The sequence below is a fragment of the Myzus persicae genome, unplaced genomic scaffold (genome assembly GCF_001856785.1).
Source record: "Myzus persicae strain clone G006 unplaced genomic scaffold, MPER_G0061.0, whole genome shotgun sequence".
Taxonomy (NCBI): Eukaryota; Metazoa; Arthropoda; class Insecta; order Hemiptera; family Aphididae; genus Myzus; species Myzus persicae.
In genome coordinates, this window is record NW_019102130.1 from 149,554 (window position 1) to 256,454 (window position 106,901).

The 106,901-nt window shown below is 31.4% G+C and overlaps 1 protein-coding gene across 3 annotated transcripts; it reads left to right on the plus strand.

Annotated features, from left to right (window-relative positions):
• The first annotated feature begins 1,653 nt into the window (after positions 1 to 1,653).
• LOC111031364 lies at positions 1,654 to 98,677 on the plus strand. 3 transcript variants are annotated; one of them, XM_022311272.1, is made up of 8 exons: positions 1,654 to 2,004; positions 13,935 to 13,980; positions 42,249 to 42,308; positions 81,328 to 81,420; positions 85,010 to 85,748; positions 85,946 to 86,356; positions 87,272 to 87,647; positions 96,914 to 98,677. In XM_022311272.1, exons 5-8 carry the CDS (start codon positions 85,053 to 85,055, stop codon positions 97,837 to 97,839), a joined length of 2,409 nt encoding a protein of 802 aa, XP_022166964.1. In that variant the 5' UTR covers positions 1,654 to 2,004; positions 13,935 to 13,980; positions 42,249 to 42,308; positions 81,328 to 81,420; positions 85,010 to 85,052; the 3' UTR covers positions 97,840 to 98,677. The 3 variants fall into 3 exon arrangements, with proteins under 3 accessions (XP_022166964.1, XP_022166965.1, XP_022166966.1); XM_022311273.1 differs by lacking the exon at positions 13,935 to 13,980; XM_022311274.1 differs by lacking the exons at positions 1,654 to 2,004; positions 13,935 to 13,980; positions 42,249 to 42,308 and adding an exon at positions 79,264 to 79,568.
• Positions 98,678 to 106,901: the final 8,224 nt, after the last annotated feature.

Below are 106,901 nucleotides of genomic sequence, written 5' to 3' on the forward strand. Positions count from 1 at the left end.
TTAAAACAAAATGAATACATACATTGATTTTTACGGCTTTCGAATGTCTGAGAGAATAAAATCTTGTACTTTAATAATGAATAATGCGTATAAAATAATAATAAAAAATATAAAATATCGATTCAATACATGCAGTATATTAACGTATACGATGATGATACGATGTGTAGATTTATAATATATATATAATATATATGTTATATGTGTATGTATAATAGAATATTTGATTTTTTGAGCAAATCCTAACAATGTTACCACACAAGTATATAGGTTTTTTCCCATAGTTATTTCCTATCAGCTGACAATTTGACAGTTTTATTAAATTCCGTTGTAGTTTCTCTTAGCAGCACATAATAATTCATAACGCCCAAATACCGTTCAGTTTCGCTAGTGCCCGGTATCGGGTGGTATGTGTGTACAATGTATATATAATAACGGAGGTTAAAAAAACTACATACCACGACCCCCTTTTCGTGGTAACAATAATATTATAAATATTATGAATTTCATACGTAGGTCTTAGGTCGTATGTTGAGTTATTGGACGCAGGTGACGATAATATTATAATTTATAATACCATAGAATAAGACAATACAATCAATGATCGTATAAAGTGGATTCACGTGACACGACGACCGACGGCCACGCGGAAAAAAAATTCACATCATTACATCATTAAAAATGTATACTGCAAGGTTTGGGGACATTTATTTTTTATGGCGAAGCAATATGTAAAAGTATATGGTTTTTATTAATACGAGGAGATTAAACAATTGTGTTAAGAAGCGGTTTATGGAACGGCTAGATTTCGCCAACTCCCGTAGGTATGAGGTATTATCAACTATACAAAACATCCTAAGAGATTTGGTCGATGAAATTATTGAGATAGAAAAAAAATATTAAACACTTTTGCTTACATGAACGCAGAACGTCGTGTTGAGCAATATCATGTAACGTATACAATTATAATAAAAATGAAATAAGTTGATACCTTTTTAAAACAATATCACCTGAATAAAATATGATATTATAATAGTTTAAATTAAATGAAAACATGTAATATCGAAATTTGTTGTGTGGTAGGAGGGGCGCGGGGGGGGGGTAGATATCTCACGGTTTCCTCGAGAGCTTCAAAATTATTGTAGAAACCCCGAGATTTGAACTTTAGTTGCGAAACTGTATACAATAGGTTTATTATTTTTTTATATCATCATATTCATATAGGATATTGAAGAATGACAGTTTTTATTATAAGAAAACTCTCGGAAAATCTCTCCACCCCCTCTGGAACCGCGTATGCAATTATAGTTGATATACAAATACACAAGAAATGAATATATTTTATAATTTATAATGTTATGTATAATTATGACGATATAACGAAACGCGCCGAAGGAAGTCGTATGGCGGCAGCGTTGAAAGACAGAAAAAACCGTCTTTGCGGCGGCGACGGCATATGATCGCACGTGCGCGTGCGTGTTGTGGCACGACTGCGGCGGCGGAGCGACTGAGAGCGAATGAAGAGCGAGAGAGAGCGAGAGCCGATCCCGATTCCCGACCGCCGCGCACCCACCGATGCCACCCACCGGCAATAAACGCCGTCGACGGCGACCGACACGACACCGGCCGGCCGGTTAACCGTACCGAGTCGGTTCGTGAGCGCGCGGCGGCAGTTCGTCCGGCATCATCGTCGCTAACGGTTATCGTTGGGATCCGTGTGTCACCGTGTGTGTTTGCGTCCGTTCGTGTGTGCGATCGTTTTTCGTTTTCGTCGTCGTCGTCGTCCACTCGCGTGCCTCTCATGTGCATCTGATTTGTGTCGTCTTGTGGAGTGCGATAAGTTTCATAAATATTTCTCGTCGGTTCGGTTGTTTTTGGAATTTTTTGTAGAAACGTTAGAAATCGTGTCCGTCGATCTATATAAATCGTCGACACTCGCTGCACTACGGATACGACCACCGCGAGTGTCTCGACTCTCCGGACGAATATTCCCCGCTTAAGCCGGTGAGTGCCTTAGGGTTGAATACCTCTGTAATAATATTATCGTTGCCGTCGTCTTTGGCACGGCGGGATGACGGTAACGTTGACACTTGACGACGGCTAAAGCAGCCATGTCCCGTTAACCGTCTAATCGTTAAGATTTCGCGGCCGAAACACCACTTACACTCACTCGTCTCTCGCTCTCTTACTTTTACTCCGAGTGTATTATTAAGGTCGTCCTAATACCGGAGACGTGGTAACCTTGGTCGCGAGTTACCATTCGTTGTCGTGAATTCGGCGACGTCGGCATGACACGTCCGTGTCGACGACTATAGCTACGCCGACGTACGTCGTTACCGTTGTAATTTTATTGTCGTATTTCGAAAAAAAAAACAGTTTTACACTGAGAACAAACCGTCTCTGTAATGATAATTTAAATTTGAAATGTAACGACTGTGATGGTATTATTGTTGTACGCCATGGTACCTATCCGCGGGACCGAACACCTGTCCCCCGCGTGTCGTCGCCGCGGCAATCGGACCGCGAGGGGACGGTAAAATAACATTAACCGCCAAACCGCCGTTTTCTACGCGGAGTCTGGCTTTCTCGGCGGGTGTTCGAGCCGCTAAACGACGACTGACAACAATAATAATTATTGAATATTACCTTAGGTAGTTGACGATATTCGTCTGATAGATTTGGTTGAATATTATCACGGTGCTATAGTCAAGTCAGGTTCAAAGTGCAACGGTGCACTAATTGTGCAGTAGGAATTGATATAATAACATAGTGTGCCGTCGACTTGATGGATGTCAATATGTGCACTTGAGAAATACATAAAAAAATGTGAATAATTCACTTCGCCGTGTTCTCAAAAATGAATACAAAAAAAAACAGAGTAATTAGTGTGAAGTAAAAAAATATTCTGTAGCCAATCTGTGGCTAAATTAAAATGGAAAGATGTTATTTATTTATAGTAATCGATAGCAAACGCGCAGCACGTCTGTTATAAATGATTTTGTTTATTTTAGGTACCTACGGCGTAACCGATTTATATAAATCGTCTTCGATTCTCCAAAGATTTCTAAAAACTGTGCGTCAACACGTCTATTCGGTCAATTTTTTTTTATTTTAAACAATACGTCTGCATTTTGTCGGTTGTGGGAGGAGGGGCAACAATTTACTACAATTCACCATATTTATTTATCGTATGGCTGTTAACTATTTCAAATATTAAACATAGAACACAAATTCAACAAAAAAAAATTAATACAAATATGAGTTTAACAAGTCATAAAAATTATATACGCGTATTGACAATAAACAGCTTATAATGAAACAAAATAGAATAAATAACTTTAATATTGCAATGTCCAATGTGGTTATTCATACAATTTTTGAGGGGTCAATCTGATTAAATCCTCTTACATTACCCGTGTGCATAATATCAAAACGTAGAACTCGTGATGTCGGTGGGTTCACTAAAAACGATCCGGTTTTCTCGGATTTAGATACCCGCTTACTGAAGAATTTTGATAAGACTTGATTATTATACAGTCATGTTATTGTCTATTCGTCCACGTCTTATATAACATTGAGACATACTATTTTAGCCGTTATACAGTCTGCGCGCACTAAAATTAAACCCATAGTTTATTAATAGCAATAGAATCGTTAAATAATGTCGCGCAAGCGCTTTTGCAGCATGAAACATGTACCGCGGACGCTTCGCCGACTTGAATTGATTGGGTTCGGCGCCGTTGTGTTTGGTGTTTAGTGTGGAACACTCGAGGGAACACTTCTATACGAAAATGATAATAATATTAAAACACGATTCACGACTATGAAGGTACACTGCAGCTCCATGAACCGTGATTCCAGGAAAATAATTATCCGTGATTTCTGTAATAATATTATATTATCTCATTTTTGTAGTGAAGTTGTGAACATAATAGTAATTGGTAACTGATTTCTCGTTATCCCAATGACACAATCACCACCTAGTCAGCTCAAATTTCCAAATTTTATTTGTTAATACGAGCACCAACGTTTCAAATGTTAGTAAGGTTGAAATAATTTGTAAGTGCCGAGTGCGGTACCTATGTAAATGAACTGTGGTGTAACCATATAAATTATAAATTATTTTACCTTTGGTATTCCGTAATAGCACAGATTTTAAACAAACTCAACCATGGTATTGGTTATTGGAACTGAATAGACAAATATAACAATATAGACAGTATAACGTGATATCTCTCAAGGTGGGTTTACACTGCATCGTATCGTGAAATGTTGCCGTGCTCAGATTGGTACATCCTCGTGGTTAAATCTGGTTTCTACCTCCAACTTTACGGATTCTAATACGAATACCATGATGTTCCCACATATACCACGAAGTTGATTTCTTCCAACTTTTAAACTTGTGTTTACTGATTTAATAGTGATAAATGATAATACATGAAATCAAATATTATTATTTATTTTGATATCAATTGAATGAAGAACTCATTTATGGACTAGTATCATGTTTTGAAAAATGGAAAAAGTTCATGACATGACACAGTGCAGCGTGAACCCACCTTTATAAGTTATAACCATTGTGGTTAACCACTAGATAACCTCAAGATTCAGCTTATCACGCCCCAAATTTTTTTTTCCGAAATCAGGGTTCACGGATCCCGGAAGCAGTGTAAATTCGCCTTTTAAGGGACTTAAGTAAAATAAATGATAGTTTTAATAGCGATGGAAAGCGATGGACCTAAATATTTTCCATGCAACCTGTTTTTTTCTAAGGTATGATATATTAATATTATTATTGTTTTGTTACTTAATTGTCCGCACTCGCAGGTGAATAATAATAATAATACATGAGTACATGACCATGTTTCTGACCGATGTGACGTAATGACTTATATTATTATCACAATATTATTACAAATAATTGATCGTAGACATAAAATATAAATACGTCTTTAATTTTAGAGTAGAAATGTCGTTATTCTTGAATCGTTATGAATATTCAATGCACCTACCTCTAACTACCAAGTACCAACCTACCTATATTCTCCTTTCAAGTCAAGAACCGTACTCGGAGTTGCGTTTTAATAATATAGTGTTTCAGTATTTAGTATGACGGTTTTGCATATTATAAGCTACTAATAATATTGTATCATTCGTCTTATCTATTATTATTATTATTATTATTATTATTATTCTGTTTTACATGCCAACCGTTTTAACCTCAGTCAGGGTTACGCAATACTAAATGTACCTACTACCTGAGTACCTGAAATAAATTAAAATAACATATTGTCGTACTATTTTACATGCATACAACGATCCCCTGATTTTTAAAACCTCTGAATAGCCCAATAGGTATGTATTTGATATTTGTTGTTTTGAGACCTTAAGTGATTTATCAGTTTAAGTATAGTTTTGCCCGAGAGAGTTCGTCGAACCAACACCATCTTCAAACAAGGGCGTAACTTAAGAACCACCTTAAACAAACCAATATTATGATTACGAAAAAATAATATCATAATGTGCCATGTGCGTGATATGAATTTACAATTTTAAGGCGCGTCTTCAACGCAAATAACCTAGAAACTAATTCCACAATTAATTAGAATTTTTAAATACAAAAAAGCTGTAGTAAACGAATTTGTGTTTTCGAGATGTTTTTTTTAAATGTATTTCCCATAAATCAGTTGTTTACAACGCAGGAAATTCACAAATGCACAATTATTATTTATTATTATCTTTTAGATTTGTTTGGAAATAAATATAATTTGTATTTAAAATTAAAATTAAAAATCCAAATTAATTGAGGGATTCGTTTCTAGATTATTTGCTCTTTTAAACAAATATACTATATTTTGTGGTTTAACCAATGAATTTATTATAATTTATAATATTTTTGATTATGTTCTAGGCTGGCACACATTTTATTCGGTGGGCTTTGATATTCTTAATTATTCCTATATTGTGGTGCGTAAACAAAAAATAAGTACTTATAAAATGTGCTGATACTGACGACGTCGGGTAGGTCTCTAGAGATAGGATATGCCCTCAGATATTCCTTTATGTTTGAATTTTAAACGCGTAATTACAATACACCTATTCTGACTCTGAATGGAACTTTCTCAAAAATTGTAAAAATTTAGTGAGGCAAAAACCGAGGCAAAAACTCATTGTAGATTTTTAGATAGGTAGGTGCATCGTAGGTACTCTCAAATATTTTGAAAACTTTTTTTTAACGTGAAAAATCGTGAAAGTTTTATAATATTAATTATCAGATTTACCTCTGGATATGCTCATTGTGACAATTGTCTAATAACAAATTGTACGGTGTATTTTTAAAAACAAAACTATGAAATATATGGCCAGATTTCAATTTTTTTGATTTAAAATGTTTATTTTCATATAATTGTAATATAGGCATTAGATACTACATTAGTACCTATACTGTACCCAAACCGCATTCAATGCACACATGTTTACTGTATACATTTTATTTGTGTTGAGCTAATAACCTTTAAAGTCAATGCTGTAATACAATTTCCAAAGCAAAAAATAAAATAATAATTATGTTTTGGTTTCGTAACACGGTGCACAGTGTATTTCGCTGGATATTGTAAAATCCGTCCGGAGGAATAGCTGACCCGGCGGGTTTGTAAACGTTTTCACACTGTTTATGATATTGCTTATGAGGCGTTTGCGTGATGTTAACCAAAACACTATCAGCCAGCCATGAAAATACGTTACACGTAACGTATTTTAAATATATAATATACAATATGTTTATGTAGCTACATAAATGTCTATTCTTTGAAAACGACACTGGCTTATGAATTATCAAAATAAAATCGTTTCCAGTAAAATAATTAGATTCTTGTATTATAATTATATTATGATATTTTATTTAGTGATCTGTAACTTAATAATTATACGAAATTTTGTCTTTTCTCTATGTTGTGAATATTTACTGGTACCTACACCTATTAAATGGATAGAAAAAAACGACATAATAGCCGTCGTATTTTACACTGCTTGGTCTCTGGGGATTGGCGATATCCTCGTCGTTCGTGTGTGCGTGAAAAGATATTTTGAAGGTCTAGTAGTGGAAAGAGGACAATGCGAAAAATGCATACGTTGTACCTACTTACTCTGAACAAATAAAACACTAAAAACATGTTTCAGTTTTTGAATGTTATCAAACGATATATTTTCTGTTCGAGTCTTGCCAAACATTGATAGGGAGAGGGTGGGGTACGGGAATCGTTTGATGTATTATTATGTTGTTAATTGTCTCCGTCGTAAAATAAAGGCGTAATAATATAATAAATATACATTTTATAATCTTTTAACCCTTATTTTATACTCATAACTATAAAAATTATTTTCGCAATATAAACAAAAATATTATTGTGTCACTAAAAATAAATACATGGAAAATGAAATGTACAATTCATAATAAGTCGTACCTACCTATATTAGATATTTTTTTTAATGATTTTTGCTATTCAATTTTTTTTTAGCAGTTTACGTCTATAAGCTAGGTACGTCGTTGTGCTAATTTTGTTTACTTGAAATAATTCCGTCGGATTTATTTATAATTATCTCACACCTAATCTGTTAAATATTTGGTGTTACGTAATTACATTAATATACAAAGGCAGTTTATAGATTTAAATTAGCTTATTCATTTTTAGGTACCTAAATCGTGGTTATTTTTATTTCTATAGTCCTTAACAAACAGAATGTCAGCTTTGATTCCCGTATAGGTATACCCGGGCATACAGATTGAAACTTTTTCAATCGTCGTTAAAATTTAGTTTTCTCATGTCTTTAAACTTCGAAATAAATTTACATAAAAACGGTTAGCTATTATAATGTAGATATTTATGATGTAGATATTAAAATAGAATGTGGATGGTTAAAAAAAAAATCATTTACCTATTAGCATTATCCCATTTGCAATATCTTTAAGTTTAGGTTAAGTAAGTTTGATGAAATTAACGACATTGAAAGTACAAAAGTAGGCACCTACTTACAATTTTATTCTGCAATTTAGCATTTTACAAATTGAATTGTGTATTTACTTTTTTCCATGTTTGAAACGACGACACCACGGGTACTACTTATTTCCGTGACTGGAATGGTGTACATCTTACCTTTAATAACTGTTATGTTAGGTACAGCGATTAAAATAGTTGCGAAGCTTTTTAAAAATGTAAACGTACATTTTGAAAAGTTGCTTTAGTGAAATGGCAAAGTATGCTTTCATCCCGCGGTGGTCGATATTCACCTTACCAGTTACGCATTCCTTATAAAATTAATACTTTATAATATTATAGACCTCGAAACATAACTACTGTTTCCTACGGTTTCTCGACGCATTACTATGTTCGTAAAAAATATATATGGGTAGGGGATACAATATTTTCGTATTCAAAGGACTATACGGAGCGCCGTATGGCATTCGACATAATTTCATGGTGTTGAGTTACTCTTTTTATTATTTACTCATTTACAAATAAAAAGGGGAGGGGTGCGTTTTCGGTGTAACGAATGCTACATGACCAATGAAGTGTATAAATAATGCAAATATTATGTTTTCTCACGTCCGTTTTCGTCCAACGAAGCACATACAAACACGAAGTCTACAGTATAATATGGAATAAAATGTTATGTTCACCCCCGAAACGGTAAATTGCAGTACAATTATATGTACACAATGCATTCATTATTCATTACAGTTTATCGAATGTCTGTTGAAGCAAATTGCCTGATGAATTTCTTTATATAATCATATCAATAATAAACTTATATTATATGAAATATGTACATCGGTATATGTATATAGGATAATGGGTATTTATAGTTATAGAGAAATTGAACAATCGATTTGTCAACCGATGGGCTAATTACTATATTTGTCTCGGTTCGCATGGGATTATTTTTTTTTATTCGTCTACTTTTCGTCCCCTAAGGCCACGAGTTCGATTAATCGAAACGGTTGGATGCTCCTGCAGGTTTTAATTCCACATCCATTGTCGTCACCGCCGGTCGTCCAAGATGCATGTGAGTCGTTCAATCAACCGGCTTTGTCATGTACTCCGACCAAAAGAGTGGAGTGTTGTAAAAAAAATACCACTCGACTCTAATGCAATCCGTACCAAACCCTCTTATTATAGCTGTGACCAGGCAAAGGGGGCCCCTTTTCTCGTTTTTCCGCCACAAACACTAAACATGAAAAACTGTTATGCACACATACATTATAGGTATTTATACAGTTTACAGTGTTAATATATTACATATTGTAAACTATACACAGGGAAATCCTCGGAAATCCTTTTATCAAAGAAACTCGCATTCTTTCAAAAAACTGTTTCACCTAGGTACATGTTTGCTAGATTATATTGCCTATATAGAATGTTTGATAAACAATCATATATAATTATTACTTTTTTTAATCTTAATCGTTTTTAAGTTTTTATAGTAGTGTATGGCAACATATTATATTTTTAATTTTATTACGAAGGAGAATATTATTCCGAGTATTTCGTAATTTTGATATTAAAACACATTTTTGGACAATTAGTTCATTATTGATAGGTGTAAGTATTTAAAGATTGTATTAACCTCGGTATTCACAGAGTAGTGGAGCGACTTCTGTGCGTTGTGTCCCTCCGCTTACCTCATCTTAACTTTAAATAGCTACTTATAACTTATAAATTTGAGTATAAACTTCTCGTTCAAAATTAAATTTGCACCCATTTATGGAAGTAGTAGATATTCCGTTAAATAGTCTATACTTTAGAGTTTAGATTAAAAGATTAAAAACGAATGTTCTCATTCAAAAAATGTTGTTTTATAACGACTTACATCTATGAAAAGAAAAAGAAACTTTCTTGAAAAAATTATTATTATTTGACAAAAGAATCATCAGTTGACACGAATGAAAATTTTAATTTTTAACACGTGTTACCTATGTATATGTTTATATTATAGTCATTACATAATATTATACATATTCATGCGGTATGGTGTCTTACGGATTAGGTTAAGGTACCCGACACCCAAGTCTATATAACCTAACAGGTGTATGCAGATTCCTCCAAAAAAAAATGTAATTTGCGCAACATAAAACTAGACAAAAGTCAAAAGGGCATTATGTAGGTAACCTGTGCAATCTTGTACTTACTAAAATTGTAATTTGCGTCACTTTAAAATAATTAATAGTGATTTTTAAACTTATTCTAATTTATATTTTATCCCATGAATCAAGTTCATTTTGATAGACACATTTCAATAAATATATACATACAGTGAAATAAACAATGTAAGCTTATATTGTATTGTTATTGTGAGTATACGCGTACTTTATGCATAAATAAGTATATTCGAAGCATTATTTCAGTTAATATGAAGAAATTAGAAATATATTAATTCATTGTCCAAATGTTTGTGTTATAAATAGTCCATGTTATCTATTCACGTTTTACTTATTTGCTAACTGATGTGAGTCCGGTAAATTGATCATTTAAATTCCTAATCATTCAAATTGAACGTGTGGCGCAGATAACATATATAGCCTTTTCGTTTTCTGTCATGTCGTAGATTACCAAAATTAACATTTAGGTATGGTGTAAATTGCTTGTTGTTTTTTATATATTTTGCGCAAATTACACGCGCATCTATTGGCGCCTATATATACCTACCTATTGGTGTCGCAAATTACAAGTACTTAAGGCCAAACGTACACCAAGGCAGTACTCTAACCGGCCTGGTTTTTGCGACGGGCATGGAGTGGGTCGTGGCAGTTTTTTTCCCTGCACTGGTGTACCTTCGGCCAAAACTGTCACAAAATACCATCTTCCAACCTTACCTAACCTTTTACTAGGTAGGTATTCTACAGTTAAATAGAGTTTTATTACATTTTATGCCCTTCCAGTTATTTATGTACCAATGCATAATATACGAAATAGTAGCTATACATTATACTGGGGAAATATATATAAAAGGCAAATATAATTTGTTTAATAAAATACAACCTACCTCCTATGAAATGTATTTTTCACTACCAACTTTTTAAATTTATATTGTTAACGGAGATTTTAAATTTTAAGAAATCGTCTTTTATAAAATTGACATGATTATTGCATTGTCATCAGAAACTTATTTTTGTAACGTATGAAATCGAACATTTTTCAGTTTTTGAGACATTCAATCCAACGATATTTGGTTGCACAGATGTGCTATGTATATATATCCGTATTGAATGTAAGAAAGTGGCCCATCCTTTTGTAAATGGCCTTTGTAACACTAAAAAATATTCACTTCAAGTTCTGTACTTATGAAACTTGAGCAATAATTCACGCTTACAGGAGAACAGCTTTGTAGAAAGTTTCTTTCTCCTCGTGTATAACAGTATTTTGCCAAGATAATGATGAAAGATTGTTTCCTATTCTAAAATGTCCAATATGCACAAATTTAGATCTCATTTTAACATTACTTCGATCTTAATTTTTTTTTTTAAATACATTTTTCATTGCCTGTATTTTATGTATAGCTAAGCTTTTCTATAGCATATTGCTCTGCTCGGGATTTCGTTTTTTTTTTTAATGTAAAGGTGTTATATATCGGACAGCTGTATGTGTACTCCAATTTCACCGCTCTGCTTTCCAGGTGCAAGAGTCGGGTCGGTTATATACTCGCATAGAAGATATCAACTAGAGGATCGGGCCCGATTCATCGATGTAGAACCCGATGGAATCAATTCAGTAGTTTCAGAGGATTACCTCGGCCAAAAAAAAAAACACTTTTTTGTTTTATTTTATCTTTATAAATACTTAGGTAAAGATATTACATTTTGGGATGATTTCATTGTAATAATATTGATAAATTTAGCCATCTAAATTACTATTTACTTTAAGATAACAGTGTTGAAATGCTGCTCAATAAATTGAGTTTGGGGTTAATAATTAATATAGTTTGGAAAGTTATCGGAATTCAGCGGTTCACTAAGTTATGGTTTACAATAGGTAATGAAAAATGTTTTTCCATTGGGTTGTTCATTATTAGATACTGGATAGTCCTTGTTCTAGGATCATTATAGAATAAAATTAATAAAATTAATATACAATAGTCATTTATTATTAAGACGTCGTACCCCGAGTCGTACCCTCGGTCTTATTTCCCCTCCAGTCTTACTCACGCGTACCATAACAAATTGGTATACTAATCGGATATTTACTTCAATTTGTTTATAGGTAGTCAATATTAGTGCAAATTTACTTATTACTGAATTATTTGAGTGTAATATAAACTGTGCTTGAGCAGAGTTTTTATTATATTTTTTTTCACGGATTTCAAAAAATGTATTATTTAAGTAGGTACATAATTATTACTAATTTAAAATCAAAACATGAAAAACAATTTTAATTGTCAACGACAGAATGTGCTATATTTTTGTTTCGCAATTTACAAGAAAAATTAAAGAAATTTATCATCGTTCTTCACTGTGCCATCAGTACCCATGTCCTACAATATACTCGCACAGTATTCTATATTTTGCATCACTTATGCGAATGCTAATATTTTACTATAATATGATGATTTCGTCATTCTAAACAATTATATTGAAGCCTACTTATTTGGTTTACAGTCGGGCTCATCATCCAATTAAGGAAACATTGTAAAATCATTAATACCCAAGCACGTAGGATCGGTGGACAAACCACCATATATAGGTATATACCCAGTTGGCCCATATTTAAGGGTGCGGACGTCGAAACCAAAAGCATACACTTAAAACCCATGCAACAATTTTACCGTGCTCTCCCTAATTTAAACGGTTTTGCGGGGTTGTTGCACACAGGGCAGGCAAAGAGGTTAACGGGCCGAGGGGGTCCATTAAACCCCTAACGTGTGGAGGATCGTAAATCCCCACAAGAAGCATTATCATCATGGCCACATATTATGGTCACTGCAAACACCAAGTGGACGCGATGAAATATGACCGAGTTTTTTTTAAACATTTTTTTTTAATAACAGTATTTTATTATTATTATTATTATTATTATTATTATTATACTTGCAGCTCATATGAATCCGACGCCCATGGGAATGTTTGTCAACGTCATTTAGGTATCCCTATAGTTAACGTGTTTTTCGTTTCTCTAGACAATAATATAATATCGAGTATAATATATATATATTTATTTATTTATTTATATTTATTATTTATTTATTCATCCTAAAACCAACAAAATTAATAAAGTAAAATAAAAATTACAGGAGATTTGTACACATGAATTTAATTTATTTATCATAATAAATGTTTTAAATGGTGTTCAAATATCTACAAGTTGGTCTGAATATATTAATAAAGCTAAAATAAATGATTATGTAGGATTTTTAAAATATGTATGTTTGGCTTATATAATAATATTATGTGCTATTTTTCACAATTCTACTTTTCACTTTTTTATAATTTTAAGTAACAAATGAAACAAAATAATAAGTTTCTCGAGTTTATTCTTTTGTACATATACAAGTACATGTTGTCCAGAATTAATAATATATGCAAAAAGTGTTTAAAAAAAATACATTATTGAACATTGACCTACTAATTAAATGTATTAATAATGACATTTTATAAACTTTTGTTGTTTAACCTTCTATTGTTAGTTGTTACTAATCAAGCGTTACGTTAAAATTCGAGTACAAAAAATACCAATGAAAACGATTCGTTTTAAATGTTTATGTTCCACCCGAGATTCTGTTTATTTTATTATCATATTCCGTTTATATCGTATCTACGTTTATAGATACTAATATTATTTATATTATTTATTTATATTTATTATGGATGTATTAAAATTTAAAAGTCAATGTAGATTTTGTGCTATACATCATTATTTTATAACTTCTATTTTTCTTATGTTTAGAAATTATTGCGGAACTCAGGAATAATTCCATATTTGAAACCTATCGGTAAGTCATTTTTGTACAATTTATTTTAGAATTAATCATAAGTTATATACGTATCGGTTTGTAAGATGCGGATACAACACACGCGGGCATCACGTCCTCGTAAGATAATAACGAAAGTTCAGCAACAACAGTGATGCGTGTGTGGTCTGTTTCTAGATGATAACATTGCGTGCGTCGCGTATTTATATATGTTTAAATTGCTGTTGTTAGGTTGTTAAGGTTGTTTGCTCATAAACATTGCTGTGTTTAATTTCCTCGTCGGTAAATTTATCTAAAATATAGAATACTGTTTGCTATATATGTATACATATAATATCTCGAGAATATCGGTTAATATTATTAACCTATGACCTAGGTAATGATTTATCAATTTCGGTAGCCATAACGGCGCCTGTGTAGCTGCTGCGGAACGTGATTCCATTTCCGACCCACTACTACTAAACCGCGCGTCCTCCTCACGTGTGCATATACTGCGGTATAGGTACAACGTGAGTCGTCAAAAGTTGTTGTGCGGAACACCGCCCAACGTAGCTTAATCGAATAAAGAGTGGAAAAACAACATGAGTAGTACGCGTAGGTATACCATTTATGTGTGTTGAGTTTGATTAGATAAATCGACTGCGCATTAGGTATATTATTATAGCTCCAGCGTGTAGGAGCTTTCTCCTTTAATAATATTTCAATGCTTTACTTACCTACTCTATACTCTAATATAAAATAATATAATTCTGGTGTGCATCACATTGTATACAATATTCTGTGCTCCTTATCTACTCTGCTCGTTATTGTTGTGTGTACACCGGAAGAAGAACTATAGAGGGAGTCGTGGTCGTAAAGTCAGTGGATAACGCGCGGACAACGCACATAAAAACGCGTTCTTTATGCTTTGTCCGGATACAAATCGGACCCGCCACCGATGTCCGATGCGATAATACCTAATAACCTTATGTAGGTGAACTACCGCTGCGGCTGCAGCAGTATCTGCAATATCTAGGGGGAAATATTTTAGCGCACCACTGACAAAATAATAATAAACATAATATACAATCGATATTATTATCTCGTGTCTGTAATAACACTCGTATTTTATGCACCATAAATACGAAAAATGCAAATTGAATTGTACCTACATTATATTATTATACTCGTTATTATATGTTTATTGATAACAATGGATGGATAAGTCTGAAAAGGTATAATAGTTGTATCTGAGTTTAAGAGAATTAAAAACGATTCAACCTAGACTCCATAGTAGAATTGAAATATTAAATAATATTATTCTTACAATATTATACTTAAGTTTTTAGTGTTTGACAACAGATATTTATTATGTAAATCTAATGTTAAATATTTGCAATCGAATGAAAAGTAATTGGTTTTTTACTTTTATGAGATTTATTTGGATAGTATAATTAATTGACCTACATCTTGTTGTAGGTACACAGTAAATATTATATATTTTCACATAAAATATTTGACGATTTTTAATTTTACTTTCACTATTAGCATTAACACGTACTACTCTTTACCTTAATATAGCAACTACTACTAAGTGTTTCGATGATAATATTTGTTAGAAATACATATTGCTTGTTTGTTAAGTATAGGTATTGTCAATTAATTTACTAATCGATTACACGTATTTCTTATCCACAATCCACTTTGAAAAAGGTTTGGCCGAGGTCTTTATTTCCTTAGTTGTGTATATTTTGAAGGTATACATAGTTTTTAAAGTAAATACTGATAGATTTAATTACTCCTGAAACTTAAAGTTAACCTGAGTAATTGTGCTTAAATTTAAAATTTGGAAAACATTAATGAATTTATGACTTTGCCGACTATACCTACATACCTAATGTTATCATTTATTATTCTAAAATTATTAATTTTCCATAGATAGGCCTCTAATATTATAAATAAATATTCTTCAATGATTGTATGCATCGATGTTCATGAAAACATTTTTATTTAGCAAAATACTAGACACTAGTAATCCCTACTTGTCATTTGTCAACTCGATTCTACGTGTGTGGTCTTGAAAAATTATATGGTTAATAACGTTATTATTCAAACGGGAATGATACCACCCGACAATGATTGTACGTGTTAGCGCGAAGTTAACAGATCATGCGAAGTCATACCAACGAGCGCATTACCATGTTAAACGTGACCGTCATAAAAAAAAAACGGCAAGCAATAACATGATATTTTTTAAATATTTTTATGGTCCATTTTTTTTTTATGTAAATAGTTAATACTGGAACAAACAAAATTGTCGATTGTTGCAAGCAATACAATTTACATAAAGTTCAACAACACAGTCGGAGAAAAATAAACGTTGGTATTAGCTTGAAACTGTACAATGTTTTAAATTATGTATTGTATTTGAATATTCGCAGAATTTTCAATATCTAATTTTTTTTTCGAGAAAACATGAAAAATAAAACTACGAATAAACATATTATACGTACCTACTAAATTCATTTGATTTGACAAACAAAATTAATATTGATCAATTGTTCCCTGAGGACGTTTGGGCGTTTGTTTCCTATCATTTTTATAATATTTTCCAAATTTTATTTCCGCCTATAAAACCAAGACGGCGACGGTAGACCCCGGAGTAGACCCTTTATATTATTCGATATACCCTCCAAAGTTCAGATGACTCATAAGTCCCCTTTCCAGTGGTCATTTCCCGTATGCGCCGAGGGGTAATGCTAGTGCATTTATCCCGAGTCCATAATAATAAGACTTCTCAGTCAGTTTCTTTTGTGTTTGCTGTTGACTTATTGCGCACAGTCATTTGCAGAGGACCGATAAGACCTAACAGAGAAATGAACCAATACACAAATCCATCAGTTATATTATTATAAGGGGATTGTCTTACGAAACACAAACGATTTGTAATCTTACTAACTTCCTCTTATACTGTAGAAACCATTTCGTTGCGCTGATTAAGATTAAGATCGTGAATTTAAAATAAGTAGTATTTTCTGTTGAAAAAAATTGGTATTTCTGTATGTCAATAATAAAACCTACCATTAAAATGTTTATGTACCGTATTTATTGACTCAAGCCTAGATGAAAGGACGATAACAAAAATACTGCTTGGGACCATAATTTATTGACTAAAGCTCTTGAAGATTTCATAATGTGTATTTTGAATTACAATTATTATTTATTTCTCAAAATTGTTAATTTTTAAAAACCTTGAACAAATTTGTAATACTTTTAAAAATACAAAATTTCCTCCAAAGTCGGTGTACATTGATGTAGCATTTGGTGAGGCAGATAAACAAAAATAAATTTTAAATAATTAATTATCTTCTTTATATTATACAGTTTTAAAAAGTTCTATTTTAACCTAATCTAATTAAGTTCAGTTCTTAAGTTATTTTCACTGAATGTTGTTCGGTTCAATGTGTTACATTTTACGTTTTACGATGTTATAAAATTAATATTTCATGATTTAAAACGACAGTGACGTTTTGGTTATTGGGCGTGAATGTTCATGCATTTGCATACTTTAATGCGGGTGACATGATAGATTAGATAGTGATCAATAAATAAAAATCAACATATAGATTAGAGAATTGCATAAATGTATAAATTACAACCGTTGCTTTTAGTACTTTTATTTACATAACTTCTACAAACAAATGATATATTGTAGTTACGATTTAAATAAAAATTTTAATTCGACTTAAAAATAGTAATATTTTCTAGTATTAGTGAACATTTTATTACATTTCAGTTCTTCGAAATAAAAATTGAAGCTGTATTACAATTTTCTAACTAAAATTAATTAATTTAAAAACGTTTATGAAGAAAAAATATGATCATATTTTGTTATCTGTAGTTTTTTTTTGTAACTTCTAATTTCCGACCATTTTTAAATAACTTATATGAAAATAATAAACCGACTTCGAAAACATCAATTATCAAATTTAAATATTGGGGGTAACATAAATCTGGTGGTCCAATATATTTGAGAAAAATCTTATTATATAAGAAAAGATTATAACACTCAAAACTAGTTTTCAAATATAACTCATAACTGTACAACTAATACTTTGTTCAGTCTTAAATCTCTAATTACTAATTAGGACAATTTTCGATAAATATTATATGGAATATATATCAAACTAAGTTTGTTGGGTAAATACTTATTGGCCTAGGCAATCAATCGTTTTCACTACAATTTGTCTTCCGCTCATTGAGGAATGATTATTGTCGACACCAGAAGTGTACAAGGAAAAAATCCGTTTCTGTTCACTTTATAGCTGTCTGGTTGATTTGTTGCCTCTTTGGCATAAGGACCGGAGACGGTTTTTAAGTTTTTGGAATTTTGACAAAACAAAACCATTAAGAAAATGAAAGTTTGATTTATTCAGACAATGGCTGCACCGCTATGGCCACCTAGTCTAGTGAAATATAGCGGTCGATTGTGTTTAGCGACTCTCCTCCCATCTATAAATATTCTTCAAATAAATAATTTTAACCCCGTTGTCTCTTCTTGGCTAGTTTTACCTCTTTTTCACATAAGGTCGTTTTTTTAAAGTGACTAAAACTACTGGATACGGGTAGTTAGCCATCACACCATCATAAGGTTTAGAACTTTAAAAATAAAGCAAAACTCTTCCATAAAATATTAGCTCGATTCGAGTTGTTTTCTAAATATCTTTTGTTTAATAAAAGTATAAAACGTATTAAAAATCTCAAAATATATTACACTTATTGGTTTAAACACTTCAAACTGATTATTTTAAACATTGATTTAACTGTATTATTTATTAAGTTCAAATACTTGATGTCTTACTTTTGTGATACAAAATAGATAAGATATGTCCCTATACATAAAAAGTTTAGTTAAAATATAACTTCATATCTCAACGAGAATATAAGGATTCATGATATATTATCTACGATGACTTAATACGTCTTTGTGAACTATATAAAAAGAACAATTTTAAGAAATGTAAAAATAGTTGCTGCTGTCTGTTTAATTAAACATTCAAGTCTAGTTTTCGTTGTACCTTTTTTACATAAGCACACAAAGACTCTGCGGGACATTAAATATTTATATATTAAAATTTCATTTCAACATTTACCTATAGGATCAATGAAAGTATTATAAAGCTCAATGTTTTTGAATGCAACTACTTATTTTCACATAACGAACTTTTTCTATACATACATTAGTATACAATATGTACGTTCTGTATACGTTGAATTATTATAGCTTCATTCAGAAAAAAAGGCAAGCATAATTTATAATTTATCACAACTGAAGAATTTTTTAATAAAATAAAGCAGTGATAATAATTACATTATGACGAAAAAATATATATTATATGTCTTCCCACTATGATTTATGAAACATGACTTTTCTATAAATATACTATTTTTCAGTTCATTAATTATAATTTATCCAAACGCCCTCCAGATGCCATCAATATATTATGCTGTAAATATTTAGAATTCTGTATTTCAATTTAGTAAGGTATTGAAATAGAATAAAAGATATTGAACATAATAATTATTGTTTACTCGTTAAATTATTATTTTGGTATGTTTCACGTTTTTTTTAGACCTTAAAGAAAAAAGAAACCAACAAACTAAAAATTAAATGGTATTACTGAATAGTGAATACTATATACATAAATAAAAAAAAACAATCTAATTTGCATCAGCATACAATAAAGATTATAGTCGCCACCGCTCTACTGAAACTCAAAGAATTTTTGTATAATTCGTCGTATTCTAGCTATAAAGAAAAAAATTACTAGTGTTTATTATTATTGAAATATTGTAGCCAAACCGTGAAATTAAAAAGTGCTTTCGAATTTATTCCCTTCAAGGTACACAAGAGGTGGAATGTTGTTGGTCTTGCCTTTGTCACTAATGCGCGTTGCTGACTACATTGACCATACGGTAATCCTTGACTAATACACCCGTACTGTAATTTTAGGGTTCTAGCTGACATTAAAACACAATCAACAGACAAGTGAGAAAAAAATTAAATCATTTACATAATAAATTATCCATTATGAAAAAACTCATGAATTTTTTAGTATCAAAACGTAAGGGGCTATAACTAACTGAAATTATTATATTATATTACTAACTTAGATATTATAATAGACAAGGTATGAAATTTACTTTTGTTTTTATATTTTCAACAATTCTATTATTGTACCTATTATACTTTAAGAATGTGGATAATGCAATTAGTTTAAAGTAGGTAGGAAAAACGTTTATTTTTATTAAAATGTCATGTTTTATTTTATATTTTATACCATATATCAGACATTTATTAAGTTTTATCATTTTATTAAGTATTCATAGTTATAACGTAAAAATAACGGCTTTCACTTCTTTTTCTTACACTCAAATATTAAAAATTAATTCCTTAAAAATGTTGTTTTTGGTGCTAGCAAATATTATTACATTACAGACAACGTGTATGGTTAGAGCTTAAAGCAACTGTCTTTACATACTGCATATATAACTATGAGGTCTTACGTTTTCTATCGGTCATTAACACGTAATATTGTAGAAAAAATATCCTAATATGTTTAAAATTACTTGTAAGTATATTGTAATATTGCCGACCACCACGCAATATTTAAGCGTATCTGTTCGGCTGGATCTTCAAATAACCGGAAGCCCTGAAAAGGTTCTAAACCTAGTTTTGATGTTGCGAAAATGGTATAAATTAATTCTACTTGGTTAGGTTAGGTTGGGTGTATCAACTATCAAGAATGGTGCACCATGGTCTATTTTAGTTTTTCCAGTATTCGTATGGATTTATAATAAAATAAAATTGTCAAACCTTCCTATAATATATTAGCTATATGTATTTACCTAATAATCATAATTTTTAATAATGAAAAAACATTTTACTAGCCCATGACAATTTTGTTGATTGTCATTATAGTTTATTAATTGTTTTAAATGTATTTTTTGTACATAAGCACCACTCGGTAGTCTTTACATATTGTAGGTAATTTAATACTGTATGCAAGTAGGTCTATTTTAGGTGTTATTTTTAGTAGGTTAGGTTTTAATCTTAATGTCCAAAAATTATTCTTTAAAATAATCATTAACCGTGTTAAAAGTATCCTCAGTTTTTAAGCAAATTTGAAATAAAAAGGTTCACGTGTCTATCATATTTTAATACTTCCATATAACTATTATAATATTTTAATGTAGGTACATTTAATATAGACTGCAGTCACAGACGACTATGCAATAATCGGTTATGAATTCTCCTTCCGAATAAACATCTCTTTTTGACTTTTTATGAATGTCTCTTTCTAGTTCCTAAATATCTCACATGAAGCAATTTTTAGATCTTCATTTGATGTTTAAACATTTTTTCCGTTAAACAAATATGTTGCACCTATATATTTTTTTGTTCATTATTATGTTTATTTGTTTGTTTTATTTAGCATTTAATTTAACTAAATTTAACTTGTTACCTGTAACCTTCTCTTTAGTACACTCGACCTTTTAAAAGCTCTTAATACCGTTAATCTTAATTTTCCGTTTTTCTGAATCATCATGTATATCGGTACTGTTGTATATGCTAAGTTAAGTAAAACTTCGAGAAACTCTACATTTAACACTTCTAAAAATCTGAACTAAATATAAATATGTTGATACAGTGATACGAACTATGTAAATTATTGTAAATTTAGATTCAATTTTTGTTATGAAATTTAAACCTTAAAGTCAAAACAGCAGTATACTAACTGTGTCTATTATTTTAAAATAACTTTTTCAACAGATTTTCAATAAAAACTACTTGGCCAATGTAAATGGTAAAATACCTATTGAATAACTTAATGTCGGCTTAGTCCATTTTTTAACGAACCACCAATTCAATGGGTATATTATAATGTGAATTCGGTATGTATTCATGTTTGTTTTACCTAACAGTTGTTTATATCGCATGCTAAGCTAGTTGTGTACAAATATTTGTTTGCATTGTTTGCTTGAGCATTATTTCTAAAATATTACATCTAGTTTCTCTATATATTACCCTCGGAGTTCAATACAACTAAATTTGACGTGTATGCATAAGGCCATTAAGACTAGAATTCTAGTATTCATGCTTAAGGCGATCCACTATTTTAAATAGTTTATCATAAGTTATGATTTATGACAGTTAAAACCAAGAATTAGAAGAAACAAAAATATGAAATTTGAAGATAAATATTCTATTTTTTTTTCGATAAATAAATATTTTTATTTCTGACCTACCTAGCTGATATTATGTTCATCATGAAATGCTATATGCGTAATACCTACACGTAACTATATAAGTGGAAAAAATCGTATCCCTTAGTCTTATTTAATTATTATAGTTAATATGTGCTATTGATATTTTATTTAAGTAGATACAATTTTGATATGTTTAGTGGACATAAATTAAATACTATAAAATATGGTCAATGAACCATACTGGGAGAACATTTTTAGTGAAGCAACATTGATTAGGGTCACATGTAAAAGCCTATATTGGTCCTATAGGCCATGTTCTGAATTGAGGATAGCATGAGTTTGTGCCCTCTGTCGTTTGTTAATCTAAGTATAAATTAGAATAGAACTAATGCTTAAATTATAAATGACTTATATTCCACAGCTTAATTGGATCTAATCACGGGATACAAATTGTAAAAATGGAATAGGTACAGTGATAATGGTAATGATAATGTGAAATAAAAATGATTAATACTAAGCTTCCTTTCAATATTCGACTTGGCTTCAACTTTTTGAGCCGTCTCTGTCTTAGCTTATATATTAAATGCATGACATAAAGTGTACCTACTGAATAAAAAACAGCGTTTGGTAACTAAAATTCTATTAACCTACTAAAGACCCATTACTGACGTAACCTAACCTAATTGAAGCAAACCATAAACATAAATAAATTCGTCAATATTATTATCTTGTGTCAATATTTTAAGGTGAACTGAACTATCATATTATAGTGCATTCAATATAACCGCACCTGTATTTTAAATGAATCTATTATAAAAGAAAAACTAATTTGAAAGCGAATACAATAATTAATCTACCAATATTTGTAACAACACGCATATGAGTATATGAGGTACGCATGTCTATTGTTTGTTATATTATTACGTTGTATAGACAACACGCCACGCGGATCAAAATATTATTCTCGTTAAGTCCTGCTGATTTGACACCGTGTGTGTATAATATAACCGGGGTAGCAATAAAACACGGTGAACCTAATAATTTAAATAAAACCCATCAAACCCGATTCGGATTTATTTATTTACCGAAAGCCAACAGCGGCACCTCGAGCTTTTAATCCAATATTTCGATCCATATTGTACACCACGCTTCCCGTACACCACCAAAAGTGTCGCATTTCGCACAACTGCATTATGTATAAAGGTGCCTTTACACTGAATCGTGTCGTCCATAATGTGTTGTACTATATTGTGTTGTATATATTTGATTATCGTTATCTTTGGTATGCATATTTAGGACGAACAGGTTATATAGGTTAGGGTACTCTTTCATATATTTAAACGTTTTATTTATCAGTAATATTAATTGATAACCATTTGACCATCTACAACCAGACGTCGGCAAGTTCAATATTCTTCAAGGTTGAAACTGCTGCCGGTAACATTGTATACTAAACATATTACCCCAGCGTTTGGCCAATTAAAACACTAGGATTTTAACGCGACGTGTTATTAAATTATGAACGACACGATGGATAAGAGGTGTAATGTCACCTTTATACAGTGCACCGCCATGTGCGCGCGTGTAAATACACGTAATCCGTCTATATACCTATGTAGAATTATCGATTTCGTTTTTATTTAATATTTATGTACACTTTTCTTCTTCGTGTCCTTTACCGTCGTCGTCGTTGCAGTTCGCATGTACAACGCATATCGTAGTGAGCATATACCGTGATGTGTATATATTACTGCAATGTGGTCACGTACGGTTACCGTCGTCGCCGACCTTGACCCCCCGGGTACCTATATATTATAGTTGTACGAGTAGTTTCATACACCCGGTCGTGACGACGCACGGGGTTAATGTATGTACACACGACTGTGCGACTTGGTGTGTGTATGTGTGTGTGAGTGTGTGAGTGTTTGTTTGTGCGCTATACAGAGGGTTGTAGGAAAACCAACACTGTACGCCGAGGCACCAGCGATGGAATAATAGTAGGAAACTATACGCGTATTTTCACTACGTGTGCGTGTACGTACGTAGTACGCGCTTACCGAGGGTGTTTCGTGAAATTGATTTCCTCTGGGGTCGTTGCAGCAGCGTGTAACGACCGCGGCGGTGAACGTTACACGCACGCTGACGCGGTGTCGGGATCGAGGAAAAATGCGCTGAAATTATAATATAATGGAATAACACTGTTTTCAAAATCGGTTGTCTTTTCACCTTTCCCCGTGTCACAAATACACACACACTTATTTGAATTCAAAAATCAAATCAATAATATTATTAGCATCGTGTAATTGGTACAAAATGCACATCGTATATACGTACCACCGTACCAGGTGGGTAACTTGCAGACTACCTTAAGGTTTCAATGATTATCCTGTTGCTACAGCCAGTTGAGTAGATTAACCTGTTTATTTTTGTACAGACACTTCAGCATACTACGATTAAACCTATACCTATGTGATAGAACGGTAATTTATTGGTATATTGTTATTTAGTATTATATGTTTCAAAAATAATTTATGTAGGTTTGTAAATGTTGTCATCTTGTCAAGATTTAGATGAGAGGGAGGGAATAGTGGATTACTATAAGTTCTGTTGAATAATATTTTGTAAATCTCAAATACACAATTTAAATAACACTAAGAATTTTTTACTTAGTTTTCGAGGAACTGTATACACTATACACATTATTGTTTACGGCCTTCACATTATAATTGTGTAATGCAATAAACAAACGATGACACAAACACATATTCTATGCTAGTATAGATAAACAGTTTTATTGATATAGGTAAACATTCATCTGAACAACAATATATTATTAACATTTTTGAGATTAGCCACTAAATGTCATAATACATTTTTAAAACCAAATTAATCAATTTACCCCGTTCTTCACAACAGGACAGGTTATATTTATCTACATTATACTGCAGTTTGGGATTATGTCTACTATGCATCAAATGTTTTTGATGTTATAGTCTTATGAATTATATTAAAATATATCATTGACACATTTAAATCATAAAAAATTTTATTTTCAACTAAGGCATTTTGCCAACTTGAATATTATAGTGACCATTTTACACTGATCAAGACTTCTGCAATGCGGCAATGGCTAACTCTGGGAAACATAAATCACAGAGAACCATACCATATGACGTAATCTATGTTAATTATTTGATAACCATTGTTAACTAAAGGCACGTATGCGAAATATACATAGTTATGGGAAGTGATGAGGTAAACTATAAGCTACGAAACAATGAAAATAAAAGAAATAGTGTCATGGCATTTTATCAACTTGACTCAGAAGTGGGTGATAATGGTCAAACTGAATTGTCGAAACATTTATTCCCAATGAACCTATAGTATTTGTTCGTGGGTAAGTACACCAAAATTGTACATTTCAAAATTAACCTAGTTTAAATGATATTCGAGGAAGTCTAACAATAACTTTAGTTCGCTGCTCCAAAGATAATATCTTGTCGAAAACTTGTATAGTGTTTATGTGGAATTTCAAAATTACGAACATGTTGTCCCAGGTTGCTGCTTTAGAGCTCTTGACCAGTTTCTAACAAAAATATTTGATATTTATGTTGACTGATTCTGCAATGTGTATTTAGGTAAATAATTTGCCAGATGATAATTATCACTAAATTGTAGTGGGATTATGGAGAATTGAGAAGTATCAAAACAAACCGAATTAACTAGTGCTACATTTTAATAATGGTTGTTGATTTGGTCGGACAAATACCATTTTTATTAATCACGATTTTATGTTTTTTGTGTTTTTATTTATTACTTTTTTCAATATAATAATGCAATTAAGCAGATTGAGTAAATTTAAAAATAAATATATTTTGTTAATAACAGTCTAGTAAGTACACGATCGAGTACTATTCATAATCAACAGATGAATTATAAACTATCAATAATAATTCGATTAAACGCTGGCGTATAGTGGATAAGTGTATAACCAATCAACATGCCGTGACCCTGATTACATTATTCCTTATATAGACCATAATTTATAATATGTATAAACTATATATATATATGAACATAAGATATTGTAAGTCCTTTATAGTCTAGACCTCATCATTAGGTTATTAATCGTAGTACACGGTGTAAGTTCGCACTTAAACTGTATAAATGAGTTATGGAATTGTTACTGGTTATTGGTATTTAATGACGAATAAACATATTATTATGTATAATGGTCAATGTAAGACATTTTATCATTTAAAATTGTTAATAATTTATTGTGTATAAATAAAATAAATATTTTGTTGTGCTAACCTAGATGGAAAAATTAACATTATATCATGAAGACTTTCTGTCAATTCTTGAAAATACAAAAAAAAAAATTCAAGTGTTATAATCAAAACAATGCAACCTTTTTCATTATTTCTGTATAAATAATTATCATGTTAAATTTCTCTGCATTAGCATTTCTGCTGTATTAAATTTTGTATTTGTACATTCGCATAACATTAATTCTTCGATTAATAAACTCATAATAGCTGTAAAAAAAATACCTAATTTATATTAATATTATACGTATTATATAAATTACCACCCAAAAGCACGAGCAATTTTTGTTTTTTAGTAATTATATTATAAATTATAATAAATTCATCGAAATAACTTTCCCTTTTATCCAAAAATTAACTCCTTAAAATTTTAGACTACTTAATATGAATACGAACATTTGTTTTAAAATATCTATATTTATAAATAAATATCAACGGTTTCTGTGGGCTTATTTTTACTTATTTCACGTATCAATCATCAGAATTATTTTATGACATAAGGTTCAAATTATATTGATCAATTATATTTATTTAATATCCATTCACTTAACAATTATTTATTTTAATCACTAGTTATACTAAGTATATAAATATGATTAACGACACCCATATTATTATTTTGCTTATATTATTATTACTTTATAAGTTCTAGGGTCTGATTTCATTACTATTATTATTATTATTAGATTTTTAATTTTGATATCTACCGAGGCAAGTTTCCCACTCACATTAAGTTTTGATAGAGCTTATAGCCGATCTTTAAATCCCTCTCGCTATGACACTGTTTGAGAAGCTCTTTATACAATTTTACTTCGAATAATATTATGTAGATTGGATTATTTAAAAAAATTAAACTAACTTACACCTAAAAAACTAATCTCCCATAGTCTTAACTGTTTCTTAAAAACAATTTTCATCAAACTAAATGTCATTCACATATTCACTTCAAACTTTCAATAAAATAAATACAAAAACAAACTTATTCAAGATTTATAATGAAATTAACTAATTTAATTGTTGTATGTGTACAACTAAAACAATAATTTCATAAGTTCATTTTAAAAAAGTACGATTTTTTCTGCGGCATGCCTGTTTTAGATATCAACTTATTAAATCGACGTTATTTGTTACACAGGTACATACTTCGGATGAATTCTAGGTCAACATTTTATTTGGAGGTAAGAAACATCGTAACAATATGAACAAATTTGATTTGTGAGCATTTCGTTTGAACTGATGTAAAAATAAATGTGTTATTGTCGTACACACATTCGTTTCGTTCAACTACATTATGTTATCAGTTACAATTATTGGATGGATATAAAGGCATTAGTGTTCCTATTTTATAGACATCCCTTTATTGCAGCGTTTTTTTTTTGCATGTCATAAACTATTTTCTGATGTCTACAATTGAGGTTATATAGTTAAGTACAATCCAAAAATTTACATTTGTGTATGATTAAAATTTATTTATTTTAATTTTAATAAGAATTATATAACATTCTATTCAGAATAAAAATATACATTGCATACATTACACACATATATGTTCACAACGAGTACCTTACTTATATGTGATGCGGGGGGAAGAAAGCATAAATTGGGGTTACATGATTACAACTCCTCCCTATTAGCATTTGATTAATTTATCTAAAAGAAAATTAATTAAATGGAACATCTTTATTTTGAGTGTTTGTTAAGAATTGCCTGCAGGAACTGAAAGTGTATACACTATACAGACTTTCAATTAGATTTAAATTTAAAATTATAATTATAATAGTTTACTGATCAATTTTTCAAATTTGTAATTTATAGTTAACTTATGTGGGTAAGAATAAATCAGAACATCTGAACATGCTTATATAGGTACCTATATTGTATTTTTATATTATTTATTTTATTTTTATTAGGTAATTACCATTCATATTATGGTTTACTGTTACCAAATAATAATTATTTTCGAATTACAAATTCTGTATATTTATCAGGAATTTAATAGAATACTGGGTATATCTCACAAGCTATTAAGGTATCCTTTTACTCTAGTGTCAAACCATGGGTAGTCGATTAAATTTATTTCTCTCTTGGGATTACTCAATTTTCACTCTAAAACATCTCTTTGATCACATATGTGGATGGTAATACATCAGAGAACAAAACACTTAATATCCGTAAACGTTAACCTCAGGATACCCTATAAACTATTTTATTAAGAGGCCAAAAACGTATAATAAAATCAACGAAACGGTGAGGTACTTCATTTTAAAAACGGACTAATCAATATATCATGTATTCATAATATACAGGAACGATAACATAAAATAATAATAATTACTGGTTAACAGTCCTCGCCGAATAACTGCCTCATAACTCGCAAGTATAATAAGTACTTACAAACGGTACAGACAAAATATACAGTCAGTTTTGACTTCACTTCGTTGTAATACGAATTTGACGTTTGATAATTTTTCCCATTTGAATATTAAAAATATTCAAAAATACACCATAAACTAAAATAATTTTAACATTGCATAACCGATCCTCCTTAGGCCTCATTCTGATAACGTTTATTATTAATTTTGTAAAACACAAATAACAAAAACACATTTTTTATCAGAATATTGCTCAAAATTGTATTATCGTTGTTTATTGTCATGCACATTTCCCCGTGTGAGGTATTGGTTGACTTTCATTACTCCTGATAATCCATTTGATAACGTTTTTTATCTGTTATTTCTCTCCGCGATTTCTTCACTTCGTCAAATAATCAGCACTCCCCCCCCCCTCCAGCATCGTCCTGTACGCTCAAACTTCAGTTAAACTGACCTATTACCGTAGCCACCGGTATTCGAAGTTGCAATATTATACAAGCGAAATCATAAAATGTACGACTACATCACATAAACAACCGCTTGCGTCCAAGTAGTAAATACACACGGGTCGACAAACCTTGGAACAACAATGTCAATAATAATAATAATAATAATAATCATAATAATCATAGTACATAATAGTAACGAATGCGTGTATTGTGTTTATTTCTAAATGTGTATGTATAATGTATATTGTATAGTGGTTGCAAAGGTAGGAATAATGTATACCTAGTATTATTGTTTGTTTCGGCAATAATTATAATTTGTTTATTTCATAGTATACCTACGTCTTGTACTTTTTTTATATTGTACGCTGTGCACCAAACGATTTTTTAATCGTCAACACTGGTTCTACGCAGTGACGTATCTCTATACCCGTCATCAATTGTTCCTTAAATTGCCTACAATTTTAATTTATCATTAGACATTTGACTCTGTAATATAAGCCGATATTGTTTTTGTTATGATATCTATTAAAAATGTACTTAATTTTAGACATTTAGCAAAACTCGAATGCTATATTATTGGCTTTGTGATGATATGTAATTTTCTAGAAAAAACATTTTGGAGCTCTCAAAATTGTACAATTCAAACTTAGTAAGCACTTAAGTCTTACATATTGTACATTTGAGAAAAATCTTTTTTTTTAATTGCGTATTGAAAAATATATAATTAAAGGCACTATTAATTTTTAACAAGAGTTTGGTGATTCATTGTTTCGTAAACAGAGGATCAGAACCATTTTTTTCATAAACTTAAACTTTGAAAAAAAAATATTTAAAGTAGGTAGGTAGGTACATATGTCATATTAGTATTATAATATCATACTTAAAAACTGTTATGTTTCAATTTTTTAATTTATAATATTCCTATAATACAGCTATTAGTTATAGCATAGTATTCGCTTACAAATGGTAACTAATCAATTTAATTTTTTTCTTTTAATGAAATTAATGAACTCTTATGAAATGTTTCGCTGCTCTTCGAAGATCACGTATCAAAAATAATCTAGAAAATTTAACTCTGATTTTGTATAAGATAAAATTAAATTCATTATTTCACTTACCAGTATTATTCACTGACCAAATCAATAAAAACCGATGTATTTTTTGGTTTTAAGCAATAATCCAATCTGGTTCACATTTTAGATTCTGAGCGGAGTAATGAATATATTGATTTTACAATAATGTGTGTGTTTTTTTTTTGTGTCTGTCATCACCTTTTAGGACAGTAAAAGTGCTTCACAATGACACGAAAAACAAACCAAAATTTAAGGAAAAACAAGAATTTTTTACGCTAAACCAGTTTTTGAAAATATGGATTTTTGTTTTTAGTGTAACTTAAAAAAAATGACCCTAGATACATGCGATTTTCACTGAGTGTTTATGTTATCGTTTTCTATACATCATTGAATTTTCAAAATATTTTGACCCATGTTGAACTATTTATAGGCCTATGAAATATTCGATTATTACCAACTTGTAAGCTCGGTCGAAAAACTTGAAAATATAATACTAGGTTCCTCATAAGTTCTTGTTAGTGGAAATTAAAAAAAAAGTTGAGCGTAAGTCCACAATAATGTTTATGAACGTCTGAATTTCAAATTTCGACAAAGTACATAAAAATCACGAAAATTCGCAAACTATTTTAAGTAAGAAATTCATAAAAACTTGTCTTTTCATTTCTAAGATTTGAAAATGTAATATAAAATTCCTTAAAAGTTTGTCTACCTTTATCAAAAAAAAAAAAAATTCTAGCGGATACTCAAAATAAATATTTATGAACGTTTGGACTTTTTGGAGTTGAAATTTTTACAACATTGGCTATTCGCTAGATTTCCTTATTTTATTGTAATTCAAAAACGAAAAACTTCTGTAGACATTTGAAATTTACACCATGATATGTTTATTTTTTTAATTCATAAAATATTAAAAACACAGGCATGTTTTCGTTTTATAATAATTTAAAGTTAAAATTTCTCAAATTGAAAATTGAAAAATGATTTTGTAGTTAAAAATGTATTAAATGTTTAACTTTTATAACTAAGGATTGAGAATTGAAAACTAGGTTCTACGTGAGTAGTTAGTTCTGTAAACAAAAAATCTAAAAACAAACATAAACACAACTTTTAGATTTTAGATTTTCTTATAATAAAATTACATATTAAGTATTAACACAGAGAATAACGATTTTAGTAATTTTGTTGTAATCTGGTTCCAAGACCGCCAAATTTTACATAAGTATGTATAATTCTTTTCTAGCATCGCTGATAATCTTAGGGTAATATTATGAAATATGAATAATATTAATTCAACTTACCAGCTACCGTATTAATAATAAGTAATAAAAATATAAAATATCTTAAACTGACATGCCGCCTCCGCTCAGAATCGTTTTTCGTATGCAATGATATTATTTTAAATATATCAAATATTTAAAATTTAATACCATCTACAATGACCTTCTAGACACCTAATATACAGGCTGTACAGTACAGCTGAGCGGTATCCACTTATACCCGCTTTTTTAAATTGTTTTGTTTTACAAAAATATAAATGTTTCGTTATATTTGTGTTTCAGTTTTTATTACCTATAATGCTGAATGATAAACATTAATATTTTTTCAATAGGGTTTTTAGAATGAAATATTTTTTTTTTTAAGAAAATTCTTTTAATACCTATGAATACAATAGATTATTTAAAAATGCACATTATGTTTATTCAAGCTGTATACATAGAAGTATTAATGTACGGTCTTGTAAATAATTATACGTTGTCGCTTACCAATGGGGTTTTAGATTTTAAACATCAATCTAATATTATTAAACGAACTTCGCTTTATTTCTGTAGAAATTTGTAGTTTTGAACTTTCCCTGGAAAAACAAGTCAAATGACAATTTAATATTCACTTATATGGCACAATTAACCTGTATACATAGATTATTTATACCTTTTTAAAATTAAACTGGTGGAAGTTGCTTCTTCTTGATCTCGAACTGACAAATTATATGTTTGCATATTATCAGTTATTTACTTCAATTAATTTTATCATTTGGTTATTCTACTAAATAAAATCCTTTTTTTTGCATCTTACTAAACTTGACATTATTTACGTCAATGGTAAATTTTTTTAAACACGTCGTTATGCATAGTTGTAGGTACCATACAATTTTGTACGAACTAAAAGATACAATAAAAGATAATGGAATATATTTTTATGACCATGCTGTAAAAAGTTAGCAACAAGCCACGTAACAACCAATTCTATCACAAATATCAACGTAGGTATTAATCTATTTTGTTCCCGCTAAATATTCTATCGTCTATCTGTGTTATAAAAATGAAAAGTATTTTTACCACACTGGTTGATTTTTTTAACAGTCAAAACTCGTCTCAAGAAGTTTTTGAAAATATTTTTTTTTACAAATTTTTCCTTTTTTGATTGAAAGTATATTTATAATTTTACATTCCGAAGAATATTATTTTTGCTGAGAATTTCAATAAATAAAAATAGTATTTTGAAGCCACAGGTGAATGTAAGTTATAAGTACTTCAAACGGTCGAAGTGGAGTGGCATAGGGTGGAAGGTCTTGTAAAATGTTGGTCCTATACTGTCTAACATTTAAATACTTATTAACTATTAACACTATTATAAATTCACTGATAAAAAAAAAATTGTTAATTATAGTTATTTTTCGTTTGAATATTCAATTTTGTCGCAATATTGAGCAATATTAAAGAGTAAGTAATGAAAATTTTCCCAAAATGTGTACTTCTGTATCTCGGAGGAATCATAGTACACAATATTTTAATCTAAAGTTATAGTACTGATGTATTTTTGTGATACTCAAATACATGAGACGTGACACACTACATATTCAACTACTCCGTAATCCGTGTATTGTATATTATAGTGTAGATGGATAATTCAAGATATTCACTTCGAATTCACAAAATATTATATACTGTAATATTATTTTATCTACTTGTACCTACCAAATCTATAGTTAATATTTTAGAGAGGGATTAAGCTATATGTTTAGACATATACAGTCACTGATTAGCTATAAATAATATATCATAAATATTTAAGTATGTGCATTGTACAATTGTACATGCCAGACGATTACCTTCAGATATTAAAGTGCATTGATCTATATTTTTCTTTTTACTTATCATTTAGACATTTTGTAGATGTAAAAGAAAATGAATAGGATTTTTTTCTTTGTTGCTGATCTTTTTTTATTTTATTTTATTTCAATATCAACAATTAATATAATTGCAAAAAAATATACATATTATATTACTATAATACACTAATTATTATAACATGTTATAATACGTTTTATAACTGCATAAAAAAAACAACGATAGTAGATATGTAAGTATTAATAATTAGGTATATTTAAAAAATAATGTCAATTAAACTAAATATTACTATTTATTGAGTTATTTAATATTTAATATTTGTACTATCCTTGTACCAATTTTTTTTTTCAAAATCGAAATTATATTTACCATTATTTTGAAATTAATTTTTCATCCCACTTGCGTATTACGATAAATTGTGTGGAAAATGTTTAAATTAATATTTAGTAATGAGAAGTAATTGAGTGGTACCCACAATGAAAAAATGTATAAACCTTACTGTTAAAACTTATTTAAACTATTTTCATTTTGATATGCATCAAAACAAATATCAATTTAAGCTTTTTCAACACGCAACTAAATAAATAATATAATATATTTATATTCATATTTTTATTTTTATATTTTTCATTCAACTTAAGTTAGAATTAATGCGGAGTATCATGATAAATGATAATAAACCATAATAACGTTGTATGTAAAACAAAATGTATATGTACAATTATACTTATTGAGTTTTTACTTGCTATCGATTTCTCTGGATGTAGTGGTATTTTCGAGGGTATTTCTTATAAAATGTTATTATTTTTAACTTATTTCTTGCATAATTCAAAACAGAATTTTGAAGTTCCTACAATTTTTTTTTCAAATGAATTTACTTGTACACGAGATCTTATTCTATTACAACCAGTTACGGCAGGCACGACCAAGAATTTTCGAGATAAATGTCTCAGATAACATATTTTGGGGCGAGTAGGCAGTAGTTCTCACCGAATGAGTTTTTGGTGTAATTACATTTCACTAGTATAGTTAGGTGGGTTGAAAAAAATTTCTGTTTCATGAATAAAAGTTGTTTGCGTCGCCGCTGATTCCAACAATATTTAAATCTATCGAATGATTAAGGTTTAACACTGAATAATTTAATACTAGTAATGTGCTTCTTGGCTTAAGTTGAGTCTTTCTGATTTCAAATTCAGTTGCATAATAATATTCGTCATAACACATATAACATACCTATTTTAAATTATGATTGCCATGTTATTTACAGATATTTTAGGAATTTATATGACCAAAATCTAAATGAGGGTTTAATGATGTATTTAGTACATCATTAATACTAATGTTTATCTATCATAAAAATATCCACCTTGCAGCAGTAATCACGTCTGTATTTCAAATATTATTTTTAAATCATATTAACTTTTAAACCGAAAGCCATTGAAATTCCCTTGTAAATCGATCTGGTAACCGTGAAATTAAATTTTGGTTTTTATCTTCCAAAACCAATACGATGCCTATACCAATTAAATTATGCTCCAGTAGAAGTGTAGAAAGTCCGTGGTGAATATTGGGTGAATTAAATTTGCGTTAAATGTCTAGTATGAGTGTGCGTGTGCGTTGGTAATTTGCTGTGAATAAAAAACGTTAAAAATGAAGCAAAAGAGGCGAGTGGAAAGAGCATTCGATTAGATTCGAATCGTTCTGATTCCTGAAACAGAAGAAAAACCACTGTTAAATGAACCGCATCACATCGGATTTGTAAAATTTCACGAAACTATATTATATACTTGTATTTTAGATTCCAGTGCGTATAACTCGATTTTAATAGCTGATAATCCGTCAAAGAGTCTTCTTTTTCTTAAATTTTAAGCAATTAAATAATATATTTAATAACACAATGTAATGGAGTTTCGTCGGTGCCTACATCTTTCTCACCAGAATTTAAATGTTAAATTAAAAATTTTTTAATGTTATTTAAATACAATAATTGCTATTACTTATGCTTACCGTAACTCGTAAGTATACCTACATTAAAAAAAATTAAAAATGTTTCTGCCAGTATAATATTATATATATATATATTATATTATCAAATGTCAAATTACCTTTGTATTTTGATAAGTCATACATTATATTAATATTTTATTAGTTGTATAGTTTTGTACATCCCAATATTGGTTATATTAGTTCAATTTGCTGTATGATCACTGTGTTTTTTTTAGGTCTGCAATTTAAATACTGACATCCTGTGTATATGCAAAGTTAAAAAAAACTTTACTTTTTTGGTGAAGGGGCTTATCCTCGGGTTTATCCTATACTTGCTGTTTGTATCGAGTTACTTAAAACGATAAAACAAAAAAATAGCCTGGTACTATTTTTGATACTATTAAAATAACAGTGTCCCTGAAACATTAATGTATATCTAATGTAGGTATTATATTATTTATAATGGTCATATGTATATGTTTGTGCATATAGTACTTATCTGGAAATTTATTTCATTTAAAAAAAAATAATACACATTAATTATTTTGTTTATTTATTCCCAGTTCTGCTATTTTTTATGATTTTTTTTTATTATAGTAAAAACCACTCTTGCTCACTTTTTATTTTTGCAAACTATAAAAAAGTAAAAGTAATTTAAATTATTCGTAATCAAAATTACTAAAAATATATTTTTCTGGACATTTATGAAAAATATATCTTTGCGCAAAATAATGTTTTTATTTTAATTCTTAATTAAATTGTGAGTTAAGCATATTTATTTAGGCATTAGACATTCATAATTTATTAACCTCATTAAAACTGATATCGTGTTAATTAGTTGTGCTTAGGTGCTTAATGTACTAGGTTCTTGATCTGTCTAATGCTCAAACACATTCAAATTACAATTCTCAAGTTTAAAACAAATTAAGTTGGTAGAATATGTTCTATGTGCATAAATTAAACAATGTGAAAAAATTATAAAAACAATAATTAAGTTTTCATTCCGATTTTGCGGTTCTTAACGTTTTACTTACACAAAATTATTACGATGTTTACCTAATAATATGTTTTATTTTCTTAAAACATTTGACATACCAAATATATCTCATGTCCGATTCATTTAATCGGTATTGATACCTACTTAGTATTCGAAACTAAGAATGTCTACATTATTAATTTTTTTACCATTCATTGAATTTGCTTTAGTAATATTCTAGTATAGTATAAACCTATAAGAAATCAAGATATTCATTGAGCTAATTTAAACCTTTAATCGTATATTTTATTATTTAACAAGTTAATAATTGTGTTTCCTTTGAATTAAACTGATATTATGACCATTGTTCAATTTCAATGAGTTAATTCCTTGGAGAAGTAATGTTGTAACAGTACATATGGTGGTTAGTTCAAAAAGGAATAAAAATCCATTTATGAAACTAAAAACAATATTATTGCCCGAAATTAATAGATTAAACTTAGACTAGGTTATATGTAAAGTACAACAAATCAATTGACTGCAATCAAAAAAAAATTATAATAATGTTGACGTTTATTGTCTTATCTTATATTAACTCACGCATTATAATATTACTATTATATTATACAAAATACCATGTGCTGTCCGGTGTTTTTTAAAACAACACAATTTGTAGACGGTCCAATATCACGTCAATAAAAAAAAAATCGTTGGTGGTTGAACCCCCCCCCCCCCACATCCTCCATTTCAACGTCATTCTCGCTGAAGATGTAGGTGTTATTATTTCGACTCTATGATTTTTCTCTTGCCTTTTATAAATCACCTTTTTCTTTGGAATTTTGTAAAACCATAAGGCTTGTGTAGTACGGTGGGGTCCTTGTTAATGCCAAGGTTCGGCGTTATTGTCACGCAATGTCCAGAGTCGTTCCATTATCATTATAATAGGGTGAGATGTCATGAAACCCACCAATACAAACACAAGGTATATATCTAAATTAAGGAAAATACCTAACCTAACCAGTATCGTATCGGGCAACTGACAGCCATCAGACTTTGATAATGTCGTTTATTATCGTCTATACATCACAAGATAGTTTATACGTATTTATTCGTGGTCCGTCGTGGCATCGTCTTAATATAGATTTATACAATTTTTATGGCTCACGTTGTGACAAAATGGCCATTGGTACCAAAATATTATTAAAGCTTCCTATCGGTGGTATGTTTTTAAACGTTACTATTCGATTTTTCGTTGAATTGTTTTACCATGTAGAGGTAAATCCGATAAAGCCATTTAATTGTCAGACTTTATCACTTGGTATTTTTTTTTCTCTTACACAATTTTTTTAATTTGATTACAAAAGCTTTCACGATATTGTATTTTGATGAAAAAACACATTAACTATAATCTAAAATTACTATTTTTCTCGGAGTTATGCACAAAATCTCTTATATATAATATGTCTTCATGCCCAAATTGTACATTATACGCACGATACTCAATCAAAATACAACTTTGCAAGTTAATAGGTAGGTACACTCAGTCTTATGGCATGAACATTATTGTGCCTACATTATACAGCTATATATTTTACCTTCTATGAATAGTAATGTAGTACATGGGCATTTTTCCTTTAATATTTTACTATTAATATTTATATTCTTACCTACTGAAAAAAAAAACACTTGGGTACATCGTATTACTTTTTTGGTACTAAGAAAAATAAATTACCCACATATGGTTTATGAAAAATATTATTCTGTGGGCAAGTACATCCCTACGTCATACATAATATATTAAATATTAAAATAACGTATAAAGAGATGATGTAGAGTTCAATTATTTTAAGTAAGAGTAAGTTATGACTTACGACTCTTGTATTAAACTCTTTTTAAGTAGGTCAAAGAACAAAGTAACTTACGAAGAAATGTTGTAATTAGCAACTACAAATTAATGTAATTGAGCGATGTTTTTTTTTTATAGAAATTTCTATGAAAGTTTACTGACACGTCCGCTTTCATTTGTTATAAAAATAAGTAAATAAAAAAGTACATAATAAGTAAATGTCACTTTTGCCCTAAAGGCCTATAAACACCCATTCAAATAACGATCGTATATAATAATAATGTGAAATAATAATAATAACTAAATTTTTATTTCTAGACACGTTTTATGTCGCTAACCTATTTAACTTTGTGAGGACAATCGATAAAACCCTATAACAATAATATCCTGCAAAGTGACAAAAGATTTTTTACACATAAAACATCAATTCTGTCTTAAGAAACAACTATTTTGTAAACTATAAATGGTCGTTGATTGGTTTCCCAATTGACTATATAAATTTATATATGTATATTATTTTTCTCCCAACTTTCCCATCTTCATAAATCTTTTATCTTGAATATCTCCAACTTCAAATAAGTATTTTTCGACTTAAAAATCGATCACAATATGTTAGTAGTTTTCCACCTCCCAGTCATTGAGCACAAGTTGAAGATTTATCAATTGTTTTGTGAATTTTTAAATATTAGTTTAATAATATTCGTGTATCGGGCAAATTATCTATAGGCAACATATTAATGGATTTTACTATATTTTCGTAGTTGTAGGCGTAATATTCTCTCATTATGATTGCGTACATCGATGTGATTTATTTACATTGTAACGATGTTATGATTTTTCACCAATTTAAAATTAATTGGATTGGCTGATGATTAGGCCGACACGCAAAAAAAAAATGTTTACTCAGTTTGAATGGAAAATGTTTTAAATAATAATATATCAACACTACACTGCGTTCATGTTGGTAGGTAGCGAGTAATGGGAAAAATAATTGTGATCGACATAATGATTATTGATTAATAAAAACTCACATACTCACATATTTTTTGCTCACATCAGTATACTCCAGTATACAATATATAGTGACTGTACATGTTTTTTTTTATGTTACCTCTCTGTGCGTTGCGTACTTATATAAACTAACATACATACATACATAATATATATATATTGTAACATGAAATTTTTCAGTAAAATCAAACAAGTATTTTTTGGATTTTGGACAATATAGAAAATACATTATTATGGGTAAATTCGTGTGCATATTATAATACTGTTGCTGCAGGATATATTATATTCTGATCGTATGTTGTTGTTTTTTTGTGCTTGCTTAAAGGAATGAGTTAAAAGAAAAATGATAGATCATCATAAAATATTCTATAAGACGACTACGCACACCCACTCTTTGAAGCTTCCTAACCTATTCAAAACAGTCACATGCCGTTTTCACCGACATCAGCGGATCGCTCGAGGAACATTTACTGATTAATGTACACGGCGAATGATACCTTAGACACGACATCTCTCTCTCTCTCTAAATCTTAACACATAGGTATTTTTTTTACTTTTGTACAGTTTCTGTACCTACCGAGAATTCATTATATTATTCAATTTTTATACTCTTTACTATCCGTGACAATATATGTTCTTAAATCGATCAAATAAAAAGTAATTTAATCTATTAAAACATTTATCGAAATTTATTAATCTATTATATTGTGTAAGGATAGGTTAGTTCACAGATCTGAATATGTATTTAATTTAATTATCAATCATTACATCGAGATATTATACAACCGTCGAGGTTTTAAAAATATAATTGAAAATATAATATTAAGTACCTACCTACGTTTGTACTATATCAACTATATTAGGTACCTGTGTACACTTCTATATTTCATGTACAAAATTAAAAATTATATTGTCTGTAATACAGTTAACAGTTATAATTGGTTATTAATTTGTTATACAATTGAAAAACTGATTATATTAACTGGGCATTAAGTTTATGGAATTATAACTCAAATAATTCTCTCAAAAATGAAAGTTCTACCTTTAAAAGAACATTGATTTAGGATACGTACAATTTACTTGTTTAATAGCACGAATACAATGTGATTAACTAAGTAAGCTTGGATACCCAAACCTGCGGATTACTATTCTTTCCATTAATAATGAATTTATTCATAAATGTTTTATACGTACGTATATCTTTCAAATTCCTGGTAGGTACAAGATTTTTATTTTTATCTATAAGGGTTTACATTTAAATATTTATGAAAACTGTATAATATTATAATATAGGTTTTGGTACTGCAGGTATATATCTTTTTATTAATATCTATGGTCTATGTGTTAAAGTGATTTTTACAGATCTGGTGTTATGTAAAAATAAAAACAGAAAATTCTAATATGATGTAGATGCCTATTTTAATCATTGTATTGCGAAAAATTAGGAAACACATTTGCTGTACGATACAGGTTTTTTAGCACAGTTTAGGCTAAGTTCAAGGCTGTTTACCTTTTATGATTATAAATCGTAGTGGCCTCTTGTTGTTAAACGATATAATATGTATTATATATATATATTATATACCTAATATATTTAACTTTATTTATTTACTTTTTTTAATAAAAATACTAGATTTATTTCTATACAATACGGGGTATAAATCACACGCAACCCACTTCCCACCACTCCGTTTGGCCGGTGCCTTTTTCTAAAGGCGCAAGAAAAGCCCCAACACGCAGACCTCTATATATCCCACGAGCATAATAATATAACACTGCTTTCGGAGTAGGTATATTATAAAAGTAACCGTCCAACCACGTGCGCCTGCTGTAGTAATACGCGGGCACAAAATATTGTGACAATATTAATCAGTAATCAATGATCACGCAACCTGTGTATACACTTTGTTGCAGCCGCCCCATCGTTGAACCTAAAGAATGTAAAAAAACAATGTAAATATTATTATACTAAACATTATACCTATCATATATTACTGATATTAAGTATTAACTTATGAGCTTATACTGCCGTATCATAGAACGGTGTGTGAATAACCCCTTTGTATAAATAGCTTAAAATTAATCCAAATATTTTGAAAAGTTCATCATGTACCTGCATGTATAAAATAATAATATACCATCGCGTAATGGTGAAAAGTTCCCTCTAATTATTGAGTCACAGCAAAGAAACTAAAATAGGTAGATATATTTTGTTTGAAATATTCAATTAGGTATCTAACAAATTTAAACTTGAAATATCTATAAAAAAATTCTGTGCTTATGTATTTAATATTCTTTGATTGCAATAAGAACAATTTATGAGGAACCTTGTATTTTATTTTCAAACCTTAGTCATTAAGATCGATAATCTTAAAAACGTATAGGTGACTACAAAATAGTTTTCAAATTATCATGAAAACTAAATTAATAAAGAGTTATGGGCGAAAAGTAAGAACGGACGTCGAACGCGATACAGCCTATATTATGTATGATATAATATACAACCAATCTGAACCTATAAATATACGTATATATCTATGTTCACTTACAATATTTTATGCCATATAATTAGTGTATTCGATTAATGTAATTATCATCTTGTATGAAGTATAAATACGTATTGCGTGTATATTATATTATATAGATAGTTTTTCGTGTACGTACTCTTGTTCTTGTAAAGATATCGTCCCATTCCGACAGCGTTGGAACCTAAAATGTGATTAAACACGTGTGCACCTTTCGTTTGGTACATTATGAAAGCCTTGGCTTGTAAATATTATATTATAAGTTACACCAATACCGGCTGTACTACCACCCCTACCGTTGCGTATATCATAATTATTGACGTTTCGCTTTTCTTTGTGTTTCAGATTAATTTCAACCAGAGGAAACCGCCGTGCACTCGATACATGTTTAAGAAAATGTAATTGGTAAGTTTTCTCTCCTCTTGTCTTACTCTTATATTTTTCTCATTATGCAACCGATTCGCCAAACTAGAAATCCTTAACAAAATGATATATTGTATCCCTCTGCTCACGAAGTGCAGTGCTGTCGACTAATTATTGTATAAATCTTTTGATTACATAATAAGAGGATTTATTTTAACAAGAATAGTTCCATTTGTTAAATTTAATGGCCATGTAATATTTGCGAGCATAACGATTAGAAAAAAAAGTTTAATAAAAACTAAATCTCAAAAAGCATACTTTTGATGAACCACGGGGTATATACCTTCAAAGTTTGCTTTACAAGCAAGGATCCGAAAACTGAAATTTTTGAAGTACTAACGAAATTGCATTGTTTTTTTATCAGTCAAAATTATTGTTATAAAAAAAACGAAAGCAGCAGATGATCAACCAAGCGAAAACAGGGTTTTTTAAAAATTGCTTTTGATCTTTATTTTTAATCTATATTATAATTCCTATTGAAACATTATTTGAAATACTTATAATTGTACCTATACCTATACTAAAAATTAAAATGCACAAAAAATAAAAAGTATTGTTGTCATCGTCGTGGTGGTATTATCTTTTTCGACAATCAACAATAATTGATAAATTTACAGATAAAATAGACAAATGTTTTTTTATATTTTTGTAGTAATAGTTATAATAGGAATACCTACATATGATAAAAAAATTTAACTCATCCCTTAAGTATTACTCCGTTAAAATATATTATGTTATCTGTAAATATAAAGTTAAATATTATTCCGAGAATAAGTAGTCAAATTCAAAAGCTGTGACCCGTGGGAAAATGTATAGTTTGTACAGCTTGATCACATCCCGGGAATCCTCTCCTCTTTTTAGTGCGTCAATGAAAGCCAAACATAGTCTTTACTTTATCACAAATTAGAAAATGTTTTTAAAAATAATGTACATTTTATATAAGGCGTGGTTGTTGGAAGAAAATTATTGACCAAATATTTTTTTCCCTTCTGTATTAAATCCACAGGTTATAGTGGCGTACATTTCTCTAAAGTAGTTTCGTAAAACTTGTTAATATTATTGTGAACCGAGTGGGACACCTATTAAACCGTGCAAAATTGATCGCAAGGTTACGTGACAAACGATGAAAAACAATTTTCAGCGCCTGTTTTGTTTTATGATATTGACCTTTGTCATTATATGGGACCAAATAAGAAATATGTTTGCAAAATTGTTTTATTCACATAACTCTCTTTACCACTTAAATATAATAGCAAAGTGCGTGAGTATTTTGTTTTTATTTTTACCTTTTGGTATTAAATATATATATATATATATGGTAATAACTATAATATCAACGCAATTAGCACTTGAGACTAATATTTCTAAGTGTATACCTACCTACAAGTCGTAAATCTTAATTTTATATTTTAAACAAATAAACATATTTGAAACAAAATTATCAATTATGTAGAGGTAAGAATATGCCTATATGATAAATTATAATTATTTTTGATAATCATGAAGAAATGAAAATACTAAAATATTATAAGCTACAGAAATATTATGCAAATAAATTAATTTAAATAGGTAGTACAGTATGAATGTAAAATAAACAAAAACCAATGGAATAACCATCGTCATACTCATAATCAATGATTTTATTAATTTGTTTTTAATGAGTAAAAATAATATTTCAATCGTTCGTTTTGTTTCAAAAGGTTTCAATCAGTTATTGCACAGAGAGTTTGCTTATGATGAACATCGTAAAAGACACTTTTAACAAACGTACTGTATTTACGGTTTAATGTGTATAATGATTATGCGGATTTCTGTATAAATGTATGATTACAGTTCCTGTTTGACTCGTGTAAAAATAAGTACCTAGAACACATTTCATTATTTATTATTTATATTGTTAATAAAAGAAGTAAGAAATAATTAAAGGAAAAACAATTTCGAGATAAAAAATGTAGGTTATAGCTGCTATAACGGGGAGTCTTGTGAAATGCAACCTGCAACATACACCTGCTATGTTGCCAAAATATAATCTAGATTTATCAGTCTCTATTTTCTATTAACTTAAAATAATTGTAATTATAACGTTTTTCTCTAAGTCGATGTCATATTATTATGTGTGGTCTCCGTCTTAACAGTATACATTTTACGTTCAGTTAGTGTAATATCAATTTTAACTCTATGCACCTAGTATCTTATAGTGAATTGGCGTATCCTCAGATTTAAATGTTAGAAAATAGAATGTATCTACAGTCCCGCGCTTATTTTTTCGATGTTTGAATTTTGAACTTAGTTATGATAATTTCATAATTTATATAAAAATTTACAATTTTAAAATGCGTTATGCATCAAGTTGGACAACTTGCTATGCTAGTTTCGACGTCCTCTTAACGTTGTATCATTTTTTTTTGACCTTCAATATTGTAATAATTTGAAGTTATTTTTATTATAGTTTCATAACGATATCCAAGTCGGCATGATCTTTCGAAAGAACGAATTCTAAAATGTACAACATTGTGATTTTTTCCTCTACGTTATAAACCAGTAGGTACCTACATTTTATTATGTATAAATAGTATCATCATATTAATAACATTTTAATGTGAGGCATAAGTCATTCCCATTACTCATTTGTCACCGTCAAACTTTATATTTTATTATTATCATTATTATTATTATTGATATTTTTGTTATTATTATTAGGTAGATAATATTTGTAATTTGTATAATATAGTGATAAGTTATTATACAATTTTTATTCATTTTTTTGGTTGACCATTTTTTATTGCAATAAATTATGATATTCATTTATTTGATCGAATCATAAGGGGATAAATTAAAACATGATCTTTTATGGAAAAACAGAAAATCTACAATCTATTATACCTACATCATTACTAGATAATTAACAATTCAGATTACGTATAAATTCAAATCTAAATATTGAATTATTCATAAATGCACGTGGTGATGATTTAATTGAATACGTTCCAATCTTAACAGCTCTATGATCACATTCTCTAACAGGCTGATTAAAACTATAGCAGCTGTTACTATTCATTTTTTCCATTCATAATATTTGTACTTTGTAGGTTCACTTCTCTAAACAGTCATCACGTATTCACGTGTATAGTCAAAATTCAAAACGAATCAAACAATTACCAATTTCGTATATTATAAGATTATACTTAAATCGAATCGCTGTCACTTTACCGTCCTTAAATGTTTGTAAATATATAAATATACATGTAGAATTCATATGCGTGGTCTATAAAAGATAAATATTTCCTTTTTTTCTCTCGAAAATTGGAGGTTTTTGTCCTGGATTTTTAACAAATATTTGTGTGAACGATCTACTCCAATGATTAAGGTAGCTACATGTTTGTTTACTTTAGTAAAAGCTTTATTACATAACCGAATAAAGAGGTTGTAAAATTTATTCTTAGATGTCTATATTTATACTATTTCTCATATATTCTCATGTATTACTGTAAAGTATTTTACTGTTAAAGGGACTTAGATCAATTCTATTCGGTCCTTTACGTGTGATTTGCTTTTATAGCCAAATAAATAAATTAAAGTAGGTTTTTTTTTAATCTTCTGTAATGTATGTGAATATACGATTGATTTTTTGAAATCGAATTTAGATAATATTTCACTGAGTGAAACTTAAAAGACTTTCTGTACTTTTGATAATATTAAAGTGAGAATAATATGCGGTTCAGTCATATTTGTATGTAATATAGATAAACCTACATGGAAATTGCCAAAAGCCGGAAATCGAGTTTTATATGCAATGAGTAACATACAATAACCATAAAAAAACTCAAATTTCTATAGAGAATCTCAATATCTACTGATGGTCTTTCCTCACACTTCGTCATCCGGTTATATTGTGGTTTTTGTGAAAATACTTATTTTCAAAATCCTCTAAAAATACTCTTAGTAAATCTATTTTTTATCTCTACACCTGTACCCTTTGCTCGTATAAGACGCCTTTCTGAAATACCACAACTGCATACCTAATATTCTCTCAACAATTTGTTCTAAATATTATTCTGGAAAAAGTTATCTGTTCTATATATTGCCAAAAAATGTTTTATTATAGATAAGTTTTCTAAATATTCGTTTTAGAGAACTATCAAGACTTTTTCTGCATCTTATTAAAATTTGTTATGATTTAAAAAAAAAAAAACGTTATTACAAATTGTTATCAACAAAACCCTTAAACAGTATTTTAACTATATTTTAGTTAGTTCCTAAAACATACCATTAGTATAATTATAGGTACTCAAGATATAAATAAAATTGTATTTTAAATGTTAGTTAGGTAGTTATGTAATATTATTTTTATTATTTTATTTGATAAATTTAAATAACTAATCTTTATGTCTCTTATATGAGAATAAAAATTTTGGTTTAAAAACTTAGTTTTCAATACATTTTCTTTCATTTCATGTATATTTTGAATTGACATAGTATATGCTTTGAAAAAGTTAATGTTCAAGTTATGTGAAATTTTCTAGAAGTCAAAGTAATAACATTTCAGTTACTTATAGAGTGTAAATATTGTGCATTTAATAAAAACTATTAAATCGATAATCAACCGCTAAATGCCAATATTATGAGCATAACCATTCCAAGGACATCATCGTTGCCCGTTGTGTACTATCTACGCTTAGTCAGATGATAATTAAAAATATCATTCTATAAATTGTTTAGGTCTACGTTAAAATCTCCTTTTTATACAGGCTGCTGTAATTTAGGGATATTCTGGTCCCATATTGAAGGAATAATGCGTCCCGTACAAATTCTCACAGTGCAGTTTAACGTATGTTATATTTATATATTATACACCTACCTAAGTTTAATGGTTATAGCCTTATAGGTGATCAAAATAATAATGAATAATGATGATAATGATAATAATAATAATAAATATTAATATACTATAGAAATATTAATAACAGTATTAGTGTATTGCGTTCACCTAATATCTGAAGACGTAATCAATAAACGCATATGGCCCACCATTTGTTTTGTACGTTGTACCTATATAATAAAAAAGTATTTCTATAAATTCCCCAAATTAATTTGGGGTAAGTTTTTTTTCACTTCCACTCGTTTTCAACGTAACTTTTTTACCGCACGATCTTCGCCTGCCAACCGAAATTATTGTCTTCACGGCCTGTTTTTTCTTTACACGAAGGTAACGGCAACGGGTTTCTATAATAATATTTTCGTTTCACTGGAGACCGAGACCAAAATCGTATGGAACGATAAAACCAGCAGGTTACTCAATCTGACAACTACGCGGTGCGTATAAAAATGTTTATTGCCTGTTAGTGCGGTCGTGTTGGCTTTTAATGTACAACAAACCGATGATATACGTTAACAGAGGTAAATAATAATAATATGTAAAATGTTGTAAAATATGAAAACAGTATTTTAAGCTTTTCATACTTACAAGTTGAGCACATTATTCCGCCAGTGAATTTATATTATTTTACTCGCTGGTATATTATAACTGTATCGTATCGTTTTCTTTTTGTCGTGTGTGTTAATAATAACCGTAAATAACCGTACCTACGTCTGTGTACAGAGTTCAAGATTCAAGATAAAATTAATCAGAAATGTCAATTTTACTTCGATATTTGTCGACATTATCCTCGCGCCACTCGTCGGTACTCGAATATCGTTAATGTCAGCTAAGTGAAACACGTGCTGATATCATAATTTATACAGTGTGATTCACAAAGTATGCTCACCACCATTTTTTCTCTTTAATAATACGTTTTTTAAAATTATGATGTTTGATATTTTCAATTATAAATATTAAATACCTACTTATAAAGACTATATTTTCTAATACTAATTTCTAATGCCATTTTAGAAGTGTTCTGGGGAGTTACAATTTTTTTTTTAACTAGAAGGTAACTGTCCTTTTTTACTGTAAATTATTAGTGGGGGCTTTTTAAAAATGTTGATATGTGAATAAATTTAAATCTAAACAAGTGGTTTCTGAGTTATTAAACATAATATCTATTAAGAATAATAGCACATAATTATAGGTTTGGAATATAACTTGGGGGGCTATAATGATTTGAACATTTTTGTAGTAACTATTAATCTACTAAGGTTTTATAATTTGTAAAAATTATCTGTAATATAAAATACAATAACCACATAGATAAATATTTCAATTTGTTTTTAGAACCATTATTAAAAGAGCTATAATTATCTTACACAAAGCTGCTATAATACGTTATAAACTTGTTCGAATTTCGATCTACACAAATAAACATTTTCAAAAAAATGAGCTTTGAAAAAACCCTAAGTCTATCACCACTGAACAGTTTATGAATAGGTAGTATAAAAAATGTAAGTATTTTCTATGTGGTCTAATTTTACTCAAAAATAATAAAATCAAAATTTGATTGAATACCACAATTATTAAATTAGGTATAAAAAGGATGATCAAAGTTAGCGAATCACCTTTTATATCAATACATTTTCTCGAACAACTAATAGAATTTCATCAAGTTCATTATTATAAACACGGAATGTACCTATTATTATTCGATCACCTTACTCGTCATTGTATATTGGTTTATTTAAATATTCGTTAGTTCATACATAATTTGGATAAAAATCTCTGTTTTATGAAATTTATTTTAAAATATATGTATATCTGCAATATCAAATAAGATGCTTGACTGATTTGACAATTATAATATATTAAAATATTATAAATTATTATATAATAAATATTATGAACATACGAAACAAAAATCGGTTGTGAAGACAAATTTTCAACCACTAGTGAGGGTAACCTAAAAGTACCTTAATTTCGTTATAGTAATCAACGTCATACCTATCAGTACTGAAATAATCAAGCCTTGTTGTTAATGAAAAAAAATGAACCTGTATAAATTAATGAATATGCGTATGGAAACAGGAAGTGTGTGTTTTAATGAAAACAGCAACTTTACCTAAACGCTATTATTTTATTGATGGTTTTGCTCTTTTAAATCAACGTCATAACTTGTCAATAACTGATCCGGAACACAAATATTTAGAAAAAAACTTTTTTTTAACATAAAAATGTATCATAATAATGTCTGCCACTGACATCGCCATGTCAAGAACACTCACGCATCCCCATGTAACACCACTTAACATTTACGTTAAGCTGTTGATGATGTACGAGTAGGTAACTAATGTTTTTTTTTTAACCGTAATATGTTTTGTTTTTAACTAATTCTTTTTAGATATTATTATTATGTGACCTTTTGCCATTTTATTTATTTCGTTAGTATTCATAAATTTCCGTACTTTTTGATACTATCTTGGAAACCCTGCAGCAGGTACCTATATAATACTATATTATGTTATAATTACCATCAGACTAATTTCAGTTGTAATAACATTATAACAATAAAAAAAAATGTGCTTTGTTTTCAATCCCGTGCGCTGCAATAACCAAAAAAATCGTGTCACTACGTATTTTCTTTATTAAAAAATATATATATTTATTTATATTGTATATATATATATATATATTATGACCGTTATAATAACGAACTCTAAGCCCTCGTGCACGAGAGAGAGTCGCACGCGGGCTTCCAGTACCGTAAATAATAGATATTTATGGTGATGGCGAATTTTATTGCCAACGCACAATTATTCGCATCCGAGGTTAAAAAAAAAAATAATAATAATATATAATGTAAGTAAAACTGAGGAAACAGGAAAACTATTTTTTTTTAAATGGAAACCCATACACATCGTCTTGTACGCGCAATGAAGGTTTCACGGGGCCCGGTGATAACCTATTTACCGCTATAATATTATTATACTTAATGTAACCAGTCGACACACGATATAGTTGCCGTCATGGCGGTCCGTGCGATATTCCCTTGCAAACTAATGTATATAGGTAGTAATTCATTTCAAAACTGCAATTTTTCTTAAGCGTTTTGACTTGCAATATGCTCGTAATTAATTCTCGTTTAACAAGAGTCAATATATACTCGAAATTAGTATTCGTTGCGTGTACAGTCTGGACGTTATGATAATTCATTAATACATAAAACGATTTCATTTTAGTAACATGTATTATATTAGAATGCCGTTTTGTAACAACTGGAGCTGTACATAACAAGAGGGAAAAATCGCACAGAGACTGTTAATTACTGTTTTCGAAACGCAGGCATAGTGGAAAACTGCTGAGAGAGAACCGTTTTACACCCCATTATAAGTAGTTACAGGTATTTTATACTGTTTCTTTATTTAAAACGTTTTTGAATGGAAATACAATTATTTGTACCCTTGCCTTTTATTTTCAGTTTTTTTTTTTAGAAAAATATATTAGTAGGTTAGTACCTATTAATAATACAAAATACATTTAATTTATCGTGCACTCTATCCATTTTCACAAGTTAAATGTGTTTCAACAAATCTTACCTTCTCTATAATTGCATTTAAATTGTAATAAAAAATATTTGATGATTTTTATATAATTTAACAACATTGACGATAATTGTATGATATAATTGTCACGGTTTACACTTAAATGTTTGTGTACTAAAGGCAGGGGATAGGCGTTAACATTGTTTGTATCTTATAACAGTTTAATGTAATTTTGGTTTTTAATTTTGAATTTACACGATATTTTCTATAGCCGTATGGTATCACCAATAGTGGATAAAAAAACGTATAAATAAAACTCTCACAAAAAAAATCTCAAGAATGTATGGAACGTTTCCAATAAAATTATGTTTTGACATTGAACATCCGCTTGGGAACATTGAAAAGAAACCAAATCTAAATAGTTATCGCCCTAAACGCGTTTTTTTCGACATTTAAACTGGCTAACTAAAAAAACATCTGACGTGTCGAATTTCACCTGCAGCAAAACACTTTTTAAAAAGGGTGCTATTCGAGTATCCATAGGGATCGACTTGAAAAGCGACTATTTTTTATATATGTACAAAACATATGCTCAATACAAATTATTTCATCCATCAGCCCTTGTCGACAGACATCATATTTTTATCCCTTTATTTATCATCGACCATCGCGGCGATGTGGATTGATACGAATTTAATAATAATATAATGGTACCTACCTACAACTCATTTGTTATTGCACGATTGATTACACTAGCTTTTCCGTGTTGCGACTGCACTGATACTTTACATAATATCATGCACACATGTCATACCTAACTCATAATTCATTACCTACCCACCTATGGTTTTATTATCGTTAACAGATTTTCCCCATCTTGACTTCTCCACTTTCCACTCCCAACACGCATACATGCCTTGTAATGTAATCTCCGCCAATTTTGGGTCGTGATTGTAATGCAGATTAACCTTTTACATTTATAATTTAATTTAATTTTATACGGATGAACTATGAACATTACGCCAGAGTGTAACATTTTGAGCACAGTATAATTAGTATTTAGTTGGAAAATTTAAGTGTCTTACAATATAGATATTTCTATTTTTTCTTGCGGACTATATTGACATATATAATATACCAAGGTTAATTCTTATAATATTAGTGTTATTCAAAATTTGAAACATAATTATCTAGCAATACATTTTATACTTAATCGTGTAATTGTTTACACATATATAATAATAACTGCCTAAATTCTTAGTACGATTTAAAAATTACATTGTAATAATTTTAAGTTAATTGTAAATACATATTGCAGTTGCTATGTACTATAATGACTGCGTGATAAATATAATAATTCGTATTTTATTATTTGTATTTTTCAAGCCAACGTTTAAAAAAGTAGCATGTTAAAATTGTGTTCAACTTTTTTTAAACCTCGTACCTACTCAAACGTATATATATACTTTGAGTGTTGCTTGAAGTGTGGTCGTGGGTTAGGAGGTGCCCGTCTCTCCAATGTGTTTTTACTTTTTTTTAACATTCATTGAGGCCATTGAACTTCATTTTTTTATAATTTAAACGTCGACTTTTTATTTGTTTTTCATAGAATTTATATGTACAATGAAATACACAACTGATTTAATTTTTTTTTATATATATTTATATTTAATTAATATATTGTGTATGTACCGCTAAACAAAAAATATTACAACTTCATAAATTCAGTCACATGGTTAAAAATTAAATTTACAGATTTCCAAAAAAATTTAAATTGTGTGTTGGTAATGACAATTTAATCCTAATTTATTATTCCTACCAAAGTTGAATGATTGATTCATTACACAAACCTAGTTCTATTTTAGAAATCAAGTACCTACATTCTACTTGCAACGTATGTTATTTAGTATATACAACCGGTAAAGTGAGTTTCCCTTGGCTCGATTACCTATACGACACTGTTAAATGAAAAATCGTTCTACAAATTTTATTGTTCTTCTTGACATATGTATAAAATAAATCTTGTACTACAAACCGATGCGTTTGAATTATAATATCTTATTTGAAATTCATAAAACGATGTAAACCACGTACATCAGACATCAGAAAATATATCCGTATGAATATATACTGCATGATGCATTCATGCATTCCAAGTACAAATAATTGAAATTTTTATAACTTTCTCATTGAAGTCATTTCTGTATCATGAAAATCGAAATGCATAGTATTTCATACCCTATCCAAAAAATGACTGCTAGTTAGTTGACAAACCCATGGTTATTTTATTATAAATAAAATATATTATGCATTAATTATATTTTTTGTATGATTGTATTATAAAAATTGTTCTAGAAATCCTTGAATGTGTTATAAATAATAATGGATTTCTAAATAAGGTCTGTACTTACTTTAAAGTTATCAAATATTTCCACATCGATTTATAATGTATGGAAATATGTTATTATATTAAAATTGTTTCTATTTAACAATTTCTTCAGACGTCGACGTTTATTATTATAACCCAGAAATTAATAGAATATTGGGTCTACGTGCTATTCGTTAATTTATTTTATCTAGGGTATAATGCCGCACACGCAATGCGGATTCCAAGTAAACCTACCAATTTAAAACTATATTTTAACTTCACAAAAAAAAAAAAAAACATTTCATAATTTTGGCTGTACTATAGAGACTTGATTAATATTTATAATATCATACTTATATTATGTGCTCCAACAGTCAATATTTGTGATGGACGTTCCACGGTCTGGTAAATTGACGGGGTGCAGTTTATACTGTAGCCTGATTGAAAACAATGACATATTATTTTGAATTAAACTAAATTTACTCCTCGATTTTAGTCCGAGCAAATGATAAATAAATTCTTTCAGATGGCAAAATTACATTATGTGCAAACATAGAAATACGTGTAATTCAATGGATAATGTCATCCCAACACCATTTTGTATATTCAAAGATTTTATTAATAATTAAAATAAGTTTTTTTTACTCAGTAACCGAGAGACCTAATAGAATTTTAAAAGCTATTAAAAATAGATTTATAAATAATATCATGTATTTAAGATAATTTGTTTTCATTTCATTGAAGAATAAAACGTTAATTCATACCTTTTCAATTAGATATTATACTATTATAGTAAATGAAAATAATTTAATACGAATATTAACGAACAATAGAAACCATAAAAGTTAGAAAAATATTCAAAATTGTGTACATGTGTAACATGTATATTGTATACTATAATATATTTTACCAGAATACTTTATAGTAACTTCGGGCTATTTTTAAGCGTTCAATACAATACTATACCCATAACATGAATTCAATTATGAATGGGCAAAACCAAATTTAAGTATTGCAACTGTACATAATGTAGAGCTTATCCAAGTTTATTTTGAAAAAATAAATATTTTATCGCGAAAAAAATTTTATGTTTCTTTTCTAATAGAAATGCTTTTTATTGTACAAACACAAAAGATTCACTTTTTCTACTTAGACTTATTGAAAATAATATTCGTATATTAATTTAAACACTTTATTTATTATTTATAATTCATCTACTTTTAATTGTACTGTTATTAAAGTTATTTGAGATACCTTTCTTTTCATTTTTGGTTATGTTCGTCCGAGAATGATAGTATTATTGCTTTCATATGATTTGAATCAGAATTTAAATTCACGATTATGCTGAAAAGTGATCTGCAGAATACAATAGCGTTTCTATAAACAAAAAACAACCATTCTTGAAACAAAATACACTCATTAAAGTATATTTCACATAAAACACAGCACACTGTGTTGCCATTGCGCTGGCGGTACATGATTGTCATATTTCAATGCGTGTATCTATATTTAAGCCATAACTATGGTATTCATCTCCCTTGTGTCAGTATAATGTCTACAAAACATTCATGTTAAATATTTGCGTTGGGTGTAACAGCGTATGTCAACCACACACACACTCAGACCGAAAAACATACTCCGGTATAGATCGGTATAATAATTGAAGACCGTGAAAAACAAATTTGTTTTAAAATATCCTTCACCCACGTAATACGTATAATGTAATAATGTATAAGTATAATACAAAACTAGTCCCATCCGCGCTTTGTCATTTGTGTCGGCACTGTCCGTGTTATTATGATTGTTATTGAAATTAAATAATAATTGTATTCTATATTTCTATTATTCTACGACTATAAAAACCATTGAAGAGCGCAACTATTTTCTAATCATATAAAAAAAAATGTGTCGCTCAAGGCCTGTAATCTCCCTCTATATATTATATTTATTATGGAAGTATTATATTTTATAGTATGTTACCTAATATTGTACCTATATAGTTCTAATATTATATTGTAGGTTAAATAATTATACAATGTCGCGCCTCCGGAAAAAGGTAAATTATTTTGGTTATTAATGTTTTTTCTTAAAACGTTTCTAACCTTTTGTGCGCTGGCCGTTAATCAATAATGACAAATCGACTGCGTAAGAAAAAAAAAGACTGAAAAACGAAAAAAACGTTTAGTCACCCCCCCCCCTCCCCTATTTACGACGGTTTCTCTTGTATTTAATGAAATTCTTGGACGGTGGATCTATAACAAAGTTTAATACACTTAATAAACCGGTGACAAACGTGTCGCCTGCCGTAGATACCTTGTTGTGTTCTCCAGAAGAAACAGAAATCATCGCATGTGTATATGGTATATATAGCGGAATCATTAAACCGACCGCAATATCCTGTGACCGCCAGATGTGTGGTCAAAGTGTTTCTTGGGGGGGGGGGGGGGGGGGGGATTGTGCGGAAAAAAAACCACATACATAGATTGCTTCTGAGTTATTTGGAAAAGAACATTCCACGATCACCGGTGGAGAATTTCGTAGTGAACTTTTCGAGAATGGGTTTAAATGGAAATGAACCGGAGGGCAACGGATTTCATTAGGAAAATACCACATGGCTTTTTCTGGGCACGTGTTATTGAAGAAACGCGTAAAAAATAAAAATAAAAACCGGCTAAAACCGTCTCTGCGGGTTTCTATTACCGGAAACTTTAAACTCCCCACAAATTACATTTTAACGACTTACAAACCATCTCCTTAAACGTCAATAATTTTTCTCAAATCTTTCACGTTATCTAATTTTCAATCAGTTTTTTTTCGTCGTTTACACGCCGCTTCACTTATTGGGCGTGTATTATCTTTTTCGTTTCTTTTTTTCTAACCTAACGCGATACGAACGAGAAGGCACAAATCACGATACATTTAATCCAAGCCATGCGTAAAGTACGTGCTGTGAACGGTGATCACAGAAGAACGTGGTAATTTCCGTATGACGATAAACATCTAATTATTATTATGATGATATACTGAACTGCAGTTACATTATAGAAATTATTACTCGAAAGTTTAGAATTATTTTACACCTATATAGGCATAATAATATAGCTGTGCGTGGTTGCTCAAAATGTTAAATTGCATGTAATTTATGTCCGGAGATTTGTTTTGTTCAGAACACCATGGTTTCAGTTTAGGATTAAACGTTGAAGTAATAATAACACTGTATTTATAAAATATGCGCTTACAACATTTGTTAGAATGTCTTTCGGCCGATTTAATATTCACTTTTCGATTTTTATGTATGTCAAGGTACAGGGCACAACATTTTGGATTTTGATTAAACAGTAATTTTAGATTTACCATCATTTTTTTTTTTATCGGTTCTAAATTAGAACTTCTAATGCTTCTTACCCTTTTTCGACTGAAAATTATCGTTGACTAACATAGTCATTACAGTAGTTGCCCACTACGTTGATAATGTTCTCCTAAACGAAAGGCTCTTTAATTTACCATCCCAGAAGCATCTTCCCTGCTAATGGTGAAGCCGCGTTATATTATGTAACATGTTATACATGTTTTTGTATGATGACATACGAAGTGTCGAAAATTTTACTGAAATCGAAAATAAAAGGCCTTTAGTTAGGAGTAAAAATAAATAACCAAGCAAAGGGCGGGTTGACCTCGGATTTGAAGATAATAGGATTTGATTTTTTTGTTTTTCAATCCTCTCTTCTGTAGATTATTCAAATAGTAATTGCTATACAAATGTACGGTTGTGAGATTATGTTTATTACGCGCTTATTGAAATGCCCGACGGCGCGTAGTTTATTACTCGTTAGTCGTTATGATAAGCTCGTGTGCAGTGTCGTTCTCGTCGAGGACATGATTCGTTCATCATTATTTATTATTGTTGTGTGTGACCGAACGAAATCCCGTGTGTAGTACGCATTGTATGTTGTGCTATCGTATATTATACAAAATACTAAACAATATCCATCAACGGTACACCCTAGATCCTGGCGTTTGTTGTCGAGAAATTTAAACCATTTTTTTTTTTTTTATGAACAACAGACATTACCCATTCACACAGCTGCGGCCTGTGACGGCAATTTAATAAACAAATTCTCCATTACGTTGCGATTTCCCTAAAACAATATTTTGTTCCTGGATCTTTGCATGGTCGTAACATTTCATTATAATGCGTTTAATAACCTGCTCGAGCTTATATACCCACTGTTATGCGCACAATCAATCATAAATATGCATGTATATTAATAACTTAAAATAATCTTTTTCGCTATTATATTGTTATTGACATTTCATATAATCTGCCGTTTTTCCATTTTCTTCTGTGTTGATGGTAAAATAACAAGTGTCATAAGATATAATATCTCATGGGTACTATGGTTTAACACTTGTAAAAAACAACAAACAATTGTGAAAAAGCATAGAAAACTTAATCAAACATTAATCATTAATTTTTTTATCGAATATTAGGCGTAAAAAAATATATTAAGTATTTATAAGTTTACACGTATAACCATACAGGTATTATTTTGTTCATTTATTGTGAATACGTATGTTAGATAGTCAGTAACAACCAAATTCAATATCCGCCATTCGAGAGGAGCGCTGTGTTGTATATAGAATATTAATATATTAAAATTATTAAATGATCTACAGCCATGATATTGACTCTTATCACCTAGAAAGAAGGATGGCTCTTGCTTTTGGCCGCTTTATCCATTTTAACAGTCAGCGTACCGTAGTCATACACTCATACCCATCTATGTTTTCTATGTTGCATTGGTAATGTTGTGTACCTGCATTTTAAGGTGTAATTCATTATTTAATAACAATTAATTGAACTCGAACCGTTTTGCCACTTTTGTATTAGCGTGGATGTATTATATTCGATAACGATGTTCACCATGCAAGTTGTTTTTAACCTTGTATTAAGCAGATAATATTATATTGTTTTTTGTCATCGATTTCCTACAAAACATTTAAGTGAGACTGAGTAGATCGAATAATATTGTCATATGTCATGTTCGTGTAATAATATTTCTGCGTATACAATTTTCCTATAAACATCACTCATGCCGCGTCGTCGCGTACGTCTCGAACATGTTCGTATGCACATTTATTATATCCTCTTACATAAAATAAATGTTATATTTTATGTACCAAATATAATTTTCATTATTTATTACGTGTTGGAAAAAAAAATGTTTATTTATTATAATATCAAATTGTACGATTTTTTCCCCTGTCTATGTAACATTATAATATTACCCTGTACTTACGTAAATTATGTGAAAAATACTACAAACCATAAAACAAATTGTGTATTATTATAATAGAAGAATCGGTTATTTTTAACTCGACAGTAATAGGTGGGTCTGTTACACGGGGGACCGCAGTTATTGTATCCCATTATTACAGAAACCATTGTACTGTTTTCCAAACGGCTGCCATCAGTAAAGGGGGCTGCAATAACGTCAATCGAGACGAGTTCGGCTGTATTTTGTACAAAAAGCCAGAAATCTGTACAGTCTATTTGAATATTATCCTTGTTCGTTTCAATGCGATTTCTGAAATAACAATCGGGTTTTGTTAAAACATGTCGTATTGTATTCGTTTTTATTTATAACGTTTTTGTCTATGATGACCTACATTCGCCATTACGTAAATTATGTTTTCATACAATTTTTTTTTTTTTTGAAAATGATCAATTGTTTAGACTTTAAGAACAATAAGATAAATCAAATGTGCGTGTATCGATTCCGCGTTTATTATTTAATATAGCCAACTATTATTAACTAAATAATACATTTGTTATGAGCATGTAGGTGTTCGATACGAAACGGTGTGGCACTTTCGCTAAGGGGCCCTAAACAATAATATTAATTATTTTTGTACCTTCCTATAAAGGTATTTTTTAAATTCCTATAGTAAAAGAATAAAAAAATATAATATAAAAGAAATTATCAAATCACATAATATACAGCAAACATTAGGTACAAATGACTGGCAAATTATAATTTTAAATTTCAGATTAATATAATAAATTGATTTTAGTTTGGTTACCAAAATGTCAAATTTCTATTAAAAAAAAACTGGTTTTGTAACTTCTTTTTTACCTAATAAATTGTAAGGTATATCGAATATGGTAAGCTGAAATTAATCTATTTTTGAGAAATTATAATAAAATTATTATTGAATTCAAGTTTGCAATAATTTAATACGACACAGCCTTGCATCAATGTGGCTTAATTACTCACATTTCACTCAGTCATGATAACATAGTCACTGCAATACTTGTTTATAGCAAATATTTTGCTTTTTAATCTAAATGAGTACCTCCGAATATCTTAAAATATATTAATGGATGTAATTTCATATAGTCGTGCATCAATATAAAATACAAACTTATGCAAATAAATAAGTACATTTTATTAACGGCTTAGCTTCCTATATGAGAAATTAATAATTATCATAGCCCATATTTTGAAATTTATTTACAACTCGGAAAAACAATTTGTACATTATAAATTGAGGCGCATAGCATCAGAACAGCTTATCCTTAAAATCCATTATTTTGAGAGGAAGCTTATAATGATTTTTGCATATTTAAGATTTTTCTATAATTATTGTTATGAAATAGTCGCTAGTAACTGTAATTTAATTGTAATATAATATTTTACTTTTATTATTGGTAATTAGGTCGCTTTGCAATGCAATGATTACAATAATAAAATACTGTTATTTCCATAGATTTTTTCTAACTAATATCAGTTTATTGCATAATCCACTATTGCAGAGTTAGACTAGGTGTTCTGGTTCTAAAATAAATCCAAACAATTACTAAATGTTTAATTGCCTCAGTTCCAAAATAAATAAGTTCTGCCATCTAGTGGACATTTATTTTAGGTTTGGGCTAGTTTTACCTTGAAATATTGTATTGCATCAAAATATTAAATGTTATAAAGTTTATGTGGCTTTAGCTATTCTCTTATGCACTTCAATTCATTAACGATCTTAAAACCTCCGGATTTGTCCTAAAAGATAGATTACTGAACATTTGAATGGATTTTTTTTTTGGTGCAAAAATTAGGTACGCAAGACTATAATTTTTATCAGGTTGTAAACCGCTGAAAGTTTAAGATTTTAATGAAATCTTGTATAATGTGACGGTAAATGTCCAAACTTTCAAAATCAAATATATATGTATAAATTTGAAAGTTATTTGAGCGTAATTTCAAGAAGTTTCTGAGTTAAAAGCTCGTATTCGAAAGGGATATGGATATTTGTAATCGATTACTGTCTTGAATGTCGAATATAATTTTGTTTCCAACTATTTTACTCTGGGGATTGTCGATAATGCTTTTTACATTTTACAAAAGAATAATGTTCACTAATCAACTATCAGCTATTAGTCAATATAATAATAATGCTTTTAAAAATTAAAAGTCCTCTGAATAGTCACAATCGAAAAAAAATTTAATTCATCGTATGAGCTAAATATAGTTCCATAGCTAGTCTTTAAAAGTGGATCTGACAAATGACAAAAAACCAACATTATATCCACATCAAGTGTGACAAAAAATAGAGTACTTACTTGCATTACTAGGGAAAAAATTGTTGGATTTAAGATTTATCGCTACGTTTCTTCGTGTAATACAGAAAATATACTTTGATGGAATGCGATAAGATCAAAATTAATTTGCTGCTATGTGGATTAAGAAAGAGACACCAGCTGCTCACACCGTGTTGAGAATACAGTTGACATTTCTTGACTTATTTAAGGTATACTCATGTATTTTGTTGTATACAGTGAATTCGGTTTTGGAATCTAGGAATTCTGTTTTTCGAAGAGTCCCCAAAATGCGCTCAATCAAAAGCGACCGCGTATATTCGATTTCCGTGCTACATAATATGTAGTTAGGTGCTGCGTATATATAAGGGTAGGTATATTAAACTAGAAACTGCTGTTTGTATTTATAACTCGACATGGTTTATTCAATAGGTACTATATACATCTGCTATTTATTGGGTTGGCGAATCCCGGTGTCGATCGGTGAATAAAATATTTTTTCGAGCACCGCACTCAGGCCTTCCCCGCAATAAACTTAAAGCCGCCACTCTATGTGTGTGTGTGTGTATAAAAAATATATATATATACTAAACAGTTGAGATTTATTGTATGGTCTTGGGGATGAATTCTACAAGTTATAACGACCACGAAATCGGTTGTCAATCAATAATACTAACGGCTATATTATATTATTACGGTCTCAAAATTGAGTCGAATAGTGTACGTGCGGTCATTTGTACTTGTCTTGTATATAAATACGATCGCTAGGGTCGTGTGTAATTTATGACGGCAATAAAACATGGACTCTACAGCTGGTGCTGCGTCGTTCGTTTAATTCGAGACGTGAAATCGCGCGCGCCTCAAACGGAGGCGTATTATTGGAGACGACAGTGACGGGTATTTTGCTATTATTAATATAATTATTATTATCGTGTTCTAGTATCATTATTATTTCTATTTTATTCGTATTTTTGTGTGCGACGTCGGAAGTGATACTACGGACGTTGTGTGCACTGTGTTTGTTCCCTGCAGGGCTTCCTGCAGTTCGATAAACATATTGTAATTTGTAATATTAGCACCATTCACTCCGTTTCTGACTTCGGTTAATGGGCTGGTGGTATATGCATCTTGGCATATACCGGTGGTAACTACCGGTGTGCCAGGCGTATTTCGGTTACCCCATACCATATTACATATTAGTTGGCGCGTTATAGATATTTTTGTTATTAGTATAATAGAAATAATACGAGTGGTCGCGATACGGTGTTGTCTGCAGATTCATAGAAAAACCAACCTGAGACGTGACCATTTCATCAAAAGAAGATTATATAGTTGATCTTTTTTTTATTATATAGTCCCCATCAAGATTAGTTCATGCATAATGAATTTCGTATGCGTATACTTCGTCAGTCCTCTCTGGCCGAGTAGGACACTTAGCACGTATTATATGTGTACATTACGTCATATACTCGCATTATATACTATATCATATTATTATATATATATGTATAATCCTTACATTGAGTTCACAAGCGATTTGACAGATGTAGGTATAGTTTTTTTCTTTTGAAATTCTGTTTGACTCGTCGTCACTCGTCATAAAACATATTAATAATTATTACATTTCACACAGTAGTCGGACGTTTCGCGTATCTAATTCGCCGAGACCAGTTGACATATCGATTGTATATCATGGCCTCGTTTATATACTTTATAATATATGTATATATTGCTAATGGTGGGTAATATTTTGTATTCGCCTGCTTGCTGCAAACGCGTCCTACTAAACAACGATCAAACTATACGTGTGTAGGTTTATACGACTTCAGCGACAGCTGCAATTTTCCCGAGGAAAATAAATGAGTATATCGTATCATATATTCTCAAATATCGCAAATTATCTATGTCCTATGATATATGTGTTAGTATATATATATAGTACCTAGTCAATGACGAGACCTAATTCCAACGACTGGTTCGAAAAGCGTATAATATTATAAAATTACTTTTGCTGAACGCGTCGACGTGAGAACCAATAATAGGTATAGGTAATAGGTACATCGAATTTGCAATGTATGCGTTTACATATAAAAGATATAGGTAGGTAGTTTAGAATCTTCGAAGGAACTAAACGCTATGAACGGCTGAGACACGCGATCGACCCTACCGTAAAATATAATTGTACAGTACTTCCGTGCTTTTCTATAATGGTGTCGGTGGCGCCCCGAAAAATCATCAGGATTTAACAACGTAATTTACATTTTCCTCGTGTTTGGCGCCCAACCGCATTCTATATTATAATAATAATAATAATAAACCGATCATCGCAACATTCCCGTGGCGTTCGTAGCTGCGTGGGACTCGAGTGTTTTTCTCTCTATTCCTTTGTCGAAATACGGTTTCGACTCTCGCCCTCGACCTTTTTCTTCACTCCTAATGATAGCATATTGTATATTATATGTACTATGTATACAAACGAATGCATTTATTCGGTTTATCGTATACAGCTGACGAGTGCTGTATTGAAATACTTATGTAAGTATAATAATATATAGTTGTATATTATAGTTATTATACAGTCATTCACGAAAAGGCCTGTTATTCCATGCAATACAATAAGGATCGTTTGATACACATATTACTTGCTTATTCACAATATTGGTTTTGATTCATAATGTATTACACATGTGGGTTATCACTTTATTCATTATTTTATCTACTTTATTATTTACGATTCCTTTTCACATCCAATACAAATCTATGTATAATTTTCGACGATTCGATAATGTGGTATATACCTATATAATACTGACCACCGACCAGCCATGGTAAATATATTCATCACGATGAAAAATATAAACACTCCAGCTAGTCACTAGTGCCGACGATCAGGCGTCGTAAAATATTGTAAGCGCGGGTCTTAAAATACTCTCAAATCGATTTTGTAATCGGATCCGAAATCGCCAAGAAGGTTTCTATATTAAATTTCATTAAGTGTTTGATTTCATAGAGCCTATAAGAGCTGATGTAGTGATGCTTATACGTTGTATCTATCTATATAGGTAGGACTTGAAATCATTTTCCCAATTACGATGTAGATATAGATATGAATGAAAAATCGACTACCTATATTATAGGTACGTATTGGGTGTACTACAATGTTAGCCACTAGACTATTTTTTCTGAACTGTATTGATTTGAAAAGTATTTACTCGAAAACTTATGTGTTTTAAAATTAAACCGTGGGCAATATTATTTCATAACGTATTTGTTTGAATACCTAGTATAAACTCATTAACGTTCTTGGTCGAAAAAGTATTTGTTCAGAACTGTACACCGTACCACAAATACATTTCCAACGAAATATTTTCCATGAAAATACAATTCCGACAAAATATTATTACGGTTCCGACAACATTTGTTTCCAACAGAATATTTTTCATACAGCTACGCGTTCCGGCGGATTCCGATTCCAAAGTAATACGATTCAATAAAAATTCATTCCAACAATATGTGTTTCCAGCCTGCTATTTTTCAATATAGTTACCTTACTCGTGTTATTTTAAATGCGGATGAATAATTTTCCAACTTCGTAATGCGAGCCCAGTTGAACGTCGACGCATTGCTAAGTAGGTAGGTAGTTCATTTTATTCTGTAAACACTGGGAATATGAAACAAAAATCAAACTTAACCGTTCAAAAAACGTTTACATATTGTGCATATTGTGTGTAATATTACGTCGCTTGGTATGTGCGATTATAATAGCGGGAGGAGAATTAATACGGGGAATAATACAAATGCCGATTTATTCACCGGCGGCGTTAACCGTGATGAGGACGGCGGTTGCTATACTCAAACTTTTCCTTGGATCCCGCGCGCTTAATCCTGCTCGCTTCGCACAATATGTAGTCTGTCCGTCTCCTGCAGATCTCCGTCTTTAATCTGCGGTGGTGTGTGTCCCTGTTTTGCGATTCGCTTTCGGAAAACCCGCCGACGCCCCTCTCATATATCTATACATAATATATAATATATATACATGTATTATATAACTGTTGTTCCCTGTTTATCTTCTAACGTTCCTCCCGGAGGTGGAGCAAGAGTACTAAATTCCGCGGGGAGGCACACTCGTTATAAAATAGTTGCGTGCGATGGTAGTTATTCGGTGGTGCAGATGGGGGTGGTCGTCTTTAAAAGGAACAGAGGGTTATGAGGTATACGCTACGTGTGTGCGTGTATACGTTAATTATATAAACTCGTTTGCAGTAACCGACATATTAGCATAAGGCTGCCGCCACAGACCTAGTTCGGAATAAATATGTACAATAATAATAATAATAATATGCACGCGTGTTTGTGCGAGGTAATGCGCGTAGTTGTATGCACTCACACTTCGTGTACGTTATAATATTGAATTGAGATGAAATAACAGCGTGGTATATGTGTGTTTCACGTGACTTTTGAACTCCATTTAACGCCTGTCGTCGCCGTTCTCAAGCATTTGCCGTGTAATTACAGGTGCTTTTCTCGCATATAATAAGACTCGGCTGTGCACTTGGCAATAAACGATTTAGTGGTAAGGATAGGTAAATAGTTTGTAGTTTATAGTCCATATTATTATTACAGTTTACCTGTCGAATTCGCAATAACTCGCTGCCGCACAACCTACGGAGTCAGGAATGACGAATGTTCAATGCGCATCGCCGTCGCCGTGCAGACGACGATAAAGCCCAATAGTTGCCCATAATACGAGACGTGTATGATGACATACACCGCATATACGTGTAGGTACCTGCTATGGTACGCACGTACAGATAGATACGCGACGATGTCTGGGATCGCGTGTCATGTGCATATCAATGAGATAAAGTACCGTTAAGTCTCTCATCACCGGTTGCCATCTCTCCCCTACACACACAAGGAGTGTGACGAGTGACGACCGCGTCATCGTAATTTTCTCCGAATATTGCAAACCGGCAATTGAATATTGTATAATAGTATGTACCTACCAACAATATAATTAAAATTATAGTACTTGTACATTCTGTAGTACTTAAGTTGTACAGTGCATGCTTTATGCATACTAAATTCGAACAAAAGTTTATAATTTCTAAGTTAAATCATAGCCTATAGGCTAGAGCAGGGCTCTCACAAGGGAAGAGCGATCGGACCCGAAATACAAAGGCCCCCTTGAAATGAATTGTTATTTTTGAAATGCTGATAGGAATATTTATTTTATGATAAAAATCTATATTATACCCTACCTAATAATAATTATATATTAAGTAATTTTGTTTATTTAAACAGTGGGTTAACCACTGATTGCATAGAAATCGTGTATATTAAGTCGGTTTTAATGGATTGTATTTTATTGGAAGTGTTGTGTAGGGCCAGCAAAAACATTTTGTACGGGGGCTCTCAATTTTATGCGGGGGGGGGGGGGGTAGACTATAAGTACACAGTATGTACGATGTACCTTCTATTTTTATTTGATTTGGATATAGAGTGAAGCGAGAATTAATGCGTATTACGCCGTTTAGTGGGGTGGGGTTAGGGGTAATCGTGACATCAAAAAGTTCGAATTAATTTCTCTGCCAGTCCTATTCGATTTAATTATCAAACACCACGTCTATACCCTGTATGCTAAAGTCAGCGAAGCCAGACAAGTATCCAACACATGGTTTTAATATCCTGTCCCGCTTTTTTTTTTTATTGATTTCTGTCTCATAATATATTACAATACGATGAACTAGATTTAAAAACGCAATTTCAATCGTACCTTAAAAAAATCTTCAAAAATAATTTGTTTTCATGTAAGTTAGTAATTCTGAGAATTTTCGTTTCTTTTTTTGTGATTCAAATACAAAATAAATTATGTTTAAATGATTTCAGTTCTCTTGTTCGTTATTATTATTGTTTTTTATGTTGGTTAATATTTATTTATTTATTCGTTCGTTTATTATTTATTTACTGGTTTAAATTACGAATCACGTACCTATATTGGTATGGGTTAAAACGTTGGTTACGTATTAGTATGTTTGTTATTTTCGTATCAGCTTTAATTTAAATCGCACCCTTTTTTTACAAGATCTTTCATAGCTTATTTATTTCTGTTTGTTTTAAATATTATTATTAATATCGTGTACCAATGCATTGTAAATTTGTAAAGATAGTAATATATAATATTTAGCTTGCAAATTCTAAACGAGAGTGGTGTAGCGATTAAGTGAAATAAAAATGTTAGACATTTTATCATCATTACTTGACAAGTTGAAAATAACTCGTTTGAATGACTTTGGCGCACAGGGCAAAACGAAACCAGACAACGGTCATGTTTTAAACCTCATATTATTTTAATCCGAACTAATCAATATCAATGAACATTATTAACGAAACCAATACGATACATTCATGTTTAAAGGGACGCCGAACTGATAGCAGCTTATGTTACGTTCTTCTGCATTATTTAACTTTGATCACTGTTTATTTACATTGTTAACAACTAAACGCTTGTTACGTACATTCAACAATTCTTAACAATCGAACCTCGGATTAGGATAATAGTAATGCCATAATAGGTTTTATTATTTACTGGATGATCGAAATAAAGTTCAATTTATTAATTGTCACACAACGAGCGACGCGTTTGAAATTCTCATAACAAATATTGTAATATTTTTAGAAAACTTTATTTATCTCTTTATTATAATATAATATGCATCGATCATGTAACGATGAACTGAAACACAGTAGTCTTGTTGATGGTTGTGATCGTTTTCCTCAATAATACAATTTGTTTGTTAAATTTGTTTTCATTTATAACTATGTATCATGTATAAAATTAATATACTTGCATAATATATGAACATTATGAACAAATAAAAAACAATATGTCAGGCCATCACTGTGAACGTCATATTATTACAATATATAATCCGAGATTAATTAAGCTTGCGTAAATTAGTAAGTTTTCACTGTGGCGGTGCTCCTGTGGAAATAATTCTTTGCACCCCACGTGTACGAACAAACAATATATAATATTATGTTGGAAAACTTATGCGGGTTTACATGAAACTTCGATTCGGTTATACTGCAACGACAATAAGTCGAGGTTGTGTGTTGTATAGTAAAATTTATTTATAAATAGTTCTCCAGGTAAATATTTTCAAAATAAATTAAAAACCAGAACTGCGGTTCTCTTATATTAAGCTCGGATAGTTTTCAAAGCTTCTTTCTTTCGTTCATTCAACAATAATGATAAAAAAACCAAAAATAGCATACTTGTCAACTTATCAACTTATCGGCATTATTTTCAAATCTAAGAGGTCAGTAAATAAGAGATGAATTTTTATGGAATTTTGTTCCTAACACGAAAGAAAATGTGATCTCTTTACACCAACCATAATAGGACTAATTTTAATATTATGAACAATGAACCTATTCACACCATTCTACGGTACAGCGGTATCGACTTACAGTTTTCATTACGGAGACTGGGATTTCAATGCACTTTGCATTGCTTTTCGAATCTAGCTACTAGGGTTTTTGGAGCATTTTTTAAGTTTTTGAATCCAACATTTTTCTTTGGATTTTTACATGCTTTTAGAGGATTTTTATGTCTATTTAACAAACTATAACTATGTACATGTAAATAAATAAATAATTAAACTTATTAAAAATTAAAACTGTACCTAGTGTATTATTCAGAATTTTTAGAGCGCATTAAAGCATTTTTATTAGGACATTTTTGGGGGTTTTTTGTTGGCATTAAAACCTCAGCTTTATTTATAACAATAATATCATAATAAAGATATAAAATGTTTTTACCAAAAAAACGAATTCAACATCAATCTATGTGACATTACAATGATAAAAGTATAAACAACTGGTTATAATAGCTTGTATAGTTGTATACCTGTGATGAATAAATATAATTATAAAATATCCTCAGAAATAGAGGCTGACACTAGATTTCTGCTCAAAATCGTTTTTCGCATCCATAGACGATATTATCTTTTGTCATTGGATTCAAATTTAACACATCCAATACATTCTAGTTACTACAATGACGAAGTACACTTAACACCTTCTATATCGCAGAGTGACTTAGTTGGGTTGTTTCTTTTTTTTACTTTACAAAGTAGAGTAAAGGTAAACCCAACTTTTATTGAACAGATATAGTGTTCTTGTTAAATTTATTTTTCACTTCCAATGTTTCGTGTCATTCGAGAATTTCATAATAATACTTTTAATTAATTTCAAAGCGTAGGGAGTCTATAACCATGGACGTCAGCAATTTTCCGCTTGTTTGCAGTTTTCATAATAAACCTACTTTTAGAACAACGTTGGGTCAAAAATAAATTAGGTAGAATAAACTTTCCCTATAATATAACGGATCATAACAGTGTCGTTTATTGTGAAAAACAAAGTTTTGATGGCCTCGTTAAACACAAAAAGTTCATGCACTTTTTTATACACTGTTACTATTTTTCTCATACTTACATGCCGACCTTTGTACCGACCCACAATATCACCAAAAAAAAAGGTTTAAGCCGGGCGTCCCAAGATTTCGTTTACAAGAAATAAAAAAAACTTCAACCTACAATACCGCGTTATAATAATATTATGTTTAATTTGCATAATCCATATTACCATAAGAAAGTTTCATTAAAAATATATAGGTACATTTCTAAAATTTTAAATATTTATTTCATTCTCCGCATTTATTGTTATAGTTATTTTCATCGCACATAATATTATGTTATAATAAATAATGCTTCTAACAGTTGCTTATTCTTCCTTCCTTCTTATTGCCTATACGACAATAATTTACACAACTTATAAATACGTAATAATAAATTTCGCTCTGAAATTAATTTCGTACACTTTACAATTGTTATGATGAACAATACAAATATAACAGAAAAACTCGATTATGGTTAAGTCGGTTCTATTTTTTTTATTTTTTTTTTACCACTTATAAAACTACACGCCGTACACACTAATTATTTTAAAAAACAAACTATAATTTAAAATGTTAAAACATAATGATGACTGTCGTTTAAAAATGAAAAGTTAGTGTATACTTCCCTAATTACCCCGAGTATAATCCCTTATGAAACCCTTTTCGGTCGTACGATTTGTACGTACATTTGTAAAAATGTTTTCATCTGACATTTAGTAAATCGCAAATCTGTCACAAATGCAAACCTCCCGCTTAACTCACTAATGTACATCATTTTTATCAGTTATGTAGTCCGATGGAGGTGTAATTAGATAGGTAGGTAGGTATGTATGTTTAAAAAAAAAATTGCAGACATTATCGTATAAGGACATAGAGTTCCTATAGTATTATTATGGTGCTCTAGAGGATTCAGGAGATTGGGTGGAGGGGGACTTCGACCGTAATAAATGTAATGCGTCGAGCTCGTGTGTAAACGTTGCTACTTCTGCTCAAATGTTGCTCTGTATATCGTACCTACTACCTATATATTATATTCTATATGTATATCCTCTAATTTGTTTGATATCTCATGGTTGTGAAAGTACCATAGTCCGTAGTGAGCATTTATAGTATTTACATTACCGTTACCGTTGTTGTTAATGTTGTTGAGGCTGCAGCATCGCCTGTTGTACCTATACAATATACATTATACATGTGCATGCAAACAAATCTGTTTTAAAAAAAATCATTAGTTACCGCGGTAGAAGTGCATGCAGTAGTGTATACTTTTGTCGCATACTATGTCTGTGGAATTATGTGCACTGTGTAACCACTACGTACGTATATGGTGTATATAAATATGTTAAACAATTCAGACACTTATATTGAAATTATAAAATACCGGGAGATATATTTTACTGCATTACTGTCAAACAATATTACGTTATTCTACTCATTATATATATATATATATATCATAATCGTATCTATAAATTAAAATCATTTTATGCGCAGGGTGGGAGGTTCGTGTGGAGATTATAAAAGACCAAAAAATAAATCTAACAATAAAAACGGATAATATACCAAAAAATTACAGTGCTTGAGTAGAATAATTTCATTGACAGCCAATACGGCAATAAATTATGTATATTTTTTTCTAAGTTTTTCACTGCGATTACATAATAAATAATACCGACTATTGCAGTCACTGGGGAAAGAACATTAACATCCTTAATAACGGCTTATGGACGCCAATCAATTAGTTTGTATATACGCCGCTTTTGTCTGACGCAAGTGAATAATTATAATCACAGCTCTGGTTATCTTTTTTTTTACCATGCGATTTTTCATTTTTCATCCACTCTACACGGAAATCAAATCTCGCCTGACGTAATTGCAGTTGCAGCGGGGAGAAAAGAAACGTTATTTTCCGAATCATTTCGTCCGGAATCGGACAGTAAAAGCCCATTTCGAAGCATGCGTATTAATGGTGGATAATGGTTGTCAGCGGTCGAGGAATTTGCACGACGCTCTACAAGCATGTTATTGTCGAAAGCCAGTTCGGTTCGCTTTCTGTAATGGCTTAATATATACATATTATACTCGAATATATACATTTGGCCGACATTCGGACGAGACAGAGCTCGTTCTCTATATTATTATAATGTTTTATACCATCACCACATAATAAATGTCCTAACCATAATACGAACGATTTGATTTTTTTCGTTTTCACGTCGTTCATTATATTATCATGTCCCCGGTGTACTTAACACGTCTTGTGACAACATGTTCTACGTAGATACTTCTTATATATATATATATATATTATATATAAGAATATATATATATTATGCTGAATTCGTAACTAACTCACTGGCGTAACTAGACATTTCATGAGCGTGAAGTCGGAGTTTAGAAGTACACAAAGACGAATTATTTACTTTGTATTTAATTTAATTGCTTGAAAAACTACTCAAGTGGTTAGAAAGAGTCGAAACGAAGCTCAACTTGGTCTAAGCGATATGTATAAATAAAAAATCCGTCAAAAAAAATATTCCAAATTGTAATTGAAACGATGCGGTTCCTCGATTTTATTGTATTTTGAAAATGGGTGAAAAATTATTAAATTTTAATCAGTAAAAGTAATGTCGAATTAGCAATTCCGATCTCGGCTTGTAATACAATAAAATTGTATATCGCACGCATCTATACAAAAATAGCTATATTATATAATACAGTATACCTGCATTAGTCATTACAATAACAATACCTGTAAGTTCATTGTCCGTCCGTCTACATCTGAACGATCGTTTTGCTCAGTCATATGCTATATATACTATGGTAATTTGAAATATCGAACGGGATGTTGATATATAATTATTAATTCCATGAGTACTGAACATTTTTTTTAGCCTTGCTTGATCGTATGGGAGAAAAAATATCTCTTCTCTGAACAGGAAAATATTTATTTTTTTTATTTAACTTATTTAATGTTGTTTACCGAACAATTGTTACCTTTAATATAATATATTGTCCAATATATTCGAACTGTTCGAATGCTCTGGGTTTGTTCGACCAACCGTGTGATAGTATCGAGTTTTATTGAACGCGCAATTATTATTGTTATTTGTTTTTTTCATTATTAATTTTACTTCTGACGATTTTCGTTTTCGCACACGATACAAATGGTTAATACAGTCGTGCAGATAATTTATTTTACGCGTATCAAGTTCAAGGTTTCGCCGTGAAAACACTACGCCACAAACACATTACACATACACACACTTACCGACATCCGGATATAACAATATTGCTCAAGGAGATTCGTGCAACGTCATCGCCGTCGGTCGAGTACTAAGTCATAATAACAAAAATCTTTTTTCGAAGTATAATACAGGCCATATTTATGCATATTATATTTATCATTATTTATTAATTATTATACTCTTTACTATTTCTTACTTATTATTGTTATATGTATATATTATGGGTTTCGAAGGGTTATCGATTCGCAATCTTCTTCGATTTTCGTTAATTAGAAAATAAAAAATTTTAATTCGATTTGCAGACTTTCCTCCCCCCTCATATCGTACTGTCGTAGGTCGTAGACTTACAGGTGAATCGCGTTCGCATTAAACGTAAATCGTAATATTCATCTTTAATGGATGCTGTGCTGCTGCACCGCGTGTTTTCTTCACACACACACAATGCTTGACCTTTCACTGGGATCGCCCCGAACAATGGGCAACCGGTTTGTTCACGGCCGACGATTCGCTCTTTGTTTTGTCCTCGGAAACTACGACGACGACGAAGACTTGTGTGTGCGTGTGTGAGCTGCTCTCCCGAAGATATCGCGCCGCAGCCGTATATTATGTATTTATATACGTTTTCCACCCACTAATTGACACACACCGTCGTCGTCTCCGGCGCACATACGTTTACTACATTGTTGCCAACATCTCCGCCGCTGTTCGATCGCATTTTACCCGACGCCGTCTGCCTGTTTGGAAAATGAACCGACTTATCTGCTCTGTATACAGTGCTATTCAATGCAATGGAGTTAGCAACCGGGCCATTTTACCTCGGTCCCCATCCCAAGACGGTTTCTAGGGGCCCCCTAAAAAAATTTCATGTGGACTTGTGTGTTGGTCAGTCAATAATAACACATACGATTAGGATTACTCGGCGTTACCCATGATTGTAAGGCTTACCATTGCAAAAATGTCATTTTTTTTATAAATTACAATAATACCATTTTAATTCGTTCATGTAGTATGTATAATTATATTCTACGAACAGCCTGCGTTTTAGAGATCTTAAACAATGCTTGAATTGGTAAAAAAATGTACTGCAATTGTGTAAAGAAGATAGTGAGTACCTACCTGAATGTTTACACGTCTTATATAACAGAATATAATTATACGGGGCTTGAACACATAAATATTTTTCAAAAATAAGAGGGGTGTGAAGATTAGTGATAAAAATATCCAAATTTCTTTGTATAAATTCGTTATTATTGTAAGTATCGGCGTAGCGTAACAGAGTCGGGCGGTGACTATAGTCAGGCATATTGATTATAAACACTAAGTATCCGTCGACATACGTCATATTCACTGCAACGACCAGGTAGACCCAGACTTACGTTGTAAATTTTTGTATACTTAGGACGCGCACACCGGTGTGGTATGATTTACCTATTGGCTATTTGGGACCAGATGGTCATAATATTATTATCGTTTTCATCGTCCGTGCTCCGCAGTCCGAAGTGGGGTTTATTTACGTGTGGAATTCCCGAGGAAAATAATGACGTGTGTTGTCGGTGGTGTTTATGCTACACATAATAATACCTAAGTATAGGTATTGTATTCCGTGTTCACTGTAGAACGATGCTTGGAAAAATCCCGTGTTGGGCGGATATCCATTGGTTTTGTATTCAGATCGGTCGAATATCGTCGTCATGAAACGCCTCACAGCAGTCGATTAAATCTGTCTGTGAACGCATCTATACTTGCATCCTATACACGATTTTCTTTTGACCCGCACGAATATAATATAATATGTGTGACGGCCTGTTCACTGCAGTATTATATATAATACGTCATAATATAGACATAGAATAGTTTCGATTATATATATATATATATATGTAATAATATGTATGTATACTTCATACAGTCTTCATATTGCATGTGTATTGCGTATACATACTTGAAATCGTTTTTGTTGCAAAACTTTTTTGGGTGGACATGATTTTGATTATGATTTTGCTCGGTCGCCTCGCGTGTGTATAGTGTATACGGTGTGGAGTTTTGACCATAAATCATTTCCCATATCATCTATAGAAGTATAACAATTTGTTGTGAGTCTTATATATTTTGGAATCACTCCAGATATTTATTTGATACTCGCAGAGTTTCCGTTCATAAAAGTCTTAAAGGGTCCATATAACATTTTTTTTAAACTTTCCACTTTTTTCTCCAAAGAAAAGTAACCACTAACCAACCACCAACAGCGCCAAAACTTTGACCCACGCTAATAGTAAAAAATTGACAAAACTTGTACAAAAGTCGTTTTTCTAAAATACATTTTTCGTCAGTACGTGACGCTTTGTAAATTATTCTGGGCTCCTATACTGACAGTATAGTGTGTTATCCGGTGTTCCTAAAATATATTATGTACCAGCAGTAGCTGTGATCGCGTTGCGCGTTTAGAATTGTATACAGAGACACGCTAATTGGCAAATAATTACCAACTTCATACTAATGGACACACATTTTCGTATGAAATCAAGCTATTGACAATCAGCTTCAATAACGTTAAATATGTGGTATTTTTCTGTCAAAATACAAATTGAAGATTAAAAAACCCTAGTTACTTTATTTTGTTTTCTGTTACCACATTGTTAATATATAATATATTGATATATTATATTACATACATATTACAGTACTATATGTATATACTACAATTTCGACTCAAAAATTGAAAAACTAGTTTACAGTGAAACTCGTTTTTCACTAAAAAATCTTAATAAAAGACCCTTGAGTTATATCCGATAATTAATCGTATAAAATACAATTTTGTGTATTGGTACATAAGAGTATTATATACAGGATTTATTTTTGAAGCTATAATATAATGTATTAATACAAAATTATTGTGATTTAAAGTGTTTCAACATTCTATGGTTTGTAACAACTCTCATGTGTTTATACATGGTTTTGCATATGCCTGCCTTGTGTGATATGTCTTTTAACTGCCTATATGTACAGATCCATTATATTTGAACACAAAATTAAACTGTATACCGCCATAACTCACTATTACTTGCAGTGATTTGTGCAACTTCAGTAAGTGCCTGCAATCTCTGTGTACCTATGGGTAAACTTTCCCCGGTTCGTTCTGATTTGCCACAAACGGAGCGCTTAACTCGACACCGCATAGCTGGCGGTTTACCGGGTAAAAAAAATGTATTCGGCTTATCAGGCTCGAGGGTCGCAAAGTTTCCGGCTTCCGGCTCCGACGCGCCATTGGTCTTATTGTGTATAAAACAGTATAACTCACCTGCAGTGTGTCGCGCAGGTGGTGTTCCTGCGTACTGAAATTATTATTCGGCACAAAATCGATATTTCCGCTTTATCTTCGCCGCTAAACGTGTAATAGATTACACCTGTATGTATGTGTATACCACGCCGCAACCGAAATCTTACATCCGTCGTACAACTTCCGGGCTTTTGGACGAATATCCCAGTCCCAAGAAACGTAGTAATCATAATGATAATGATAACAGGCAGTCCTCAGCAACCTCAAGACCGTGGTTAAGTTTTGACCTACTCCGCCCCTTGGTGTACTCGTCATACATTACCTTAGCTTTTCACCGGCTGAGCCTGACATACTTACAGGTATATGCACATAATATGCATTTGTTATAAATTGACCTAGATATAAATGATGTTGTCTAAAAACTCTGGACTGGTGTTTCCGTGCTTCACATTTTTAGTTTTAATGCTCAGTATTTCGGTGTTCATCATTCGTGAACAGGATACGTTTACTGGAATTATATTTTTATGCCAAAACACTCGGTGTATAATAATATACCATAATAATATATTATAATTATAATATCCAAGTCTTTCAAGACTTAGGAGGTATACTCTTATAATGTTATACACACACATACATTTATATTCTTGATTAAGCCTTAGTGTAAATATTACTGATAGCACTACACTTTAGATTTACCACATTATATATATATAGTATCCGTTGACTTTTCGCCGTTTATAAATTATTTTATTATTTAATAAACAAATAGTATGACGTAATAACTAATAAGATTTGTTTCCGTTAGAAACATAAAATTTTAATATATTCATCGATATTACCGTTTTCTAAGAATAGTTATTTAATCGTTTTGAAAATAAACTTAAAAAATACGTTTTTGCATGGTGGGTATAAAAAAATTTTAATGCCATAATAAAATAAATCACGGACCTCTTACCGAACGACAACAGCCGATCAAAAAGTCAGAACTACGATTTAGAAACGTCCTCGGGGACTTTCGTCAAACTTGCTTTATTATAGCGTCAAATAAAAACTTAAAATCTCGTATTATATACGTTTCGCTTTACGTGTGGCGTCCAATTAATATAAGTCTCGGCCGAACATTAATTAGCCAATTTCCGCGTACGCGGTCGAACACGTCGAATTTAATTAACACGTTGTGACTGTTTGGTTTTCGTATCTGTCCGAACGTGGCGCTATATTATTATAATGGACGTTTCCTCCTCGTATATACAGTGACAGGGACACGACCTGTGTTTCGACGACCACAAAGTTTTGTGTTTAATCGTGTACCGCGTGCCCACAAAAACGGAGTATACATTGTATAGCACAGTTACTTGTATTACTCAGTACCCTAAACGGCCTAAACATATTTTTGAATTCTGTTTGCTGGACATGAGACTCGACCATTGTACCATGCATTCTTAGGACTTAAAAATGTCTCGACTCTTTTATTTTGCGCAACCACAACAATTTCACTTTTTCTATGTACTCTGTTTTCATGGACAAACTGTGTATTCAACGCATAATAATACTTCGAGGTCGCTGCATAATATTTACGGTACTTGGGATCGCATTTTTGAATGCCAGTCTTTCTAGTCAAGTTTCAATTATTATCTCGTTACAAAACCAATTTTTATTTTGATATCACCACTCGGCTAATTGAAAGGGATTTTTGTTGTGTTATCATTGTTTTATACTGCTAGTACACGGTATAGACTTAAATGTATATATTATAATTGTATGCATAATTATTCATTCACTTGCAACTATTATTGACTTACACGAGAAAAAATTCTGGGCGTATCGATGTGCAGTGTGCTACCCGTGATACATAACTTATCGGCTACATATACATTGTATTGTGGTGTGGGGTACGGGTTGCCGTTGAGGAAAAACAAACGGATTAAATATGTATACAAGGGCGGCGGCTGTTGTGGGTAGAATGGGAATTCAATTCAGGCCTGGGAATCCGGAATTCTTTCGAGGTCATTTAATATGCTTCCAAAAGATAATCGGTTTTTCCTCCTTGTTATAGAGCCAAGTATAAAATCTATAATTCTAGGGAGTCCCAGTGGGTTATAAAAAAAACGTGAACGTTGGCTGTATAAAGAATATTGTAATATATATTTTTAATCACGTTGGCACGTTGCAGTCTACTATTATAATTTTATATATTTTTCCATAATAATACTATATTATTGTACACAAATAGGTACATGTTAATATATAAGAAAAGTTTTTATTATTGTTAACAAATATATCAGATTTAAAAAACATTTAGATAACTTTTGTATTAGTTTAAGTATAACTAGGATCCTATCGTCCAGAAAGTAAGTTACCTAATAAAAAACTAATTTCCCCGACATGCGTTCGGTTTTAGCAGAGAAAAATAACAAGGAACCACTATAAAAAGGACTCTGTCGTAAACAAAATATTTTGCATCGTTAATATTTAATAATATCTGAGCGCGTTACACAAGTGAGTCTAACTTGTTAAAGTTAAATGAAAAGTTATAATCATTTACTTAACAATTACTCTAGCTTAGTACTTCATAAACTTACTTGAAAGAAGAAAGTTTATTGCTCGGATAATGTCACTCTTCATAGCCGGGGTTCAATAAAAGAACAGAAATATCCAACAGTAGTTATTTTGTTAAAATAAAAAATACTAATAACAGTATATTAACTATAATATAATATATTACTATAATATTAGATATTATATTATGTATAGTGCGTTGACGGCTAGTGCGAGACGAGATAATAACAATATAAAAAGTTGAGACTTCTCGGTTACGGACGGCCGTTCGACATAGAGTCACACAGGCGCACAGTATACGCCCACAAACTGTGCCTATGTGCCCATAACCTTGTCCAATTTACTGGTACTTACTTACTACGTCGACGTAATAATTTTGGTTTTTTTTATATACATTTATATAGGGATACAGAGATATAGATAAGAAAAAATTACAATTTTTAATTTCAATTGGAACGTCTTCTAAGAGATCTAAACTTATTTTGCAAAAGTATCAGCTTGTTTGTAATTGAAGGGATAGTTAAACTATTTTGCGTTAGTGTAGGTGCTTGGCTTGAATTTAATAAAATTTAACTTATTTTATCATTATGAAGACGTATAATGTAGGACATTTCGATAAAAAAAGTATGTATGGTATGAAAAACATCATAGCCTTTAAATAGATTCCCTGGTGGAAAAGTTTAAGGTTTGTTTATTAGAACTATGTTTGCGTACTCCATTAGTTGTTTTCATTAATTTTTTTTTTAATTACATATTAGGTACTTTTTTGTTCTATTTTAATAATATTATTGATTATTTAACACTATTCCTAAGCCATTTGATCTCGCATCATCTTGTCGTGTGGTCGTCTGCCCGCTGAAATTCTCGCGGCCTCGAAAACATGGCAATATCGTTATATTTTGCGCTTGTGTATAATATCACAATAATGCACAAACTCGAGATGTGCATTCTACTACACGCGCGCGGCGTGCAGGTACCGCCGCCGACTGCCGCCGCCGTGTACCGCGCAAAACAGGTTCAGTCAGTGCGCGTCCGCCGACGGAGTAACGACGAAAACGTGCGGCGACCGCCGCTGCGATGATCACTGCACACTCGCTCGCTCGTTAGCCGTTATTTCCTCAACGTTTGTGCGCGCGCGCCGGTCGGTCGTGTCTATTGTATAAATTATTTTAATATATTATAATAATATTACTGCTGTCGTTATTAACGCGTTGTTTCGTACGTTGCGGTCCGCCGAATTTTGGAAGCTCGTACGTGCGTGCGCTTACAAGCGGAATTCGAAATAAGTCCGTCTCGGTCGTAGACGACGCGTACAACACTGAATAGGTAATGTTTTATTAATAATCATGTATTACTGATATGTATGACTCATGTTTTGAACATTTGGGGTCCCCAGTTCCACACAATTTTTTTTTTCAACTATTCCAAAAACAGAACTGAAAATTATTATTCGTTCTAATAATTCCTACGGGAATGACATATGCCAATGTGATGCCGTGAGTGTATCAACTCACCGACAATCTATACACATGTATTTTAAATGTATATTGTATACTTAATCGTCTACGACTGTAAATATTACCTGCAGGTAACAGATAATTTAAAACAATAACAATAAGCAAGAGATGCTTTTCAAAATTATCTAAAAAAAATAGAAATATTTCAATTTAAATAAATATGTTTAGTTACAATTATTTTGATGTTGAATTTTATAGACATGTGTACCTAATTAATTCGTAACTAATTGTTCTATAATTTGAATATAATTATGGTAATTTAACTCTAAATATTTATTGAAAAACAAAATAGTTGCCCTACCCTCGAATAGTTCCTTTACTGAGTCCCTGTAACGTTAGTGGACTGGATCTTTTTCCTTGAAGCCCACTGCAACGACTTGACCGTTGCTTTTATCTCTAATTGAAGCACGCACCCATCACGGTCCTCGATAACTTGTCGCTAAAAGGTCTCCGTTCTATATTTCCGCGGGAAAAACTGCCACATTAAAAAACAACAAAATATCGTTGTATAATATTGCTATATCCGCGTCCCATCCAGAATATGGCCACTGTGTGGGTTTTAAATCAAATTACAATTATTAATAATTTACGAACTATATAGCGTTTAAAATTATCATGAAATTATCGAGCCGGTTTTGTATTGCGGTTGTAGTTTATTATTATTGGCCGTTCGTACAAAATATGATGGCGATAATAACGCGGTGTGTATCAAGGTTTATAATAAATGATAATAATATCTTCTATAAACCTTGGGTGTATAGAACGTCATATTATTATAAGAATAGAGTTTACTTTTACGACCGTCGCTCGGATTTCGTCCGGAACGACGAGAACTGAGAAGTCTCGGAAGTCTACTCGCTGCAGTACCTCCTTGCGCCTCTCAAAATAAGTAATTTATATAACTCCTTGTAAATTAGGTGTACGCTTTTACAACACTGGCAAATTGAAAGAAAAAAACGTATTACGTAATTAAATAATTTCAATTTTATCGCCCGGGTTGCTTCCATCCCCTCCCTCTCAAAACAACCCTGTCACTGTCGTTATGGTAAAAAATAGAACAATTATCTTTTGCGGTAAAGCGATTTCCTCTCCGCCCCTTACTACCATCGCAGGAGTTGATTGCGCGTCTTTACAATCTGAATAATCAATTTTTGTTGTCATTATTTCTGTACATGAAATACTGAAAAATGTATTTCATGTTTTTTAATCAAACTCTACACTACTCACAGGTCGCTTCACTCGGCACACTGTACACTCACTCTATGTGTATACCTCGTACACACGTTTCATGTTTTTTTCACACTGTGTACTCGTCCCTCAAGTGGCCACATCCGCATTTTCATACTCATACGCAAGTAGCAATAATTATAATCGATTAATGTGCGTATATTGTATATTATTATTATGTGTCCGCGGAGTTGACGCGTCACTGTTTGTCATATTATTGCGTAATCACCGTTGGTTCCACCGGAGATAATACACTTTTTTCTTCTCCATATAATATGATACGTTGTATACAATGAATAAAATGTTATTTTGACGCCATCGTTCGTTTTTACGTGTTTCAGGAGTATGGAACTTTACGAGATCGGGTGGCAAGGAGTGGACTCCGCCGCCATTAGACCGTCGGATCATAGCCGCCAGCTTTGAGACGTGTTCACGTAAGTGCGCAAAACCACAAGGATTTTTCAAGCATCTATTTTTACCGTTTCTAAACACCCAATTAATATCTGTGGGAACTCAATATTATAATTTATTATGGAGTTTGAGAGGTCTTTAATAATGCCGTAAATGGCAAATCGTATGCTACAATACAACGACATGATTATATTGTTTTATAAGTGTGGTTTCTGTATGTCCTCTTTAGAATTGAATATTATATAAATATTTTTTCTGTACAAATTGTGTAACGCTTAGTCCCCGTCACTGCAGAGATTTGCATTGCAGTTTTTCGTTAGATTTATTTTTTGATATATACTTATATATGTACAATTTATACTTAATTTACCTACAGGCAATTTTATCCCATAAATTACATTTTTATCGCTGATGTTAATGAATGTATCACACCTAGTCTTAAATAAATAATGGTGAGAGTTAAAAATTACTAACAAGTACCTAAATAATTTTTATAAAATATATTTTTATCGCATACAATGATTAATAGTATCTCACGTCATAGCAAATTGAAAATATCAATATCAGAAGGATTTTTGTCAAATATTTGGTTGAAAAATTGTTAAATTATCTTAAAAATATTCCATCCCACATTTAAAATCAAACATAATAGGAATATTTTCTAAACGTTGAGTATCAAATATTTCAAGATCATTTTTCATCAAACATCAACAAAATATTTGGTCCCATACATTAACATTAACTGATTTAATATTATTACGGTTTTCATTTTTAAAAGAATCAATATAATTTCTATTTAATGTCTTAATCTTTAAACCATAACGCTGATAACTGATAAGGAATCTAAATATCAAACAATAATTTTATGTACCTACATCTTACACGTTACAAAAGATTTTTAACACCCGCTGAAACATTTTCTCGGCGTCATTTGTTCGGTTTGTCGTCGACAATTTAGTAATTTCACTGTGAACGCAAATATTAAATTAGCATACCGCAGCGTGTAAGTCCCCCCTCCTCCCATACATCTCCTGTACCAGGAATCATTAATTATTTTTAAAAAATTATAAAAACAAAAAAACGGATTCGTTTGGAACTTATTTTGATGTGCCCGTTGTTTCAATATATATATATATATATACCTACAACATGTAGGGCGTACGCATATACTCGTATAAATGTATAATTATAGTGTATTTTTTTTCGATCGCATTTTAAATCTCTGCGTTATTAATTACTACTAAATAGAATAAAATAAAATTTAAAAAAACTTTTAACGTCGTTAGCCCACAAATGTGAAATGATTCATATATTTTAGTACAATACGAACCTCTCCGTGTGTCTGATCCCCCGAAGCTTTAGAATAAAAACACAATTAACATTTAATAATAATTATTATGGACATCGCACAAAAAAAACCATGTTCAATTTAAATGAAGATTCATTGAACGGTATAGGGTACATATTAAAAAGGTACCTACATGATTTTTTTATGCAGATGAACAATATTTATAACTGGCGACTGCATATTTATACATATCGTATATTTAGTGCGCGTGTATAGTATAATTTAATGGCCTCATTTCATTCCTAATACGTGTAAACCTTTTTGTATTTGTATTATTTACATACAGTTTCAAAAGTATTTATTTTTAATTTCCATCAATGATTTCATAATGGTCAATCAAATATTATAAAATCAATGGCTACCATAAACTATTACTGTTTTTATTTATACGACAATCGCTACTCCGGCTGCCTAATTGCAGAATTATGCCAATGCCATCAAGAATATATATTTTCATTGAACGAATTTGAAATGATTAAATTAAACAGTAGGAAAATGAGTCATAATTTTGTTCACAAGAGTTATTATTAAACATTTCATCATGTGGAACGTAATTTTAAAAATCGACATACCCTATATGCCGCTATTTTGTATATTATTATTGCCAACTCTATATGTATAATGTATGCAAATGAAATACTTAATACTTCAAACAAATTTAGATTACAATTTACAGACGAATGGGCTATTGATGAAACAATATTTAAAATTAAATTACCTAACAATTTATTTATCCAGCCATAATAAATCAAGTTTTCCATTTGAATGTACCATTGTTGTAATTACTAATTTATTTAATATATATAAGGTACCTATATGAATGAGATTTGTAATTATTTTGTGTTAATCGAAACTTGATATTATTATGCTATTCGTTTTTCGTGTATAAAACAAACTTACCCTTTTTCTTGTTCGACAATTTGTTTTGTTTTTGTAAAATCGCACATTTCAATTTAAATAAATTACCATTACCTATACTCGTTTTATAAAAACGCAAACATTAATAATAATCGGTGAATGTGATAAATGTTTTATTCGTATTACATTTACATCATTTTTTTCAATCCGTGGGTGCATGGATTTGTTTATCAAAGCTCAAAATTATTATTATTTACTCAAAACTTCACATTTACTTAGAAATCGAATAAACATGTGTGAATTTTGGTTTTTCATACATTATTGTATGATATTTGATTTGAATTGAATCGCGAATGAACTATATTCACTATAATCCGTTGGGAATTTTCAGCATATAATATGCAAACATTGGGACACGTATAAATCTAAAAACGTATACCCACGCTTGTAGATATACTTAAACATTTCCTCGCACTGGAAATACTAATCGTCCAAACTGTATTCTTCAATTTTCCGACAATGAATTAATACAATAAATACATTTATTAAGTTATAACTTGCGTTAATCAATCGTCCCAAACTCTGTTCACTTCACTTTTGAAACTCGTAGAATACATCATAATATAAAATTAACTTGATTTACACAAATATTCAAGTCGCACCAAATGAATAGAATTACCATTTTGAGTTAAAATATTCCCTGACTACAAATTAAAGTATATTAGTATTTTTTTGATACAATACAAACAGGCAACAGCTAATGATGAACTTACCTAAGCAACTGAATTCATGTTTGGTAATATGACGACTTGTCCTCGTACTCATTTATTTGTAGTTAAGTACTTAAGTATATATCTTATATGTATGTACATATACACAGTGGCCCACCCAATAGATATATTAAATATATATAATGTATCATTTATGTTGAAATTGTTCAATGTTGTTGATTGGCTTAAGAAATTGAAAGGAACCCGCACGTGACGAACCCGTGTCACGTGTCGTCACGTACCTTTAGTTACGTCAATGCCGTTAAATACGATTATATTATTGTATCTTATTCCTAGGATTTTAAATATACGTAATCGTTATCTTCATTATAGTGTTTAGACTATCTACTCTCGATAATTCTAAAAAAAATTAACTTGAAACTTAATTGTTATTACTTATTGCTTGTGGCTTGTAGACTAAAACATCTAATTTTTTCTTTCATTGCTTTCACTCTCCCTAAACTTTGAATCACCTAGGGATAGACGCATAATATAATTGAAAACAATTATTCAAACTCCAACATTCTCACGTCCGCGTGAGTTTCCGACCAACGGTTCGGAACGATCGCCTGAACATTATTAATTGTATAATAATGCTACGATTGATTTTTTTCTCGGTTTGCCAACGATGCACAGGTTGTCGTCGTCGTACACAGGTGCCAGCTGTTATGCGTAAGCAATGATCGGTCTGTATATACTGATCGCGCTGCTGTTGTGGGCGCCCATCACGTCACACTCGGCATCCGAATTGGACTGGGTCACTGTGTGCAACCAACAGACGTGTCGGTGCAAATGGGTCAGTGGCCAGAAGATGGCGGAGTGCATCAATTCGAGCCTCACCAGCATACCCAAAAACCTGAGCAACGAGGTGCAGGTGCTCGATCTGACCAACAACAAAATACTGGAGATGAATAAGGACGCGTTCCGGGAAGTAGGCTTAATCAACCTGCACAAGCTGATCGCCCGCAGTTGTTCCATCGAGCTGGTCGACAAAGACGCGTTCCGTGGCCTGGAGATACTCATCGAGCTGGACCTATCCGACAACAACATTCACGTGCTGCACCCGGCCACGTTCCGGGATCCATTCCGGTTACGCAAGATCTACCTGAACCACAACCAGATACAGCGACTGCGGAACGGACTGTTCAGCAACATGTCGTTCCTGCAGACCGTCGAGCTTAACTCGTGCCTTATTACGGACATTGAGCCTAAGACATTCTACAACATCACCAAGTTCAATAGCCTGGAGCTGAGCGGCAATAAGTTGGCCAACATTAAGGCCGAAGTCCTGTATTCCGTGCCCAGTCTGATGAACTTGGAGATCACCAACAACCCGTGGCGATGCGACTGCAAGCTTAGACCATTCATGAACTTGGTTTGTAATATTGTACACTATATAAGCGCTACTGCTTGTATTAGAGATAATTTAAAGTACCAACATAAAATTTAAAAAAATGCATTGATTTAATTTTTTTTTTCAAAAATCCATGAAAGTCTTTACTCTTTTAGTTATTACATCTTGTCTAAAATTCAAAAGGTTCTATTTTTACGGATTATTTTATGTTTTTGCAGGTTATGAACAAAAACCTCTACATCAAAACAGCTTCGTGCGCCGAACCACCAAGACTGCTAAACAAGCTGTGGGGTGACATCAAACCAGACGATTTTGCATGCCAGCCGGTCATCCAGTATCCCGCCCAGAGTTCCACGTTCCAGTTGGACGACGACGAGCTGATGACAATCGGTTGCAAGATATACGGAGAGCCGATGCCCAGCGTTCAGTGGGTGTTTAATAACCGACCCATATCGAATTATTCACACGGTGATTACAAATTCACTGTGTACGAGAGCGTGGACAACACCATGGCCAAGTGGATCAACCTGACCGTGTCCCGGTCCCGGTTGATTGGGAAGTCCGAATTCAAATGCATCGCACAGAACCCTGCCGGTTTGGAAGAGCGCAAAATCACCGTCATTGTTCAGGTACCTTTGGGAGACTTATCCCTCCTCCCGCCACTGGAATCGTTATTATGGTAAACTATGATCATGGCCTTTTTATGCATGGATACTTTACCCTAAAACTGCTATAGACAATTTGAGCAGGCGAATTTAAGCATAAAAGTTCAATTCAATTTTTAATCGAATCCAGTCCATCAGAAGTTTGGCACAAAAACCAACGAATTTTCTTTTGTCATTTTACTTCACTTACCTATTCTTGTGACCTTGTAAGGGTAATATAAACGTTATTCTATAAAACTATAAGATTGACAATGTAAGAGATTAATATCATTCATTTATAAGTTATAATGAACCGATACTATATTATACTCATTGGTAATCACCAATAAAACACTTTTCCCCGTTATTACTTAATATTAATTTTTACACTTTCGTCACAATTTTATTGTGTACTTAATACTCATGAATAGATAAATTGTAACGACAATTGAAATGCTTAAACTAAACGTTCCTGAAAAACAAATTATACAAAAATACAAAAATATAAATATGATAAATGTAGTGGAAATTGAAGGCCATGAACATAAATAATTTGATTATTTTTTAATCCCTCACATTTGAACTGTGGAAAATTTTCTCCCTGAATAAAACTGCAACCTTACGTAGCCTCTAAGATCGGTCATTGTATCCGCTCTCTTTCATAAAATCTTATAGGTCATAATGTATCTAAACATCGCTCCAATACATGTACAACTATATTATGTAGGCATCTAAAGGGTTTGAGTATTCCTGGTTACGATGGTTTCCCTACGAAAAAGTAAAATACTTACTTTTTAGTCGCAATATCATATGATAATATTATTATAAAATATAAATGTGTAACTGTTGTTATTATTTCACGCTGCATATTTTATAACCTTTTAACCTTATCATTTGCAGGGCAGTGGTAGCAAGGGCATCTTGGGTAGTACGGTCAGCGTGAAAGAATCGCTGCCCATCATAATTGGCCTGGTGGCTGGCATTTTCATCATAATCCTGTTGTTGATCGTTTGCTGTTTGTGCTGTTACCGGCGCCGACCATCGGGCAGCGGCGTGCTGTCGAAAAAATCTCATGCCAACGGATTTTCCAATGGTGACGTGCCCAACCATCACAACCACGTCACGTCACTAGTGTCCGAGCCGTCTGAACAGCAAAAAAGCCTTTTGGCCGTCGTGAACCCGGTTCAAAAGCCGCCCAGGAGATATGAATCATCGCCGACCGGTACCGAAATGACCGAACTAAAGAGGAATTTACTGGACGAGACGTCTGTCAGCGGTCAGTACCTACCCTTACGCGTCGTAATCGTGCTATAATATTTCATTATATTTTCAACAGGGATAGAAAATTTTATGGATTTTCATCTTAGTTGATAATTGTATACGATATCGTTTTTGTTTAATATTTTAAACCCGTTATTTTTATACCTTCCTATATATCTTATAGTATTTACGTTTACCGTTTTTAATTGCCATAATAGTACAATAATATAAACACTTTTAAATTAAAAACAATAATAATACCTAGGTACCTATTATTATTCTCAAATTTTAAATTTAATTTGTAATAAAAATATTACATTTTATAGTATTTTATGTAGGTATTATTAATACTATAATACTTATACAAAATATTTAATTTGATTTCGTTTAAAAACGTTTTCCATCTCTGGTATATTTGGCGAGGATAATCTCATCTACAGTCACCATTGCCTCATCATAATTGCTTTGTTGTGATCTATCCTTATCATTATTGTAATTCCGAAAAACTATCGATTTCTGTGTGTTTTCGTCTTTAAGGCACACCCCGTCGCTATCCCCTGTGTACGGCATGACCTGAAAGGGTGAACTGAACTGTTTATGCCCAGCGACGTACTTTGGGTATAATAATATTTTAGAACCAATAATATTTAATCTCTCCTCTGGCCGACTTTATGTTATAGGCGCACGGGGTATGCAGGATAATATGTCACAGCAATCCTTGCGACTCCAACAAAAGAGTTCATTTATTCCACCTCAAAGATCTATTTTTCTTAACAAACTCAATATTTATACTTTTTTATTTAATTTTTAAAAAACGTCTTTTGGAAAATAAAAATATCTACAATTTCAAAATGATGTAAATATTTTTTTTATAAAAACTTTTATATTTTGATGACAATAACTTTATTACAGACGTTTTTTCCGATGTATGGGGCCAATTTTTTATTTTACTTATCCCGCCCATGAAGTCACCTGCGCTCGATGTTTGCATTTTGCAGCTATATATATTAGTATATATCATAATAATTATAATTTATTTTTATTATATTATACCTGATGATAAAATTCATTTGTATGATAACATAATAATTCTTATCTCCGACCGATTAATTATTTGAGTACCTATAATAATGTTCGTTGAACGGTGGTTTGTACTTTATTTTCCAATTTTCCGTGGAAAATCACGCCGAGTAGCAATTGGGGCCAATCAGAGTCGAGTGGGAAATTGGAGCCAATCAGAGACAAGTGGTTCGAAACAATGTGCCCTGCACAATTATGCAAAATACGCCATCTGTGGCCCGTAGTATATTATGTTTATTTCTGATGACTGGGCAGGATCATTACAAAATATATTAATTGTATTTGACTCGTTTCGCCCCGAGCGAGAGAAGACTCTCAACGCCCCCCCCCCCCCACGTTAATTATTTCCATCGCACTACCAATGATGTATTATTGTAATGATTTGAACGCAATATACTGTACGAGAATGACATAATATAATATTATTATAGGTTATATTATAGTACCTATATACGTATTACGTATATTATTAGTATTATACTTTTACCATTATATATGCACACGCGTCACATGATATCGATATGTAAATAGAAATCAAGTTTATAAATGAATCTCGGAAACAAAAATGACGCAAAGAAATTCGAGTATGTTGGTAGATATATTATCGGAGTGGTATATACCGTATACAGACACACACATTTGGCGCGCCACTGAAATTCAATATCCGTTTAATTTTTCTCCGCTGCTGTTTACACGCAATCTATGCAACTGTATCGCAGGTCGGGCGCGTGCGTGTGTGCTTTCTTTTACAAGTATTTTTTTTCTTTCTTACAAAACCAAACACGAAATTCGTTTCGCCTATTTAAACATTTATAATATTATAATCATCACAATATAAAAATATAAAGTTATATATTATTATTATTATATTATCGTCGCGTGCTAGTGTTGTTCTACCGTGGGCCAGCTCGCTCAATATAGTATACATTTACCACACACGCACATGCCCGTGTCGTGTACTTATTGTACGCCAAGTTGTAAAAAAGAATTAATGAAATTAATATTGTCGTTTGCTCGTTGATCTGGTGCGGCGGTGGTTGGTGGTGGTGTATCGTTCGCGTCACCCACCTGCTGCAGCAGTGAATCGTCATGGTGAAGAGTGAACCGGCACACGACCACCCTACACCTTCGACGGATCTCCGCGGCGAGGAAGGCGGTGGCGGCGGCGATGATAAAAATAAAGTCCCACTTTCGAGGACGATAGGTAAAGACAAAAGACGAAAGCGACCTCATTGTCGCGTCTCTGCTTAAAGACACAATATTAGTGTACAGTCTTAAGCAGTCCCTGGTGCACGTTCATATAATATAATGCCAATGACGATAGTAATAATATTATTTTATTTATGTATATACCTAGCATTTGTATACATTGATAATGTAGAATGAATATAGGCCATCACTATAGTAAATACCCATGGGGTAGTGCTCTTGAAGTTAAGAAATATAAGCTCAATCGATACCAGTATACCACCGTTTCTATAATTGAGTATTAGGTTGCAATATAGGTTACTATTCCGATTTACCACTATCTACTGATAATTGCTGTCAAATATATAATAGCAACCAAGATTTTTTCATTTGAGGTTTGAACACTAATAATTTGGATTTAAACATTATATTAAATTTAAATTTACAATAAAAATGAATATCCATAAAGCTAGATTCACTGCTACGTCGTCTGTCGTGGTGTCGTGTGCCTAATATACTATTCTGATTAGCCGTTTCAATCATGGTGATATCTGTCTCTAAACACTATCTATCTACCGAGACATTTCCATAGTCGGCCAGATCTCAACTTATGGACACAACACAACTGACGGAACAGTTGTGAACCTAGCTTAAATGTAGGTATTCTTTGTAAAAAAATTAATTTCTTTTGTTCATGGTTAAAATTAATATTACCCAGTAGCATATCATTCGCGAATGCTCAAGAAGGCCTATCCATTCTATATTATCTATGTTTGTATTCTACTATCATTAACACTGTTTTACAAAGTCTTCTCCGCCGCCCCTCCTTGTATCCAACTCAAATATTTATTTCAAAATAGACTTCATTCTTATCTCTAGACTATAGGCCAGACGGAGTACCTAATCTGGCACATATTTGAGCAAAAATCGATAATGTATCATTTATGTACGTATAATGTAGAAAATTGGATTCCGATATAAATATAATACAACTTTGTTCTGTACACGCGTTGAAACATAACATAACTATATTATTGCACCGTTAATTAATTTTTAGATTCAGAGCGACGAGCAAGAAATGTATTTGCCGCATCTTGGAAACATATATATATTAATTATTATTGGTTACATACCCCGTTGTGTAATGCTCCAAAAGTTTCTCGAGTTCAAGAGTTGTTCCAAAGAGATGGCGATAGTCGTTATTGGATTTCAGATTTTTTAATTACAAGGAAAGACTACCGAAAGCCGTCGACATTTTTCGTAAAGAAAGCAAGCGTCTTGTTTTTATAGATACGTCGGCAAGCTGCGGGGTCGAGTCTCATGAAAAAAATTGAATCTTCTTTTAACTCGCTTTATATATCACCACGGTGCAGAGCCCAACCCTGATGTAGGTCATAATATACTTATGTAGTTATGTGTAGTATATGGAATGATATGTAAGTAATCTTATAATCTTACCCCTGCGCCGGGTCGTGGCGTTAGATATATATACGTTATTAAATATCGGACATGCGCGTGTTTAGTAATGGTGACCGAAAGACATTTCCGACGTGTACAAACACGCCAGTTTTTGTGTAAATAAAATGTGACGTCTCCGTGTTCGTATGTAGGTACCTATGTACATATTCAGAACCTATTCAGAGAGTTTGATAGCGTGTGGCGCCACCGTTGTCAAACGCAGATAAAACGACCCCGGCGGACGGGCGCGTCTCTGTATATTATGCGGATTGTAGAGATAGCATTATTATTATTAATATTTTAAATTTAATCTTTTCACCATTTCAACATGCCATAAAGTTTTTACAACAAATACAGAATATGTTTAAGCATATAAAATTATCTTCTTATTAATTCTCTGAGGTTGGTCTTCTAGGAATATGTCTCGTGGTGGTATAGGCGTTAGGCGTTTTTAGCCCTTAGGTGTAGACTTTTTCTCGCTGATTTTATGTAATGGAGCTCCTTGCGTCGTTTTTAGGCAGTGGCGTACTTGTGGGGGGGGGAGGAAACAGGGACATTTCTCCCCCGAGAAGTTATATGCCACAATGCAAATTCAGTGTAGAGCTTGAAAAATGTAAATAATTAACATAAAAAATTGTGTTATTCATTTATGCCCCTCCCCTCAAAAAAAATCTTTCACAGGTACGTCATTGTTTTAAGGTATCAAATTGTAGAAGTTTATGTATAGGTTAATTCTCATATTATTGAATTATGGCACATGTTCAGTTGTTATGAATTTTTGGCTTTGAGTGCTTATCTCAAGACTTTATTTTGGAGATTTGCAATTTTTAAATTACTAGGTATGTGTAAGTTCTAGTATAGCTCTTATTACTGCTATTTAATTATTAGGTAGTTGGTACAACAGCCGTACCTGTCGTACCCACATACAAACAAAATGCTGTCGTCTGATATAAATCGTCAACATTTCACCGTTGTTATATCCGTTTAGTATGACATTTGGGGAATGGGAGGGCACGATGACAGATTATAGTTATTATCAAAATTATTTTTGTATTAATTCAGACTCGTTCCACGCTGCTTATGTATGGATATTTGTTTCGAATTGGACATTTTCCGTTCACTGCACTTTTACCCCACGACTGGACCAAAACAAATGTGCGCTATAGCTTTGTTATTGTTAGGTACCGTTGTATTTAATATTATAATACTGTAATAACGGCTGCACGTCCCGAGATATTATTGTTTTCCGTTCCGTTTTCTCTATTGTCTGTTCGGCGTTCGCCGCCGTCACTTCTGTTTTACCGTTTCCGTTCAAAGTGCAATATTATACAAATGCCGATAACGCGGCGTGCGTATTGTCCAGAAACACAGACCCGGATCCGAGAGATCGAGATCTAGGTCTATCATAATAATAATAACAATAATAATATTATTATTTAATCACTATTACATAGCTCTGCGGTGCATCAATCTGCGCCGATTGCGCGCATGATGAACGGGGCGAACGAGGTCATGCGCAAACATTATGATAATAACGCCTATCATCGTCTCGGATAATATAATATATAGAAAATAATTTAAAACAATTTTTATAATGGGTATTAATACTCACTACGGACTTAATGAATTTGTCACTAAACTGAGTTGCACCAATCAAATAAGATAGATTAAAAACCAAATCGTAACTGCAGCTTACACAGTACCTACTCATCCCAGATGAGTGTTTTTGAAACTAGACGAACTAGGTTCGATGTAATACGACTTATTTATCAATTTTACACGATATAATTCTGTACGATATTTAAATGAAAATTATCGCATTGAGCTCCTCACTGCCCGTATGTGTACAATTGCCGTTTTTAAGCATTTTTCTAGATAGGTATTGAACTTACAATTTCTACTATGATAATATTGTACGCCGGACGGTATATACAGAAAATTGCAAACAACGCGATCTATATATTATAGTTGTACCGGTTTTCAAATAACATTGCATTACGTGCACTCGTATATTATATATATATATATAATATTATACAGCTTAAGGTATTTAACTCGACAAACACATCATAAGTCGAATTTATTCGAGACTCAGCTGTATTAGGCATACTATTATCTCAAACTATATTGGTAATTTGTTCGATCAGTTTTCATAGATATCATCTCAACAGTCCTCACCGGCGGCGGTAGTCTTTATTAACGATATTGATGAGTAGGTGGGGGTAGAGGGCATTATGCTTTTATAGAACCATTGTACTACTGTTGTAGAACGATTATTATAGCAATAATTTGTGTTATTATTATTATTACTATTTTATAATTATAACGACGACGTTTATTATGACCGTATTATTGCCCATACAATTAATATAACAATAATTAAGTGATAATAATATTTCCGATAGACTTATATATTGTTCATCTCGATGACGCACGTGATTATCACCTCCGTCATCGACGTACACACTATGGGTGACTGATAAATATGGGTGCAGTACGCATTTGTAAAACTGTAACAAAATAAAAAGACGTACATCACGGTGTACCCGTAGCATAGCCAGAATTTTTTCGGGAGGGAGCTAATCATTTTTTGTATACATGGTGTATAGGAGAGATTGTTCATAGTTAAGATCCCTCGTAGTTTTAGTACCTATGCTGATGTCGTGGTTTATACCTTTGTGACTTTAGCATCAACCATTCAACCCTTGTACAAATCACAATCTTAATACTTAAAAACGTCTTACGTAATACGCGTTCACAAAACACTGAAAGCATTTTTAAATTTTCCTGAAATTCCGGGGTTGGCTGTAGCTCCTCTGGCTACCCCACCGCGATATATCTATTAATATTTTAAATTTAATTCTCAAATATGGTTATTATTTATATGTCCTAATATGACTCCGGAATATCAGTATTTTTTTTATTCAATACCATACACTCCTACCGCTGATCAACAATAAACGAGGGACAGAGAGAGAAAGGTCAAATTCGTGGGCTTTCGGCGTAGGTCAGGTTTAACTAAGCTATTGTGGGAAAAAAATATATAAAAAACTGTGGATCTCTGCAGCGTTCTCCTGCAGTAAGCCGTAGCGTGATATTGGGTACATATGGTACAATAATACTACAATATAATAATCGTTGTCGAAGTCCGTAAATCACAATAATAATATTACCTGTATTATATTGTACCGTCTTCCCGCCGCCGCTCTCCTTCCGAGATCGATTTTGAATTCCTTACCATCCCCAACAGAGACGTGCCCACCGATTCGTAGAAAAGCTTATATTATTGTACGAATGAGCAGCCCCGCTCGAACACAGCAGTAGCGTGTCGCTTTGTATTTTACACCGCACGTATATGGGTAGTTTCTCTCCGAATTCCACGCAAACCCGGTCTCGGGTGTTTTTTATTTTTCATTTTTTCCACTGCATTCGGTCGATCGGTGGCTTACATTTTGACTATTATTATGATTATTATTATTATATACCTACTCCGATGTTATTATTCAAAAACGCACGAATTTATATTTCGTAGTTTTCCAACGAACCCGTCTCTTTCTTATCGAAAATGTCACCGGGGACCACCCGCCCTCGACGCTAGTTGTTTACGTGGTACACACTTCTATCGTGTCGTGTCGTGTGTGCGTATATAGATTTGTTGTATTATTTATTGTTCCCCTCTTCTCCCGCCGTTTCGTCCGTTTTTTTTTACGTGCATATGATAATATAATAGGCTTCTCGTCATGTGTAGGAGTGATTTTGAATAGAAATTATCTTTGTACGACTTCACACGAGATTTGAAATGAATGATTTCACTCTCATAAAGCGACTACAAAAAATCGGAATTTTAAAATCCCATATACCTACTTTACGTTATTATATTATACTCGAATCAAGATAATACTATACGTATACAACAACAATGCAATATTCAAATGGGCCTCCGTTATTTATTTATTTTTTATCATAGGCAGTACAGGGGACAAATACTCTACCATAATCAAATATTTGATTGGTTGCGTTTTTTCTCCGAAATCGTATAATATCATAATCGTCGATTAAAACTATATTGACGCAACTATTCCATTGCGGTCGTCGCATCGTTGGAACATTTTGATTGTTAAAGGAAATACGGGGCAAAAAAATTCCAGGAATACAATATTATTTACACAGCATTTTCCAATGAAAGTTATTGAATAAATGTTTTTAAAAAGGGGTTCAACATTATTAATATTGTATTACAATTAGGTATATAGGCGGGTACTTATATGATTGAATGAATATATCATATTTAAATATCAATAAAAAGATAAAATAAAATTATTACCTACTTTTATAGTTAGTCCATCGCAGAAAATACGCATATTATATATAATTTTGAAACAATCGATAAGTTACATATAGAAAAAATTAATTAATTAACACAACCCAATAACATTTGAAGTTCTCGCATTACTATCAAATTATTTGTTAAACGGTGTTTCGTAATTTAATACTTTGTATTATATATTGAATTATTTTCTAAGATTTTTATTCCTATTCCCTATTGTTGTCTATGGCCTATGTAGTTGATTTTAAAATTATACATCCCAACTTTGACGTATTGGATACATTGTTGTTTACTTAATGTTTAATGCTTAATAATTATTTTCATGGGAAGGGCGGCAGAGGATAACTCATATTGTACACTGCACTAGATATAAGTAAATCAAGCCTGTAATTGCATTTTAACAGATTGCAAATGATATTTGAATAAAATACTGTTGGAAACTTGTTATACACTTGGAGCTTATTAAAGATGAACTAATCGTATTTTGACAGGAATTGTCGGGATTTCGGAGAATATAAATCACACGCATATAGCCCGACCAAATTAAAAAATGTCAAGAATATACTATCAAACTAAAATTTAAATCACAACATCCCTTTAAATAATTTACAGATATATACATATATATATAATTTAATTCCTCCGACTAAAAATCTAAACACTCGCAGCTTTATAAGATCATGAGTTATTCAAGTCCTTTAAGGCAGTAATGTTGGAGAGTTTGTATTTAGTAAATAGAAGAATGTAGAACGTTATAATATAATATTTAAGGATTTGTATGCGCATAAAATTAAACTAGGAACTTGGGAACGTCGCCTTCGACTGCATGAACCCGAGGCAGCCACCAAACGTAATTATTTATTTATTGTATGCGCAATTTTAGACTTTAGTCTTAGATTTTTTATTTTGTCTGCCTGGTTTCCGTACGTACACCGGTTCGTTTCGCTTGGCTGTTTCGTTTAAATTTCAACGGAATGAAAAATCGCGGGCTGACGTCTCATACTATAATAGTAATTGTATTATTGTTTGCGCATTAATTCCGATTTAGAGCACACGTATTTGATCTGCATAATATAATTATTAAGTAGGATAGAAATAAATGTAAAAATGTTATTTATCTTAATATATGTTTTGGTGTTTCCGACTCGATGAAACAGAATTTCATATTATACTTAAATGTCGCGGTAATAATATTAATACTAATGTATGCCGTTATATTCTGTACATAGGCGATGCTGACGAACAATTTTACTGCGAGTCAGGCGATGAGCTGGCCAACATCATCGACAACAGTGGCATAAGCAACGGCGTGGGCAACGGCCGTCCTTACCGTAAGGGCACGCACCCACCGGACCTGTTGGCGTTTCCCCGGGGAAGCGGCGGGGGTGGCGGCCACAGTTCGCCAGCCGGCAGCGTAGTGTCCACGGTCCCGTCGTTCCAGTCACCGCTGCACAGTCCCATCTACTCAGGAACGCTACCGTACAACCGGTCCCAGTCGCCGTTCAGCTCACGTCCCGCCCAGCCGCCCGCCGGTTACGTGACCATACCGCGGCGGCCGCGTGTGCCCAGCTGGGCCAGCAGCAACGGCGTCGGCGGAGCATCCGCGTCCACGCCGACCGCCGGCCATGTGGACGACCCGCTGGGAGTGGGCCGGCTATGCGAACCAGTGTACGACAACCTGGGCCCGCGGACCACGGCTGACGGCAGTTCAGTGCTATCGCTGACCAAGGCGGTGGCCGACTCGGCAGCCGTACACAGGCCCAAACCGCAGTACAGCCAGACGCTGCCGCACAAGACCAAGCTGCACGGCGGAGGCGGCGTACACCGTCCCAGATTCGCCGCCGACGACGCGCAGGACGTCCGCAGAGTACCGTCGCCGGCACCGAGATCGCCGGACAAGACGTCGCCGTCGCAGGTGTCCGGCCTGCCTCAGCACAACGCTCTGCCGCCAAACTACTCCCCACTGGTGGAGATGGACGCAAGGAACCGGAGCAGCTGGGCGCCGAGCCGGGTCGGCACGCCCGAGTCAGGCGTGCTCAAGCCGGCCAGCCAGACGAGCGTCAAGCGCAAGGTGCCACCCAAACCTCCGCCGAAGCCCAAAATGAAGGGCGGCCCGTTGTTCGAAGACGAAGGCGAAGACGGCACCGAAGTCTAAGGTCCGTCCCCCCCCCGCGTGCCACTCGAACGAATCCTCTGTACTTCCATGATGATATGTTTATATTATGTTATAACTTATATTTTGTTCGTATAACATGCTAATGTTTTTTTATCTCTCTCATTTTCGTTCACTCATCATAAGGCGTTGTATTTTGGTTTTGTTTTTCCATACTATTCGCGGCTGCTATGGTCGTTTCGTTTTTATTTTTTTTTTGCCCTTCCCTCCCTAGTTATAAAAATAATTTAAAAAGAATGAATTTAAGTACGTGATCCTATATTTATCGTTACTGTGTGTCGTCGCCGCTGTTGTGGTGCGATTGTGCATAGTGTTTCTCATTTCGTTTAAAAAAGAGTACGACATAGGGAATACCTCCTCCCAAAGTTTTTATTCTTATACATCATATTAAATCATAATTGAATAACGCATATATTATTAACCCCTCGGGGATCAGTGATCGAAAAATCAATGACATGTATGTACCCATTTGACGATGTGTGGCGCACACATTGTTGAAATTATATAATATGAGGCTGCTCGTTTTCGGAATTGGACGTGTTGTGTAACTAAGATAGTATATATTATATTGTATTTTTTTTATTCCATATTATGTATTTATGTTGATAATATTATGTTTCTATGAATCAATATCGATTTTGTCACTGTCGTTGTCAATCAATATTTAAAAAAAAAAGTTAATTTAGTTGTATACATAATGAGCGTATATGTATAATATGTGTTTGTTCTCATTAACCCCTGTTGTCTATATATTATTATATATTGTCTTGTTGATGTTATTTATGGTCCCTTTTTAATCAGTAGTCAAAATATATACATTAAGCAATAATAACATCCAAAAACAAACCTCTATTGTCGCAATGGATCCTTAATTATTTTATTTTACAATTTACGCGTCTTTGATGTATTTCCGTTTATTCTAGGACCATATTATTTATATTGAATATTTTTCAATTTTTGTTTTAAACATAGTGATAACGCGCATTTTAATTCAACACTTGAATGTTCAATTTTACTCTTTTGTGTGTGTTTTAATGTATTTTTTAACAGATTTGTTTTTTTATACTTGCTTTGAATACCATTATTTTTTAATTGTACAAACATATTGATTACATTTAAACTTTATTTATCTAATATATTATATTCGATATGTATTAATTAATTAAAATTTCTAAGTCTAACGACAAATGTTTAAGTTGACATGTATGTAAAAAAAAATTTTCAACTTTTTTGTTTGATTTTGCTAACATAACTTGATAACAGTTAATTTGATTTTTCCAAAACAATGTTTAAAAATGTAATAATGTTGTAAAAATAGTTTAATCATAAGCATATGTTTATTACAAAATGTAAAATAATTTGATAAACATATTAAAGCCTCTTCATGACTCTTGCCAATAGCAAATTTCAAACACATTAACAAAAATGTTTTTGTAGAAATAATTGAATTTGTAAAAGTTCCTGTATTTATATTTTATTATTATTTTGTATTGTGTTTTGTTTATAATTATTATTACTTAAAATGCATAAAGGTTGAAAGCTGATATTCTTTGAAAAGAGTCAATGTTAGCGTAGGTTAGCGACTAATATTGACCACAAAACTAGATACCATCTTTCGACAAAGTATTTCTCTATTATTATTATTATTATTATTATTATTATATAAATATTATATTATTGTGCTCGCTAACGACTGAAAAATGTGGAGGCAAAATTGTAATTGTATAATTTATAAATTATAACTGTTGTAAAAAATATGATTGTTGTTTCAATTAAAAATTAAATTTAACATTGCTAAAATAGTTGGAAAATGTATATTAATTTAAAAATATAAAATAAAAGATTATTATTTGTGTTAATATTATAGTATATTTTGTATGAAAAATAAATAAATGTCAATATTAACATTTCAAATGAAATCAAATGTTGTGTTTTGTGATTTTTATGATAAAATATCAAAGAAATTGTGTAAACTTGTAATTTTTATTAAAATATTGTTTTTATTTAATTCTAACTAAAATTGAAAAATAAAAAGGTTACAGTTGTATTTATAGCACAATAACATTAAGGTCTAAGGGAAGTGAATTCTTACTATTAATAATAAGTTTAATTTAGTGCTTATCAAAATGTTACTTTTGCAGTATACCTAATAGATAAATACAATCATTAACCTAATAAGTGATTGCTGTCCATTAAAATTATTAGTTTTACGGTTATGCAATAGTGTTGCCCACTTGTAATGAAATTGTAACTGTTTGTAATCTCTAATGAGACTAAAGGTGGTGCCCATTGTACTCAATTGTTTCTTTTGGTATATAATATTCAATATGTTGGTAGCGCTTTGCCTTCTCTATGAATGTACATCAACTCAAACCACATAATTATACATGTTTACTTTAACTCTAATTCTTAACTGATTTATAAAAAGGGAAGCATATTATTATATTATTATCTTTCATGTTTTTATGAAAATTTAATTATTGATATTGTAGTATTTGAACTGAAGTCTTTTGATACTTTAACATCTGTAACGGCAATATCATTATTATTTTTTAAAACACACAGACCAAATAGAATCTTATAAAAATCTTAATCACCAGTTGTTACTAGCGACAGCACTAACTGCTATTAGGTACCGTTACTTTAGTGGCACAGTATTTTCTTGTTACTTGTTGTTCTCTATTGTTGATGCAAACCGTATCCATCCATATATCATCCTCACCAATTCCTCATCCTCCTGGACTAAGGTCTTTTGACTGATTAATTTATTCTGTTGACAAATATTATGTGGGTATTATAACCACCCTTACAGATGTGGAGATGTACAGATGTGAATTAATTGTGATGAAATTTTAAGTACAGTCGATGCCTACACATTTGGTATAGGATTTTTTCACTGTGTATATCATGGTGGTGTATTCGGGTAGGCTGTAACAACAACAAGGCACAAACAACTTTATACGTTTACTATGTCGAGTGAAAAAATGGAACATTGATTTTATTACAATTTACAATTCAATCTAATATAATACATTTTAGCTATTTCCTGAGGCTTCGCTGGCATATAAGTAGTTCTGTTATGATGAGTGATGATGATAAGAAAAATAAAGAGAAATAAAGAAACAACTATTCAATTATTTATAAAAAAAACTAAAACTTAGGCACCTGCTTTCACATCCTTAAGATTTTAATCTTGGAAAATTCCGAAATACATGTTTTATAAGTAATCTCGAAGAGCATCAATACCAAGTTTCAAGTAAATTTGACAAACATTATGGTATGGAATCGCATTTCTGAAACACTATTTAAATGATTCCCACAGTATAACATCAACATGCTCTCCAAATTTTAAATTAATATACATAGAAATGACTTTCAATGAAATTAGAGTGGTTATTTAGTCTCACCCTTGTCCCTTAGGAGTTGATTTAAAAAAAGTAATACCTGAGCAAGACAGTGTTTTTTTATCATGGTTCAAGCTATCTTCATACTAAATATCATAAATATTGGTTCCGCAGCTTAACAGTGAAATTGTAGTAAAAGTCAAACATAGCTACTTTTGCATTTATAATATTATTATACAGAGTGTAATAGAAAAAACTGACAAATGAAATAGATGTATAAAAATATATAAATATTGTTTTCACATTAAATATATTATATACACTTGCCCTACATTTATGGTACAACATTTTTTATTTTTAGAAAAATGTTGTTTGTAAAAATATTTTCTCAGTCAAGTAGTTTATTTTTCACAGTTTTTTTCAAATGTCAATATTTTTTTGGAATAAATCGTTTATTTGAATACTAACTAGTTTTTTCTAAATGCTCGTAATAAAAATATTTTAAACTTTAAACTAGTATCAGTTTATGATTTGTAAATAACAACCTATAATATTAAAAAATGTGTGAAACTTTTATTCATACATCTATACGTTAAATTTTTTTTATAGTTTATCCGTTCGGTAGATTAAAAATCTTCCAAGGTACAACATCTTTCTTGGCGGAAGCGTAAGGATTTGTGTAACAGAGAATTAATTCACATTTAACATAAAATGTATGATGAGTATACAAAATATGCTTTCCATGTATTTAGTTCAGCGGTATGGTAATATCTGTTGCACATGGGCACATAACTACCAAGTTCCTTGACTGTAATAAGACAAGAATGGATGCACTCAGAATCGCACGGCGTCGTGGATAGGCAATTAAACATGCATTGCATATTTATGTGTTGCTCGCATAATAATGTTACAATGTTTATGTTGATTTCGTTCGACGCGGCGGCATTGCGACTTCACGTTTGAAATGTCGCTTTCTCGAGAGCGACGAGAGCCGAGCACATTGCGGACGGGCCGCATCGCGACCGACGCTTGTTCTTGTACACTCGTTGTACCGGTTTTCGTCGTGCACATGCCGTCACGCATACTCGACGCACACACGTCTAACTGTAAATCTCGTACTTAGGCATGGGCGCGGCAACGCTCGGATTTCGGTTTCACGGATGCGACACGCCAGCTATCCGGCGCGTTTCCGAGGGATTTTTCCTTAAACTAAAGCCGCAACATGCTTATTATTCCGAGTTTAATTTTCCAACCTATGATGGTATTATAAATTAAACACAATTTAAGAAAACATTTAATGGGTGCAAATCCTTCAACATAGCAGTTACAAACCACGAGCCTATAATAATTACTACTATTCGTTTTTAATAACTAACAATGTCCAGCAATCAGTGCCGCAAAAACCGGGTGTGCAGAGTGTGAGGCGCACACGGGCCCCAAGGCTTACATACATTTGGGGCCCCCGGGCACAACCTGGAGCATACACTAAAATTGTCTTAAAATTCAAAACTTAATTATTCACAATACATTTTTTTTTAAGTTGAAACATTAGTGTAGTTGTTGGTATGCCTACTAATATTAGATTAAGTAATAAGTATGTTAAAATAGGATGGTAGGTTTTAGTAGGTATATCATAAAATCAATGGTACTAACTAGAATCACGTATGTACTATGTTAGAAAAAAATGGGTATCAAGTATTCAAGTGTCAACGGTTCTAGCTTTTTAAGTACTATCAATTTTTCCGTAAGATCTATTTTTATCTCGTCTATGGGTCGTTGTTTGTCAAATTGTCGGAAGAACAACATGCTGATAGCGGAAATCAACGACGGTTGACGACGTGCCATAAAAGTAATGTTATTACTACTTATTAGTGTTCATTTATAAACTATTAAAATGTCGTGTTATACCAAGAAAAATATCGAAGCAACACTACTGATACGACTAGTCGACGACCAGGAGTTGCTGGTATTGGTATAAACATAAAATATATTTTGTAATTTTAATGATGATACCTATTACCTACCTTTTAGTTATTATGTATTTATGTACATAGCTTAATATTGACTTTCTAGTTACTGACGCTCCGAGTATCATCATTCATCAGGTAACTTACTCTTTAGTGTTAAAGGTTAATTAAATAAATTCGTTGGTCTATGCCATGTACGTTCTTCTTTATTATATTCTGTGATTCTACTGTAATCAGTCGTCTCCAAATAAGTAGTACCTAACGATGTGAGAATCGATTTTATTTTTCTATTTTGTAATTTTTTTATCTTTTTGGATATTGTATGAATACTAAATGCGAATTAAGCTAATTTTTAAACTGTCACCTAGGTATGTTTAAAAAGAAACATTTGAGTGGTTCTGAAAAACGAAAACGCAATGAGAAAAAAAATATAAAATACATATTTCAGTGGGTACTTCTTAAATATGTAGTGTAGTATAATACACAACATTTATAGGTATTTAGTTATATATATATATTATATATGTTAACCCATGTCATAGGACCTCCACTGGAATCCCTCTGAAATCTGTTTAATCTGCCTTTTTATTAATTTTAGCTTATTCTATACGCTATACCATCACTTATTCTTATTGTTCCTTTTGAAACGGATTGAATAAAACGGATGAACCAAAATATATATATATACGTAGGTATATACAAAACCTAAAAATGTTGGCACTTATAGATTTTAATACTTACAGAAAATTAATTTAGGAAGGGGCCCAAATAAAAATATCGCACACGAGCAAATTATTATGTAGTTGCGGCGCTGCCAGCAATGGCATATTTAGGGAGTGAGTGGCAGTGAAAAGAGAGTGTGGACGCTAGGCTTCCAGATTTTAAGGGTGCCATTTTTTTAAAAATGTTGTTATACGCCTATATTTTTATGTTTTGAGATACGGACTTAGGAAGTAGTAGGAGCACCGGGAAAGCTGTGCAGTGCTCTACGTGCGGCAGCAGACACAGTTATGTGCATAGGCTTTAGTGTTTTGTGATTAATACTAATAATAAGTCAATTATATTTATATGAAATACCTACGTTTAAAAAAAATGTGAGCTACACACTTAGCATAACAGAAATGGGCTGTCTAAGTAACTATTAAGCCAAAGCAATAATGTGCACACCGAATCACTAAATCGTTTTTACAATCGATTATTATCCTAACAATCGAGACATCTCGATGCAAAACTACTGCAGAAGAAATCTCGCTTAAACATTTTCTAATGAATTTTAGTATCTAGGTATTTTTATTGTCATTGTCTAATGACATATTCCCTGACACAATAACTAAAATAGTAAAATGTGTTCTACCAACCTTGTGATGTTTGCTTTAAAATTTGAACGAATTGACAAATTATTATCAAACTTAAAGATAAGAATAAACATTATCTGTGTCGGTCAATTAGAATATTTCAACTTTTATGCACGCGTATACAAATTATTACAATTTAAAAATGCTGATATCTCACTTTAATATTAAGGTAAGAAGTAAAATAAATAAAGCTTGTACTACAAATAATACAGATATTTTTAACTTAAGTCTTCAAGGTTGATAACATAGGGTCAATAAATTCACTCTAATACTTAGAGTCTATAAACTACTAAACCCAACGGCCAACATACACGGTTAGTTTTACTAAAGACTGAACGCATGTTTGCAATGTTGCGAGTGGGTCAGAGAGATAAAACATTTAGTTCGCTGATATCCTCACATTCTGATATTCCTCACAGCTGTCACCAGTCCCATATCAAATTGTTAAACAGAGAGATCATTTTTAGGCTCCAGTTCTAAAAATAGTTAAATCATCATAATATGTATGATCCAAAATAACTAAAGAAAGTTTAAACTATCTTCCAATATTTTAACAAATAACAATTGAGGCAGATTTAATCAACAAATTAAATTATAATGATGTAATCAATTTATTTGCAACAATCAAAAAGTTCAAGGCACGGGACATTTGATTTAAGAGTATATTATTTTATATATTTTATATTACTCTCAATTATTAATAATTATGAACAACTGTTTACAGTTAAAATGTAATACATTTTCTGTTGTTCAATTATTATGACTTAGGGTGCCAAATACCTACATACTCCATACCTAATGTCCTAATGGCTATAACATTATGAACAGTGCCAATTCCATTTCCTGTAAATGAATTTATGAATAATCTTAATACTAACAGTATTTATTTTCTAACTTAATACCTACCACACGTTCACACCTAATAAATAACAAGCATTCACTTACATTTTTCTTCTATTTTTGGTAATTTTTAGCATTTTTATATATATATATATATACATTTCCCGTCCAATTTACATCCCTCAGCATATTTCTAAGTCGTAAACCTACACAAAATAAAATGATGTGTGTACCCGAACAATTTATTATGGTATGACACTAAAACCATGAAAATATGTAATAAGTCGTCAGTAGGGCTGGGGACTTCTAGTTTTTTCATGTTTGTCAGTTTGTCTAGAAAGGTCGTGTAGAAACGTGAGTGATGTATAAATATGTTTCATCATACAAGAAATAAGTTATATTATTAAACATTTTATTTCACAGATTTTCTTATATTTTGACTTTATTGCATATGAATACATATTTGAGAATTTATATTCAACAAATTAATAGCATATTATAAAGGTACAAATTTTGAACATTTTGATATTAAATATAATATAACATAAAAATCTGTATAAAAATACTATTTTCCGTCCGTATAATAATAATTTATTTAATAGGTACTAAAACTATCAGTTGTTCATTATCTGGCAGATAACATCGCGACGCATGTAAGAACTTAGAAGTGAACTCCATAAGTCCGTTATAATTTATCGCAAACATTTATCAAGTGCACACTTGATTTACGTGCACTTAATTTTCAAATTTGTATCAATTTATTAAAATTATATTTTTTCTATTTTTTTTTCTCATAAATATTTTAATTTAGGTTCCATATTTTATATAGGTTACATTTTTAGAGCATATTTTAAATGCATATTTTTTGTTTTATAAACTCATATGTGAATACATATTTTGAGGTTTTTGAGTACTAGAAGTCCTCAGGCCTAGTAATAACTATTAAGAAATACGAGAACGTCACAATTTTAAAATTATTATAACTTGCTTCAAAATTAATATATCAATAAAAGCCTCAAAAATCCCCTACCTAGATCAGACATTCAAACGTATTCAAACTTTTCACCTCATGGCTCCATTGTGTTTTCACCCCTTAGAGCAGCGAGTTATAGTTTGAATACCTCTGCCCTAGATAATAATCTTACCTTCTTGTTTTAAAATAAGTCAATTTACTCTAATAAAAAAAAAAACATAGTAAAATGTGTTATGATATCGCAAACATACAATTTGCTAGCTGTATGCTTGTAAAAAGGAGACAACACAAGTCTCTTAGGCTCTTCTTATAATACACATGATAATATACCGTTTTTAAATCTTTTGAATATTATGAACTTTGTGTTTAAAATTTAGGATAAACTTACTTCTTTAATTTTTTTTAAGTTTTCCTATTCAATACTTTCTTAAATCTAAATGTACGATGATACATGGAGGTATCCTATTACCTTTTAGGGCCTATTACAATTTTTAATTACAACAGTAATATATTATACATTTTCAATTCTCATATTATGTATTATATAATATAATATTATATAGTA

Excerpts from the sequence above, each read along its gene's own strand:
- LOC111031364 (XM_022311272.1), top strand. The coding sequence starts at position 85,053 with ATGATCGGTCTGTATATACTGATCGCGCTGCTGTTGTGGGCGCCCATC. Across the intron at positions 86,357-87,271 it reads AAATCACCGTCATTGTTCAG|GGCAGTGGTAGCAAGGGCAT; the intron begins GTACCTTTGGGA and ends TATCATTTGCAG. Across the intron at positions 87,648-96,913 it reads GGACGAGACGTCTGTCAGCG|GCGATGCTGACGAACAATTT; the intron begins GTCAGTACCTAC and ends TTCTGTACATAG.